Consider the following 144,179-nt stretch of genomic DNA (forward strand, 5'->3'; position numbering starts at 1 on the left):
ACCTTATGTAACCACAAGAACATATAAACCAAATATGGTTCCACTTTCAGTAACAACCCTACTGAAAGCAAACAACTTCTTTAAACCAAGGAGTCATTTCCTTTTACAGAAAAATATAAGTAAGCAAACTTACAATAAACCTATGAGCCTTTCTTATAAATGCAGATGAAATGCAATTGACTTCTAAGGTTGTTGAAATACTCAACTCACGAATTCACTATTTCTCTAAGGAATTTGAGTGAAAAACTGGAGTGAAAATATCAAGTGAGTGAGAAAACGAATACTTGAATGAATAGGAGTGAAAAGCAAAGAATTTGATCTTTGTAATTCAATGTAATTCGATATGATTTGATGTTTTTGAGTGTGAAATGCACTCATATTTATAGTTGAAACATTTCATACGTTGAAGGTATGAAGGGGTGTCAAAATAGTCACTTTTGAACGGTCAATTTGTTTAAAAAATGAAAAGACACACCTTTTAAAAGTTATAGAAAAACAACTGTATTAGTCAACTCGAACAGTAGTTAGTCGACTAAAATCAAATATTAGCAGACTGACAGTTATCATCAGTCGACTACTGTGTTTAACAAAACCATTTTAAAATCTGAAGTTTGAAACTTAGTCGACTAAAGAAAAGTTAATAGACTGATAAAATCATCAGTAAACTGAAAAACCTTTCAGTTGACTCCTACTAAATTTTTCTGAAAATAAACATTATGTCTGGTCGACTAAGAAAACCTTCAGTCGACTCCTGCTAAATTTTTCGAAAATCAAACATTCTGTCTGGTCGACTAAGAGTCGATTAGTCGACTAATTAGAAAGTTGACATTTTTGCTTTTGAAAATTGGCGCAAAAGAATTGGTCGACTGGTGAGTCTGTTGGTCGACTAATAAACATGAAAAATTAAGTAAATAGTTTTTTAAAACGATTTTCATGAAGGGTTCTTTTAGAAAAGTTTTTCTAAAGACTTTTTAGATAAAATGCAATTGAAATATGCACTTTAAGTAAGGCTCTTACAAGAATCTAAGACATTTAATGAAATTTACATTTACACATTTGTCTTCAAAGATTTTTCATTGAATTCTTCAATTCTTGTCATCTTTCTTTATTGCCTTAGCTGAAATGCAGTTGATTCACTTATTCATCATCAAAATCTAGTTCTGGAAATATCATATACAGCTTCATTGTCGTAACAAATCTGACCCGAATATGAATCTGATAGATAATCCGACCTGATAAAATGCAAGATATATCAAATTAACTAATCTTAATCAAGTCTAGATTGGATAAGATCTGATAAAGTCAAGTTCAATAATCCCTAGACCCGAACCAAGCCTTGCCCGTTTACATCCTTCCGCATAGCCAATAGGAGGGAGGGCAAATTTGGCTGAAAGTTTATAAAATTTTGTGCTCTTAATAAAATTAAAAATAAAGAATGAAAGGCTTAATAATTTAATAATAAATAAAATATGAAAGATTCAGAACAATGTTGAAAATTTTCATTGTCGAGAAAATCTCGTGCTATCTTTTCCTTGAAAAAATCTTGGCCTATATAAAATATAAATGGTATAAGAACATTAAACATGTATTTTATTGCATTAATATCATGATAAAAGGTGATAATTTGAAACAATGTTGTCAAAGTCGTATCAACCATCGAACCGTTTGGCCCATGACTCAGCTGAATCGGCCGATTCCGATTGTCAACTGAAACCAGCCAACTTTTAACTAGCAGTTGACCCATGTCAGAAAAATATTAAAATAATATTTAAAAACTATTTCATAGCATTCTTATTTGAAAAAAACACCATCGGGTCAGTTTCGTATCGATGTCCTGCTGCCGATACTATACAAATCGGCTGACAACATTGGTTTGAAAAGGGAATATTTCGAGGCAATATTTACATACTATTGTAGCGATTTATAACCTATATTTAAGGAGTACTGATATTGCGATAGTATCATCATAAAATCGTCATATAATAAAGAAGAGAGTAGACGTAATTCAGCCCATCACAAGCATCTAATTACTATGAAGTTACTATGATGGATTCACAAAACAAAAACATCCCTACAAAACTTGCCACAAACTCAATTTATTGCTTTATCAAAATTATCAGGATTTTAAGTCAGTTCTTTTGTTTTTCTTTAATATTTTTGGACATCTTCATATTTTGAAATCTTTTTATTTTAAATCAACCAATTTTCCTGATATTTTATAAGAAATTTTTAATAATTCTCAACAGGTTAGGCTTGCCGGCAAGAGTTGTAACCATGAGAACATATTCCGGGATCGGAGCGCACAGATTCTCAAATTTCACAGTTTTAGCACTAGGCCTTCAGAGTCTCTGCATAACATAGAACACAATCCAAGTAAACCCTTGTGTCAACCGCACACAGATGCTGTAACATTTTGCCAACCAAATGCTTGCTGCTTCTCTGCTACAAACTCGAAGAAATATTGGTTTCCCAAATTAGCAGGTATATTGCAGATGCATGGCAAGCCCCTTACTCCCTCTTGATCATTTGCTGTGTTTAACATCTGAACTTGTTTTGGGATGGAACCGAAACAGAGAGTTCATTGGAAAACTTTAAACACGAGCCTTCTCATTTGAAAAAAAAATGAGCTATTCTCATTTCTTACTAATCCGGTACCTTACATACACCACCACTTACAGACCTCATTATTTTTAATATCGATTCATTACTTGACAGAATTAATAGCCTACAGCAGTGGAAAGACCAAATGTGGATGGTAAATAGGTTATTTACAGGGGGATCTTGCTCAACCCTCATGCTTCAGGCAAAGGGCATGAATACCAGCTGCTTTGCACGGGCGGATCATTCTGCACCAAAGACAGAAACAAGTACATTTTCTCAATCGGAGATGACTACGGTTACTGAAATTTAGTAACTGCCAATGCAAAAGATTTATAAAACTATAATGTTCAAGTAGCAGCATGTTCCAATAAAACTATCACGCAAAAGGCATGCCAATTCAAAAGCTGTTAATTTTTTTACTAAAGAAAAGTTTGCACCAATTTACAGCACAATGGAAGAGTTCTACTCAAAGCATCAGTCCAAATCTATTTACTCTTCAACATTTTGAAACTGAATTCAGATCGGTCAGTTTTTTCCAAGGCACACTTCAAAAGATGTAATACAACCGAAGCAACATTACCATCCAAGTGGCATGGAATCCCTACCGCATCACCCCAAGGGTTGCCTTTATTTGTCTGGAATTGAATTAGATGTGTACCGTGTGTGTGTGTGTGTGTGTGTGTGTGTGTGTGTGTGTGTGTGTGTGTGTGTGTGACCTAATGAAACAGGCGTAGTAAATTTAGTTACAATGTCTAGTTTCAACAAGAAAACTAAATTTAATGAAATAGCAACTCTATTGGGTAATAGTTGTGAAACTATGCTGAATTCATAGGAAAAGGGAAACAAAACAATAAAAAAAATAAAGAATTTGAACATCATGTGAATAAACACTTTTGCAGTAACAAGCATAGAAAAACAAAAATGAGAGAATCCAATTTACCTGCGGTTTTAGTGACCATTCCTGTGGTAGCCGGTGTGGTTCGGCTGTTCGGAAATGCAATTGGTGTCAAAGGAGGTGAAGAAACCTCCACACTCAAGTCCACAGGAGGAGGTTCTAGGTAGTTAGACAATTGTGCTCTCTGACCACCTCTTGAAGGTATTGAGAAACTGCGTGGCATTATCCCAGGAGGTCTAGGTAATGGAGATGCTGTGGGTGTTTTCTTCACCGAATATTTCTCTGCTAAAGAACGTTGTTGACTTCTAGAAACCAAAGGGGCAGAATGGGCAACCAAGCTGGTTTTAGATGAAACATCATTCTTGGCTAAGCCTCCAGGTGGTCTTGGAAGCTCATGGAGCTCACTTATTTTTGATGAAGACATAAGAGGAGGTGAAGAAGATGGAGATATTTTGGAGGATAAGGGTCGCTGAGATACTGGGATCCGTGTAAACATTCCAGATACTAACACAGGTTGCTCAAGAGAGGCTGTAGGACCACCAGCAGATGGAATGGGCTTACTTGACCAAGGCTTACCTGTCAATGGGCCTGAGAAGGCTAGCCGTTTGGCTTTTTTATTATCAGAAAAAATTCTCCAATCAGATGTGTGCAGTGAAACCCCCTCCCCTAAATGAACAGAGGCTCGAGCAGTGACGTTATTTGTATTGCTCTCTTTCAGTACTGAATGTGATTTTGACAAGTGCAGTGTTCCTGATGTTTGGTCGGTTCCATAATCTCCTGGCTGCTTTTTCGGTGCTAAGGGTAACGAATGGTATAACACATTTGTTTGCCCATTTACATTAAGCTGTCTTCCAGGAACTCTACCGGTGAACATAGTATTTTTGGCATCACCAGGAGTCGGCAGCACATATGTGTTAAATTTCCTTTCTGTTGATGGCTTTATGTCTCTCAAATCTTCAGCAGTATCAATCTTCTTATCATAATATGCTAGAATGGGTGCCGAGTGGCGACCATCCTTAGACTCACCGATCACTGGAATAGAATCTCTCTGGACTTTTTCTAGATTTCCCTACAAAAAGGTTTAAAAGAGGAAAAGAGAAAGAAATAAGTTTCGAAGTTTCAGTAACCATATCATTACAGAGCTACAAACTCAGAGAAGAAATGTTAGATAAACAGAAGTGTAACATGGAAAAGGGATCAAACTTTTTAAAAGACAACATGAATGATATAACCCAAAGTTGAACCTTCTAGAACACTAGTAGCAGCCGTGATGAATGTTAAACTAACCAATGTCAAGAATAAAGCATGCACACAAGCACACAAACAAAAAAAGCTAATTTTCCTTGATGAATCCAGATTTTAACATTTGTAAACCAAACTACACTAGTTAAGAATAGAACTTGCAAGACTTTTGAAGAACACAAAACATACTGCTGAAAGCGAGTTCCAGTTAAGGAAATCAGCTTCAAACTTGTAGGCTCAAGAATTTAAGCTTTCAGTAACATGATCTAGACTTAGACTGAAATGAAACAAGATGTATACAATTACAATGCCAACAAAGGGCTACACAAGTGCACGCTTACAATATGATCACTAAGGATCAATAACAACCTTACATAAGAGAGATAAAATCACAAAGAACACAATGAGAATAACAGGCTTTTGTATTTCACTATTATGCTTTTAAAAGCATATATAAAAAGGTAACAAAGTGCTCTATTTATAGAGGTTGAACAAGAGTTACCGGAAGGGCCTAGGTAAAAGGGGAAGCGTGAGGGGAAGCGTCCCCCTTTTTTGGGAAGTGCGCTTCCCATTTATGGGAAGCACGCTTCCCTCGCGCTTCCCCCGCGCTTCCCCATTTTTTCTTTTTCTTTTTTTTCCGCTTCCAGTTCGCTTCCTAGGTCGCTTCCGAGATGGTTCGGAATTTTCTTCTAAATAGTCCCACACTTCCACGCTTCCTAAATTTTTGAAAGTGCCTCGCTTCCCGCTTCCGCTTCCTCGATTGGTAACTCTGGGTTGAACACACACAACTAAGGAGGAAAGGAGGCAGACCAACTAGTGGTTGGACTGCTTCCCAACAGTCCTTTACAAGATTCAAAAACAAAAGAAAAATAAAAATAAAAAAAAGACAACTAAAATACTATAAGGTCCCTAGCTATGTCACACGGACTCGGCCAGGGGGTCGACGCATCCTCGTCGACACGCCCCGACACGGCGACTTCGGACACGGTCAACCAAGTGTCGGACTCAGTCAACGCACCGGGGCCGAGTCCGTCCACATTTTGGACTTGGTCAACTTTGACGGAGTCAATTTTTGTCCATTTTTAAGGCAAAAAAAATAAAAAAAATCATTTTTTTTATATTTTTTAATATATATATATATATATATATATATAGTCCTGTCCCTAATGGGCACAACTTTGACCGAGTCTTATATATATATATATATATATATATATATATATATATATATATATATAGCTGTGTCCCCGTGTCCAAATTTTTTGAAATTGCGCCGCACCCGTGTCGCACCCGCACCCATGTGACATAGGTCCCTAGTGACCAATATTTATAAAAAGACCAAAATGCCCCTGATATATATATATATAGAATTTTAACATCCCTCCCCTCAAACTAATGGTGAGATCACTGAAAGTTTATTAAGAATAAACAAAAATGTGGTAGACAAAGAGCTTTGGTAAAGAAATCCACAATCTGAAACTCAGACTAAAGTCATTGAATATATGGTAATTCAATCGTCCCCTTCAAGTATTCTTCTTGAATATAGTGACAATCAATCTCGATATGTTTTGTTCGTTCATAAAATGTATGATTGATGGCTATATATACGACACTTTGTTATCATGGCATAACTTTGAAGGTTTCAAAACATCAACACCCATATCTAAGAGTAAGGATCTCATCCACATGATCTCAGTTGTTGTAGTCATCGCTCTATATTTTGTTGTTTTTTACATCTTCAAGAAATGAGGGAATCACCTACAAACACACAAAAACTCGTAGTTGAGTGACGGTTATTGAGATCTCCTCTCCAATCAGAATCAATATAAGCAATAAGATTTAAAGATGATAAAACGGATAAGAATGGTCATTTATATATAGTTTTCTTGATGTATCGAATTATTCTTAAGCATTGTTATTAAAAGCGTGCCTCAAGGCGCAAAAAGCGTGTCTCGCCTCAAGGCGAGGACCTTTATGCCTTAAGGAGCAGGTACAAAGCGCAATACCCTTGAGGTGTGCGCCTCAAGGCTTGAGGCGAGGCACACCTCGGACTGAGGCGCACACACCTCGATTTATTTGGTCAAATGAGGGTCAAAACCCTCATTCGACCAAAAAATTAGGGCTTAAACAAAGCCCTACCGACCCCTTTATGTGTTTTTAGTTTTTTTCTCACCTCCTATCTCTCTCTGCCTCCCATCTCCCTCTCGTTTTCGTGCGCGACAGCAGGACCACTGCCGTCGGCGACCTCCTTCTTGCAACAACAGCAGCCCCAAACGCTGGTTAAGGTAGGATCTTGGTATAGTCTTCTTCCTCGTGTTCACATATAATGCATTTACTGGCCACATGAATGTCTCTCTTTTTAAGGTTAAACTGGGTTGTCAAGAGAGATCAACCATGAAAACATGCGAGCTCTAGGGGAAGTCTCAACACTTAATAAGGCATGTTTGGAAACCACTCCATACCAGATCTTGTCTTCAGTGCATCACACCCAGATCTTGTCTTCAGTGCATCACACCCACCCCCAGTCTGCAAGCAAGGCTCTGTTTAAGACATCTAACTTGGTGATGCCTAGTCCACTTCTGTCTATTGGGGAGGTGACCAGTGCTCATTCAACTATCTGCCTTTCCTGGCTTCAGTAACACCATACCAAATAAAGGCCTGCATCAATTCAGAATTACAAATTCCAGTGACATGGGTATTGTTGTATTTTTTAGCAATGTATATAGAAAGAGATCCCCAACCACACCCAATATCCAGAATTGTCTGCCCATCTCTTACATTTGCTCTCTCACAATATGTCTCCAGCATTGCTCTCTCAGCTTCCTCTAATGTGTCAGACTTATTTCTGAAGTAACAGTAGCTGCAAAATACAGTCCATAATATTTCAATTTGTTTAAACCATGGTTGTCAGTTGAGGAAGCAGGAGCGAAAAGCGATACGGGAAGCGGGAGTGGGAAGCGAGGCACTTTCAAAATTTTAGGAAGCGGAAAGCGTGGGACCACTTAGGAGCGAGTCGGGAATCATCTCGAAAGCGACCTAGGAAGCGAGGGTGAAGCAAAAAAATAAAAATAAAAAATACAAAATACAAAAAATTGAAAAAAATTGGGGAAGCGCAAGAGAAGCGAGGGAGAAGCGTGATGGGAAACGCGCTTCCCATTTAAAAGTGGTGCTTCCCCACACGCTTCGGAAGCACGACGTTTCGCGCTTCCGAAGCGCACTTCGGAGAAGCGCACTTCCACTTTTACCTAGGTGCTTCCGGTAACTCTGGTTTAAACTGGGTCAGAAAAACCTGGTATAAGAAAGAACCAAGAGTAGCACACTTCAACAAACAGTTCTCGTGCATTCTTATATTTGGCATTCTTGGGTCCCAGCAAACAAAGTGTTCTATGTTGATTACATGGGATTTCATTTTTCAACTTAGATTTATTTGATTGATTGCATGTTTTCGGTTTTGATGAATTTTTGTATTAAGGATATTGACAGAAATTTATTTATGTTAAGTTCCATAACAGGATATAGATGTATTAAGCCTAATGACAGTTTTGAATTTATGTATTAAGCACATCGACAAAAAGTGATCTATGTGTTAAGTTTCAGGGCAGTTTTGATTCTTTTTAGAAAAGAATAATTCGTTTATTTTTTGTCCACAAGGATGCTTACTGATATTTTATGTTGTAGTTCATGCGCAGATGTACGATGTTTATCTTTTTTTAAATTTTTCTATTTTTTTTAATTCAAGAAAGCATGCAGGTGTAGAAAGTGAAACGATTTTTAATTTAATGACTGCCCATGTTTTATTTTTTAGATACTTACATAGATCAAGTTGTTGCATTAATGTTACTTTTACATGTTAATCTCATATTTTTTCAGTATTGATTTGAGATTTTTTATTTCCTGTTGGTTGTTGCTTCATCAATAAAGTTTTTTTTATTTATTTATAATTTTAGATAATTTTATAGTTTTTTTAAGTTTTTTAAAGTTTTTTTAAGTTTTTTAAAAAAAAAACTTTGAGGCTTACGCCTCGCCTCGAATTTTGGTGGAGCGCCTCGCTACGCCTCAACGTTTTTCACAACACTGTTCTTAACACAACACTCATGTGAACTGATGTAGGCGAATACTGAAACTGATTTGCAATATGTATTGTATGCACAATGTCTGATCTAGTAATAGATAAATACATTAGTGATCCGACAAGTTGCCTACAAGGAGTTGGATCATCTAACATGACTCCATCTTCAGCATATTTTGTATCTGTGATTCCTGATCGCGTAAAAATATAAGCTGCAAACTTAATTTGAGACAAAATGTATCCTCTTGGCGAATATGCTACTTCAATACCTAAAAAATATCTCAAAAAACCATGATCAGACATATTAAAAGATATCTTAAGCAAAATTTTTATTTCTTTAATTTTCTTTTCATCATTCTCAGTGATGATTATATCATCAACATATAAAAGCAAAATAATAAGTGAGGAACCTGTAGATCTTACAAAAAGAACATTGTCAGTATACCAGGATTTAAATCCAAAATTCAGCATAGTTTCACTAAAATGATCATACCATGCTTTAGGAACTTGTTTAAGCCCATATAAAGTCTTTCGAAGGTGAAAAACCAAGAGTTTTTTAATAGTCAGACCGGGGAGATCCATGTAAACTTCTTTACTTAAATTTTCATTTAAGAAGGCATTGTTAACATCTAACTAATATATAGGTCATTTCCTAATGAATGCCATTGCAACTAGAGTCCTAACTGTGGTCATGTGAGCTACTGGAGCAAATGTTTTTTCACAATCTATTTTATATTTTTTAAAATATTTTTTGCAATTAATATTATTTTATATCTTCCTAGGGAACCGTCTTAGTTTTAACTTTAAATACTCGTATGCATCCTATTGTCTTTTTTCCCTTAGGAAGATGTTGGACTTCCCAAGTATGAGCTTTATGTAATGCATTTAATTCTGTTTTCATAGCTTCTATCCATTTTTTTATGTTTTTAGCTTCTTTAGATCTAGATGGTTCATGATATGAATGAATTGCTAGAAAACATGCCCTATAGTTTAGAGAAAATGATTTATAGGAGACAAATCTATTTGAAAGCCTATGTATCCATTTAGATCTTCTAACACTAGATTCTGCAATATTTGTTGGTTGATTATACTTCTCAAAAGCACATGGATGCTCCCCATTATCTCGTCTAGAGTATTGTAAAAGGTTATAAGTTGGTTCTCTTTCTTCACTTAATCTATTATTTGACTCAAAATTATCACTATCATCATTATCAATAATTTCATTATTGGACTTAGGTAACAAATCAAACAAGAAGGCATACTTAGATTCTTCCTTAGGTTTTTCAATACCAAATCTATTTTCATTTTCAAGAAATGTTACATTTTTAGAGACAAAGTTTATCATTTTTTGGATCATAGCATCGATAGCCTTTTTTATTTTCGGCATATCCAAGAAAAACGCATTTCATAGCTTTATAAGAGAGTTTGTTATATTTTTCAAGAAGCACAAAACATTTACATTCGAAGACATTCAATCTTTTCAAATCGAAAAATTTTTTAAAGAGTTTTTCAATTGGAGATTTGTTTTTCAAAGTTTGAGAAGACATTTTATTTATTAAATAGACCGCAATGAGAGCGGTTTTGGCATAAAAAAATTTTACAATTTCTTTTTAAATGAGTATGTCTCTAGTATTTTCAATAATATGATGGTGTTTTCTTTCGGAAATACCATTTTGTTAGGGGGTCCTAGGACAAGATTTTTTGTTTAAAATACCATGAGTTTTTAGATAAGATTGAAACTCATTTGAAATAAACTCTCCTCCTAAGTCAGAGCGGAAGATTTTAATATTTGTTTTAAATTGATTTTTAACAAGATTATAAAAATTTTAAAGCACGAAAAAACTTCGGATTGAGTTTAAGAAAGTAAATCCAAGTATGTCTACTAAAATCATCTATGAATATAACATAGTATAAATAATCACTTTTTGACATAACGGGAGCGGGACCCATACATCCGAATGCACTAATTCAAAGATTTTATTAGTCAAGAAAGTTCTAGATCCAAAAGGGATCATTTGCATTTTTTCAAGTATACAATTTTCACATATAAATTATTTATCAAACAAACAACAACAACAACTACGCCTTCATCCCAAAACAATTGGGGTCAGCGATATGAACCAAAAAGAAATTCATTTTGGGTCTTCCACATGAATCATTTTCCTCCAATCATTTCTATCCAACGCCATGTCCTCGGTGAGGTTCAAAGCATTCATATCCTTTCCTATCATCTCCATCCAAGTCTTCCTAGGCCTACCCCGACCTCTTTTAACTAATATATTTTCCCATTTCTCCAACCTTCTAACTGGAGCATCATTAGGCCTTCGCTGAATATGTCCAAACCACCGTAAACGATTCTCTCGCATCTTATTTTCAATGGGTGCAACACCTACCTTCTTACGTATCTCTTCGTTCCGAATCTTATCTTTTATTGTATTTCCACACATCCATCTAAGCATCCGCATCTCAGCTACACTCATTTTTTGAATATGATGTCTCTTGGCAGCCCAACATTCCGTACCATATAGTAAAGCGGGTCTAATAGTCGTCCTATAAAACTTTCCCTTCAACCGCAATGGCATTCTACGATCGCACAGCACTCCAGTAGCACTTTTCCATTTCATCCACCCAACCTTTATCCTATGATTTACATCTCCATCAATTTCTCCATACTTTTGAATGATGGATCCCAAATATTTGAAATAATCATTCACCGGTATATCTTGCTCACCAAGCTTCACTACACTCCCATCACTACTTCGTTGCTTACTAAACCGACATTCCATATATTCAGTCTTACTCTTACTCAACTTAAAACCTCTAGCTTCCAATGTCTGTCTCCATAATTCTAACTTAGCATTAACCCCAGCTCTAGACTCATCAATCAAAACAATATCATCAGCAAACAACATACACCACGGTACATTTTCTTGAATTGATCTCGTAAGTTCATCCATCACTATCGCAAATAGGAAAGGGCTTAAAGCAGATCCTTGATGTAACCCAACCGTTATCGGAAAATTGGTTGTCACCCCTCCACAAGTGCGGACATTGGTTACTACTCCTTCATACATATCTTTAATTATACTAATGTACTTGAGAGAAACACCTTTCTTCATCATTGTCCACCAGAGAACGTCCCTAGGTACTCTATCGTATGCCTTCTCTAAATCAATAAAAACCATATGCAAATCTTTGTTCATCTCTCTATATCTTTCAATAAGTTGTCTAAGAAGATGTATAGCTTCCATAGTTGATCTTCCAGGCATAAAACCAAATTGATTCTCCGATATCATGACAACCTTCCTCAACCTAGACTCAATCACCCTCTCCCAAAGTTTCATAGTATGACTCATGAGTTTTATACCACGATAGTTTGTGCAATCTTGTATATCACCCTTATTCTTATATAAAGGCACCAAAGTACTCTTCCTCCACTCATTAGGCATCTTATTTGTTCGCCAAATCAAGTTAAAAAGATTTGTCAACCATTCTAAACCTTTCTCTCCCAAGCATTTCCAAGCTTCGATAGGTATACCATCTGGGCCAACTGCCCTTCTTGATTTCATTTTCTTCAAAGCCTCTGCAATTTCTTTCTTTTGAATCTTGCGCATGAAGTCACGATTTATCTCATGAAAAGGAATGGAGAAGTCTCCAAGATCTTGAGCATGACTATCATTAAATAGCTTATCAAAATAATCTTTCCATCTCTCCTTAATCTCCTCATCTTTGACTAAAACCCTTTGCGTTTCATCTTTGATACATCTAACCATACCCAAATCCTTCGATTTCCTATCTCTCATCTTTGCAAGCCTATAAATATCCTTCTCGCCTTCTTTGGTATCCAACTTGTCATAAACCTCCTTATATACCTTAGCCCTCGCGTTTCGAACAACTTTTTTAGCTTCCTTCTTTGCTATCATATACTTCTCCAAATTCTCATTATCACGACTCTTACTTAGATTTCTATAACACTCTCTTTTAACCTTAATAGCTAATTTGACATCCTCGTTCCACCATGATGTATCCTTACCTAGTGGTGCACCGCCTTTAGACTCACCCAATACCTCCTTAGCTACTTTTCTCATACCACCCGCTATCTTATTCCACATTGATTCTGAATCCTCCTCGAGACACCAATCAACTTCCTTAACTACCTGCTCTACAAACATTCCTTGTTTAGCTCCTTTCAGTGCCCACCACTTAATTCTAGGATCTATCCTATGTCTATCCCTTTTGCGGCATTGTCTAATTCTAAGATCTAAAATTAAGACTCTATGTTGTGTAGCTACACTTTCTCCTGGTATAACCTTACAATCGATGCAACAACCCCTATCTCTCTTTCTAAGTAGGAAAAAATCTATTTGACTCGTATTAACCCCACTTTTAAATGTTACTAGGTGAGACTCTCTCTTCCTAAACCAAGTGTTTGCTAAGATCATATCATAGGACAAACAAAATAAATTATTTATCCTTAAAAAAAAAATCAAAAATGAAAAAAAGATGATTTGGATACTTGGTGTAATGAAATGGTGGTCTTCCACAAAGCACGAGAAATCTTCAAAAGAGTGTCTATTGGAGACACTTCAAGCATAACCCATAAAAGGGTAAAAATGGAAAAATACACAAATAAATAAATATTTATTTCTTCAAAAGAAATGCTTAAGAAGCATTGATTTACATGAGGGGATCACCCCTATTTATACAAGAGAAAAGGGAGTAGAGGAGAGCTCTCCCTTGGAGTCGTTGGACCTAGTCCAACAACGCTAATTACAGCTGTTGGAGTGGGTCCAATGACTATAAATCTAGTCAAGTTCTAATTGGAACTTGACTAGATAATTAATTCTAGTTCAAAATAAACTAGATAAAAAGAAAAATTAAAGAAAGAAAGAAAAAATATATTATTATTATTATTTTATTTTATTAATATATATTATATATATTACATGTTACATTTTAATACCCCCCCTCAAACTTATGGTACAATGAGCGAAAGTTTGTTTTAGAGGAAGTGAAATTTGGGAGCAACAAGAGGTTTGGTGAAGAAATCTACCAATTGATATTATGATGTAACATATGGCAGATCAATGGTTCCACATGGGTATTCCTCTCTGACATAATGACAGTCCATTTCAATATGTTTGGTGTGTTCATGAAATGTCCAGTTGCTAGTAATATAGATCACACTTTTGTTGTCACAGCACATTCTTGAAGTTTGTCTTGCTTCAGCTCCTATGTCAGTGAGCAGACGTTTGAGCCAAACTACTTCTATTACCGTGGTAGCCATGGCTCTATATTCAGCTTCGGTGGAGGAGAGAGGGACCTTCTGCTGCATTTTGTATCTCCACGAAATTAAAGATTCAACGAATAAAATACAAAAATCAGTGGTCGAGTGTCTATTATTAGGATCATCTCCCCAATCAGCATCAGTATAGACACTTAAATCTAATGATCATGAAGCAGACAAGAAAATGCCTCGTGAAAGAGAGGCCCTTATGTATCTAATAATACGCAAGATTGCTCGCATGTGAACAGAGGTGGGAGCATGTTAAAATTGGCTAGCTATGTATACATCGTGTGCTATATATGGCCTAGTAATGGAGAGATAGAAAAGTGCTCTGATAAGTTGTCTATAAGAAGTGTGATCATCAAAAGGTTCTCCATCATCAATTCTCATTTTAATGTTGACAACTTCTGGAGTGTCCACTTTCTTATCATCTGTAATTCCAAACCTGGAAACAATAACAAAGGCAAATTTAGATTGAGATATTAAATACCCACGAGGGGAATAAGTAACTTCAATTCCTAAAAAATATCTTAATAAACCTAAATCAATCATTTCAAAATGAGTTTTAAGAAGGTTTTTTATGTTTTCAACTCCTTGTTTGTCGCCTCGAGTGATAATCATGTTATCCACATAGAAAAGAAGAACAATAATTCATGTATCAAAATTTTTAATAAACAAAGCAGTGTCAGTCAAACAAGATTGAAAATCAATATCAAGCATAATATGACTAAATATGTCATATCAGGCTTTTGGTGTCGGTTTAAGACCATAAAGAGCCTTTCTCAAACGAAGAGCTTTACCCTCAGGGATACTAATACCAGGTGGGACTTCCATGGATACTTTTTCAACTAGATTTTCATTAAGAAAAACATTTTTGACATCCATCTGAAAAATGGGTTATTTTCTAATGGAAGCTAAGGCTATTAATGTTCTGACAGTGGTCATATGAGTAACTGGGGCAAAAGTTTATACATAATCAATGTTATATTCTTGAGCATACCCTTTGGCCACTAATCGAGCTTTATACCTTTCAAGAGTTCCATCATTCTTGGTTTTGACTTTGTAAACTCATCGATAACCTATAGGTTTCTTACTTGGAGAAATATCTTGAATAGTCCAAGTGTTAGCCTTTTTTAATACATCCAATTTTGTTTTCATGGCTTCTACCCACTGTCTATAATTTTTGGCTTGAGAATAGGATGACGGTTCTATATATGATTATATTAATGAAATAATTGCCCTGTACGTGGGTGAAAATGATTTGTATGACAAATTTTTCAGGAGGTCTAGAAATTCTGGATGACTTGGTTGGTACTTCGGAATATTTTTCTAATGCACACGAAAGATTTGACTCTCTACGACTTGAATATTGTAGACTAACGTCCCTATGGGTTTGCTCTTCATTATCAACATTACGTTCAAAATCAGTCAAAATCACATTCAAGATCACATTCATTAGATTTTAAAGTCAAATCTATTAAAAGGAATATTCAATGACTTCCTTAGGTTTTTCAAATTCAAAAAAACTTTTTCACTAGGAAAGATAACATTTCTTGATACATATAATTTTTCATTTTGAAAATCAAAACACCTATAGCTTTTTTTTATTATCGACATAGCCTAAAAAGGCACAAGGAATCACACTGGGTGGAGAGTTTGTCATTCCTGTTGGTGAAAACAAAACACTTGCATCCAAAGACTCTTAATATAGAATAATCAGGAGATAAGTTAACAAGTTTTTCAATTGGAATATTTTTTTCAAAGAAGAAGATGACATTTGATTAATAAGATAGATAGCAGTTAGGACAGCTTCTGCACAAAATTCTTTTGCAACTTGATTTGCTATTAATAAAGTCCTAGTGATTTCCATCATGTGTCGATGTTTACGTTCGGTCAGACCATTTTGTTGTGGTGTGTGTGGACAAGATCTTTGATGTGTGATGCCATATAAGTTGATATAGTCTTTGAATTCTTTAGACAAATTATTTTCCTGAATCAGTGCGAAAAATGAAAATATCATTTTGAAAATTATTTTTATGAAATATTTGAAAGTGTGAAAAAAAACTTAGATTTATACTTAAGGAAGTAAATCTAAGTATAACTAGAAAAGTCATTGACAAAAATTATATAATATGCGTATTCACCTTTTGAAACAACTAGTGCAGGATCACAAACATCCGAATGTATTAATTCAAGTGGTCTAGAGGAAACAAAAGTTCTATTATGAAATGGTAATCTTTTCATTTTGCCAAGGATACAATCTTTACAAGTAAAACTTTCGTAATTACAAAATTTTCCTAAAAATGTTTGATTTTAGACATATGAGAATGACCAAGTCTTTTGTGCCACAAATCCAACTCTAGTTTCTGAACATTATAACATAAAGCATTCTTAGGCAATTTCAAAAAATCCATGTAACAGAGTCCTTCTCTATAGCCTTCCCCAATCAGCTTCCCTGACTGGTGATCTTGTACCCAACAACCATGAGAAGAGAAGGAGATATTACACTCATAATTAGATATTTAAGAAACAGATAAAAGGTTTAAATTTAGTTTAAAAATATATCTAACTTCTGGGATAAAAAATTTCTTTGTTTTATGAAGTTTTTCAAAATTTCTTATTCCTTCTGTTTCAAGAGAAGTACCATCAACTGTAAAAACTTTTGACACACTTGAGTTATTTTTAAGACATTCAGATAAGCTATTGGCATTTGGGGTCATATGAAAAGAAGCACCAGAGTCAAGAAGCCAAGGAAAGTTACCGGAATCGAAGAATGATGAAATAACTGCTCTAGTTGAAGAGGATGCACCTTTGAGAAAAGGTTGAAGGATCTCCATTAATTGAGTCATAGATACCGGTGCATCTTGATCTTTTGATTCTGATCCAATAGATGCAACTTTCTTTCTTTTTTTCTCTTCTTTTTAGCTTAGGACATTGAGGCCTATAGTGTCCTGACTCATGATAATGGTAGCAAATGACTTTTCTTTTGTCAAAATCATCATTTTGTCTACCGAAATGAGGTGGCATATAAGTGCGCACGTAGTTACCCGGTCTAGACACTGCTAGAACGAAATCATCTTCAGGTTTTGAAGTATTCTTTCTAAGTCTGTTTTCCTCCATAGTTAGTTCCTCTATGGTATCAATGATAGAGAGAACCTTTCCTTGATATAAAAGAGTTAATTTCGTCGACTCAAATTCTGATCTTAAACCGTTTATAAAATGCTAAAAATGTTTCATATTGAGTTGCTTTTGGCGAAACTCGATATCTTTGAAACAATGCCATTTTTTCTCAAGAAGAGTCAATTCCTCCCAAAGTTCGGATAATTCATTGTAATATTCCCGAATAGTTTTGTCCTTTTGAGTCATAGTCCGAACTTTGTCATGCAAATTACACACATGTATAATATCTTTAAGGAAATACATATTTCTAAGATATTTGCAAGCTTTATCGGCATGCTCAAATTTAGCAAGACTAGAGAATTTCTTAATGTCAATGCTATTTATTAACCATGACAATTTTTGTGTGCCTATCCTGTACTCTTTCTATTTTTTCTCATAAGTCTCCAATGCCTTATTCTTCTCTCCTTATGTGAGAAGTACTTCTTTGTCATTCTTAATTTTTGTGCAAATTGATTTCGGTCCCAAATCGGAACCATCCACTATGCCCCACAACCCTTTTCCCCAAATGTGGTGCTTCATGATTGAAGCCCACATCACATAGTTGGTGTCGTTTAATTTCATAGGTATGATGGCGATCTTATCATTATCATCCATCTTTTACAAGAGTGAGAAAAAAGAAAATAGATGAGAGACGAGAAAAAGTGAGAAAAAGAAAGATAAGAGAGGAGAAGAATGAGCACAATCGCAAAATTTTGTAGCCAAGTTTCCTCCAAATGATTTCTTTCTTCAAAAAAAAAGTCTCTTGAGTCATGAACAAGAGGATAAATCACTTTTTGCAAATGTCTTCAAAGAGACAAAGTGCACAAAAAGCACTAGGTGTAATGTGTGCACAAAGGCACAAGAAGAATACTTGAAATAAGTGTGCTCAAAGGCACAACACATAGAATAGATCACAAATGTACAAAGGCATAAAATGAAATAAAATGTTTATTGAATAATGAAGAGCTTTTCTCAAAAGCTTAAAGAATACAAAGGGGGTTGACCCCTATTTATAATACCAAAGAGAGAAGACATTGGAGGGGTTCCATATAGACGTTGGAGCCCCTCCAACAGTCACAACCCAACGTCTGTATGGTGGCCCCCCCAATGGCTCAAAAAGAAAAGAAAAATAAAAAGAAAAAAATTACAAACATATTCCAAGGGGAATATGCGTAAAATAGGAAATGATAGTTTTACCCTTATAGGGTATTACAAGAAATATATACATATATATAATACATTTTAACATCTCCCCTCAAACTTACGGTGTGATGACCGAAAGTTGGACAAGAAAAAAATTAAATCTAGAAGAACAGAGCAAGGTTGCCAAACTAGGAAGCGGAAGCGGGAAACGATACAGAAAGCGGAAGCGAGAAGCGATGAATTTTAAAATATATAGGAAGCGGGAAGCGAAGAATACAACAACAACAACTACGCCTTCATCCCAAAACAATTGGGGTCGGCGATATGAACCAAAAAAGAAAATCATTCTGGGTCTTCCACATGAATCCTTCTCCTCCAATCATTTCTATCTAATGCCATGTCCTCGATGAGGTTCAAAGCAATCATATCATTTCCTATCATCTCCATCCATGTCTTCCTAGGTTTATCCCGACCTCTTTTAACTAATATATTTTCCCATTTCTCCATCCTTCTAACCGGAGCATCATTAGGCCTTCGCCGAATATGTCCAAACCACCGTAAACGATTCTCTCTCATCTTATTTTCAATGGGTGCAACGCCTACCTTCTTACATATCTCCTTGTTCTGAATCTTATCTTTTATTGTATTTCCACACATCCATCTAAGCATATGCATCTCTGCTACACTCATATTTTATGAATTGAATGAAAATCAAAATGAAACACAAATAAAAGTGACAAATATTAAATTTCATGTTTTTTTAGTGTAAGAATTAAATGTTTAACCAAATCTAAAAATGATGACTACCAATTTAGAGAAAGTACATGGAAGTCAGTGAGAAGAGTGAGAGAAAACACATAAAAAACAAGAAAAGTTGAGTAAGAGAACATATAAGAAGAATAGATGAGGCGTGTGAAAAGCATAGGAGAAGCATGGGGAATCGAGGTTCTCATCAAGTTTCGGAAGAGAGGAGTATCACGCTTCCGAAGCGAGTTTCCAGGAAGCAAGCTTCCCACCTATCTAAGAAGCTTCCGGTAACTCTGGAACAGAGTGCTTTAGTGAAAAAATCTGTCAGTTACTATTCTGATGTCACATAAGGTAGATCAATGATATTCTTTAGATATTCTTCTCTAACATAATGGCAGTCCATCTCGATATGCTTCGTAAGTTCATGAAAAGTGTTATTTTTGTAATATAAATTGCACTTTTATTGTCACAGCATAGCTTTGCAGGTCCTTGGACACGAACTCACATATCTTTCAATAACTACCGAATCCAAACAATTTCCATGGTTGTAGTTGTCATGGTTCAGTACCTAGCCTCCATAGAAGACATGGACACCTTTTGTTGTTTTTTGTATCTCCAAGACACCAAAGATTTACCTAAAAAATATACAAAAATCAATAGTAGAGTGACGGTTATTTGGGTCTCCTTCCCAATCAGAGTCAGTATAAGCAATTAAATTTAACTCAGAAGATAAAGATAGAAATACTCCCTTATTTACAGACCCCTTCGCATATCTGATAATTCGAAAAATGGCACTCATACGAACTGATGTAGGGGCATCGAGTTGCCTGTAAGGAGTAGGATCTTCTAGAATAATCCCATCATCAATCTTCATCTTTGATCCTATTACTTCAGGAGTTCTAGAAATTTTGTCATATGTAGTTCTTGACCTATCAATGACCTCATAAGCAAGTTTAGTCTGAGACAAAAATAACTCCTATGAGAATAAGCAACTTCAATGCTCAAAAAATATGTCAAAAATTCTAAATCTGACATTTCAAATTTTGCTTTTAATGTATATTTAATACTCTTAATTCCTTTGATATCATCACCTGTAATCAACATATAATAGCAAGATCACAATTCCGGCATCAGAGTTCTTGACAAACAAAGCAGTGTCAGTATAACAAGAGGTAAATCCATTTTCTTCTATTAAATTGTTAAAACGATCATAACAAGCCTTGGGAGCTTGTATTAGTCTATAGAGGGCTTTTCGTAGGCGAAGGACTTTACCTTTAAAAACATTCCTTCCTGGAAGAGCATCCATGTAAACTTTTTTGTTTAGATCACCATTTAAAAAAATATTTTTGACATCCATTTGATACATGTTCCGTTTTTTAATAGAAGCAATTATAATAAGGCACCTAACAGTAATCATGCATGCAACGGGGGCAAAGGTTTCATCGTAGTCTATTCCATATTCTTAACTATACCCTTTGGCAACTAAGACGGGCTTTATATCTTTCAAGAGATCCATCAATCTAGGTCTTGACTTTAAAAACCCATCTACATCTTATTGTCTTCTTACCATTGAGAAGAACTTGGAATTCCCAAGTTTTAGCTTTTCTAAGGGCTCTAAGTTCATTATCCATGACTCCGCTCCATTCGATAATTTTTTTTGGCTTCTTCAAAGTTTTTGGGTTCTACATACGAATGGATAGCACTAAGACATGCTCTAGATTTAGGTGAAAAGGATTCATAAGATATAAATTTAGAATGCATTCTTCTAACTCTTTTGGTTCTTCTAAGATTTAGGTTATTTGTGGAAGAAGGCTCACTAGATTCACTATATTTTTCAATTGCACTTTTAAAGGTATTTTTACCTCTATGTGTGTAGGTGATAGGATCACTAGAGGTTCTTTCTTGGATGAGTTGATTAATAGATTGATAAGAGTTGTTATTTTCTTCTATATTCTCATTATCACTAAGATCATTATATGTTAATTCATCATTGATAAAAATATTCTCATTTCTAGATAACAACTCAAACAAAAATGAACAGTCCACATTTTCTTTATGAGATTCACATTCTTCAAAACCACTAACATTTTTAAAAAAAAGTTACATTCCTAGAAACATATAATTTATCATTTTTAATATCATAGCACCTAAATCCCTTTTGTGTTTCCGAATATCCAAGAAATGCACACGGAATGACTTTAGGTGAAAGTTTATCATTTTTGTCAGTAAGAACAAAACATTTACATCTAAAAATTCTTAGCCTATTATAATCGGGTTTCTTTTGATACATAATTGCAAAAGGTGATATTTTATTCAAATTTTTTTAAGAAAAACGATTTATAAGATAGATGGATGCAAGATCCGCCTTGGCCCAAAATCTTTTAAGATTTTTTCGAGAAATAAGTAAAGTTCTAGTGGTTTCAACAATATGTCTATGTTTTCTTTCGGATAAGTCATTTTGTTGGGGTAGATTTGGGACATGATTTTTGATGAATAATTTCATTAGTTTCAAGATAATTTTTGAAATCATTTGAAAGATATTCTCCTCCGAAATCGGTTTTAACAATCTTTATCTTATCATTAAATTGATTTTTTTATCATCATGTGTCAAAAAAACTTCCTGAATGCACAATTTTAAAAGGTTTGATTGTAAACATAGTTCTTTGTCCAAAATGTAAGTTTCTCATTTTTCTAAGAATGAAATCATTACAAGTGAAATCATCTTTACATAGATTTTTAATGAAATATAAATAAGAAAGCTTGACAATATTGGGATGCCCAAGTCGCTTATGTTAAACATTTATATCTTTATGTTGGGCAATGTTATAAAAAGAGTGTTTTGAAATTTAGAGAAATTCCATGTAGTAAAGATCTTCTTTCCTAGAGTCTTCCCCCAATTAACTTTCTGGATTGGCGATCCTGTTAAAATATATGTAATCTATATATTTATATATATATATATATATATAAATATATTTATCATACACTACCCGATAAGGGGTAGTTCTGTAAACTCGCCCAATAGGGGCATTGTAGACTTCTTCTTTTTCTTCTTTTTTCCTTTTTTTCTTTTCCTATTTTTTCTTATTTCTTTTTTTGTTTTTTTGTACCTTTTGTGCATTAAATGCACAGCCATTGGGGGCCCCAACAAAGAGTCGTTGGGCCCCCAACGGTCACAATTGTGACCGTTGGGAGCCCAACGACTCCTTGTTGTGACTCCCAATGGTCCCTCTCTCTTTCTTTTCTCTAACTCTCCCTCACTCCTCTCTTGCCTATAAATAAGTGGGGTCTCCCCCTTTGTAAGTGTGGCTTCTTCAAGCCCTTTAGTGCCTTTATAAGATTTTATGCTTTCTAGCCATTATTGGCTTTTGTGTATGTCCTCTTTTGGACTTGTTCTTTGATTTCTATGTGTGAATGTCCATTGTAGGACATACATTTCTTTTTCGCATATTTCATTACATGGTATCAGAGCCTTGGTTGTGCTCTTGATTTGTCCTCCATTCTTGATTATATGATGGAAGGAGAACAAAAGATTGATCTCTCCTTCAAGCTTAATGGTACTAACTACATGATGTGGGTCGCCGCCATGGAGAACAACCTCAAAGGTAAAAAGCTTTGGGGATATGTTATGGGCACCATTAGGGAACCTCAACTTCAACTTACGAAAATGGATGGTGATCAAGAAAAAGCTCTAGAAGGAAATGCTCGCATGAAGGCTATTGAAGATCACCAATCCAAGGTAGAAGATTGGGAAAGTAAGCATGCAAAAATTCTTGCATGGTTCATGAATAACGTGGAGCTAAAGATTTGCGCCAACATTGCTAAATTCCGCCTAGCAAATGAAGCATGGTTCTTTATGAAAGGTATGTATACCCAAAAAGACCTTGCTCGTCAATTCTTTATCCAAGAAAAAATCCGTACCATTAAGCAAGGTGAAATGAGTGTAAGAGATTACTATACCACTCTTGGACCTTTATGGGATGAGCTATCCCTTCTTGAACCCAAATGGATATCTAGTGAAGATGTGGAAATGCAAAGAGAACAAATGGAAAAAGAACACTTTTTCCAATTTTTACATGGGTTTAGGCCCGAATATGAACAAGTTAGGTCCTCCCTTCTTCATAGATCAAAACTGCTTCCATTGGAAGATGTCATAGCCAAAATATGCCAAGAAGAAACACGTCTTGGCATGATTAAAAGAGGAGATGAAGTTCTTGTCGTGTCTAAACCCGGCAATCATATGAAAGCTTATAAGCCTCCACACTTTCGGAGGCAAAATAACTATAATGGCAATTATAAGAAAGCCATTTGCCATCATTGTCAAGAACCGGGTCATATAAGACCTAATTGTCCAAAGATAAATGAACCTCCAAAAGGTAAAGTTGCTATTATTGAAGAAATCCCACAAAAGAAGGAGCCAATGAAAGGGAAAGAGTCATTTTCCCTTTCTCAACTATCTGAAGCACTTCAAATTCTACTCAAATCGTCGTCAACTTCGGGAGCCGCCATTGCCTCTTCTTCTCCTCCAAGTACGCCTTCTTGGATTCTTGATTCTGGAGCATCTTTTCATATGACCCCTATTGAAAATGGACTATCCAATGTATGTAGCAACTCCAAAAATGCTTTTGTTTTCACCGTCGATAGTACCTCTTTACAAGTTAAAAGTTTTGGAACCTTAGACTTTTCAAAAGATTTTTTTGTGCCAAATGTAAGAGTAGTACCTCAACTTAATTTAAATCTTTTATCTGTCTCTCAAATATATGATCATGGATGTGAAATCTCCTTCTCAACCAAGGATTGCTCTATACAGGATCTTCAGTCCGGGAAGCGGATTAGGCAAGGCCATAGGAGAAGAGATCTCTACTACATGAACAATTTGAAATTTCCCACTAACTCATTTTGTAATCATGTCCAAGATAAAAATATTGAAACTTGGCATCAAAGCCTTGGACATCCAAGCTTCTAAAAAATGTACTCTTTTCCTTTTGGAAAGAAATTTTGTAACGAGAAACATTTTGTTTGCAAGAGTTGTATTTTTGGAAAAATGAAATCCACCCATTTTCCAAAGAGAGCATTTATGTCCAAAAGACCCTTTGAATTAGTCCATTCGGATGTTTGGGGTCCTTCTCTGGTCATATCAAAAGTAGGATACTCATATTATGTTACTTTCATTGATGATTTCACTCGATATGTGTTGATCTATTTTCTCAATCTAAAATCCGAAGTTTTTAATTTCTTTAAAAAATTTCATATGATTGTCAAAAATCAATTTTCAACTAATATCTCCATTCTTCGATCCGATTCCGGTGGAGAATATCTATCAAATGAATTTCAAGAATACTTGGAAACCAATGGCATTTGTCATCAAAGGTCATGTCCTAGGACTCCCCAACAAAACGGTTTAGCCGAAAGAAAGCATAGACACATCTTGGAAACCACTAGGAATCTTCTCATTTCCAAAGAAATTCCAAAATGTTATTGGGCCGAAGCTGCCTTAACTTCCACTTATTTGATAAATAGAATGATATCCTCATCTCTACAAAATATATCTCCATATGAAAAACTCTTTGAAAGAACACCCGATTTTAATAGATTAAGAATTTTTTGGTGTAAGTGTTTTGTCCTTACACATAAAAGAGATAAGTTATCTCCCAAAGCTATCGAATGTGTGCTTTTAGGATACGGAGAAAATCAAAAAGGTTTTAGGTGCTTCGACCCCAAAAGCAACAAACTATATGTATCCAAAGATGTTACCTTTTTAGAAAATGAGAACGACTTTGAGAAAAATAAAGATATTGATGAAAGCGAATATGCTTTCTTATTTGATCTTCTCTCTCAAGAAGATGTGACTCCTCACGAAGAGGATGTTCCTAATGATTTAGAGGATACTCCTCTTAGTAATGTTGAAAATGGAAGTAACGATTTTGAAAATAGGTCAATTCAAACCTATGCTAGGCGTGGTCAAGAAACTCCCATAAGCGCTTTAGAAAAATATTCTCAAAATTCCAACATAGAAGAAACCTCTTTAAGGAGATCTAGCCGAATCTCCAATCCTCCTAATAGGTTTGTTTTCTATGAGTCCCTAACACCTAAATATAGGGCATGCCTAATTGCATTACACTCTTATCATGAACCATCACACTATAATGAAGCCAAAAATATTCCTCAATGGGTTGAAGCCATGAAACTAGAACTTAGTGCCCTTGAAAAGGCTAAAACTTGGGAAATAACTTCATTGCCCACTGGAAAGAAGTCTATTGGATGTAGATGGGTCTTCAAAATTAAAACTAAAAGTGATGGGTCATTAGAACGTTATAAAGCTAGGTTGGTAGCCAAAGGATATGCTCAAGAGTACAGAATAGACTATGAAGAAACCTTCGCTCTCGTAGCTAGAATGACTAGTGTTAGGACTCTTATTGCGGTTGCATCCGTTAAAAAATGGCCTATCTATCAATTGGATGTTAAGAACGCATTTCTTAATGGCGAGCTAAGTGAAGAGGTTTATATGGATCTTCCACCAGGAGTATCTATTGGTGAAAATAAAATTCTTAAACTAAAAAAGGCACTATATGGGTTAAAACAAGCTCCAAAGGCTTTGCATGAAAGATTTAGCAATGTAATGACTAGCTTAAATTTTCGTTCATGTTATACTGACACTGCGTTATTTGTGAAAAGTGCAGGGTCCTCTGTAGTTATTCTACTACTATATGTTGATGATATGATCATCACTGGAAGTGATGAGCAAAGAATCCGTGATATTAAGAAAATTTTAAAAGAAAATTTTGACATGTCTGACCTTGGTTTCTTAAGATATTTTCTAGGTATTGAAGTTGCATATTCTCCCCGAGGGTATATTCTCTCTCAGATGAAACTTGTTGCTGACATTTGTTCCAAGTCTGGAATTTCGGATGATAAGAAGACAAAAACCCCTGAGGTTATCAATGCAAAGCTAAGGCTGGAAGATGGGACACTTCTCGAGAATCCTACTCCCTACCATCAACTCGTTGGGTCTCTGACATAGTTATCCATCACTCGGTCAGACATAGCTCATTCAGTTCACTCCGTCAGTCAGTTTCAACATGCACCTACAACTATGCATATGAGTGCAATCTTAAGGATTGTCAGATATATTAAAAACACCATAACTAAGGGAGTTTTTCTTTCCTCTTCATCATCCCTTGATTTAATTGCTTATACAGATGCTGATTGGGGAGGAAATCCCAATGATAGAGTCTCAACCACTGGTTTTTGTATTTTCTTAGGTGACTCTATGATTTCTTGGAGATGCAAGAAGCAGCATAAAGTGTCATTACCCTCAACTGAAGCAGAATATCGTGCAATGGCCACTACAACCATGGAGCTTGTGTGGCTTAGAAGTCTCCTCTGTGATATGGGCATCGTCATCTCAATTCCTTCGAAGATGTGTTGCGATAACAAGAGTGCTATCTATATTACAAGCAACCACACCTTCCATGAGCGTACTAAACACATTGAGATGGATTGCCACTATGTTCGAGATGAATACCTAAAAGGAACCATAGCACTGCCCTACGTCACATCCGAGTACCGGTTGGCGGACTTCTTCACCAAAGCTCTTGCTGCTCCTCGTTTCATGTTTCTTCTCAACAAGCTTTCTGTTGTATCCCCGTAAAGCTTGAGGGAGGGTGTTAAAATATATGTAATCTATATATTTATATATATTTATATATATATATATATATCTATATATATAAATATATTTATCATACACTACCCGATAAGGGGTAGTTCTGTAAACTCGCCCAATAGGGACATTGTAGACTTCTTCTTTTTCTTCTTTTTTCCTTTTTTTCTTTTCCTATTTTTTCTTATTTCTTTTTTTGTTTTTTTGTACCTTTTGTGCATTAAATGCACAGCCATTGGGGGGCCCAACAAAGAGTCATTGGGCCCCCAATGGTCACAATTGTGACAGTTGGGAGCCCAACGACTCCTTGTTGGGACTCCCAATGGTCCCTCTCTCTTTCTTTTCTCTAACTCTCCCTCACTCCTCTCTTGCCTATAAATAAGTGGGGTATCCCCCTTTGTAAGTGTGGCTTCTTCAAGCCCTTTAGTGCCTTTATAAGATTTTATGCTTTCTAGCCATTATTGGCTTTTGTGTATGTCCTCTTTTGGACTTGTTCTTTGATTTCTATGTGTGAATGTCCATTGTAGGACATACATTTCTTTTCCGCATATTTCATTACAGATCCTGTATCCAACATTTATTTGATAAGAATTTAATATCACACCCATGGTCCGATAGTTGAGAGACCGAAAGCAAATTTAAATTTAACTTAGGTATAAATCTAATTTTAAGAATAGAAAAACTTTGACTTTCAAAATTTTCAAATCCTTTAATTTCAAGAGAAGCACCATTGGCGGTTGAGACAAAAGAAGGAGATGAGTTTTTTGTGTATTCGGAAAGAGCAAAAATATTTTGAGTTATATGAAAGGAGGCACCCGAATCTAAAAGCCAAGAAATTTTATCGCGAGGAGAGAAGGTAGACATGGCGTTCCTGAAAATAGATCCCTTGAAAAGAGATTGGAGAACTTTCATGATTTGATTCAATGATAGAGATCCATTGTTGGATGTGAATGGTCCTTCCTCTTTATGTGATTGAAATGTTGTGGACATGGCCACCATTTTCTTCTATTTTGGACAAACGGGTTTAATGTGACCCAGTTCTTTGCAAAAATGACATAATCTTACTATAATCTCTTTCTTGGTACCTTCTATTTTGGACATCATCTTCTCTTGCTCCTTGATTTTGAGACCTGTTAAAATGCAGATGTTTATATATCTTCAAGTTGTTCCCCAGTCTAGACACCGCATAGGCTCCTTCATTTTCATCTTTATTTGGAGGCATAGCAAAAACATTTGAATTTGTTTTACCCATTCCCAATCGAGTTTCTCCTCCACTTAGTTTGGTGAGAACATCTTCAAGACGTGGAGAAGTGAAAGAGGACAAGAGGGAAGATCTTATTTATTCGAATTCGGGTTTAAGCCTATTTAAAAAGTTAAAAAACTTATCTTCTTTCAATTGTTTGTATCTAAGCTCAATCGCTTCCCCACTCCATTTTGGTTCAAGCATAGCAAGCTTATCACAAATGGATGATAATTCGGCAAAATATTCTTTAATGGTTAATTCACCTTGTTGAAGGGTCAAAGCCCTTTTTTGGAGATAGTACTTGTGGGATAAATTTCTTGAGGTATATCCTCTCAAGATATTCCCAAACTCGAGGCACCTTTTTGAATTTCAAAATATTTGCATGAATTCTAGTCTCGACCAAAGAGAAAATCCATGAGAAAATTTTATAATTTTTCATCTCTCATTCTTCATGCTTTTTGCTACATTCTTCAAATGCTTTTGTTTTTTCCTCTCCATCAAGAACTTTTATTTCTCCCTTTTTCACTATAGTGATTTTTGGTTCGGGCTCCGGGATCATACCTTGGATGTAACCCCAAAGTCAATTTCCCTTTATGTGAGCTTTCATATTACCGGCCCAAAGATGATAGTTTGACCCATTGAGTTTGAAACCAAGGGAAAAGTGAGAATCTTTTTCCGCCATTGGGAAGCTTACGAGAGAAATGACAAGACTTCAAGAATAGAAGCACTTACCACAACGAGTCATTTAAGCTCATTTGATGTGGTGTGTCGCACTAAAAGTGGATTGTAAGAGCTTTTCACGCCAAAATGCAAGAATGAAGTATTAGCACGCTATTCGAGGCAACCACCAGGATGAGGCAATACACAATTTATTCTTTTAGAGACCAAGCGCTGATACCATGTAAAAATGTCTTCCACAAGACAGTGCACAAAAAGCACTAGGTGTAATGTGTACACAAAGGCGCAAGAAGAATACTTGAAATAAGTGTGCTCAAAGACATAACACATAAAATAGATCACAAATGCAAAAAGGCATGAAATGAAATAAAATGTTTATTGAATAATGAAGAGCTTTTCTCAAAAGCTTAAAGAATATAAAGGGGGTTGACCCCTATTTATAATACCAAAGAGAGGAGACCTTGGAGGTGCTCCATATAGACATTGGAGCCCCTCCAATGGTCACAATTGTGACCGTTGGAGGGGCCCAACGTCTATATGGTGGGCCGCCCAATGGCTCAACAACATATTCCAAAGGAAATATGCGTAAAATAGGAAATAACAATTTTACCCTTATAGGGTATTACAAGAAATATATATATATATATATATATATAATACATTTTAACAAACTTCCTCTAAATGCTTTCCTTTAAAAAAAAGTCTCTTGAGTCACGAACAAGAGAATAAATCACTTTTTGCAAAGGAGGCATGGAAAACAAGGTGAGAATCTTAAAGATCCAAAGGTCTTCGAGGCTTTGATATCATGTAATGAAATGATGATCCTCCATAAAGCACGAGAAATCTTCAAAAGAGTGTCTATTAGAGACACTTCAAGCATAACCCATAAAAGGGTAAAAATGAAAGAACACACTAAAATAAATAAATCTTTATTTCTTCATGAGAGGGGATTGTAAAAGTATCTTCAACAAGATACTTTAGTCGATAACACAACAACCTTAAGAATAAATGTGTGAACATACACACCCAAGAACACTTGTGCACAACAAACACAACACACCGAATCACAAATGTGCACTTGCACCCATAAGTTTCATAAACACTAAAGAGGTTGGGCTATAATCCCAAATCCCTTGAGAAAATACAAGAGGAGCTGCCCATATAAATAGGGCTTGGAGGAGGCCTTGGGAGGGGCTCCACATAGTCGTTGGAGCCCCTCCAACGGTCACATTTGTGACCGTTGGAGGGGTCCAACGACTAGTGGGTTGGGCCCCTCCCAATGCATGTACAATGCATTAAATGCAAAAAACAAAAATACAAAAAGAAAAAGAAAAAAGAAAATACAAAAAAAACATATTCTTGAAAAAGAATGTGTAAAATTCCTAAACTACCCTTACTATGACTATATATATTTTATATATATAATTGGTAAATACATATACATATATTATATATATGTATATGTATTACCTTATATATATAAAATATATATACGAAATTACAAGTTTGATTACATAATTTAACACCCCCCCTCAAACTTAGGGCAAGATGACCGATAGTTTGCCAAGAAGGAAGTTGAACCGCGGAGCGCACAGGGCTTTAGTAAAGAAATCGGCCAACTGATATTCGGACGTGACATAAGGAAGGTCGATAACTCCTCGGAGATATGCTTCACGAACATAGTGACAGTCCATTTCGATGTGTTTTGTCCGCTCATGAAAGGTGTGGTTCTTTGCAATGTAGATTGCACTTTTGTTGTCGCAGCATAGCTTGGTGGGTCCTTCAATTTTGATCCCCATGTCTTCTAGCAGTTGGTGAATCCAAACAATCTCCATGGTAGTAGTGGCCATGGCACGATATTCAGCTTCAGTTGAGGAGAGGGACACCTTTTGTTGCTTCTTGCATCTCCACGAAATTAGTGAGTCTCCTAAAAACACACAAAAACCAGTGGTGGAGTGACGGTTATTTGGGTCACCTCCCCAATCTGAGTCAGTATAAGCAATCAATTTTAAATCAGAGGAAGAGGACAGAAAAACTCTCTTATTTAGAGTACCCTTTATGTATCTTACGACCCGTAAGACTCTTCCTTAATTAGTGTCACGTTTTTTATTCCGTTTTTTGTTTGGGTGCGGCAAAAAGACGGGGTACGAAGTACTCATGCGTCAGGTGCTTTGCAGGGAGAATCCGCTTTGCTGAAAAAGACACGGACTGGAAGCGGAGCTTGGCCGTTGCGTCAGGTTTTCCCATGAAAAAGGTCTAGGCCCGTGCGAAGACTTTTGAAGAAAGTGCCCATGGAAGAAGCTCCAAGGAGTGCTATCGCTTAACTCGTTTAAGGGAACGGCCCTTACGGGTGGGGAAGATTCGATTCCATTTATGGCACGACGTCTTGGGGTGCACTCCCCTTCACATGGAGCACCGACGGAAAAGGATGTAGGCGCATGCTGAAATTGACTTGCAGTATGGACTGCATGGGATATATCTGGTCTGGTAATACTCAGATACATCAAAGACCCTACAAGCTGTCTGTAAGGTGTAGGATCCAATAGGGGAACTCCATCATCAATTTTCATCTTTGCTCCTACTACCGCAGGAGTTTCACACAGCTTCTCATCTGTAATACCTGACTTGTCAATGATCTCAGAAGCAAGCTTAGTTTGAGATAAGAAATATCCTCGAAGAGAGTATGCCACTTCAATTCCCAAAAAATAAGTTAAAAAACCCAAGTCAGACATTTCGAATTTATCTTTTAAGATAGATTTTATACTTTTAACCCCGTTAGAATCACTCCCAGTGATGAGCATGTCATCAACATACAGAAGTAAAATAACAATCCCTGCATTGGATTTTCTAACAAATAGAGCAGTGTCAGTAAAACAAGAGGAAAAACCATTCTCAATCATAACAGAGTTAAATCTATCATACCAAGCCTTGGGAGCTTGTTTTAGGAGGAGCATAGATTGCTTTCTGAAGGCGAAGCACCTTTCCCTTAGGAGTCTTCATTCTAGGAGGAGCATCCATGTAGACTTCTTCGCTTAAATCGCCATTTAAAAAGGCATTTTTCACATCCATTTGATAGATGTTCCATTTGTTGATAGAGGCAACGGTTATAAGACATCGAACAGTGACCATACGAGCTACAGGGGCAAAAGTTTCTTCATAGTCAATACCATATTCTTGACTATATCCTTTTGCAACCAAGCGAGCTTTATACCTTTCAAGGGATCCATCACTTTTAGTTTTTACTTTGAAAACCCATCTGCACCCTATTGTTTTCTTGCCTTTAGGAAGATTTTGGAATTCCCAGGTTTTGGCTCTTCTCAGAGCCTCAAGTTCATTGTCCATGGCATTAATCCATTCAGGGCATTTACGTGCTTCTTCAAAATTTCTAGGTTCTATATAAGAGTGGATGGCACTAAGGCAGGCTCTATATTTTGGTGAGAAAGAGTCATAGAAAATGAAACTAGAAGGAGGCCTTCTACTTCTCTCAGTTCTACGAGGGATCACTTCATTCTGAGAGGCACTGGAACTGGCATCATTATATCTGTCAAGAGCACTCCTAAAGTTGTTTTGATCTCTATGAGAGTAGGTGATAGGGTCTCTAGGTAATTCAATAGGTTGATGTGACGAAGGAGACAGGGAGATGTTTTCCTCGGTTTCAAGTTCATTTGGGTTATCTTGATCTGACTCATTATCACTAGTATCATCGTCCTTATTTAGTAAATCAAATAAAAAAGAGTAATCCATATTTTCATTATGGGGGTCACAACTTTCAAATCCACTAACATTTTCAAAAAAACTCACGTTCCTGGAAACATACAACTTATCACTTTTGATATCATAACAACGAAACCCCTTTTGGGTTTCAGAATAGCCAAGAAAGGCACAAGGAATGGCCTTTGGAGAAAGTTTGTCATTCTTATCAGTAAGAACAAAACACTTACACCCAAAGACCCTTAACCTGCTATAATCAGGTTCCTTATCATACAGTTTTTCAAAGGGAGAAATTTTGTTTAAATTTTTCGATGGAAGTCGGTTTATGAGATAGACAGAGGTAAGAGCTGCCTCAGCCCAAAGATTTTTTGGAATGTTTTGAGAAATGAGCAAAGTCCTAGTTGTTTCAATGATGTGCCTGTGTTTTCGTTCGGCTAACCCATTTTGTTGAGGGGTTTTTGGACATGATTTTTGGTGAAGAATTCCAAAATTTTCAAGATAACCCTTAAATTCATTTGAGAGGTATTCTCCTCCAGAGTCAGACCTAAAAATTTTAGAGGGATCACCCCTATTTATACAAGAGAAAAGGGAGTAGAGGAGATCTCTTGAAGAGCTCTCCCTTGGAGTCGTTACGACTCTAATTATAGTTGTTGGACTAGGTCCAACGATTATAAATCTAGTCAAGTTCTAATTGGAACTTGACTAGATAATTAGTTCTAGTTCAAAATGGACTAGATAAAAACAAAAAAGAAAGGAAAAGAAAATTATATATTATTATTATATTATTATATTATTATTTTATTGATATATATTATATATTACATGTTACATTTTAACACTTGGGTGTCCTAATCTTTTATGCCAAAGATCTAAATTAATCTATTTGATATGATTACAAAAAGAGTTTTTAGGTAAACATAAAGAATCCATATAATAAAGATCTCTTTTATGGCCTTACTCTATCAGCTTCCCTTACTAGAGATCCTGCACCCAACAAGCCATAAATGAGAAGAATACTTTACACTCATAATCAGAAATTTGTCATACCAAAAAAAAGATTTAAAACTAATTTTGGAATAACCCTCACATTTGAAACAAAAAAAAAATGAAATATTGTTGAGGTTTTCTATACTTTTAACTTTTAAAGAAGTACCAACAACAGTTGACACACATGAAAAATATGAATTAGTGCAATCGGATAATAGAGACTCATCATGAGTCATATGAAAATAGGCTCCCAAATCCAAAATCCAAGACTTACCAGGAAGAGAAGAGGATATGGCGACATAGGATGTAGATGGAGTGCCTTTTAATATTTGTGAGACGGCCTTCGCTAGCAATTGTTAAATCATTGAAGTTTTCTTTACAAAAATGATAAATAATCTTACCCTTGTATACTCCTTCATTATGTCCTTCTCCATTGAATTTTCTTTCAAAGTGAGGTGGCTTATAAGTTTTTACAAAATTTTCGAGTCTTGATAGACAAGAACCTCGTCATTAGACTTGTGCATTCTAAAGTATTGTTTCTTCTTGACAAATTTGAGCAAGAGCTTCACTTATAGAAGGAACAGAAGCCCTATGAAACAAAGAGGACCTAACTTGCTCAAATTCCGGTCGGAGATCATATAAAAAAGAGAAAAAGTTTTCTCTTTCAACTTGTAATTTTCTTATCTCAATAGTCAAACATTCCCATTTTAGTTCTAACATAGCTAATTCATCCCAAATAGGTGATAAGAGACCATAAAAGCTTCTTACACTCTTATCTCCTTGTTTGGTATTATGTACCTTGTCTTGAAGATAATATAGTCTAGCTATATCTTTTTGAATGAATGTGCTCTTTAAGAAGATCCATGCATCACATGCCTTTTTTTAATTTGATGATGTTGGTGGCGATCTTGAACTCCATGGTATTCATGAACCATGAGAATATTTGAGTGTTGTTAGTTTCTCAATCCTCCAACTTATTTTGATATTCTTGCAAAGCCTTCTCTTTTTCTTCTCCGAATAGAGCTTTGACTTGATCTCCTTTTCTTGTTAATTTAAGTCGGGGTTCATTAGTGGTTCCACTAACAAACCCTCAAAGTTTTTTACCTTTGACGTGGTTTTTCAGTGTGGTAGCCTACATCAAATAGCTGCTTTCGTTGAGCTTGTATGAGATGATGGAGGCATAATCTCTTTCTCCCATAATGAAGAAGACTTAAGTTTGAAGGATAAACATTTGAAGACCACCACTACAAAGAGTGCAATCCCAAGATAACTTTCAACACTTGAAGATCCCTAAGCTCTGATACCATGAAATGAAACCACAATTACAATGCCAACGAAGGGCTACACAAGTGCAGACTTACAATATGATCACTAAGGATCAAATAACAACCTTACAAAAGAGAGATAAAATCACAAAGAACACAATGAGAATAAGAGACTTTTGTATTTCACTATTATGCTTTTAAAAGCATATATAAAAAGGTTACAAAGTGCTCTATCTATAGAGGTTGAACATACACACAACCAAGGAGGAGAGGAGGCAGTCCAATGCTTCCAACGGTGAGAAATGTGACCGTTGAAGCAGTCCAACAACTAATTAGACTGCTTCTCAACAGTCATTTACAAGATTCAAAAACAAAAGAAACATAAAAATAAAAAAAGATCTAACTAAAATACTATAATGTCCCTAGTGACCGATATTTAGAAAAAGACCAAAATGCCCCTGAAATGCATATATTTATAAGAATATATAGCTATATGTATATCAGTTACATATATATATATATATATAATTATATACAAAGTATTTTAATATGGACTACTTTCAAAACCATTGAAGCAGCACCACATAGAGTTGTTGATCTAATTTCAAAATTCTTTTTCCTCTTGGTAACTAGAGTTTGAGTTTTGCCTATTGTCTGCAAGTTATTAGCTATTTCAGTTTCAATTGGCACCACAAGGTTTCATAAAAGAGGCGGTTGGTCAAGCATTCCCTTATACTCCAGGTGATCTGACAACTGTGCATTAGCCAAGCATGATATCTTCAAATGTCCAAATTCTCTTTTTCTGGATCTAGGAAGGAAAGAATTTTCATCTCCATGCTTAACAAACACAGGATAGAATATAAAGACTTTTACCTGAGTGAATTCAGTTGGCGCGATTGGAACAAAGGCGTGATCCACATGATCTAGCTGCATGACCAACCATTGAGATTAATCACTTGCAAATGCATGCAATCAGCATCAAAGCAATTAGAGAAATCAAAGCTAACAAAACATGGAACTGAATAGTATTTCAGTTTTGCCTCCTCAAAAAAAAGAATAGTATTTACGAGAGCTTTTCCAAAATCTACAAGATTGCTTCATAAAGAGTCCACATTCCACAACTGAACATTGCTATAAAATGCCAAGCAGATTATGAGAGGATGATGACTTTCAGATGTTAAAATGTATCTTATATATATATATATATATATATATATATATATATATATATATATATATATATATATATATATTACATCAATACCCGATAGGGGTATTTTTGTAATTTCGCATAATTGTTTTAGAAAACAACTATTTTCGAGTTTTGATAAAATGTAATTTTATTTTTTATTTTTTAGAATTCTTTTTTGTATTTTTTGAGGACTAAAAGGGGCTCCAACCATAGAGTCGTTGGAGCCCCCAACAGTCACAAATGTGACCGTTGGGGGCTCCCAACGACTCTATGGGAGCTCCCTTTTGGGCTCTCCTTTTGAGGCCTTTGGCCATCCCTTCTCTCCTCTCCCTCTTGTATAAATAGGGGTGAACCCCTTGTATATTTCTCATTCTTGAGAGCTCTCTCTCTTTCAATAAGAGGCTTTTTATATTGTTGCCTTCTTAAAGGTTTGTGCTTGTATTGTCCCTTAGCGGATTTGTGATATTGTCTCTTTTATTCATTATTGTAAGTGCTTGTAAGCACTTTTTATATTTCCGCAATATCTCATTACATGGTATCAGAGCCACTCGATTCTTGAAGGAAAGGTGTGGTTTGTGTATTTCATATTTGGTGGATCTCTTCTCACTTCTTGGCAACATCATGGAGGCAAAGATTGATCTATCCTTCAAGCTCAATGGAAATAATTATATGATGTGGGCATCGACAATGGAAAATAATCTCAAAGGAAAGAAACTTTGGGGTTATGTCATGGGTACCGTTCCGGAACCTAAGCTTATGCTCACAAATTACGAAGAAGGTCAAGAAAAGGCTCTTGAAGGAGATGCTCGCCTCAAGGCCATTGAAAATCATAAAAAAAAGTGGAAGATTGGGAAAACAATCACGCAAAAATCCTTGCGTGGTTTATGAATAATGTTGAGCTTAAGGTATGTGCTAATATAGCTAAATTTCGTGGAGCCAATGAGGCTTGGTCTTTTATGAAGGGTATGTATACCCAAAAGGATCTTGCAAGAGCATATTTCTTGCGAGAAAAGATTAGAACCACCAAACAAGGTGATTCTAGCATTCAAGACTATTATAGTGCCCTAAACCCACTATGGGATGAATTGGCTCTTTTAGAGCCAAAATGGGTTTCTATGGAAGATATTGATTTAAGACAAAAACAAATGAAACAAGAAGGATTGTTTCAATTCCTTTTTAGGCTACGTCCCGAATTTGAGCAAGTGAGATCCTCACTTCTCCATAGATCTATTTTTCCTCCTATTGAGGATGCTATTGCCAAAATCACTCAAGAGGAGACAAGGCTTGGCATGAGTAAACATGTTGATGAAGTACTTGCCGTATCAAAATCGGGTAACAATGTTAAAACCTATAAACCTCCTCATTTTGAGAAACAAGGAAATTACAATGGAGGAAGAAAAATGATTGTTTGTCATCATTGCTATGAGCCGGGTCACATTAAACCTGCTTGCCCAAAGCTTAACGGAACTTTCAAGCCTAAGGTGGCCTCTCATGAAGAAACTACCACCAAAGAAGATGAAGGCAAGAACAATGACATCAAAGAAACTCTTGGACAAATATCTATGGCTTTCCAACAAATTCTAAAAGTTTCTTCCTCCACATCGGGTGCGGCTATTGCTTCTACATCATCACCCGGTACATATTCTTGGATCCTTGACTCCAGAGTCTCTTTTCATATGACCCCCCATGAAAATGCACTTATTGATGTTTGCACCAATTCAAAGGACTCTTGTGTCTCTACGGCCGATGGAACCTTTTTAAAAATTTCAAGTATTGGCTCTTTTAAAGATTCTCAAAAGTTTTGTGTTCCAAAAGTAAGAGTTGTTCCCAAACTAAACTTAAACTTTTTTTCGGTCTCTCAAATTGCCAACCATGGATGTGAAATATCTTTCTCATCTAATGGTTGCTTTGTTCAGGATCTCCGGTCCGGGAAGCGGATTGGGCAAGGCCATAGAAAGGGAGACCTCTATTATATGGACCATCTCGATCTTCCTACAAATCATTTTTGTTCTTATGTCCACGAAAAAAACATGGAAACTTGGCATAAAAGACTTGGTCATCCAAGTTATTCCAAAATGTATCTATTTCCTTTTAGAAACAAATTTTGTAAGGAAAAAGAAATTAATTGCAAAGATTGCATTTTTGGAAAAATGAAGTCTGTTCCATTTCCAATTAGAACTTTTCTTTCATCAAGACCTTTTGAATTGGTGCATTCGGATGTTTGGGGGCCTTCTCCGGTTATGTCTAAAGGGGGCTATTCATATTATGTTACTTTTATTGATGATTTTACTCGGTATGTTTGGATTTATTTTCTTAGTCATAAATCGGAAGTATTTACTTTCTTTAAAGATTTTCATAAAAAAGATTCAAAATCAATTTCAAAATAACATATCTATTTTAAGATCTGATTCCGGTGGTGAATATTTATCTCATGAATTTCAAAACTATTTAACCCAAAATGGAATTTGCCATCAAAAGTCATGTCCTAGGACTCCTCAACAAAATGGCCTAGCGAAAAGGAAACATAGACACATTATAGAAACCGCTAGAACATTATTTGTTTCTAGGAATATTCCAAAAAAATTTTGGGCCGAAGCCGTTCTAACCTCAACTTATCTAATCAATAGAATGCCTTCTTCTAAATTAAAAAATGTTTCTCCCTATGAAAAACTTTTTAAACTTTCACCTGATTTCAATCGTCTTCGTATTTTTGGTTGCAAATGTTTTGTCCTATTACACAAAAGGGATAAGTTATCTCCAAAAGCAATTGAATGTGTTTTTCTAGGATATGGTGAAAATAAAAAAGGGTATAGATGTTATGATTTTAAGAATGATAAACTATATGTTTCAAAAGATGTAACATTTCTAGAAGAAGAAAATGGCTTTGATAAAATACAAGAAACAAATGAAATTGATTATATATTCTTATATGATCTTATTGATGACATACAAGAAAATTTTCTTGAAAACATAAAAGATACTCGTGAGGTGTCCCATCTTGATATAACACCCTCAAATGATAGTGATTCAAATATAAATGTCTATGATAGTAATACAAATATAAATGTTTACTCAAGAAAATCCCGTTAGTGCCCTCGAAAAATACTCTCAAATTTCTGAATCTACTGAGGAACCACAAGTTAGACATTCCTCTAGAATATCAATACCCCCAAATAGGTTTGTATCCTATGATTCCTTAACCCCCAATTATCGGGCGTGCTTAATAACCCTACATTCTTATTTTGAACATGCTCACTATAATCAAGCTAAATCTATACCACATTGGGTTGAAGCAATGCAAGTTGAACTAAATGCTTTAAAAAAAGCTAATACTTGGGAAATAGTTAATCTACCCTCTCACAAAAAACCTATTAGTTGTCGCTGGGTCTTCAAAGTGAAAACTAAAAGTGATGGCTCTTTGGAACGATATAAAGCTAGATTAGTTGCTAAGGGATACTCCCAACACTATGGCATTGATTATGAAGAAACATTCGCTCCCGTAGCTCGAATGACCAGTGTCAGGACCTTAATAGTTGTCGCATCAACCAAAAAATGGCCTATTTATCAACTTGACGTAAAAAATGTTTTTTTAAATGAAAATTTAAGTGAATAAGTTTACATGGATCCACCACCTGGAATTAATATTAAGCAAGGCCAAACACTTCGGCTTTTGAAGGCATTGTATGGCCTTAAACAAGCTCCTAAGGCTTGATATGATTGTTTCAGTGATATCATGATAAAGTTAGGATTTCGCTCTTGTTATATTAACACTGCTCTTTTTGTTAAAAATGCAGGTTCTAGTATCGTAATATTATTGCTTTATGTTGATGATATGATTATTACTGGGAATGATCAAAATAGTATTATTGATGTTAAAAATATGTTAAAAAATAATTTTGATATGTCTGATTTAGGTTTTCTTAGATATTTTCTTGGAATTGAAGTTGCATATTCTTCTAGAGGATATATTTTGTCACAGATGAAGCTTGCTGCAGATATATGTTCTAAGTCTGGGATCTCTGATGACAAGAAAGTAGAGACTCCTGAGGTTATTAATGCCAAATTACGGTTGGAGGATGGGGTTCTTCTGGAAGACCCCACACCTTACAGACAACTCATTGGGTCTCTTACCTATTTAACCATCACCAGACCAGATATCGCCCATGCGGTTCACTCAGTTAGCCAATTTCAGCATGCTCCTACAACTGTGGATATGAGTGTTGTTCTCTGAATCATCCGCTACATTCGGAATACCATCAATAAAGGGCTATTTCTATCCTCCTCTTCTTCCTTGAATCTTCTTGCTTATACTGATGCAGATTGGGGAGGTAATCCCAATGATCGAGTCTCAACTACTGGTTTTTGTGTCTTTTTAGGGGACGCTTTGATTGTCTGGCGATGCAAGAAGCAGCAGAAAGTTTCACTATCATCTACTGAAGCTGAGTACCGGGCTATGGCAACCACGACAACGGAACTTGTATGGTTTCGCAGTCTGCTTAAAGACATGGGGGTTGATATTACCGAAGCCTCAAAATTATGTTGCGACAACAAGAGTGCCATCTATATTGCGAGCAATCATACCTTTCATGAGCGTACAAAACATATCGAAATGGATTGTCACTATGTTCGTGACGAATTCTTACGAGGAACCATTGCTCTACCATATGTCACTTCAGAATATCAGTTGGCGGACTTCTTCACTAAAGCTCTTCCGGTTCCTCGCTTCATGTTTCTTCTTGGCAAACTTTCTGTCATTTCCCCGTAAAGTTTGAGGGGGGGTGTTAAAATGTATCTATTATATATATATATATATATATATATATATATATATATAATATATATATATACATATGTATATATATTACATCAATACTCGATAGGGGTATTTTTGTAATTTCACATAATTGTTTTAGAAAACAACTATTTTCGAGTTTTGATAAAATGTAATTTTATTTTTTATTTTTTAGAATTCTTTTTTGTATTTTTTGAGGACTAAAAGGGGCTCCAACCATAGAGTCGTTGGAGCCCCCAACAGTCACAAATGTGACCGTTGGGGGCTCCCAACGACTCTATGGGAGCTCCCTTTTGGGCTCTCCTTTTGAGGCCTTTGGCCATCCCTTCTCTCCTCTCCCTCTTGTATAAATAGGGGTGAACCCCTTGTATATTTCTCATTCTTGAGAGCTCTCTCTCTTTCAATAAGAGGCTTTTTATATTGTTGCCTTCTTAAAGGTTTGTGCTTGTATTGTCCCTTAGTGGATTTGTGATATTGTCTCTTTTATTCACTATTGTAAGTGCTTGTAAGCACTTTTTATATATGCACTATTACAGTCCATTGAAAACTTTAAAAAAAAACTTAAAAGCCAAAAGCAATTGACCAAATTTAAGAGCGTTAAGAAATTGCCATTTCCGATAATCACTAGAGAAGGATTAATACTCAAAAGTTGGTGCACTTTTCTGCTTATAACAAATAAAAAACCTTTTCCAGGCAAATCATAATGAAAGGAAGAAGCTTGATCACTGATAGGCTTCAGGATCAAGAATCATATTGGACAGTGACAAAAGGAACTGAGCATCTTGGTGTTAAGGACAATATTTGAACACAGGCAACCTTCATTGAGCACGACATCAGATATAAACATGGTTCATATCCAAAGAAAGGTGCTTGATTACTTCAGTCCAATTAGTGGACCCCGAGGTTGTCAAGCAAGCAGAATGTGGGAAAATAGGTAGCTTAGCATAATATGATTAAGTTCTAAGAAGTTAAGTAGAATAAAGATGAAAGGCAAGATAGGCCTGCTTCTATCATTTCCCATGACTACGAGTGAAGCTACTTGATTGCAGACTTGTGATGAAGAAAATACATGACAAGATAATGGAGCAACTTCATTTAAAGGAGTTAAATGGGACATAGTAGAATAGAATATCATAGAGAAAATAAATGCATCCAAACAGCAACAGAACAAGGCGGAAGTAAGCTGATCCAGACAACTGCCATTGACACACGTTTAATAACATGTATTATCTGATGGTAAAAAGTTGTCGATTCACAAACAATTTGATTCGATTCAGGGTTTTTTTTAAGAAACCAATTCACCTGGTGAATCGAATTTAACATTGTTTTTTACAATCTCAACCTAACAAATTATAGATGACTTCAAGAACCTCTCTCTCTCTCTCTCACTCTCTCTCTCTCTCTATATATATATATATATACATATCGATATATAGTGATGAAAACATTGGTAAAAATACAAATTAACCATGTCTATAAATTTTATAAAAGGTCAATTACTTGCATCAAATACTTAATCATAAAAAAATAACTAGATAAACTGTATGGTAAATCACAAGATTTCATAGACTCAGACAACAGTAATCTTTTAGTTTCCCTTTTTATGGAAAGTAAGTCTTTGAAGTCTATAATTTAGAGGGCACTAAACTATAATTTTAGGAGATTTAAGTCGCTAAAAATCTAAAAATTGAAAGGCAACCTTAAAAAGAAAGAAACTGCTGGGAGAACCACATCTTCTCACAGCATGCCAACTGCCATAAAGAATGGGGCCAGCCCCTTCCCTCTTGTTATCTCATTGAAATTACTGCAGAAACTCCTCATTGTGGCCTTCTCTTTACAGGAAGAATGAAGAAAGAAGAAACGTTAGTGTACAAATTTACTTCTCAATTCTCACCTTTCCTCGGGTACTTCTGACACTTTTTTCTTCCTGCAGTCTTTTCTATATTTAGTTTGGCAGCTAAACACCTCCATCAATTTTTGCATTATTTTTTATATACATGGTTTCCTAAAGTTTTTTAATCAAATAAGATCATCAGGCTAAGGTTTGTGGAATCTCAGTCTGTCAGCATCTTCTTTCCCTTTTTTTTTTGAGACATACTAAAAAATCCAATTAAGATATTCAACTAGCTTCCTCAAATTCCAAAAAACGGTCCAAAAAATCTAGGAATTGACAGAAAGACTAAAGAATCCAATACGTTAGGTACCAAAGGCTTAAAAGAGATGAGCATTCAAAACATGCTGAGACATATTCTGCATTCTTATAAATTTCATTAGCCCCTTATAGAGTAGTGAACTTCCATTTACCATTCATTTATTTAGCACTTTCATGTTATATGCCCATAGTCTGTTATGGTTTAGTTGTGGTATTACCAGAGTTGCCAGTCAAGAAAGCGGGAGCAGGAAGCAATACGGGAAGCGAGGCACTTTCAAAATTTTAGGAAGCGGGACACATAGGATGACTTAGAAGCGAACCAGGAATCATCTCAGAACCGACCTAGGAAGCGAACCGGAAGCGACCTAGGAAGCGAGGGAAAAGCGAAAAAAGATTAAAAAAATAAAAATGCAAAAAAATTTGAAAAAAGGAAAAAGCGAGCTTCTCCAAAATGGGAAGCACGCTTCCCCTAAATTGGGAAGTGCGCTTTCCATTTTTTTGGTGCGCTTCCCAGCACGTTTCGGAAGTGCAACGTTTCACGCTTCCGAAACATGCTTCGGGGAAGCACGGTTCCCCACTCCCAAGGGCGCTTCTGGTAACTCTGAGTATTACAAGGTATTTTAGCTCAGAGAATCTCAACTTAAGGCAAACATCAATCTATCATGGCACATGTTCCTCAGTGCCCTGCAAGCTGACTGACCTCTCAAGTGTATTTTTTCTTTGGGTATGTTATGGGCTTTGGTTAACCATGACGCCCATTCACATTATTAGCATATTAGATGTGTTATCAATTTGCCTAACAATCTTTTGGAGAGTGGAGGGGTTTCAACTGGATGAGCTTTGAAATCCTTCGAAACTAATCTTCCCTAAAAAATCTCTGAAACTCTAGATTGTTGTTTTACATTTAAAATGTCATAAAAAGTGTCTATAATTATTCATATATTTATGATTGTACTGTAAAATTGCAAAGATTTGTAATAAATCATGAATTACTTACACAAGTAAAGACATGACAATGGAACCAGATTAGTTCAAGCCTTCGAATTTTAGAGGTTAAAGTTGGAACTCAAGATGGCAATAAACAACAAACAAGTCATATATTAAATCAGATATGCCTGTAACCTGAAAATGACCAAGATTCAATCACATAACTCAATGCCACATATGGAACTGATTCCAGATTGGTCCAATCATACAAAGCAAGTCAGGCTAAGTTGGGACATTTCATCCAAACCTCAAAAGGAATCATGGAAGAGGAAAATATCTTTTCTAGAACCAGTTTGGCTGCCCATTGCTCAAGGGGAGTTTGTAGCTTGAGGAAACCACACATGTATATCATAATTAAACTTCAATTATATCATAAAAAAGAAACAAACATCATACCTACAACTTTGTATCATAACTATAACAGTCTATCTTTGCTTGACATAAGTCACCAACAACTTAATCACCACATGGATAGATGCATGACTGTTAAAAGGATAATACTAAAGCAAAAAAGTGCATGACTACTAAAAGGATAACACCAAAGGAAAAAATCCAGTACACACTCACATCCATGGAATGCCTTGCAGTTATCATGGTGTCGGTTGCATGTTGTGGTTGCTCATAGTCAGAACTCAGTTCATCATCATTGACATCATAACTATCATCATCACCATCTTCAGCATCATCATCCTCAAGTCCACTAAACTGATAATCAATATGTTGTTGCTCTGTAATAACTTTTACATGTGGCTCAACTGACTCTAAAAACTTAAAACCCTTCTTGAAAAAACTCATCTGCCATCAAGAAAAAATAAAACAATAAAGAAAAGTATATCATATTTCACTTCAATAAAATTTGAAAAGCTTATCCATGTCATGAACATAAAAGAACAAGACCTGTGCAGCATGATGTCGAACAGCCTGTGTCAATAGACTCCTGGATTGACCTTGCTTCAATGATTTCAAACGAAAAATAAATAAAGTTGCCTCATCTTCATATTCTTCTAGAGCAGCTTGCAACTTTTCAGGTGAAACATTTTCCCTAGCATTTCTGGACCTTCCTTTTTCTCTCTGAGAAGCAAGCATGTATTCATACACAGATCTGTATTGCACAGGACCTCGTGTAAGTATATGGTAGTTCAGACCAACTCATATACTGAACAAAAGAAACCAGCTGATTCCATACCTTTTGTCATCACATTGGCGTTTCATTTGCTGCATCAAATATGCAATCCGTTAAAAACAAAATCCAAAAAAATCAGCACACAATTGACATTAGTCAACATGCTCATTAAATAAGAAAAGCCAAACTGCAAAAGACATTGAAACAGAACTCCAACTAAGCATATCAATTTTTTTTACTCTGCTAAGTGCTGCCAAACCTTTTGAATCATCAGTAGCATGATCAAATAAAAGGTACAGTAAATCCAAGAAGCAAGGGATTTAGGCATCAGAAGTCACAAGGCCAACAGATCTACATATGCAACAACTCAGAACAAGACTTTTGGTTTAATCAATGAGTATTTTAGAAGGAATTAAAGACAAAGGTCCAAAACAGACCCTAAAATTATCTGTTCTAGTTTGAGTTCAAGCCAAACTTCGCAATGTGATCAATGAGTATCACAAAAAATGCAAAAATTTTAAACCGAGAAAATTTCTATGCCAAACTTGCTAGTATGATAATAATCTTCAACAATCAGAAATAAATCAAAGATACAAATCATCATCATCAAGCCATGTCTCATCTCGAAGGCCTTCATGTACACTGCTAATATTTGACCTTGGCATGGCCAGAAACCAGCAACATCATGCCCATTCATACAGATGTCATTGGTATCAATAGATGTGTTGATTTTAGACTCAGTTTGATGAGCGAAAAATCCATTTTTGTCTGGGATCAACATGACGTCAAATTGGCCAGAAACCGGTAAGGTGCCACCGGCCATGTTGTCCACTACCACCCGACTCGGTTTTAGCCAAACCAACAACTGATGATGCATCAGAAAATGCTAGACAGTATTCTAATTGACATACACTGAAAGATTTTCATGTGTGTGTGTGTGTGTGTGCGCGCTGTAATGAAACAAGCACAAGAACAAGAATTTGCCTATTATGGGCTTACAAGAACACAATATTCAAAAGCACTGGGACCACTTATGGGTCAATCACATACACAGGCCACCTATGGGCCAAGAGCACAATAAAAATATAAGAAATTGTATTGCTAAAATGCTTGAGAAAGCATAAGAATTACATGAGGGGAAGTCCTTTATTTATACACAACAAGGAGCCCATGGGGCCATTGGCACACTCCAACGGCTAGAAATAGAGTCGTTGGGAAGGTCCCAACGACTCTATGGTCTTATTACATAAATGCCCTCAACAAAGACTAAAAATCCTATTCTATAAAAATAAAATAAAAAAGGACTGCTGTATCCCTAATGGGCACAACATATTACAAGGCTGTGAAAAGACTAAAATATCCCTATTGGGTATTAATTATTACAATGATGAACTCTATATATATAATGTATATACACATTATATATATATATATGAAAGTATGCATATTTTAACACTCCCATTCAAACTCACGGTGAGAAATTAAAATTTTAGTGACAGAAGTGCTTTGGTGAAGAAGTTCGTCAATTGATACTTAGTCGGTACATATGGCAATGTAATGCTTTTCTTCAAGAATTCTTCTCCGGCATAATGGCAGTCATTTCGATATGCTTGGTCCGTTCATGAAATTTGTGATTGCCAGTGATGTAAATTGTACTTTTGTTGTCACAACACAATCTTGAGGGTTCTACTATATGAACTCCCAAGTCTTCTGATGCAGCGGGAAATGCCGAAAGTATTCACGAAAAGGTTGCCGGCATGATTGCTTCTTAATCAGCGAATGAACCGACGTTGTCACGCTACAGGTTGACGTTGGAAAGGTCCTTTCAACGCACGACTGTGCAATACTTGATATCCAATGGCACGTAGAAGAGGAAAGGCTCGGATCAATGGATCCAAGCAACAACGTATTAACAGGCTGATGAAGTGCAAACTGATAAGGATTGAAAAGAAGTCATCGTGTATATGGCTGACCCGATCCACTTACATAATGGATCGGGTCCAGATCCAATTAGTGTTTTTTTAATGTACATTAGCATGTTGTTAAGGGGTATTTTTGTACCCTAGTTATATTCACTTAAACTTTAAATACAATGAAAGGTGCAGTCACGATTGACGCACGACCTTTCTCTGAAATCCCCCCCCTCTCTCTCTCTCTCTCTCTCTCTCTCTCTCTCTCTCTCTCTCTCTCTCTCTCTCTCTCTCTCCTCTCTCTCTCTCTTTCGCTCGTTCACAGGAGAACGAGGGCTCCCCCCTTTTAACATGGTATCAGAGCTTATTTAGAAGACCACGATCTGTTGAGTCTGATTGAGTCTTCTTCACCCACGATCGACGCTTCAGCCACGATCGACGAATCACGCCTGCCAACGATCGAGTTTTCTCCATCACAGGCCTGTCATGTTCTGTTGTTCTCTTCATCACGATCTGCTGATCCCTACAGCCACGATCTGTTGTTCCCTTCATCACGCCTGCCAACGATCGCAGTCTGATCGAGTCTTCTTCTAAAACGATTGACGCTTCAGCCACGATCGAGCAATCACGCCTGCCAACGATCGAGTTTTCTCCATCCTTCAGCCGAGTACATCTGGAAACGCAACCTCTGAGTCTGATCGAGTTTTCTAGAAACGCAAAGTGCAGTTTGTCTTCGAGTCTTCCTTCTCCAATGGAAACGCAACCTCTGTGGTGATGTAAAATTTTTTTTTTATTACAGAATCACTGTGATTCCTTTGATTTCCTACAATCTGTTAATCTGTGATTCCTCTGTTAATCTTTGCTGATTTCATTGTCTCTGAAATTCTGCTGTTTTCATTCTGAACTTGTTTTCTAGTTCACTTGTCTGCTGTTTTCATTCTGAACTTGTTTTCTAGTGCACCTGTCTGCTGTTTTCATTCTGAACTTCTGCTCTGTCCTGACTGCAAAGTATCACCTGGTACATCAGCCTCTTAGCCGAACTCTCTGCAGCACCTAGAAATCACGTGAACTTGTTTTCTAGTTCACCTGTCAACCGGGTGTCCTCTTAGCCGAACCTTCTGTTTTGCTTTGTTTCTCTTTATATACTTAAGTGTGAGTTCAGCTTTTCCCTCCAATGGATTTTACTCATGGGCAATCATGTTTGTCCTCAAGTTTTCTCGGTCAACTAGTTTCTGAAAAACTGAATAACCTCAATTTCTTAACCTGGAAAAGACAGATTATCCCATTTATAAAGAGTCAGGATCTCTCTGGTCATCTGGATGGATCGGTTCCCGCTCCTCCAGAATTCCTTTCGCAGGAAAAAGCGGATGATAAAGGAGAACAATCTGTTGTTCTTCACAAGAATCCAGAATATGTTGCTTGGATGAAAAGGGATCAATCGCTAGTGGCATACATCACTTCAACTCTCTCACAAGAGGTCCTTATTGCCCTTCCTGATGATTGTTCGGCCAAAGAACTGTGGCATACGCTAGTTCAAACATACTCTCAAATTTCTGAGGCAAGAATTATGTTTCTTAAGCGAGAGTTTCAAATGCTGAAGAAAGATTCCATGTCTATCATGGAATACCTGAATAAAATGAAAAGTATCACAGACCAACTGGCTGTTGTTAGGTGTCTTGTCAGTGAAAAAGATAAAGTTCAACAAACCTTGAGTGGATTGGGGCCAGATTATCATGTTATGACGACAACCTTACTATGTTTACCAGAACTTCCAAAGTTTGAAGATCTTCGTGCGAAATTATTACAATATGAAATGACTCTGAAAGGATCTTCTGAAGATACTCATGGGCATTCAGGAACACAGGATGTGCTGGCTATGGGAATAAGTTATGGTCGAGGAAGAGGAAGTTCTTTTCGAGGAAAAGGAGGCCAAGGGAGAAATACCTATGGAGGTCGTGGCATACTTCCAACACCCAATATACAAGGACAAAGACCTACTCCCACATGTTTCCTATGCAACAAGAAAGGGCACATTAAAGCGAATTGTTGGTTTAACCCTCAAAACAGAGGGAAAGCTCCACAAGCAGAAGCTAGGAAGGATGGAGAAGTAAAAGAGTTGCTACTGGCAGCCTTGGCAGGATTGAATATGAAGCAAAATGACAAAGGAATTTGGTATGTCGACTCCGGAGCAGCTACTCATGTCACAGGTGATGTAGGTAAACTCTTGACTCTCACTCCTTATGTTGGTAAGAATAGCATAGTCACAGGAGATGGATCTCATCACACAATCTCACATACTGGAAATGCCACTATACACATGTCAAAGTCCTCTCTTAAACTTCCAAGTGTCGTCCATGCACCTAATATTCAAAAGAACATTGTTTCTGTCTCAAAACTTGTTGATGATGCTAATGCTTCAGTTGAATTTACTCCCTCTTCTGTTTATGTCAAGGATCTTCGCACGAAGAAGACATTCGCTGAAGGAAAATGATGGGGCAATATGTACATCTTTCAAGAAGATCCTTCCTTCATTCATTCCAACTATTCATCCTTGAAGCCTCACCAACGTCAATCTTTTGACCCTGATTTTATATTTACTATTTCTGAATGTAATAAGCCAAGACTTTGGCATAGTCGTCTTGGCCATTGTGGTCGTCATTTTATTGAAAAACTTGTCTCGAATAATCTCATCCCTGAGTCCAGTCTGAGTTCAGAAGTCGTTGATACAAAGTGTTCTAGCTGTCATTTATGTAAGAGTCATGTTTTAGCATTTACTTCCATTAATAAAAGAGCTTCAAGGCCATTTGAGGTCATTTGTTCAGATGTCTGGGGTCCTGCTCCACTTACTTCTCTTTCTGGCAGTAAATACTATCTTATCTTCATTGATAATTACTCACGTTATACTTGGATATTTTTTATGAAACACAAATCAGAAGTCTTTGGATTGTTCCAGAGATTTCATTCTTTTGTTCAAAATCATTTCTCTACCAACATTCTCAATTTCCAGTGTGATGGAGGAGGTGAATTCTCCTCGAGTGACTTTGTTAGTTTCCTTCAACATAATGGGATAAAGAGAAGAGTGTCTTGCCCGCATACACCTCAACAAAATGGGATTGCTGAGAGGAAACATCGACACATTGTTGAGACTGCTATGAGCATGATGCATGGGAGCAACCTCCCTGTATCGTTATGGACTGAGGCTTTTCACTCCACAGTTCATGTGATAAATCGATTGCCCATGAGTATCTTAGAACACAAGTCACCATATTTCTCTCTTTTTGGCATACAACCTGATTATCATGAATTACGTGTGTTTGGGTCTGTTTGTTATGTTCACATTGACAGCTCACTCAGGCACAAGTTCCAAGATAAAGCCTTAAAATGCAGATTTATAGGATATGCAGAAGACTACAAAGGGTACAGGTGCTATGATCCCTTGAGTAGGCGTGTCAAAATATCAAGGAATGTAATTTTCGATGAAATGAACTTTGATGATCAGGATGCTAATTCCACCTTTCATGCTGATAACTCGAGCCCCAGCATTGAGGTCTACTACCCATGGTTAAATTCAGAACTCTTTTCCAATGGTAAGGTAGACTGTCCAGAAAATTGCAGTCAGAAGGAGACACATGAGGAATCAGCCAATGAAACTCAAACGGAGGAGACTGTTACACATGACTTGGAGCCAACAAGATATAAGGGTATTGTGTAGACCCGGCGAGAGAAAGAGCCCTCATTCATTTCTTGCACGAGTACAGATCCATCTGGATCATCCGCTTCGCAGACGATGGATGTCAGAAGATCCTCACGGATTCGACATCCGCTTGACAGGTGGGTAAGTTATAAAAAAATTTCACTGGATTTTCAATTGTTCTTGACATCCATAAGTAAAGAGGATGAGCCCCTCATGTTCTACCAAGCTGCGAGCTCTAGAAGATGGGTAGAAGCAATGAATGAAGAAATGGAGGCCTTACATGAATGTGGGACGTGGGAGATTGTACCTAGACCACTAAACAGAAATGTTGTTGGGTCAAAATGGGTGTACAAGATAAAGTATAAACCAGACGGGAGCATCGAAAGGTATAAGGCTAGACTTGTAGCCAAGGGATTCACACAAGAGGAAGGCCTGGACTTTGATGAAACTTTCAGCCCTGTAGTTAAAATGGGGACCATTCGCATTGTGTTGAGTCTAGCCATTAAACATGGATGGACATTGAGCCAGCTGGATGTAAAGAATGCGTTTCTGCATGGAGATTTAAAAGAAGAAGTCTACATGGAACAACCCACCGGATATGCCGAACGAGACGCCAAAAAATATGTATGCAAGTTAAAGAGAGCCCTCTATGGTTTGAAACAAGCTTCTCGTTCCTGGTTCGACAGTTTTTCTTTAGAAATACAACGGCATGGCTTCTCTCGGTCCCTTCTGGATCACTCATTATTTATTCACAATGAACAAGGAGTCACTACTCTTCTATTAATATATGTAGATGACATCATCATCACAGGGAACTGTAAAAGTTACATTGAGGAGGTAAAGAAGTTATTAAATCAGAGATTTAAGATGAAAGATTTGGGAGAGCTGCGATATTTTCTTGGGGTAGAAGTTGATAAAAGAAATGATACACTCACCCTTACTCAACACAAATACACATTGGACATTCTCAGCAGAGCAGGCATGACAGATTGCAAGCCGTTGACAACTCCAAGTGTCATTCATCAGAAACTGAGTTCAAAGGAAGGGGATATATATGGAGATCCCACTAAGTATCGCAGCTTAGTTGGCATGTTGCAATACCTGACTTTTACTAGACCTGACATAGTATATTCGGTTAATCAGGTATCCCAATTCATGCATGAACCTCGTATGTCACATATGGAGGCAGTCAAACGTATACTTCGTTACCTGAAGGGTACGGTTGGTGATGGACTGGTATACAAGAAAAGAGACTTAGATCCAGGCGGGGACCGTGAGGGCCATGAGATCGTCACTTATGCTGATGCTGATTGGGCGGGTGATCCAGACGAACGACGATCAGTATCCGGTTATTGCAACTTCATTGGGCCAAACTTGGTATCCTGGAGCAGTAGAAAACAAAAGGCGGTTGCTAGATCAAGCACTAAGGCTGAATATAGATCGATGGCCACTGCCACGACCGAAGCTACATAGATAAGACATCTCCTGACAGAAATGGGAGAACTGATTGCTCGATCACTGTTGTTGTGTGACAATCAAAGTGCCATCAACATGTCCTTCAATCCCATCCACCATAGTCGAGCAAAGCACATTGAAATAGATCAACATTTTATTAGAAAAAAGGTTGAAGACAAAGAGATTGAGCCCATATATGTGTCAACTGAAGAACAAGTTGATGACATCCTCACTAAAGGGCTGACAAAGCATAGATTTTGGTTTCTGAAAAACAAGTTGTTCATGGTTCAGCACCATGCACAACTTGAGGGAGGGTGAAAAGAAGTCATCGTGTATATGGCTGACCCGATCCACTTACATAATGGATCGGGTCCAGATCCAATTAGTGTTTTTTTTAATGTACATTAGCATGTTGTTAAGGGGTATTTTTGTACCCTAGTTATATTCACTTAAACTTTAAATACAATGAAAGGTGCAGTCACGATTGACGCACGACCTTTCTCTGAAATCCTCTCTCTCTCTCTCTCTCTCTCTCTCTCTCTCTCTCTCTCTCTCTCTCTCTCTCTTTCGCTCGTTCACAGGAGAACGAGGGCTCCCCCCTTTTAACAAGGATAATAGTAAAGAAAACAATAGCTAATAGGAAATAAACAGAATGCTGGAATAAATAAAATACCAATAGCCTGCTGTAGGCTGAGACAAACAATGGGGAGAAAGGCTGCAAAACAACTGACGTGAAACAGCAAAGAAGCAAAAAGAAATAATAAGAAAGAAAAGGAAGTAATGACAAAAGCAATAATAGACTAACAAGAAAGTAATAAAGAAAACCAAAAGGAATGACAAAGGCTGCTGAAAAGAAAGAAAAGCTACAGGGAACCCACAAAAAGAAAAGGGAGGCTGCGTTAATTCCAATCTCCTCTCCCACGAAACCCTAGACAGGGTATTAATAATGTCGGCCTGGATCTAGTTCTCGGGTTCAGTCCTTGGACCCGATCCAAATGCTGATTGCTACTGGATCTGGGGCGTCTGACTCGTGCCCTTCGTGCTCGCCCGAAGTAGGTACGAACAGGACATCTCCGTGCCTCGGTTCAGTGAACTTGATCGGATCCACTACTTAGATCCGATCTGATCCACCACTTGGATCCGATCATCGATTCCATTTGTGCAAATCCAGTCCACCTCTTGGGTCATTCTGTAGGAACCGGACCCGAGTCTGCTCTGCATCATTCTCCCCTGGTTGGGAAGAAGTCGGCTCTGACAACTTGTTGTCACCACGATATGCATATAAATCAGACACATTGATGATAGGCAACATGTATCTATATTCCTAGACGACTCCAAATCAAAGCCTGTAGATTTGTTTTAAAATTGTTCGTTTGTGCCATCTGCTATGTCACCCCATGGAGGCACAGGCTAAATTTTTGTCCCTCCAGCATGCGGTCTTAAGGGTTTGGCTAGAATACCAACAATACAAGCATGCTTACCAAAAACCGGACCACTTTCTAAAAACTTCACTATATCTGCCCCGGATGCATAGTGGCTCTGCTCACCGTTAATAGAGGAATACTCATCCAAGATCGTGTTTCCAAAAGCAATCCCAAACGGAGTCAAAAGCTCATGGTAGCTGCTAAACCGAGCAATGTCTAGTGATCGCCCAACACAGCCAGATTTATAAACCTTCATAAATGTTTGGACAGGTGGGTCAAGTCTCAAATTTTGGAGAATTCCTGGTGAGTCCTCTTGCAATTGTCGTTGCTGCTGGTCACTGAATGGTTGAAACAATTTCTGATGCAAAAGGCGACTCTCAAACTGGTTATCAAACATTGCATATGCCTCTTGCTGGAGCATCGTGCATCGGGCATCCCTGTGCAGGCTCGCTTCGATGGACTTTGATGGCACGCTCGATAGTTGGAGGTTCGTTGGGCATGGGTCGACTGTCACCGCACTCGGGTGGCCAACCACATCGACGCTCAATCCACCACTCGTTTTCAACGTGGACGTTGGGTGCGTCTCCACCGTCGATTCTAGGACAGCAAGTCGATCTTCGATTCCATCAATACGCTTCGACAGACCAGCTATCTCATTTTCTAGGTGTAGCATATCTTCTTGCATCTCCGTCACCATGTCGAGCATCCGCTTCATGATCTTCTCTTGTGCCTTTCCGTTCGTAGGACCGTTCCTCACCCCTTGCGTCATGTCGTTGACAAAGGAGGAGGGGCAGGGCTCTGATACCATTTGATGCAGCGGGAAATGCCGAAAGTATTCACGAAAAGGTTGTTGGCGTGATTGCTTCTTAATCAGCGAATGAACCGACGTTGTCACGCTACAGGTTGACGTTGGAAAGGTCCTTTCAACGCACGACTGTGCAATACTCGATATCCAATGGCACGTAGAAGAGGAAAGGCTCGGATCAATGGATCCGAGCAACAACGTATTAACACGCTGATGACGTGAAAACTGAAAAGGATAATAGTAAAGAAAACAATAGCTAATAGGAAATAAACAGAATGCTGGAATAAATAAAATGCCAATAGCCTGTTGTAGGCTGAGACAAACAATGGGGAGAAAGGCTGCAAAACAACTGACGTGAAACAACAAAGAAGCAAAAAGAAATAATAAGAAAGAAAAGGAAGTAATGACAAAAGCAATAATAGACTAACAAGAAAGTAATAAAGAAAACCAAAAGGAATGACAAAGGCTGCTGAAAAGAAAGAAAAGCTACAGGGAACCCACAAAAAGAAAAGGGAGGTTGCGTTAATTCCAATCTCCTCTCCCATGAAACCCTAGACAGGGTATTAATAATGTCGGCCTGGATCTAGTTCTCGGGTCCAGTCCTTGGACCCGATCCAAATGTTGATTGCTACTGGATCTGGGGCGTCTGACTCGTGCCCTTCGTGCTCGCCCGAGGTAGGTACGAACATGACATCTCCGTGCCTCGGTTCAGTGAACTGGATCGGATCCACTACTTGGATCTGATCCGATCCACCACTTGGATCCGATCATCGATTCCATTTGTGCAAATCCAGTCCACCTCTTGGGTCATTCTGTAGGGACCGGACCCGAGTCTGCTCTGCATCATCTTCTAACAATTGTTTTAGCCACACCAGTTCAGAAGTAGTGGTTGTCATACCTCGATACTTTGTTTCTGTAGAGGACAAGGATACCTTTTTTTGTTTCTTGCATTTTCACGAAATCAACAAATCACTTTAAAAAACACAAAAACTTGTAGTTGAGCGACAATTATTCACATCTCCTCCCCAATCAGAATACAAATAAGCAATAACTTCTAAGGGGAAGGAAGATGACAAAAATAAACAATAACTAATAGTTTTTCTAATATATCTAACAATCTTCATTACAATACTCATAGTATACGTGTTTTGTATTTACAGTTTGGATCCAGATCCGGATCCAAACTATTTGTATGTAATGGCATACTTGCAAATAACCCCAGCTTATCAGGGTTATTGTAAATGCTATGTATTAGGGCTTTTGCCTATATAGTAATGAAATAGGTCACGATTTCTGACAATAAGAAATTGTGACTCATTGCAGCCTCTCTCTCTTTCTTCTCTTAGTTTCTCATTCGCAGGCTCTGGAGAAAACTCACATGGTATCAGAGCGCGTCTGATCCAAGGGCTGAAATTCTTCTACACAGGTACGTCCATACAAGATCTTCCGTCCTCTCTTTCCTTATTCGGTGTGGTTGCTGCAACACGATCATGAGCCCAGATCTTCCTTCAATTTGTTCATCTACTGGAATACGAGCCCCAGGTACTTCTTCCTTCAATCTCTTCTAACCCAAATCAGTTTCACGATATTTTTTTTTTAGCCCCACCCACTTCTTCCTTCATTCTGTTCTAACCCAAATCAGTTTCACAATATTTTTTTTTTTAGCCCCACCCACTTCTTCGTTCAATCTGTTCTAACCCAAATCAGTTTCATGATATTTTTTTTTAGCCCCACCCACTTCTTCCTTCAATCTATTCTTCCATCTTCCACAGTAGATCTCTCGAACTGATTTGGATTTGCTTATTTGGATTTGTACCAAATCAGCCTTTTCGATGTCTTTGCTTTCACGATATCTTTTGGGGTTTTATCGGTTGCTCCAGATCTGTACATCAGATTTGTCTCTTCCATTTCCATTCAATTTCACATATTTGGGTTTTATCAGCTGCTCACAGATCTGTACATCAGCGATATTCCTTTTATTTCTGCTTTATTATTATTGTGTGCAATTTTTATATATTTTTCAAAAAAAAGAAGGAAAAGTCTTAGCTTCATTTATCAAATCAGATTAGACCTGATAATCCGGGTATCAGTTCTGATAATCAGATTCACGCTGAATTCTCAGCTATCTACTGTTTAAAAAAAAAATGCTGCATTTATATACTGATAGCACACGCCAATAATATTCTTTTTCTTGTTCTAAGTCATGGATTTTTCTTCTTCTCAAACTTTTCTCTCATCCAACTTTCTTGGCCAACTCATTTCTGAAAAACTTATCAATTCCAATTTCTTGATCTGGAAGAGACAAATTCTTCCATTCATTAAAAGTCAAGGTCTTTCTGGACATTTAAATGGATCAATTTCAACCCCTCCAGAGTTTATCATACAAGAAACTAAGGATGGAAACGAGGCTGATTCTATACAACGAATACCAAATCCCCAATATGAAAATTGGATGAAGCGTGATCAAGCTGCAGTTGCTTTCCTTATCTCCACTATCTCTCAAGAAGTATTGGTGGGAATTCCAGATGAGTGCTCAGCAAAAGAATTATGAGACCAGCTAGTGAAGACATATTCTCAAATTTCAGAGGCTAGAATTTCCTTTCTTCAGCGTGAATTTCAACTCCTCACTAAAGGTTCCATGTCTGTCATGGAATACTTGAACAAGGTCAAGAACATAAGCGATCAACTAGCTGTTGTCGGGTATGAAGTGACAGACAAAGATAAAGTCAGGCAAGCCTTGAATGGATTAGGATCGGAATTCCATGTTCTTTCGACCTCATTGTTATGTCTACCCAGCTTGCCATCGTTTGAAGACTTGCAAGCGAAACTCCTTCAATATGAGATGACCTTAAAGGGGATGTCACATGAGACTGGTGGACAGGTTCTTGCTACTAGTGTTTCCTTTGGCCAGGGACGCGGTGATAGTCATTTTGGTGCAGGCAGAGGACGAGGACGAGGTATTCCAGGGAGGCGTGGGTTACTACCCACCCCGAATGCCTCTCCTTATAATCTGAAAAATGTGCCCACCTGTTATCTATGTAACAAGCGAGGTCACGTCAAAGCCAACTGTTGGCACAATCCACAGAACAAAGGAAAGTTCCAAAAGGGTGAGAGCTCGTCAGGACGAAAGGAGAACCCTTCAAAGTTTGGTGGCGATGTGAAAGAGCTTCTTTTGGCTGCATTGTCTAAACTTGATCTGAAACGCGATGATAAAGGAGTCTGGTACATTGATTCAGGGGCAGCTACTCATGTCACAGGTAATGCGGGTAAATTCTCTACTTTAACTCCTTATTTTGGAAAAAGTAGCATCGTCACTGGAGACGGGTCACACCACCCCATCACCCACATTGGAAATGTTTCTATCCCCTTGCCTAAATCCCCACTTTATCTTTCCAATGTTCTTCATGCCCCAAATATTACAAAAAATATTGTTTTTGTTTCTAAGCTTGTTGATCATACCAATTCTTCTGTTGAATTTACTTCGTCTTTTGTTTATGTCAAGGATCTACAAACGAAGAAGACGTTCGCTAGAGGGGAACGCCGGGGAAATATGTATGTCTTCCAGGAGGACCCTTCTACTTGTGTTCGACCTACCTTGAAGTCATCTCCTTAGTCTATGTCGTCAAAGCATATCCATGTGTTCAATTTGCAATCTTCAAATAAATGTAATAAGCTTGATTTTTGGCATTTGCGCCTTTGTCATTGTGGTCGAGTCTTCGTTGAGCGACTCGTATCTGATGGTCATATTCCTGAGTCTGGCCTGATTCCTAGACCAGATAATAAAATGTGTTCAAGTTGTCAAATGTGTAAGAGTCATGTTCTTCCTTTTCATTCAATAAATGAGAGATCTTCAAGGCCTTTTGAAATCGTCTGTTCCGATGTATGGGGACCGGCTCCTAATCCTTCTAATTCTGGCAGCAAATATTATGTTATTTTTATTGATAATTTCTCTCGCTTCACTTGGATATATTTCATGAAGAATAAATCGAAAGTTTTCTCTATTTTTCGTTGTTTTCATACATTTGTCAAAACTCAATTTTCTTGTAATATTCTACATTTCCAATGTGATGGTGGGGGGGAATACTCCTCCAGGGATTTTATCAATTATCTCCAAGATAATGGGATAAATCGTAGAGTATCTTGCCCGCATACACCCCAACAGAATGGAGTTGCAGAACAAAAACACCGTCACATTGTGGAAAGCGCTATGAGCATGATGCACAGAAGTCATACTCCCATAGGACTCTGGACAGAGGCATTTCACTCTGCTGTTTACATTATTAATCGTCTGCCCATGAAGCTTTTAGAAAATAAATCACCTTTTTTCATCTTATTTGGGAAACATCCTGATTATGATGAACTAAAAATTTTTGGCTGCACGTGTTATGTTCATATTGACTCTTCTCTGCGAAACAAGTTTCAGGTTAAGGCATCCAAGTGTAGATTTGTCAGATATGCAGATCACCACAAAGGGTACAGGTGTTATGATCCTGACAACAGACGAATTAAGATATCTAGGAATGTAGTTTTTGATGAGAATGATTTTGGAGATGGAGAATATGTTTTTACCCAAACCAATATGAAAACTCTATTTTATGATCCATGGCTCAGTGCAGAGCTCTTTCCTGCAACCAATGATGAGTGTTCTTCTTCCTGTGCTCAAGGAACATTCTGTCAAGATGGATACAGTGGCATACAGGAACTTGAAATAGAACATCCTCCAGAGATTAACAAGCTTGCTGGGCAAGTTTATAGGAGAAGAGAAAGGGACTCACTCTTGACTTCGGATGATATTGAACAAGAAGATCCATCCAACGACATTGCTTCTTCAATTTCTAATACAGTAGCTATTCTGATCAGACGATCTGAAAGAGCTCGGCATCCTATTGAAAAGTGGGTCAGTTATGAGAATTTCACCATGGATTTTCAGTTATTTTTGTCACAGATTGAGAAAGAGACCGAGCCTAGACATTTCCATCAAGCCATTAATTCCAAAAAATGGATTCAAGCCATGAATGAAGAGATGGAAGCTTTGTACCAGTGTCAAACATGGACAGTTGTCCCTCGACCTCCAGATAGAAATGTTGTTGGCTCACGATGGGTCTACAAGATCAAATATAAACCGAATGGAAGTGTTGAACGATACAAAGCTCGTCTCGTAGCCAAGGGATTCACTCAAGAGTTTGGACAGGACTATTCAGAATATAGGGCGATGGCTGCTGCTACGGCAGAAGTAACATGGACTAGACATTTGTTAACAGAGCTCAAAGAGTCGATTGCTAGTTGTTCTCTCTTTTGTGATAACCAAAGTGCTATTCAAATATCTCTTAATCTCATTCATCACAGCAAGACCAAGCACATTGAGATTGATCAACATTTTATCAGGCAGAAGATTGAAGAAAAAGAGATTGAGCCCCATTATATTAGAACAGAAGACCAAGTGGCTGATTTGTTCACTAAAGGACTCACAAAGTGCCGTTTTTGGTTTCTAAAGAGCAAGTTGTCCATGATCCAAAATCATGCACAACTTGAGGGAGACTATTAGACAGTGTAGCATACGTGTTTTGTATTTACAGTTTGGATCTGGATCCAGATCCAAACTATTTGTATGTAATGGCATACTTGTAAATAACCCCAGCTTATCAGGGTTATTGTAAATGCTATGTATTAGGGCTTTTGCCTATATATACTAATGAAATAGGTCACGATTTCTGACAATAAGAAATCGTGACTCATTGCAGCCTCTCTCTCTTTCTTCTCTTAGTTTCTCATTCGCAGGCTCTGGAGAAAACTCACAATAGAGAGATAATATAATGTTCCAATCAACTGTCTGTAAAGGCCACAAATGTAACCGTTGGGAGCAGCCCAACACCCATATGGAGCTGCCCCCTTTAGTAGCCCTTTGTACTATAAATAGGTTCTTGTGGCCCTTGTATTACTCACTCTTCTAAGAGTGCTTCTATGCAATAACAAAGATATTTTGACCCTTGTGTGGGTGGTTTGGTTATTCAATCAAGTATTCTACTTGATTGAAATGTGTTCTTGCATGTCCATAAGTGACGCATTTTGGATTTAGTCTATTTCATTACAGGGGCGACACCTGTTACAATGGTCAAAAGACCAAAAATGCCCCTATACATACAAATGTATATACATATATGTGTGTATATATATATATAACAACTATCTTTTAACACCCCACTCCCTCAAACTCATGGAATGACAACCGAGAGTTTGCCAAGTAAGAAGTGAAATCTGGGAGATGAGAGCGCCTTAGTGAAGAAGTCCATGTTGATACTTAAATGACACATGGTAAAGTGATGGTCTTCTTGAAGAACTCTTCATGAATATAATGACAATTAATTTCGATATGCTTTGTTTGCTCATGAAATGTATGATTGCTTGCAATATAGACGACGTTATTGTTATCATAGCATAGCCTTGAGGGTGTGGATAGAGAAACCCCCAAATCTTCAAGTAATTGTCGCAACCACACCAATTCAGAAGTCGTAGTGGTCATGGCACGATATTCGGCTTCTGTGGAAGACAAGGACGTCTTCTATTGTTTCTTGCACATCTAAGATATCAAAGAATCACCTACAAAAACACAAAAACCAATAGTTGGGAGACGATCATTTATATATCCTCCTCAATCAGAGTCAGTATATGCAATAACATCTAATGGAGATGAGGATGACAAAAATAAACCATGATTAATAGTATTTTTAACATATCTAACTATTCTCATTACAACACTCATATGTAGTGGAAGAATGTTTGACATCATTTAGCGATATGGAGTGAAATCCTTCAAAGGTTCTCCATCATCTATCCTCATTTTCGCATTGATGACCTCTGACGTATTCACCCTCTTTTCATCCATAAGGCCTAACCTTTCAATTATCTTAGTTGCATACTTAGTCTGAAATAAAAAATACCCTCGGGGTGAGTAAGCAACTTTTATCCCAAGAAAATATCAAAGAAAACCAAGATCTGTCATATCAAAGTTCTTTTTTAGAACATCCTTGATATGACTAGCTACATGTTTATCAACTCCTGTGATAATCATATCATCCACACAGAGGAGTAAGATAACTATACCAAACAAGGCAGTATCAATATAACAAGATCTAAATCCGAATTGAATCATCACATCACTAAAGTGATCATACGAAACCTTAGGAGATTGTTTTAAGCCATATAAAGCTTTTCGTAATCGAAGAACTTTTCCATGTGCCAAACCTAACCTAAGCGAAAGTTTTATATAGACTTTTTCGTTAAGGGTTTCATTTAAAAAGACATTTTTAACGTTCATTTGAAAGATGTGTCATTTTTTAATAGATGTTATGGTGATGAGAGTTTGAACTGTGGTCATCCTAGCTATTGAGGCAAATATTTCTTCATAATTTATTTCATATTCTTAACTATACCCTTTAGCAACTAGCCTAGCTTTGTATCTTTCTAGTGTTCCATTGCTTTTAGTTTTAACTTTATAGATCCATCTACATCCTATGTTTTTTTTTTATAGGTAATGATTGAATCTCCCAAGTTTTGGCTTTTTCCAAGACTTCTATCTAATTCATTATTCATAGCCTCAATCCATTCATGGTGATTTTTGGCCTCATTATAGGAAGAGGGCTCGACGTAGGAGTGTATGGCCATAAGACAAGCTCTATAGTGGGTTCAAACGACTCATAGGATACAAACCTCCTAGGTGTTTGGGATATCCTATTAGATCTTCTAAGACTAGAGTGATGTATGTCTTGACTTTGGGTATACCTTTCTAATGCGCATGGTGGTTGGCTTTGTATACGACGAGAATATGTTTGAAGTTCATTGTCAGGTTAAACAATAGATATATCTCCTTCATGATCACCATAAGTGTTACCATCAACTCACTCATGTATATCATGAATATCACTACTTTCATTCATATCAACATCATTACTTTATTTAATAGTATGCTCATTCGTTAGATCAAACAAGAAGAGTATTCACATGGTTTTTTTAGACTCAATTTTTCCAAAATCATTTTTATTTTCAAGAAAAGTTACATTTCTTGATTCATAAAGCTTATCTTTTTCAATATCATAACACTTAAATCTTTTTTGGTTTTCGACATAGCCTAAAAAAGCACAAGGAATGGCCTTAGTAGAAAGTTTATCCCTTTTGTTGGAAAGAACAATGCATTACGCATCAGCCACTAAGACAACCAGTAGCAGAACTCAACACAGAATCCCTCGACAAAAACCAATTCCCACAAACAAAATATTTTTCCCACACTGCAGGGAATCACGCCTGCTGCTTAAAAAAAATTCTGCAATAAGTTAACATGCTGCTTTCACAGCACACACTTTCCGGCCAAACAGATCACGACACAGCAGGGAACACGGCTGCTAATATTCATCTTCTGAAATCTAACAACAAAATAGAATCTGAGATAAACTCACCATCTAGATTCACAACTAGCGATAACTTGAGCACGCAGAAACATAGGCCTTCAAAGAACTCGGCAACAATACAGTGCAGGAAATTACAGCATCACGGCAGAGATAAACACAGCAAGGACTCACGGCATCACAGCAGAAAATCAGGGCAAAAAATCACGATCTACACGCCACAGTCAACTTCCACGTCAATCTTCAACAGACCCGATCTCCACTTGATGGGTAGCAACTGGCAACTTCAACCATGACAGAAAATCGAAGACTTGATTTTCTTTCCCAAGCCTTCCTTGATCACAACAAACATACCCAGATCTGATTCCTCCCCCTTTTTTTCAGATCTTCACCCTGTACACGACGAGTTTTGGCACCCACGACCATTGGGTCTTCATCCACCTTCTAGATCTGGCTTCAGATGTGAGTCATGACCTCCAGTCAGATCTTCATTGTCGTCACTAGGTCTGACTACAAATCTGTCGCCAGATCTGATCTTCACCAAGAGACGATGATCGCTGATCAGCAGAGGAGCGATATCCACCAAGAGGTTTTATGCAGATGCTGATATTGCTTGAAGGAAACTGAGATTGGAGCTCAGGCACCCAAGATCGCACGTGGCTCTGATACCATGTTGAAAGAAGCACCAAACCCTAGGTAGAGAGAGAGATAGAGGGAAAGATAGAAGAGAGAGAGAGTGAGAGGGAGAGACGGCTGCACAGAGAAAACACTTCTACCTTTCATTAGGGCTTCTCTCTATGTTAAATAGAGAGAGGCTAAAAAAACTAATTACATCTAAGCCCTTTATGAAAAAATAATTTCAAATAGCCTCTAATATAAAAAGACTTAACTTAAAACCACCTATTCTCAACAAAAAGTATGAGCACAGGTGGTTTGGGGTTGGATTCCACAATCTCGATAAAATTGCAGCAATTCCTTAGTTTTGAACTCGAGAGCATTATCAGTACAAACAGTCTTGACAAAAGAATCAAACTGAGTTTTTATTTCAATAATCAAAGATTTCAGAATATTTAAGACTTCAGATCTTTCTTTTATTAGAAACACCCGGGACAACTTGGAAAAGTCATTGACAAGACATGCTAGGAAGTCTACTAGGTCCCCATACATCAGCACGAAGAAATTCAAACACTCCATGACTTGAATGACTCTAATTAGACTGAAAAGAACTCTTGTGATGCTTGCCTACTTGACACGATTCACACTGAAAAGACACTGTAGACGGAATCTGAGGAATAACTCTACGAAGCTTTGACAATGAGGGATGCCCGAGTCGGCGATGCCACTGAAGAGGACTGGAGGAGGACTCAACTAATGAATGGATGGATCCCACTAGCTGATGTAGATAGTAGACACCACTATACTCATAGCCTCCACCAATCTTCTTTCCCGTCAGCAAGTCCTGAAAATAACGCATAGGATCAAAAATCACCCTACAATTTAGTTCCTTAGTAATTCGACTGACCGACAATAAATTCTGGGGAAAAACAGGAACATGAAGCACATTTGTTAGTCTTAGGGAAGGAGATATAGGGATATTTCCTTGGCCCACAACGAGAGAGGAACTCCCATCAGCTAATACAACATTACGATGTGCAGGAATAGTCATTAATTCTGAAAATTTTTGAAAATTTCCACATAGATGTCTGGAGGCTCCTGAATCAATAATTCATCTACTACCTTGATGAAGAGCTATCACCTGCAGAACATGCAACGCCAGCTATAGGTGACGGAGAGCTCGAGCTAGACAGTCAATGTGATACTAGTTCCTCATATTCAGCACGGCTACGAGTTATGGCGTCAGTAGGGGGATCGGTCATATTTTTTGTCTCAGATTCTATAACATGAGCCTTAGGAACATTCGACTTAGGAGGTGGAACAGGAGGCCGACCATGTTTATCCCAACATCGGTCTTCCAAGTGCCCAGACTTCCCACAATAAGTGCATTGAAGTTTACCTCTACCTCTTGTGCCTCGACCACGGCCTCTTCCTCTCTCGTTCATCAAGATGTTTCATCCATAACCTGAAGGGGCAGCTAGAGCAGAAGCTTGAGATTCAGGTTGGGACTGTGGGAGAGAGATAGCAAGCCTACTCAAGCGATTGTATGCATGAGCAAGAGTGGGAACATCGGACCCGGTCAGCATTTGAACCTTGGCCACTGAGTATTCGGATGACAATCCTGTGAGAAATCTAGCAACCATGGTCTGTTCTTGATGCTCCTTTTGTTTAGAACAACATAGAGGTCTATGAGCATTAAGTTTCTCAAATGCAGCCTTAACTGATGCATAATACTGAGCCAAGGGCTGATCTCCTTGCTGCAATTTATATATCTCCTGCTCAATTTGAAAGATACGGCTCACATTAGTTTCCTGTGAGCGCGTATCACGAAGATTATCCCACATTTGTTTTGTTGTCGTATAATAAATCAACCCATCTGCAATATGAGGCTCTACACTTCATAATCCATGACATAACGATATCATTATCCTCTTCCCAGGTGGCATACTTTTCTGTCATTTCTTTTGGTTCAAATTCTAACAGAATATGTTTTCTACAATGTCCAGAAACCAACATCATAAAGGTATGAGACCATCTTGCATAATTTGTCTCGGTCAATTTTACAGACGACCCATAAGAGAAAAGGTTGGCAAACACTTTATATTCTCCATGGGTTTCAAGCTTGTGATCAGTACTTTGGAAGTCTGCCATGTTTCAACACTGCTCAATCTGATCACGTCTAGACAGCAGCTTGATGACTTCAACCACAACTGAAAATCTCTGAGAAAAAAAATACAGATCCGAATAAGATCTGACCACTGGTGACTTCAACTACGACAGAAAATATCAGGTCTGAATACGATCTGACAGCCGACGACTTCAACCACGACAGAAAATATCATACCTGAATAGGATCTAATTTCTCCCACTTTTGTTTTAATCTCAGATCTTCACCATGTATACGGCCAGATCTGGCACCCACGACCACTGGGTCTTCATTACACCTACCAGATCTGACTTCATATCTGAGTCATGACAGCTAGTCTGATCTTCATAGTCGTGACTAGGTCAGACCACAGATCTGTCGCCAGATCTGATCTTCACCAAGAGGAACAAAGCCTTGATCAGCAGAGGGACGATAAGCTGTTGATCTTCTCTTGACGATCCGATGAGATGTTACTTGAAAGAGGACGAGGCTGGATGATGGTCTGATGAGATCTTAGGCGCCCAAGACCGGATGCTGCTCTGATACCATGTTGGAGAAGACCCCAGAGATAGAGAGAAGGAATCGTTATTTTCCATTAGGTCTAATCTCTTACTTAAATAGAGATTAGCCAAAATAATAAAAATTACATCCAAGTCCTTCTCTTCTTTCAAAATTAATAAAGCAGGCTTGTAAATAAAATAATTCTAAACTTCTTTAATAACATAACCAAACTACTCTCAACAAGGAGAAAAGAAGAACAGGGGCTGCTGCTGAACCAATTCCCAATGAGGAACCGTGAGATATGAAGCTCTTATTTATAGAGTACGAAATACAGTCCTTTCTTTACAACAATACCTATTTCCTTATGCAATAAGAAAACTGAAATAAAAAGATATATTTCATTATACAAGAAGAAACCTAATAATAAAGGAAACAACAATTATAAGAAAACCACACAAACTAGGAAACGTGATCTCCTATTCATACTGGATATGGATCTAGATCCACTATCCAGACCCCGCAGATGTTATCTCTTGATACATAAGACCAGGCTCGACTTAGATAAGCGAGTCAAGCTTGATCAAGTTGTTGAACTCGATTAAGCACGAAAAGCTCAGTTAGGTAATATGTACATATTTCTGTCATATGATACCAAAAGTGTTTTAATGGGCAGGTGATTGCCTTTTTATCAATACGTGATGAGTTTGAATCACACGATTACTAAAGTTGTTTTATTTTTAACAATCCAGCTGTGTAAATCCCGCCATCGACTAAAGGTGTTCTATTTTTTACAATCCCGCTGTAAAGTTCATTTATATATATTTTTGTGTCATTTAAATCAGAAAAAGTATGGGCTACCCTAGTGGTCAGGCTTTATACCTGACTTTTAGAGGTGGCGGGATCAAATCCCACCCTCGGCTCAGATCGAGCTCAAAGTCGAGCCGAGCCTAGACAATGTTGTTCAAGCTCGCCTCCGAGATCGAGCTAATTTCGAGCAGTGTTATTTCTGTCCGAGCCGAGCTTGAACAGCCCAAGCTCGGCTCGTTTGCACCCCTAGTAGAAGGAGTCTCCATATACGTAGACTCCTTAATGGAAAGCCTTCTAGATGTTTGTTGAGTTTCCATATCATGAACCCTTCTCAAATCCCCTTCTTCATGTCTTCTAATTATGAGGGCTGAGTTGGCCCACATGCTATTTTGGGTGAGATCACGACCAGCTTCATCAGTTTCACCAACTTTTACAATCATAAACTTCCCTATTCTATAATGACAAGATGAAATCAAGTTGATTCTGACTCAATTGTAGCAACTATTTTCTCAAAGAAATGGTCAGATGTAAAGCTGAGTTATTCATAGCTTTGCCACAACCCTGCCTGTCACATGGATGTGTGTATGGTTACATGGTACAACACAAGTATGACCGGTATATGTCTGCTTTTAAAACATGGATGTGGGGTATGCTCTCTCTCTCTCTCTCTCTCTCTCTCTCTCTCTCTCTCTCTCTCTCTCTCTCAAAGAAGAAGAAAATATAGAAAAAATATATAACAGATATCCATGTGTGTAGATCCAGGAGAAAGCACCAGCACCTTGATTGAACTACCAGCATCCACAAGGGTACACTGGAATTTTGAAGAACGCATGTTACATAACCAGAGTCTATGGCACTGTCTGTCCAAAGAGTGAAATAACTTTGAACTAATGATGACCCGGTTAACAGGTGAAGAACATCTACACAATAGATGTTATGGTAATGAGGAATCTTACAATATTTTTATTAAATGAAACTACTTTCATGCTAGCGAAAGAAATGCTCCAAATGCAAAAATAATATTTAAATTTTAAACTAGCATGATGAAGAGAAGAAACTTCTCTGATAAAGACAATTGGCTTTTCACTCTATATTTTCCCTTCTTTCTCTCTGTAGCTGTCTGTGATTGCGTATGATTCTTTTTCGGTAACATTTTTTTTGCCGATATTAGAAAGTAAGAACCATTAGACTGATCTACCCACTCAATCTGGTAGGGCAAACACATACTACGAAATCTATCATCAATTTGGTTAACTATCGCATGTATTTTACTTCATGGAGAAAAAAAATCTCACCTACAATGTATAAAATAAATATTTCTGCTTACAAAGTCAGAGACATGAATTTCCAATACATGTATGTATCCTGGAAATTTTCCTCATGGCTTCCTGGTGAGCAACACACACACACACACACACACACACACACACACACACACACACACACACACACACACACACGGACCCAATCGCATGCAGAAGCATGTGTCACATGAATAACAAATGCCTAAAAATCAATTCCTACATGATAAAATCATATAAGCATGAGGATAGAATACTCAAATCAAAAGTATAACAGCCTCATGATATGTAGAAGGGGTCATCTTGGACAAGATATCAGTTTTCCAAGGACAGGGAAATTATTAAAAGCATAAGAACCAACCTCCACCGTTTGAAGTTCACTGAGAAGAGACTCAGATGGACTTGTAATTGTCTTGGAAACATGTGAGCGCTGTAATAAAAAAGTAATGAGTTACAATATGCATATAAATAAATGAAAAAGCTACCAGCAAATCAATAAGCCATAGTCTCACATAGCTATCAGCAAATTTCTGGATCTGATACTGTGCTTTCCCCAGCATTAACAAAACCTTGCCTGCAAAAGGACATTGAAATTTCAGAATATTCAATGATCAAGGTCATCCAAAGAGAGGTTGAAACTGTCAATGCGCTTAGAAGAACACATGAATTACAGAAAACATCAGATGCAAACAACTATGGGGCTAACCTATTAGAATGTGGAATATGGATTGGATATGGATCCGATAAAGGATCCATATCCATTCACGAGTTTTGCTTTAGTTGTATTATAATGTAACATGTGTTACTAACAAGGGGCACTTTTGTCCTTGTAAAAAGATCATTGTAACCCTATTAAGACTAATGAAACACTAGTGCAGCAACAAGATAGATTGACTGCCGATTTCTGAAACCTCTTCTCTTCCCTTCCTTTTCTCAGACTTTCTGCAGATCACGTCAGTTTATCAGCAGATTTATCATGGTATCAGAGCAGGGTTAATCCTGTGGGTGATGAATACATAAGGCTCGTGCTTGGTCAGCATGAAAAAGTTGGCAGTTCGTAGATCTGAAAGCAGGCAGATCACGTGCCTGGTCAGCGTGAACAGCTTCTGAGGTCAGCGTGAACAGCTTCTGACAGATCTGAAAATCGCAGATCTGAAAATCACAGATCTGAAACCTCCTTTCTTCTATTTCACAGAGCCCCTTTTCAGCGTGAGCAGTCTTCCAAATCACGTGTCTGACTGGTCATTCCTTTTAGCGTGAAAGTTGGTAGGTCACGCAACCTTGATTTTCCTCCTTTTTTTCTCTGTTATTTACATTTCTTTAAATGCCAATCTGTTTCTTTTCTTCCATTGTCCTGCAAATCTGAAATACTTTCAGAAAATATCCCTTTTAGCGTGAAAGTTGGTAGGTCACGCAACCTTTGTTTTTTTTCTCCTTTTCTCTCTGTTATTTATATTTCTTTAAATGTCAATCTGGTTCTTTTCTTCCATTACCTTGTAAATCTGAAATACTTTCAGATTTATAATCTTTGCTTATCCTTCTTTTCTCACTGTCGCAACTCTGAAAATGGCGACAGATCTGCAATCAGTTCTTTCTCCTATTTCTAAAGATGATTGTCTGATTTAAGCCTCTTCTATTCCTCGCAGATCTGAAATCCATTCAGATCTGCTATTCTATCTTTGTCCTTCGGCACTTTCAGCCCCATAAAGCCAAGTTCAATACTGCTGTCATTCTCAAATCCATTTGCTTCGACCTATTTTTTTTCATTTATCTTAATTCTTTGTTAGCCTTTTATTCTATCAATGGATTCTTCAGGGAATTCAGGTCTCTCTTCCAGTTTCTTAGGGCAGTTAGTGTCAGAAAGTTAACTACCAACAACTATTTGACTTGGAAGAGACAGATTGTCTCTTTCATTTGGAGTCAAGATCTTTCAAGTCACTTGGATGGATCGACTCCAATGCCTCCAGAATTTATCACAATCGAAGCCAAAGAGGATGGAGGATTGCCAAATATTATTCGCAACCCTGTTTTTGTTGCGTGGATGAAGCGTGATCAGGCACTCATCGCATACATCACCTCCACATTGTCACAAGAAGTCTTGATTTCCATTCCTGATGATTGCACCTCTAAGGTTTTGTGGGATGCTTTAGCCCAGACCTACTCTCAGATATCAGAGGCTAAAGTGTTGTTTCTTAAACATGAATTTCAAATGTTAAAAAAGGGTGCAATGAGCATTATTGAATTCTTAAATTAAGTCAAAAGCATCACAGATCAATTAGCTATGGTTGGATATCCAGTCTCAGATAAAGAAAAGGTGCAGCAAACACTGAATGCTCTGGGATCAGAATATCATGTTCTTGTTACATCCTTATTATGCTTGACTACGTTGCTCTCCTTTGAGGAATTACGCGCCAAACTTTTTCAGTATGAGATGACACTGAAAAGCATGTCTGAAGCTTCAACAGGACAACCATCTACGCATGAGGTTCTTGCCACAGGGGTGATAGCTGATCGTGCACGAGGAGGACGTGGCAGAGGCAAGGGAAATCCAATCCAGGGTGGACGTGGGATTCTACCTACACCAAATTCTAATGTCAATTTTGCAAAGAATGTTCTCACATGCTTTCAGTGCAACAAGCGAGGTCATATCAAGGCCAACTGTTGGTTCAACCCACAAAATCGGAATAGAATGCAAAACGCTAGAAATGTTGGTATATCAGAAACTGCAGGTACATTTCGAGTCAGTGAAGATGCTAAGGATCTCCTTCTATCTGCTATAGCCAACTTGAATCTGAAGCAAAATGATGATGGAATATGGTATGTTGACTCTGGGGCAGCAACCCATGTCACTGGTAATGCAGGTAAGTTCTCTACTCTGACTCCCTATTTTGAAAAATCTAATATTGTAACCGGAGATGGGACTCACCATCCTATTTCAAACATAGGCAATGTCGTCATTCCTTTGTCTAAGTCATCTATTCCTTTATCTGATGTTGTTCATGCACCAAATATAAAGAAAAATATTATATCTGTTTCCAAGCTTGTTGATTCTACCAATTCTTCTGTGGAATTTACTCCTACTTCTGTCTTTGTCAAGGATCTTCAAACGAAGGAGATGTTCACTAAAGGAGAGCGACGTGGAGACATGTATGTCTTTAATAAAGATCCAACCTCCAGTGTCCTGAAGCCCCAGTCTGATCTCGTCTCCAAAAGTGTCCTAAGTACATCCAAATGTAATAAGTCAGATCTCTGGCATTCTCGTCTTGGTCATTGTAGTCAAGTCTTTATTGAAAAGTTAGTGTCCAATGGTCTTCTTTCGGAGTCTATTTCACCTTCATTGAGGAATAAAATATGTCCCAGTTGCAGGTCTGCAAAAGTCATGTACTTCCTTTTCATCAAATAAATAAAAGAGCTTTTATACCCTTTGAGATAATATGTTCAGATGTTTGGGGCCCAGCTCCTAATCCTTCCTCTTCTGGAAGTAAATATTATGTATCCTTTATTGACAGTTTCTCTCGTTTTACCTGGATATTCTTTATGAAACACAAAATAGAGGTCTTTTCCATTTTCCGTCACTTTCATGCCTATGTTAAAAATCAATTCTCTCAAAATATCCAAATTATTCAATGTGATGGAGGTGGTGAGTATTCCTCCAAAGAATTTTTAGATTTTCTCCAAGATAATGGGATGCATCGTAGAGTTTCTTGCCCGTACACTCCACAACAAAATGGAATTGCTGAACGTAAACACAGACACATTGTGGAAAGTGCAATGAGTATGATGCATGGGAGTAACTTACCCATTAGTCTTTGGACTGAAGCTTTTCACACTGCCACTCATGTGATAAACCGTCTTCCTATGCCTATTCTTGAAAATCAATCTCCCTATTATGTTCTCTTTGGTGCACATCCCGATTATAATGAGTTACGAGTTTTGGATGCACATGTTATGTTCATATTGACAAATCCATGAGGACTAAATTCCAGGACAAAGCCTCTATATGCCAATTTGTAGGTTATGCAGATGAACACAAGGGTTACAAGGGTTACAGATGCTATGATCCTGCCAGTAAGAAGATTAGAATTTCCAGAAATGTTGTTTTTGATGAAAATAATTTTCTGGGAAAAGAAACGGAGGTCAATCGTGAACCTACTGGTGCAGTTGATAATTGGTATGATCCATGGCTTAGTGCTGAACTTATTTCATATGCTGCCGAGCATACTGTTCTGTCTCCTGAAAGCATACATGGTGAGACAGTTTCAGATGATACATCACAAGCAGAGTGTCTGAGATACAAAGGAAATGTGTATACCAGGAGATCTAGAGAGCAAACGAATGTACCTGATGAAGAACATATTGCATTGTCTAATGACAGAGAAGCACCAAGAAGATCAGGCAGGATAAGGCATCCTATTGAAAAATGGGTTAGTTATGACAACTTTTCTATGGACTTTCAGATTTTTCTATCCCAGATTGAAAAACATGATGAATCACTTGGTTTTCATCAAGCTATCCAATCTAATAAATGGATTGAAGCGATGAATGAGGAGATCGAGGCACTTCATGACTGTCGAACATGGGAGATAGTTGGTCGTCCTCCAGACAAAAATGTTGTTGGTTCCAAATGGGTTTATAAAATTAAATATAAACCGGATGGTAGCATTGAACGGTACAAGGCGCGTCTTGTGGCCAAGGGTTTCACTCAAGAATATGGTCAGGATTATGATGAGACATTCAGCCCAGTGGTGAAAATGGGAACTATTCGCATTATACTTGGCCTGGCAATTGAACATGGGTGGATCCTCAGTCAGCTTGATGTTAAGAATGCATTCCTTCATGGGGACTTAAAGGAAGAGGTCTATATGGAGCAGCCTCAAGGTTAGGTAGAGGGAAGCCCAAAAGAATATGTATGCAAGTTAACTAGAGCTTTGTATGGATTGAAGCAAGCTTCTAGGTCATGGTTTGAAAGTTTTTCCTTAGAAATCCATAAATATGGTTTCTTTCGTTCCCAACTTGACCATTCTCTATTCATATATAGGAACGATACCACTATGGTTTTCTTACTCATATATGTTGATGATATTGTTATCACTGGTAATGCTCCAGACCACATTCAGCAAATTAAAGTTCTATTGAGTATGCGGTTCAAAATGAAAGACCTTGGGGAGCTGAGATATTTTCTTGAAGTAGAGGTAGACAGACAAGGTAATAAAATGTCATTAACTCAACATAAATACACTCTTGATCTTCTGGCTAAAGCAGGAATGACAGATTGTAAACCTCTACCCACACCGAGTGTTGTTAACCAAAGGCTCAGTATTTGTGATGGTGAGTTATATCCTGATGCAGTCAAGTATCGGAGTTTAGTAGGTATGCTACACTACCTTACCTTCACTAGACCAGACATTGTGTATTCTGTCAATCAAGTATCTCAATTCATGCATGAACCAAAGACTGGTCACATGGATGTTGTCAAACGCATCCTTCGATATCTAAAAGGAACGGTGGGTGACGACTCACATATACTCAATGTTCATGGAAATCACCAAAACATGACATACTGGCCTATACAGATGCAGACTGGGCAGGGGATCCAGATGAGAGGAGGTTTGTTTTGGGATACTGTGTTTTCATTGGGAGAAATCTTGTCTCATGGAGTAGCAGAAAACAGAAGGTTGTGGCAAAATCTAGCACAGAGGCAGAGTATAGATCTATGGCAGCTACCACAGCAGAAGTGACCTGGATTAGGCATCTTCTTACAGAGATGGGAGAAGATATCTCAAATTCGACACTTATGTGTGATAATAGAAGTGCTATACAAATTGCATTCAATCATGTTCATCACAGTCGGACTAAACATATTGAAATCGATCAACATTTCATCAGACAAAAGATAGCCGATAAAGAGATTGAACCAGTTTATGTGCCTTCAGAAGACCAAATTGCCGATATGTTTACAAAAGGTCTTACAAGTCATCGCTTCTGGTATCTGAAGAACAAGTTGCACATGGTTCAACCCCATGCACAACTTGAGGGAGGGTATTAGAATGTGGAATATGGATTGGATATGGATCCGATAAAAGATCCATATCCATTCACAAGTTTTGCTTTAGTTGTATTATAATGTAACATGTGTTACTAACAAGGGGCACTTTTGTCCTTGTAAAAAGATCATTGTAACCCTATTAAGACTAATGAAACACTAGTGCAGCAACAAGATAGATTGACTGCCGATTTCTGAAACCTCTTCTCTTCCCTTCCTTTTCTCAGACTTTCTGCAGATCACGTCAGTTTATCAGCAGATTTATCATAACCAAGTCAAATACTTGGCCAATGGTCAAAGCAAAGCTTGGATCAAGAGATTTAGGCAATGGTGAGACATTCAAGAACCCATAACCTATTTATGTGGACATCAAAAACACTTACATTGGAATGATCTGCTCTGGTCAATGATAGACAGAGATCTATAATATTTTCAACAATCCCCACCTAATTTCATAGCCATATTTTCCTCTTAAACTCTTGAGTTCTTTCACAATTTCCCAACTTACTTGTATTTCCTATTGTTTACTTTATTTTATATTCATTGAGATTCTTTCAATCTTGAATATGCAATAAGAACTTCCCAATAGATAAGCACTCCTGTGACAGGAACCTCACAAGGAATTGGTTTCTCATGTGACAGGTACATGAACAGATATGAACCATCAACATATCAATTGCAAGGTGATAAGGGCCATAGGATGATGACACAGTAACATTAAGGGACTGTATTTTAGCACCAACCTAATATTAGACCCGCTTACCAGCAGCTTGAATGGTCCCAGGAATCAAGTGCCGTATTTTGGAACCACATCCACAAGCCCCAAAAAGTGATCACTTTGTGCCATCTTACAAATTGCTGCAAGGTCCACAGTTAATCTTCTGTGATATGTATTATATTTTCAGCTTTAAACTATTTTCTAGACAATTTTCATCTTTTCTCAACTTCTGTTTCCACCCTAAATAAGTAGCAGATGTTTCTTTAATGAGAAAAAGCAACATTCACTTAACACCATATGTTATTGGTGTTTGTGTCACTAATATAACAAAAGATGAACTACAATATGCCCATGGATTATGCATACTTACCCTTGCATTTGTGAATATGCTTGATTTAGGGCTTAACATCTTTAGTGAAGTTGTATGGTGGGTTTCATGCATCTGTTCACCTGGCTGAATCAGCATTTGCTTTTTTTATTGGCACATTTCAATTAAATGGGACCCCTTCATCGTTTTTGCCTTCTCCAATAGGGGCCAAGAAGGTTATGAAAAGAAGTAATCACTGTGTATATGTCTGACCCGATCCATTTATATATTGGATCGGGTCCAGACCCAATTGGTGTATATGTAAACTAACATGTTTAAAGGGGTATTTTTGTACCCTAGTTTTATTCACTTAATACATTTAATAGAATGAGAGGTGCAGCCGATAATCGACTGAAACCCCTTTCTCTGAAATCTCTCTCTTCTCTCTCTCTCTCCCCCCTCTCTCTCTTTTTCTCTGTGACAGGTAAGCGTGGAGATCGAAGGCTCCTTTCTTTCATGATATCAGAGCAGCATGACGACTGTGCGTGAAGAGCTGCCTTGGCTTCACGGTGGCTCGGTTTCACGGTAAAAGGCAGATCCCTTTCACGGTGACAGTCGACCCTTTCTGAAAATATTCCCTCTGCTGAGATCGTGTTTCTGGAAGTATTTCACTGTGACAGTTTCACGGTGACAGTCGACCCTTTCTGAAAATATTCCCTCTACTGAGTTCGTGTTTCTGGAAGTATTTCACTGTGAGTTCGTGATTCTGAAACGACCCTTTCACGGTAAGGGTCGACCCTTTCTGGAAGTATTCACGGTGAGTTCGTGATTCTGAAAAATATTTTTGAGTTCAGAAAATATTTCTGCAAAGTATTTCTGCTGTTTCGTGGGTTCTGGAAATTTTTCACGGCGAGTTCAGAAAATATTTCTGAGTTCGTGATTCAGAAACTGTTGTTTCGTGCATCACGAAGTATTTCTGCTGTGCATCTCCCATCCTCTGCTGTGATATACCTAAAATCATGTTAGTCGAGTCCTCTGTTGTGATATACCTAAGTGTCAGTCCAAGTTTTCTCAAAATGGATTTCTCTCATGGGCAGTCATGTCTGTCCTCAAGCTTTCTCGGTCAACTAGTTTCTGAAAAATTGAATAACTCCAATTTCTTAACCTGGAAAAGACAGATCATTCCATTTATAAAGAGTCAGGACCTCTCTGGTCATCTAGATGGATTTCTTCCACCGCCTCCAGAATTCCTCTCGCAGGAAAAGGTGGACGATAAAGGAGAACAATCTGTTGTTCTTCGCAAGAACCCAGAATATGTTGCTTGGATGAAGAGGGATCAATCGTTAGTGGCCTACATTACTTCAACTCTCTCACAGGAGGTCCTTATTGCTCTTCCTGATGATTGTTCGGCCAAGGAACTGTGAGATGAGTTAGTTCAAACGTATTCACAAATTTCTGAAGCAAGAATTATGTTTCTTAAGCGAGAGTTTCAAATGCTGAAGAAAGATTCCATGTCTGTTATGGAATACTTGAACAAAATGAAAGGCATCACAGACCAGCTGGCTGTTGTTGGGTGTCTTGTCAGTGAAAAGGATAAAGTACAACAAACCTGGAGTGGATTGGGGTCAGACTATCATGTTATGACGACTACCTTATTATGTTTACCAGAACTTCCAAAGTTTGAAGATCTTCGTGCGAAATTATTGCAATATGAGATGACTCTGAAAGGATCTTCTGAAGATTCTCATGAGAATTCAGGAACACAAGATGTGCTGGCTATGGGAATGAGTTATGGCCGAGGATGAGGAAGCTCTTTTCGAGGAAAAGGAGGCCAAGGGAGAAACACCTATGGAGGTCGTGGCATACTTCTGACACCCAATATACAAGGACAAAGACTCATTCCCACTTGTTTTCTATGCAACAAGAAAGGGCACATTAAAGCAAATTGTTGGTTTAATCCTCAAAACAAAGGGAAAGCTCCACAAGCAGAGGCTAGGAAGGATGGAGAAGTAAAGGAGTTGTTGTTGGCAGCCTTGGCAGGATTGAATATGAAGCAAAATGACAAAGGAATTTGGTATGTCGACTCTAGAGCAGCTACTCATGTCACAGGTGATGCAGGTAAACTCTTAGTCCTTATGTTGGTAAGAATAGCATAGTCACAGGAGATGGATCTCATCACTCAATCCCACATACTGGAAATGCCATTATACCAATGTCAAAGTCCTCTCTTAAACTTCCAAGTGTCATCCATGCACCTAATATTCAAAAGAACATTGTTTCTGTCTCAAAACTTGTTGATGATGCCAATGCTTCAGTTGAATTTACTCCCTCTTCTGTTTATGTCAAGGATCTTCGCACGAGGAAGACATTCGCTGAAGGAAAACGATGGGGCAACATGTATATCTTTCAAGAAGATCCTTCCTCCATTCATTCCGACTATTCATCCTTGATGCCTCACCAACGTCAATTTTTTGATCCTGATTTTATATTTAACATTTCTGAATGTAATAAGCCAAGACTTTGGCATAGTCGTCTTGGCCATTGCGGTCGTCATTTTATTGAAAAACTTGTCTTGAATAATTTTATTCCTAAGTCCAGTCTGAGTTCAGAGGTTGTTGATACCAAGTGTTCTAGTTGTCTTTTATGTAAGAGTCATGTCTTACCATTTGCTTCCATCAATAAAAGAGCTTCAAGGCCATTTCAGGTCATTTGTTCAGATGTCTGGGGTCCTGCCCCAATTACTTCTCTTTCTGGCAGTAAATACTATCTTATTTTCATTGATAGTTACTCACGTTATACTTGGATATTTTTTATGAAGCACAAATCAGAAGTCTTTGGATTGTTCCAAAGATCTCATTCTTTTGTTCAAAATCATTTCCCTACCAACATTCTCAATTTCCAGTGTGATGGAGGAGGTGAATTCTCCTCGAGTGACTTTGTTGGTTTCCTTCAACATAATGGGATAAAGAGAAGAGTGTCTTGCCCACATACACCTCAACAAAATGGGATTGTTGAGAGGAAGCATCGACATATTGTAGAGACCGCAATGAGCATGATGCACGGGAGCAATCTTCCTGTATCATTATGAACTGAGGCTTTTCACTCCACAGTCCATGTGATAAATCGATTGCCCATGAGTATCTTAGAAAATAAGTCACCATATTTCTCTCTTTTTGGCATACAACCTGATTACCATGCATTACGTGTGTTTGGGTCTATTTGCTATGTTCACATTGACAGCTCACTCAGACACAAGTTCCAAGATAAAGCCTTAAAATGCAGGTTTATAAGATATGCAGAAGACTACAAATGGTACAGGTGCTATGATCCTCTGAGTAAGCGTGTCAAGATATCAAGGAATGTAATCTTCGATGAGATGAACTTTGATGCTCAGGATACTAATTCAACCCTTCATGCTGATAACTCAAGCCCCAGCATTGAGGTATACTACCCATGGTTAAATTCAGAACTCTTTTCCAATGGTAAAGTAGACTGTCCAGAAAATTGCAGTCAGAAGGAGACACATGAGGAATCAGCAAATGAAACTCAAACGAAAGAAATTGTTTCACATGTCTTGGAGCCAGCAAGATATAAAGGTATTGTGTACACCCGGCGAGAGAAAGAGCCCTCATTTGTCTCTTGTACAAGTATGGATCCATCTTCAGAGACAATGGATATCAGAAGATCCTCACGGATTCAACATCCACTTGACAGGTGGGTAAGTTATAAAAAAATTTCATTGGATTTTCAGTTGTTCTTGACATCCATAAGTAAAGAGGATGAGCCCCTCATGTTCTATCAAGTTGCGAGCTCTAGAAGATGGGTAGAAGCAATGAATGAAGAAATGAAAGCTCTACATGAATGTGGAACATGGGAGATTGTACCCAAGCCACTAAACAGAAATGTTGTTGGGTCAAAATGGGTGTACAAGATAAAGTATAAACCAGACGGGAGCATTGAAAGGTACAAGGCTAGACTTGTAGCCAAGGGATTTACACAAGAAGAAGGCCAAGACTTTGATGAAACTTTCAGTCCTGTAGTTAAAATGGGGATCATTCGCATTGTGTTGGGTCTAGCCATTAAATATGGATGAACATTGAGCCAGCTGGACGTAAAAAATGCATTTCTGCACGGGGATTTAAAAGAGGAAGTTTATATGGAACAACCCACTGGATATGCAGAACGAGAAGCCAAAAAATATGTATGCAAGTTAAAGAGAGCACTCTATGGTTTGAAACAAGCCTCTCGTTCCTGGTTCGACAGTTTTTTTCTAGAGATACAACGGCATGGCTTCTCTCGGTCCCTTCTAGATCACTCATTATTTATTCACAATGAACAAGGAGTCACTACTTTCCTGTTAATATATGTAGATGACATCATCATCACAGGGAACTGTAAAAGTCACATTGAGCAGGTGAAGAAGTTATTAAATCAGAGATTTAAGATGAAAGATTTGGGAGAGCTGCGATATTTTCTTGGGGTAGAAGTTGATAAAAGAAATGATACACTCACCCTTACTCAGCATAAATACACGTTGGACATTCTCAGCAGAGCAGGCATGACAGATTGTAAGTCGTTAACAACTCCAAGTGTCATTCATCAGAAACTGAGTTCAAAGGAAGGGGACATATATGGAGATCCCACTAAGTATCGCAGCTTAGTTGGCATGTTGCAATATCTGACTTTTACTAGACCTGATATAGTATATTCGGTTAATCAGGTATCTCAGTTTATGCATGAACCTTGTATGTCACATATGGAGGCAGTCAAACGCATACTTCGTTACCTGAAGGGTACAATTGGTGATGGGCTGGTATACAAGAAAAGGGAATTAGATCTAGGCGGGGGTCATGAGGGCCATGAGATCGTCACTTATGCTGATGCTGATTGGGCAGGTGATCCAGACGAACGACGATCAGTATCCGGTTATTACAGCTTCATTGGGCCAAACTTGGTATCCTGGAGCAGTAGAAAACAAAAGGCGGTTGCTAGATCGAGCACTGAGGCTGAATACAGATCCATGGCCACTGCCACGACCGAGGCTACATGGATAAGACATCTCCTGACAGAAATGGGAGAACCGATTGCTCGGTCACTGTTGTTGTGTGACAATCAAAGTGCCATCAACATGTCCTTCAATCCCATCCATCATAGTCGAGCAAAGCACATTGAAATAGATCAACATTTTATTAGAAAAAAGGTTGAAGATAAAGAGATTGAGCCTATGTATGTGCCAACTGAAGAACAAGTTGCTGACATCCTCACTAAAGGGTTGACGAAGGACAGATTTTGGTTTCTGAAAGGCAAGTTGTACATGGTTCAGCACCATGCACAAGAGGCTGAAAAGAAGTAATCACTGTGTATATGTCTGACCCGATCCATTTATATATTGGATCGGGTCCAGACCCAATTGGTGTATATGTAAACTAACATGTTTAAAGGGGTATTTTTGTACCCTAGTTTTATTCACTTAATACATTTAATAGAATGAGAGGTGCAGCCGATAATCGACTGAAACCCCTTTCTCTGAAATCTCTCTCTCTTCTCTTTTTCTCTATGACAGGTAAGCGTAGAGATTGAAGGATCCTTTCTTTTAGGTTAGGGCTTATTGAGATAACATAGGATGCTTTCTTAGACACAATCAATGCTACAACGAACACAGTTGATACTGAGATCAAATACGTCCTAGCTTAAGATGAGTGTTTCTTTCTTCTAACAATAGAAAAATATCAGTCTTCCAATAGTATCAAAAAATTTTAAAAAAAATACCTTTTTGTAAATATTGGGCATTTTTTAAATAAGCGTAATAAAAAATGAAAATACCATCATAATATCAAGAAGCTGCTGCTTTTTCAATTTGTCATACCATTGACAATTTTTTTCTGAAAACATTCTTGAAAGATGTGAGAAATCTTAACAATAGAAAGTGCTTTATAAGTAGTTAACATCAACTGCTGGTTGAAATAACAGCATTACAAGTTATACAAGCATCAAATAGGACCAATACCAGGACTGTATTCTACTATTTCATGTCATGACACACGTGATCATGGATCTAAATCATTAACACCACTCTTTTAGTACATCAAAATTCCTAATGTCTTCAGAATCCTAACTTCAAGCACATTACAATTTTGCTTCCATGTTTTAGATGGGGACACCGCAGCCCAGGGTACGGCGACTTAGTCGCCATCCCGCCGTCCTTGGGGGTGTAAAATGCTGTGGCTAGGACTCTCTCCCCCCAAGGGCCTATGCTGGGCTTCAGCTTATATGCAAGGGAGTGGCACCCGCAGGAATTGAACCCCGACAGGTGGTGTGCCAGCCAAGGCCGGCTCCAACTACACTAACCCCTTGGGGGCAAGCACATTACAATTTAAACCAGAGTTACCGGAAGCTTCTTAGATAGGTAGGAAGCTCACTTCCCGGAAACTCGCTTCCCGGAAACTCGCTTCGGAAACACGATACTCCTCGCTTCCAAAACTTGATGGAAACCTCGATTCCCCCACGCTTTTCCTATGTTTTTCACATGTTTCATCTATTCTTCTTATATGTTCTCTTACTCAACTTTTCATATTTTTATGTGTTTTCTCTCATGCTTTCTCTAAATTGGTAGTCAACATTTTTAGATTTTGTTAAATTTTTAATTTTTACACTTACAAATTATGAAATTTAATATTAGTCACTTTTATTTTAATTTTTGTTTTGTTTCATTTTGATTCTCATTTAATTCTTATATATATATTTTTATTCTTCGCTCCCCGCTTCCTATATATTTTAAAATACATCGCTTCGACTTCCCGTATTGTTTTCCGCTTTCTAGTCCGGCAACCTTGATTTAAGCGCATTCAATAATGAAGTGAGAGAAAAGTTTTCAATGCCACAGTTTCAAATACAAGTTGTTCCAACCTCTTTGAGCCAGTGACGCTAAAAGGCATTTGCCAACAGACCAGAGTTGCCGGAAGATTCTTAGGTAGGTGGGAAGCTCGCTTCCCGGAAACTCGCTTCGGAAGCATGATACTCCTCACTTCCGAAACTTCATGAGAAGCTCGATTTCCCTATGCTTCTCAGACACATGGTTTATGCATACTATATGTTTTTCTCACATTTCTTTTCATCTTTTTCATGTATTTTCTCTCATGCTTTCACTCACTTTCCATGTACTTTCTTTAAATTGGTAACCATCATTGTTAGATTTTAACAAAAATTTAACTCTTTTACAGAAAAATCATGAAATATAAGAATAATCAATTTTATTTTAGTTTTTATTTGTTTCTTGTTTGATTCCATATTGCTTCACTTTTTATTCATATTTCGCTTTTAAATTGAAACTTCGCTTCCCGCTTCGTATAAATTTTAAAATGCCTCGCTTCCGCTTCCTGTATCGTTTTCCGCTTCCGCTTCCTAGTTTGGCAACCTTGTAACAGACTGCTCATTGAGAAAGAATGGAGACCCAGAAGGCATTGTCCAAATCTCCTATAGAACTGCAGCAGCCAAATTATAATTTTTTCTCTTTTTTTCTTCCAATGAAAATACTTAGTGTATATATGTGTTTGTGTCTGTGTATAGTAGGATATAATTTCATAAGTGGCAAATAATCACCCATGAAACAGGATTTATGTGCATCCGTATGTATGCTTGTGTTTCTAGCATGATAAAATACCATAAGTGGAAAATAATCACCACGCATATGATCTGCATTAGTGAACGCTGACTCAGGGTTTATTTATGTGTATCAATAAGCAAATATCCATCATTGACTGAAAATTGATCATCACACACATACACTCACGCACTCTCCAACAGTTGTAGTCCTCAATTTACTGAATCTATACCATAAAAAGTGTTTTTCTGCAGACTTACCACTATCCTCATCATCATTCAAAGCATTCTTCTCTAGGAGACAAGAACCCAACTCCTTTAGTGATTCCGAAAATCCTGCAAACAGTATCACAAACTCAAAAATGAAAAAAGGCCATGTTGAACTAATACCAAAAAAAAAAAGAACATTCATGCTACTTTCACAAACAGATAAAAGCATGCAGTCCCATTTTAATAAAAGAGTGATTTGGATAGGTGCATGTAGATGTGTGTGTATGATAATAAATAAGTGAATATTAAATTTGTTTAATCGTAAGTAACGTATCAGACACTATAGAATGCAACACTATTTGTCTGTGTATGTCATGAAACAAGATAAAACTAAATCATCAGGACTTCCCACAGAATTCAAGAATACTGAGATCCGTGGCAGCCCAAGGAGATAAGAAATGATTGACCATATTTTATCATGTTATGGACAGTGGTTGTACCATATGCAGCACTTGCAGTGGCAGAAGCTGCAGTGAATAGGCTGTCGTAACAGTTTTTCATGTCATCCATGTCCTACAAAAGCATAAGGATATTTAGTTCACAAAGTAAAGTCTACAATGCCCTAAAGTAGAAGAGATTCATGTACTTTTCAGCAAATACAAAGGAAAAGTTCACAAGAAAACAGACACACAACAATGCACAATGTATAATATATGACCCTGTTCATATTCACAGCCTTTAGTGAACAAAGAGTCCACTAAAATTTTTTGCCCCCTCACAGATTTTGAATATGATGTGGTTCTGATGCAGAGCAGGACCCGACTGGGTCTGTACCACGTGACCCGGACTCGGCCCAGGCACCCGATCCACTTCAGGGGATAGATGGTCGAACCCAGGAGCTGGATCCGATGCAGCCCCCGGCACTACGACGCAGGGGAGACATACCCTCCAGAAGAGCGCAGGCGCGGACGACACAGACCCAGCAGCAGCGGACAGAAGTCTTGGGTCCGGTATCGGACCCGAGACCCGGATCCAGTTGACATCTTTAAAACCCTATTCTAGGGTTGCGTGAAGAACACAGAAGTTTGGAGAATACAGCAGCCTTTCCTTTTTTTTGCTATTGCTTATTCCTTTTCCCGTTTACAGTTGTTATCTCCCTTACTGTTCGTTGTTCCTTTCCCTTGTTATTGGAAGTTTATTGCAATAAAATAAGCCTCATCGGTTTTCAGTGGGCATCTATCTTCCTCCTCGATCATCACTGCATCAGGTTCTCTACATTAATTTTCACCAGTAGGTATAATTAAATAAATTTTATACGTGATACGCACTTACCAGTTGCAAATGGGAACATGAGGAGTCTTTTAGTACATGTTCTTTGAAAATTCACTAGAATGCCCGTGGGAGTGAAAACTGACTAAATGATCCATGCCACAATGATAATTATATATTTGTTAACTGCAAAGAAATTCAGTGCACTTGTTCAAATTCGCTAAAAGCCATTGAAATTGTCAGCATCCGACTTATAACATACAAGTAGATAGTTGTTCCAATGCATGAATGTAGACATGCACAGGTGTTGGACATTAAAATGTAGTAAATTTTATAAATTCAGAATATGTCATGAGTGCTCAAATGATTCACCAACTGTTAAGAGTTAGCTGTTATAAAGTGGATAAAACCAGCAGAAAGGTTGTTTATACACCTCTTGCCTATGGAAACGTTAAATCTCTCTGGATGTATAATTGGTTGGAGGCATTGAGTGAGATCGCAGTTCACACTAGGACCACCAAAGCTACCTACACTTTGTAGGTACAAACACCTAAATTTTTTTCTTTCCTTACCTTTTTTTTGTTGTTTTTCATGAAACTAACCTTACAAATGTGATCTACGTGTTTTTCTTAATGGGAATCAGCTCTTAGATCATCTGATTACAACACATCTCGTATCCACAGCTGTAGCCATGTGACATAGGTAGGCAGGTTTTTATAAGGCTTCAAAAATCAATGGCCTACAATGTGTTTCGCGGGTCATAAAATTGTGTTTTTTCATAAAAAAAGAACATGATTCAAATGCCGATCCCCACTATTTTGGACATGCTGAATCCATCTATGAGATCCGATTGGATCAAAACAACCTGCACCATGGGGATCTAGAGGTGTTTGTACCTACAAACATTTGTAATAAAACATACCCACTATCTATATATCATAGTCACAGATATAGCCGATATTTTGAAAATACCGTGATATTAAAGCTGTAAAATGGAAAAACGATATTAAAGGTAAAATATCACGATATTTTTAAATATCGGCAATTTATACATATCACAATAATATCACTACCGCAAAACCCAGCAGCTGTTAATTTTTCAAAAGTGTTAGTGCAGGGTTATTCTGGGGTTTTAGAGAAAAAAAAGGATATGTATGTAGTCAGTGGTTTTTTAAAAGGTTACTTTTGGTATTCATTTTTTAACTTTTCCCCTTAGGGTTTTAAATCTTTCAGCATAAGGGGGTCTTTGACCTTGACCCTCAATACTCTCGGTGGCTGCCTTGCGACTTGTGGCAAAGACAGAAAGAAGAGAAAGAGGAAGGGAAGGAAGAAAAGAATGAAGGGGGTCTCGGTGGCTGCTTTGTGACAAGGGAAGAAAGAAGGAAGGAAGGAGGGAAGAAAGAAAAGAAGGAAGGAAAGAAAGAAAAAGGAAGGGAAAGAAATGGAATATATTCAGATTTACATCTATTTTTTCTTATATTTTTCGTTTTATTTTTTAAATCTTGATATTTTCTGAGATTTATTAGAAACCTATAATATCCTGATATTATACCTCGCCGAGATATAGCCGATACCAATATTTGTAACTATGTTATATATATATATATATATATAGAGAGAGAGAGAGAGGGTGATAGTTGCTAACCACTTTTCTAGCTAACCACCAGCTAACTGAGCCTTTGATGGGTTTTTTCCATGTTTTCCTTAAATCTGACTACAGATGTGTTCTACATGCTTGATTTTAAAAGAATTGGCTCTTGGATCATCTGATTCCAAAACGCAGGTAGGTTTAAGGTTTAAAAATCGACAGTTTAAGATTTTCATAAATATTCAAGGCTTAAAAAAAATTATGAAAAAATGATACAAATGTTGTTTTCTAGTAAATTGACCATGCTGAACATATATGTACAGTCAGACTTGAGAAAAACATAAAAAAAAAAACTTTGAAAACCTGTTTAGCTGGGCATTATATATATATATATATATATATATATATATATATATATATATATGAGCTTGGTGTCTCTCAAGCTAGCATAGAAAGGAAAAGCCAATAAGCAAGGCCAAAGTCAAATAAGCAAGGTGAAAACCAAGTTACATAAGCCAGGCTTGGGATGATAAGCAGCAGCCCCAACCCTAAACTATGTAACTCATCAAACATTATAGAACTAAAATAATTGGCCTTGAGATATTTATTAGGCATGTGTTCACTAGGTGAGATACAGTATCATATTATAGGATGATCCATAAAACAACAAAATGTAGCAAAGATAATAAAGCAACAAGAAGTCACAGCAGATAAGAGGGATGACAGCATTCTGGGATGTTGAAGCCTTTTCTACAGGGAAGAAACTTATACTCGTAGGCTCATAACTTTATATGGTAAACAGCAAAGTGCAGTAGAGCAGATGCAATCATAACTCACTCTCAAGAGTTCGACTTACAAACCTAGCTGTTCCCTTGTATATATAACTATCATTTGTTCATCATTCATAATCCAATTGATTGTAGCCCGCATTTCAGTAAAACATAAAAAAAGAAAAAGAAAAATCCAGTTGGTAGGACTAGGATATCTATATACAGCTTCCTCCAAAAAAACATATTCATACTCATAGTGACAAATATCGTGAGATTTACGAAAATCTCGCATTTTTTTTCGCGAGTAAATGTCTGAAAGTTAAAAACGGCTTTTTTAGTGATATTCACAAAATCTTGCAGTTTTATCGTTTGTGACAATATCTTGCAAAAATATCATGAGATTTTGTACAAAATCTCGCGGTATATCGCCACCTTATTTGCCCCTTTTTTTTGGTAGCATGGCTGGCAAGTGATAAGTGACGATGTGCCTGTGTACCGTGTCAGTGGTAAGTGAAACTATGTAAGGGGTGGGCTGGACTAATCCCGAGGTCATGGCAGAAGGCAACATGACCGATGTTATATTGACTTGGTAAGATGGGATTGTCAATAGAGACTCAAGTAAAGTTTAAAGTTTAGGCTTTCTTTCTCAGCCCTAAGCCCTTTCATTCTCAGCCTCCCTCTCACAGCAAAAAGGGGATTTTACATCATGTAAAGGCCTGAAGGATTCCGGTGACAAGCGTGAAGGATTCTGGGTTCCGACCAATCCAACAGTGAGTAGTGCCGTCATGCCCATTTTCTGCTCATTCTCCCTCTCTCTCTCTAGGTGAATTATTGACAGTATTCAAACATAAAGATTTCTGTTTTTCTCAATCCTCTTTTTTTTACCATATTCTTGTTCAACGGAGGCACTTTATTAAACAAATCACACTTTCTTATCTCATTCACTTGTTTTTATTTTGATTTACATTTTCTAGTTGTTCATTTATATACTTTATGTTGTGCTATGTTGAAAAGAAAAAGAGGTAGAGAGAGACGTCTTGATCTTGTATTAGGTCTAATCTCTACTTTTTTAAATAAGAAAGAAATTACATATAGGTCCCTCATTATTTAGAGAATACCAAAAACAGACTTAAGTAAAACTTTAAGAGGTTGACTTATTTTAACACTCCCCCTCAAGCTGGAGCATAAATATCAATCATGCTCAGCTTGCCGCAACATTTTGAGAAACTGGACCTGGCAAGAGGCTTTGTAAAAATATCTGCAACTTGATCCTCAGAGATTACATGCTTGGTATATATATGTCCAGATTGAACCATATCTCTTATGTAGTGGCAGTCAACTTCAATATGTTTTGTCCTCTCATGAAATACCGGATTATTTGCTATATAAGTAGCTGCCTTGTTATCACCATAGGAGATGAAACCTTCACTTGAAGATCAGTCAACACAGTTTGAACCCACATCAATTCAGCTGCAGTTTGGGTCATAGCCCTATATTCAGATTCGGCACTCGACCTAGCGACCACGGTTTGCTTCTTGCTTCTCCAAAAGATTAAGTTACCTCCCACAAATACACAGAATCCTGTGGTAGATTTTGTATCCTCTACAGACCCAACATAATCAACATCAGAGTAAGCAATTACCTCAAGAGTACCCCCCTTCTTGAATAATAACCCTTTTTCCAAGAGAAGATTTTAAATACATGAGTATCATCATTGTAGCATTCCAGTGTACCTCTGTCGGTTTGTCCATGAATTGGCTAACCTTGCTTACAGCCAAAGCAATATCAAGTCTAGTCACATACAGTAACTTCCCTACCAACGAGCGATAACTCCTGCTATCGACGGATTTTGACCTCTCATCCAATAAATGAACTTTGTGATCCATGGGAATATTTGTTGGTTTAGCTCCCAACATTCTTGTCTTTTTTAATAGATCAAGAACATACTTTCGTTGCGACAAAACCACTCCGTCACTGCTCATGCCCACTTCTATGCCCAGAAAGTATCTAAGTGGACCAAGGTCTTTGGTAACAAAATGTTTTTGAAGATGAGCCTTTGTAGCTGCAATTTCTTTCATGTTATCTCCTGTAAGGATGATGCCATCCACATATACCACCATAACGACTAGGCTTGAGTTAGTTTTCTTAATAAATAATGAATGGTCTGACGCTGACCTATCAAAACCAAACTTTGACATCACATCAAACAACTTTTGAAACCATGCACGAGGACTTTGCTTCAGCCCATATATCGCCTTTCTTAATTTGCACACCTTCTGACACTCCCCCTCAACCTCGAACGCAGGAGGTTGTTGCATGTATACTGTCTCAGACAGATCCCCATATAGGAATGCATTCTTCACATCTAGTTGACACAAACTACATCCATGGTGAACAGCTACCGAGAGAATAAGACGGATGGTGCCCATCCGCGCGACAGGAGAAAATGTCTCAAAGAAATCAACACCATATGTCTGAGTATAACCTTTTGCTACTAGCCTGGCCTTATATCTTTTAATTGAACCATCTGAGTTGTACTTAATGGTATATACCGATTTGCATCCAACGATGTTCGCATCCACTGGGGGATCAACAAGATCTCATGTCTGTTGAGATAGTAAAGCATCCATTTCATCTTGCATAGCCTACTTCCACCTGCTATCGAGAACGACCGTTTGATAATTCAGAGGAATAATTTCAGCAGATAAGGCTGAGATAAAAGCTTTCATCTGATTACCAATTCTGGCATCTGACACAAACTGAGACATAGGATATAAGGTACATTGTCGTGTCCCCTTTTGTAGAGCTATTGACCTGTTATCATCAACACGAATGCCATTGCTATCAGGAACACTTACCTCGGGAGAAGAAGATGATGGAGGCACCGGAGGAGGTGGAGCTCTACGCGCATACACCAATGGAGGATTGTGAAACCGTGAGGTAGGTGGAGTTGGATTCGGTAATGGGAGCACCAATTCCAAATGAAAGGAGGAACAGGAAGAGGAAAGGAGTTATCTTGATCAGTTTGCAACTGAGCACCAGTACTGGAATAATATGGAATAGACTCCAAGAAAGATACGTCCGCACTGACATACTCCCAACGGGAAATCGGATCATAACATTGATACCCCTTTGATTCTTTGGATAGCCTATAAACATACACTTAGTGGCTTGAGTGGCTAATTTATCACGGTCAGGTCCGAGTCTGTGCACAAAACAAATGCACCCAAATACCTTGGGCGAAAGAGAGAAGAGAGGTACATTAGGATACAGGATTTGCAAAGGAAGTTGGTCTTCCACAGATGATGAATGCATGGGGTTACATCAAGGAGGTGTCTGTTTTGCTCAGCCACCCCATTATGTTGGGAAGTATAGGCAGAAGAGGTTTGGGGTTGAATGCCATGGCCTCGATAAAATTGCAATAGTGCTTAGGTTTTGAACTGAAGGGCATTATCAGTGCGAATAATCTTGATAACAGATTCACTTGAGGATACTAGGAACTTCAGATCTTTCTTTTATTAAGAACACCCAAGACAACTTAGAAAAATCATCAACAATAACAAGGTAATAACGACATTGAGTCCTGGTAGGAATCTTACTGGAACCCCATACATCCGCATGAAGAAGTTCAAAGACCTTATGACTGGACTGACTCTGACTAGAAAGAAACGAACTCCGATGATGTTTGCCCAACTGACATGCTTCACACTAGAATGATGTAGTAGCCGAAATTTGAGGAATGACACGACGAAGTTTCGACAATGAAGGATGTCCGAGACGACAATGCCACTAAACAGAACTCGAGGAAGAATCGACTGCAGCATAAATGTTTCCCACAGAGTGATGTAGATAGTAGACTCCATTTTCTTCATAGCCTCCACCAATCTTCTTCTCCGTCAGCAAATCCTGAAAATGACAGCATACAGGATCAAATACCACTCTACAATTTAGCTCTTTTGTAAGGCAACTCACTGATAATAAACTTTGAGGAAATGAAGGAGCATGAAAGACATTTTTCAACTGCAAAGAAGAGGATATAGAGACATTTCCCTGACCAATAACCGGGGAAGAACTACCATCAGCTAATGAGACTCCCTGATGTGTAGTAATAGCCTTTAGATCTGAAAATTTTTTAGAGTTTCCACATAAATGTCTAGATGCACCAGAGTCAATAATCCAGTTACTATCATGAGGAGAAAGATGGTCTCCAATAAAGTAAGCCACACCAGAAACAGGAGAAGAGGAACTTGAAGGACGATGAGAAACCAGCTCCTCATATTTTGCACAGCTAAGAGTGATAGATTCACTAGGAGAATTGGTTTCATGCTCCACTTCTAGTTTTGTAACATTAGCTTTTGGAACATTGGACTTCAATGGAGAAAATGTAGGCCGCCCATGTTTATCCCAGCAGCGATCTTCTAAATGTCCTGATTTTCCACAATAGGTACATTGGAGTTTGCCTCTACCTCCCGTACCTCTTCCACGACCTCTGCCTCTAACATGCATAGTATTTCCTCATCCATAACTAGATGGTACAACTAAAGCAGATGACTGAGATGCAGGTTGAGATTGTGGAAGAGAGATAGCAAGTCTACTCAATCGATTGTATGCATCAGCAAGAGTAGGTGTAACGCCCCAAATTTTGACTTGTGATTTCGAAAACCTTATCGAAAAACCCTTTAAAGATTTAAAGTTTTAACTTTTAAAAACGACAGCGGAAGACATTTAGAAAGGAACACAAGTCAACAATCCTGGGTACGTTAGCTGAAAAACCATCATTCACATGTATAACCATTTAAAGAAATTTAAGAAATAAGGCAATAGATTAAAATCTGCAGTTTATTACAAAATGAGCATTTTATTCCAAAGTTCAATAAATCTAAAGAAAACTCCAAAAAGACCCAGAGCCAAGCCGCCAGCAGAAAAAAGATAAATCTTGATCCATATTGCACCACGCCATCGACCGCGAGTGAAGTCCTACTCCTCACCTGCCCATGAAATGGGTCAGTTTCATAACAAACCAGTAGGTGCACGAACAGATAAGTAGAATGAAAGTAAAACAGGACATTCATGAGATAAGCAGTTATGATATTTAAGCAATCAATACAATTGTAATCTATTCTAACAAGTGTAATATGTGCAAAGAGTTGTTAGTCGAAGCATTTCCAGCAGTGTAAGTTTCAATCATCTACAACTACCCATGAAGATATTCTTTAAGTTCTAATATTAACTGGCTTGTGGGTACGCACAGACGCGAAACGTAGAAACAGCCGAGACCGATCCGGGGGTTTATTATGTCAAGTGTTTTCATTAACCCGGATGGCTGACTGAGTCCGCTCCTAAGGGGACGGTCAGTGACCAAGAGAGTAAATCCCCAAAGGTATTCGTGGCCCATGGATGCATCCAACTTCTGCAGAAGTGCCTGGGAGTTACCACCTAGGATAATTTATGGTAATCTCAATTCCCCTAACTCCGATGACTGGGGAAACCGAGTCTTTTGCCCGTGGGGTGGTTGTTAACAACCTGTCCATCGGAGTCTTTGTACCATCCATCATCTCTCTTGATGAACCGTGAAGATCGAATGAGTACGACGGGGGTTTCTTAACCGCCGCCCCATCCTACATGCTCTGGTCTATTAGACCCACTCGAGCATCTTGCCTGTGAAGGCGAATGGTCACCATCTATGTGATCTCAGCATTTTGCTAATTGCACGCATCGAGGTTGCTACAACCTCATCCTCCAACCATCGTAACCCACATGGGACGTACTTGTCCAAAAGTACGGTTGTACCTCCCTAGAGGTACGACTACGATGAGAGGGCAACATATAAGGTTTTATGATTCTTTTGGTTCATACATGACATGTATTGCTTTTCTGAGCAATTGGCCTATGGAGGCCGATAATATCACATCAAAATCAATAAAGTGTTGATTCCCACTTCAGGATACTCCATGACCTCACATAAAATTCATATCGTACATGACTTAAGGTTCGGTTACAATAGCAATTGCAGTGGTTTTCTCTTCAGAATTGAGTCTATTCACAAAGTCTACCTAAGTATGCAGTTTCAAAGAATAAGCATGCAGAACAGACAATCACGAGTTAAGTAATCCTACACGTAAACAGGTATGCCAATTAAACTACTTGATTCTTTCTAGAATGAGTCTAACCACCGAATTTACATTAAGCATGCAATTTCAAAAGAATCACAATGAGTAAACTCTGATCAGCCAATACTTCTTCAGATCTTAAGATAAGCAGGTATGTACAATAATTATTCTATCTCAGAAGTCTTATTTTATTTTGTTCATACAAACTCTTCGTGCGACTTTCCCCTACCTCGGGATGTCGTGCAGCTGCGTGCGTCTATGCGTGTAGATGATACGAGGCTCAGGCCGCGGAGCCAGAGCGAGGTCCGATGTGAAGTCTGCAAAAGTGTAAGTATTCAGCGCTACGTTAATTATCATGCGGAGAAATAGAAAAGCAGGCCTGCCGATAGAAAAAGAGAGAGGCAGCAAGGGTGTGCCCCTGCTGGCCGAAATCAGAAAAATGACAAGGGGCGAGCCCTTGCCTGCAGACAGCCGCGGGGTGACAGGGGCTGAGCCCTCTGTCAAAAACACTGAGGCGACAGGGGGGGGGGGGGGGTCAGCCCCTGCCGAACACAACAAAGCGGCAGGGGCTCAGCCCCTGCCAGCAGCATTAAAGTGGCAGGGGCTGAGCCCCTGCCGGCAACATAAAGTGGCAGGGGCTGAGCCCCTGCCAGCAACGTTAACGTTGCTGGCAGGGGCTCAGCCCCCTGCACGGCGAATAAGAAATGGCAGGGGCCCCAACCCCTGCCTGTCGAAAATGGGGAAATGGCAGGGGCTGTCAGCCCCTGCCTGTCGAAAATAGGGAATGGCAGGGGCCCCAGCCCCTGCCTGACAAATATGGGGAATGGCAGGGGCCCCCAGCCCCTGCCTGACGAATTAAGGGACGGCAGGGGCCTCGGCCCCTACCAGAAACACCTACACATGGCAGCGGCCTCGACCCCTGCATGGCCAAATCACGGAGCCGCAGGGGGGGGGGGGGGGATCGGCCCCCTGCGTGCCGAGGATCAAGAGTAGCAGGGGGGGATATTCCCTGCCATCCCAGAAGCCAAGAGGAGGCAGGGGCAAGCCCCTGCCTGCCGGAAAATAGGAAACGGCAGGGGCATTGCCCCTGCCTACCAGAGATCGAGAGGCGGCAGGGGGGGGGGGGCTAACCCCTGCCAGCGAGAGACACCGGGGCGACAGGAGCCACCAATCTCCTGCCGACCCCTTCGCAGGTCACAAAGGAGAGGGGAGGGCGCAGCAGGGGCCGGGGCCATAGGTCCCCTGCCGGCACTCCGGCGAATCCCAGAGGGGGAAGGGAACGACAGGGGCCCGTAGGCCACCTGTCAGGCCCCCGATGGGCGCAGGGGGTGGTGGGAGGCCGCGACAGGGGCTGTGAGCCGCCTGTCGGCCTCCCGGCGAGGTGACAGAGAGGGGGGTGAGGAAGAGAAGAGGGGGGACGGCGTACCTGGGAGGCGGTGGTCGGCGGCATGCGCAGCGAGGGAGGAGACCGGCGCGGTGGGGGCGAGGGCTGCAAGAGGGAGGCGTGACTCCCCTCGCCCTCCAACGCCTCTCTTAAAGGCACAGGGGGGCAACGAATGGGGAAACCCTTGGTGGGTTTCCCTAATCTGCCCGCAAGCGAAGGGAGGAGGTGCGGCGCTCGGGAATGCTCGGGAGAGCTCGGGTTACTTAAAACCCTACTGAAGAAGGGGCCCGGTCGGGTCCGGACCCGACCAGGCCCGGGTCCAAAACAAATTTTTTTTTTAAATGGGGTTTTACAGTAGGAACATCTGACCTAGTCAACATTTGAACTTTTGCAACTGAGAACTCTGATGATAGACCTGTGAAGAAACGAGCAACCATGGTCTGTTCTTGATGATCCTTCTGTTTTGAGTAGCACAGAGGCCAATGAGCATTCAGTCTTTCAAAGGCTGCCTTGACAGAGGCATAGTACTGGGCTAATGATTGGTCACCTTGTTGTAGATTATATGTTTCTTGTTCAACTTATAGAATACGACTCACATTGGTCTCTTGAGAGTACGTATCTCGAAGAGTGTCCCACATCTGTTTAGTCGTATTGTAATAAATTAAGCCATCTGCAATATGAGATTCAATGCTATTCATGATCCATGACATAACCACGTCATTATCTTCGTCCCAAGTATTATATTTTCCTGTTTTATCATTAGGTTCAGATTCCAATAGAATATGTTTTTTACGATGTCCAGACATGGACATCATAAAGGTTCTGGACCACCTTGCATAGTTAGTTTCATTTAATTTCACGGAAGAACCATAGGAGAAAGGATTGGCAAAGGCTTTATATTCCCCAATAGCTTCATTCTTAAAAATCAGATTTTTAAGCATCACCCATAATGAATAACACGAACTAAGGAGCCACAACCACTGACGTTGCTGCAGTAGATGTCCACGTGCACACAAAAACAACTTGTCACAGTTCGTAAATGAACTGCTCCACAATGAACCGATCCACTATAGTGATTTGCCTTCACCACAACACCCAGATCTGTGATCAGATCTGAACATACGATCAGATCCAAAGAAATATGCAGATCTACGACTATAAGAGTTCCTGGTTTTTTTTTTCGACAGCCAAAACATAAAAAATAATGGCAATATAATATTTTTTAATCTTCACAGCAGCCTGAACAAACGATCAGATCCAAAAGAATATGCAGATCCAAAACAAAACGACGATATAAGCTTCACAGCAGCCTGAACAAACGATCAAATCCAAAAGAATATGCCGGTCCACGACATATGATCAGATCAACTTATTTTACGACAACCAGAACAACAAAACACAAAAAAAAAAACTGACCCACGACAAATCTGGTTGTCACCCACATCCACGCCAAAAACAGGTCGCCACCCACTTCACTACAACATTATTGCATTGTACCTGTATCCACCAGATTTGATCGACTGAAAACCATACTTCCACCTTGACTTTTAGATCTGAGTCATGAGTTTTGTCAGACTGCAGATCTGTTATCAGATCTATACTACTTGATTCCAAAAAAAAAATTGAACACACCTTAGGTCTGGTCCCCTTCACACGATCTGGTACCCTTCACGCACGCTTTGGCGCAGACCCAAAAGTCACGCCCCTTCACGCGATCTGGTACCCTTCATGCACACTTTGGCGCAGACCCCGAAGTCACACCCCCAAGGTCGATGGCTCTGATACCATGTTGAAAAGAAAAAGAGGTAGAGAGAGACGTCTTGATCTTGTATTAGGTCTAATCTCTACTTGTTTAAATAGAGATCAACCATAAGAAAGAAATTACATATGGATCCCTCATTGTTTAGAGAATACCAAAAACAAACTTAAGTAAAACTTTAATAAGAAAAACTTTAAGAGGTCGACTTATTTTCACATGCTATATATGATTGGATGAAAACGGAGTTGAAAATTTGGAAGTTGATCTGATTAAGGCTCTTTAATCTCTCCATTCAGTTTGGCATTTAGGATTTCCATGTCTAATTGGGGATCAACTCACCTTGGACTTTCAATAAATTATGGAGGTCTTAAATGTAATATTTGGGAGCAATTCCTAAGCTTAATTTTAAGCTTCATTAAACTCTGAGAACCTGAGTTGGCTTGTCGAGCTATTTCATAATTCATTGATGTCCATTTATGCAAAAGCCAATTGTCTCACTCTTGTTCAGCCTGGCTCACTGGGCTAAGTCAGTTTAGCTGACATTAGTTAGTTTCATCTAAATGGGGTCAACCAATGTTGTGCATGAGTATTGGGTATTTTCGCATCTTTTAACATTATTAATGATTTTCAATATTAGCAGTAGTAATAACTAATAAGTGCTGGTGATAGATGAAAAAAAAGTGCGGGGAATGAGATTCCTTGTTTTGAGGCTGCACACATTCACCAATAATAGAAAGTAACAAATGGTAGGTCACACCCATTGCTCTAACAACCATTTAAGGATTTTTTTTGAAGCCGGTGCTGGAGTGGAGATAAAGATGATGATTAGGGTGATGAAAGTGTTGCCAACTATATCCTTTTGTGGATGTAGTTGAAATGTTTGATGTTTTTCGTAGAAACATTTCTACGTAAAGCATCAAATCGTGTCTTTTGCTGATATGATTTTGGTATACATGGTTTGAAATTGAGTAAGTAAATACGTGGAATTGACATAGACTTCTATTTTTTTCACTCATGTGGTATTGACAATGAGACCCTCAAAGACATTTGAATTGGGTTTTCTTTCTTAATGAAACATTGATAGTTGATTATGGTTTCTAAACTTGGCATTTCTATAATTTTGTGGTCAGTGGAGCATACTTTAGTTATGGATTTAGGAATTGGCTTTATTTTTTCTTTGAATTAGTTTTTCTTATGATACCTATCATAGATGTTTTTATTTCTTTTTTCAGATATTCTTCCTTCATGGATATTTGAATTCCTCTCTCTCTCTCTATTTGAATTCTTTCTTCATACCTCTTTTGTCTATGTGTTATTGTGTGCATAGTAACAAATGTTTAATCATTATGGTTTTTGTCTATGATTTATTATTATTAACAATTTTCTCTATTTCTTGTTTGATATTTATTCATATCATCCATTTTACATCTACCATGAAAAAGATGGGGATATCTAAAGATGCATTATGGAGTCATGCCACACTATTGTCGAATGATCGATTACGTTGTCACTGTTGTAACACATAATTTAATGGTGGAATGACACGATTTAAGTATCATCTTGCTTGCATGACAAATGAAGATATTGTTGCTTGTGAGCACGTAAAGTTAGATGTGAAACATCTAGCATTAGCTTCAATTCATGAATTAGAGTACAAGCCATCAGAGAAGAAATCAAAGCTCACAAGTTATTTGCCTCCTACTGGAAGCGGCTCAAGTTCTACTTCTCCAATTGTATATATAGTATATATATGAAGTTCCAGTTCATTAGATCAACAACATACCATAAATGTTTTGATAAAGAAGGAGAAAAAATATGCAGATATGTGTATTGTGAAATGTATTGTTATGAATAATTTGCTTTTTAAGTTAGCTAGAGATGATGCATTAAGGAGATGGTTAATGACATTACAAACTGTGAACTTGGTTATACCTCTCTTGGTAGTGAAACAATTAGAACAAAATGGCTTCAAGATCTAAAAAGTCAAGTTGTAAAATTTGTTGATAAGGTGAAAAAGTCTTTGTCTATATCAAGATGCACTTTAATATTTGATATATGGATTGACAAGAAAAATTGCCCACACATAAATATTTTGTTCTCGTGCCCTAAAGGCACGGTCTTTTTTAAATCTAAATGTGTTAAAGGGCCAAAATTTGTTGAATATATTGAGGAGTATATATCATTTACTATTGAAGAAATTGGATCAAACAAAGTAGTTTAGTTTGTGATAGATAATGGGTCAAATTACGTGAAAGCAAGGACTCTAGTTAAGGTAAGATACCCTCATATTTTTACATCAACTTGTGTGGTATACTGTGTTGATCTAATACCTGAAGATTGTGATAGATTGCCTAAGTTCCCTCATACATTTTTTGATGCAAAAAGGATTGCAAAATTCATGTATAAATCACAATTAATTTTATAGCTTATGAGAAATTATACAAAGGATAGAGAGATACAAAGGCTTGTGGCTACTCATTTTGTAAATAATTTTTATGTTTACAATCTATATTGAAAATAAAAAATAAGTTGAGATTTTTTGTTCCTTCTTCATAATGGAAAAATTTAGAAAAGGTTAAGAAAGGAGAAGGAAAAAAGGTGATTTATATCACATAAAGAGAGGAGGAGTTTTGGGAAAATGAAAGAGGAATAGTAGCAACAGTAGAACCACTTGTAAAACTTTTGATGATGATAGATGGTGATGGTTCTACCGTGGTTACTTGTATGAAGGCATAAATAGTGCTAATGAAGCAATCAAATTTTTTATAAAGGTCGAGTAGATAAGTATCTAGAATTATGGAACATCATTTATAGCAGATGGGAGCTTACCTTGAAAGGTGGCATATGTTGTTGTTGGATATTTAAATCCACAACTTTTTATAATGGTCTTATGAAGATGAACAACAAAATCATGGAAGGACTGAAGGCAATAATGAAAATGATGGCTGGAAAAGAAGAAGAAAAGAATGATTTTGCTTCATAATTGACTTATTACCATTCAAAAGATCCAAAGATCTTCAATGAGATTACAATATCTCTTCTTTATACTGCACATCCACATAAATTTCAATTTTAATTTGCATTTTATAAATTTTTTGACTTTAGAATATATTCTCAATTTCTCATTACTTTTGTTTTTATTAGGGATATGGTGAGAAATGAGTGGAGCAAATGTATCAATTTTGCAAAATTTAACAATTAAAATACTTAGTCAACAATGCAGTGCATCAGCATGTGAAAGAAATTGAAGTGCATTTGAAGTGGCATATACCAAAAAGAGGAACCTTCTTGAGCCAACAACTCTTTTGGATTTAGTGTATGTACGCATGAACATGCATATGCAAAAGACTTCAAATGGAAAAGAAGCAACGATTATCGTCCTATTGTGTATGAAAACATTGAATCATTAGCATTTTGCTCAATTGAAGAAAGGAATGAAGAAGAGGAAATAGAAGATGAGGAGGAGGATAAAAGGTAGTAGCCTATGTCACACGGACTAGTAGCCTATGTCACACTTTTAATTCTACTTTTAATTTTTAAGCTAGTAGCCTATGTCACACGGACTCTTCTAACAGGGCACCGCACCCGCACCCAGGTGGGTGCGACACTTGAACACAACTTCCTTTGTATTAGGTGAATTCAACTACACTGAGGTCCATTTCAATCCAAAAGTAGATTCAGTTAACCCTAATCAAGTCCATTTTTATCTATATTATATACATAAATACATAAATGCACACAAATACACGTAGTGTTAACTTAAAACTGTTAAAAATTATATATATATATATATATATATATCGTCCCCGCACCCCAGTTTTTTTAAAGTGCCGCATCGCTGCATCCGCACCTGTACCCGCACCTGCACCTATGTGACATAGCCAGTAGCAAGTGAATGGTCTTTTTTTATGAACGTGAAACTTTGTAGTGTTTGTTTTCTTATGAGCTTGTGATCATTTTCTTATACTTGATTATTGATACTTAATGTTTAATCGTTTAGTTGATGCTTCTTGCGTATTTGATGTTTGATGGTTTAGTTGATACTTCTTACATATTTGATGTTTGATGGTTTAGTTAATACTTGTGACATATTTGATGTTTGATGGTTTAGTTGATAGTTGATACTTCTTACATATTTGATGTGATGGTTATTATTTGATGTTTGATACTTCCTAGATATGGTTAGTGGAATTGAAAGTAAATTTTATATTTTTGCATGCAAAATTAATTGTGTAACTCATTTATTTATATTTAATTTTTAATTATACTTTTTTGAGAAATTATTTGATTTTCTTATATTTTCTCGAGATTTTGCTGAAAGAAACTCAAGAAATATTCAGAAAGTTGAAAATCTCAAGACAATTGACAACCAAGAAATTGTCATTTTAATCTTTTGTCACTATGTTCATACTTCACACTGAATAGCACTTTACATGGACTTAAACAAGCTTGAGTCACAATATACAACATAAAGATTGATCATTGAGATCTCTCTGAAGCTTTTGTACCAACATTATTTATGCTACAAGACAATATGAGATGATGATGCATATATTATTCATATGAATATGGACACGATGAAGAATTTAGACCATCTCATAATTTGCCTTGGAAGCATCACGGTTCCATTATCAGTTTGTGATCACTCTGGTTGGTCAAGTTACAAGTATCTCTTATCATTAGAGGATTGGGACTTCGGGCAAGAGTGAAACAAAAATACCATGACAGTTTACAGGCAGCTTTTCTTCAAAAAAGACATTCTTCAAGCAGTTCATGACATTATTGTCATTCTTTGGAATACAATCTACTTGAGAAGCGATCCAATAGAAAGTTGGAAATGTGCACTTTTATGGGCCAAGCAAGTCTATCGCTGACCAAAATATCACTTGAACATCTATATCTTGGACTATCAACAATAACAAAGAATCTTGTTAAATTTTCCACTAATTTAGTTGACTTCTCCTCTCCAGTTCCCACTCATGGTTGCGCAAAGATCATCTTTTTGCACCGGTAGACGTTCGGTCCACAAAGCATAGTTGGCAAACTCGGCGAGTCGACTGGGGAATCGCCCGAGTCGACCGGATCGGACCCCAGCTGGGTCACGATTTAATACTGCCGATCCAACCCATTAAATAAAAAATTTTATCATGTATTTTATTATTTTAATGCATAATTCTGATATAAAGTCACTCGTTATGAAGAATCTAATAGTGTTCAATGAAAAAAGTTAATAATCATGTATAATTATATGTTTTTGTAACTTAGCTATTGACATATTAGCTTGAAGTTTAGTTATTTTCATGTGCTTACACTATAAAATATAGAGTCCTGACTCGTCCGAGTCACCGAGTCAACCCGCTAACTCGATGACCCAGTAGAGGTCCGATCCGAGTCTGAGTCACGAGTTTGCCAACTATGCCGCAAAGAAACAGCAACAGATTGCCAATTCAGTACAGCAGACAATGTCACCCCATTACTAAAGTGATGGTGTCCAATTCCATCACAAGCAATGGTGTCCAATTCCATCAAATGGTCCCATTTCCGTACCATCATGGCAAAAGAACATAACCAAGAAGACAAAGAGTCCTAAGCAATAGGATTAACTGCAATCATCTCCCAATAACATAAGAAGAATAAATTCTCCATGAAGTTCTCGTGAAGCGTCATAGGGGAACTGAGATAAGGCATTCACCGCCCGACTTATGTGATACCCTGTGTGGCACATTTCATCTTCAAATAGGTGTTTCCAAAGAACAAACAGCTCAATATGCCACATTGTTGCTAGTGAAAGCCCCAACTACTAACTTTAGAGAAAGGGAAATTAAGCGACATCTCTGAATGGAGAATTACCTAGTGACATCCAGAAGATCCTTCTACCTCCACAGCAAGAAAGCACAGAACCGAATGCATTGCCTTGTGCATCAAGTAACTAATCAAAATTTAAGCAGAAGGCAAAGTGCAACCAGAAGCAGAAACCCTACATAAATGAAGCTCTGGAGCATTGAACTAGGGTTACCGTTTCAACACTCAAAGCCAATGTTTCCGTGAGTAGATCGACTCAGCAGTTTGTTCGGACGCTAAATCCACAAAAGGGGAAATTTTTATGCTGAAAATAATCATCCCATAGCCAAACAAGCCCTAAATCATGATCATAATCATTTCTCAGTAGAAAACCTAAAAAAATCAAAACAATACCTAAACATATACTTAAAAAATGAGCCAGAAAGCTCGCAAGAGGAACTCCCACGAAATTCACTAATGCAATCCATATTCGCACTCCCGATAAAAATTCACACCACAGAAACCAAGACAAAACAAGAAACAAAAGAATCAAATTACGATCGCAAGCAATCCAGAACTCCGATCTCAGAAAACAAAACTAAAGCCCTAAGGTAAATGCGGCAAGAATCAACCGGTAAACAAGGAACGGAAAAGAAGAAAGAACGTGAAGAAAGAGAATATCCTCACCTGCATCGCCCGAGCGAGCTCGTCGCTCTGAGTGAACGACTGCGGGCCCCGCTTCGCCCTCGCCTCGCCCTTCGGGAGCGCACCCCTAAGCTTCTTCAACGAGGACTTCATCTCCTTCTCTTCCTCCCCCTCTTGCTCTTCTTCTTCTTTCTCCCGATTCCTCGAACCAGTCACCACAGAGAAAAACCCTAATCGGCCAAGAACGCCACAGAGAGAGGAAGAGAGAGAAACAGACAGACAGACAGACGGACCAGAAGAGAAAGAAGACAAGGGGAAGAGGAAGAGAAGAAGCGAGTCGCCGAGGGACCGACTCGTGGCGGGAAAGACGATGGCAGAATCGTCCAGAGAAAATTAGGAGCGGGGGCCGCGTAACCCGGGTTTTAACTATGGTTCATCTAACACCACCCTTACTCCCCCTTCTTTTAACCGCAGTTAGAATTCACGGGGAAGTTCGGCTTTCCCGTCTCGGACAATACCGAGACAAAACGGATCCATGGTCCTCGCTCCTCATCGGTCCTTGCGTTGACTCGGGCAGTCTTCGTGTGGCGTGCCACGTCAGCTAGCCGCTGCCCGGGGAGCTCTCTTTTCGGTTGCCCAACTTGCCCCGTCAGACATCGAAGCTGCCCGCTACCCTACGAGACACGTGGATATCCTAAATTCGCCTAGTTTTTGTTCGCCGGGTCATGCGGACAGGTCAAAGTCGGATTCTTGCTGACGCAATATTCTACGTGGAAAAGTGCAGATTTTTGTAGTTAAAAGCGAATGGTCCTGTGGCTAGGCGATAGATAAGCATCGAGCAACCATTATGAGTAGGCGATAGATAAGCATCAATGAATTAATGTGTATGTATACATAATAATACATGTATTATTTGTACATAGAGACAAAGTTAAGAAGCTCATTAGGACTAGTGCTAGTAAACGAACCGAGCAACCGCAACTCGTGACTCAAACTGGGTTCAATTATTTAGAGACTCATTTGTGATCGCTTCGTATTATAGCGAGCCAAGTCACGAGCAGATCGTTGAGCCAAGTCACAATATTTGAAGGTTCCAAAATTTACAAAGATTTTGGACATTGATTTTTATTTTTATTTTACTTGGTGAAACCGCCCCAAGCGCAGAGACGTAGCTGTGCTGGCTCGGCCTGCCGTACTATGATCTTTGTCCATGTCTGCATAAAACTTTGAGGACTTACCCCTCAACTCAAGGGAGTCGCCAAGCTTCGGCTTTTGCAAGGAGATGATGACACCCCTGGATTTGAACCTAGACTGTCCTTCACAGTCTAGCCTCATCCACTACCCCAAACCCCTTCGATCTTGAACATTGATTTTAAAAACCTTACATCCTTGTGTCAAAATCAAACGCTCTACGGGTTGATCTCCATAAAATCAAGTCTGCACCTATATATATATATTAAGGGGTGGCAGTGGGGTCGGGTTGGCGAGTCATGTCAGCGGGTTGGCGGGTCAGCATACCTCAACATGAACCCGACCCGCTTATTAAACAGGTCAGCTGTGGCAAACATGAACCCGACCCATTTATTAAACAGGTAACCCGACACGACATGGTTAACCCATTTAATAAATGGGTCGGGTCGGGTAAATGGGTTGGCGGGTTAGCAGGTGAGTCGGGTTCGTATTAGCAGGCAGATAGGGGTCGGGTAAACGGGTTGACGGGTCGGGTCGGGTCGGTTTCGGGTAAACGGGTTGACCTATCCACCTAACCCGTTTATTAAACGGGTCAGCCGGGTTGGCATACCCCTAACACGAACCTGGCCCATTTAATAAATGGGTTAGGCGGGTTGACCCGTTTACGACACAAACCCGTTTAAGCCAAACCTGAACCCGCCGCCTAAGAAGCGGGTTGGCTCATGTCAGATTTTGCCACCCCTAATATATATATATATATATATATATATATATATATATATATATATATATAGAGAGAGAGAGAGAGAGAAGCCTGTAACAGTGGACGAGCAAATTGACCACTGCTATCGGACACATCTCCCACTGATCGTGCGTGGATCAGCGGCAGTTATTTTTTCAAAGTGAAAATAGGAATTAGTGATAGTAGCGACCGTCGCTAATTTCTGTCTTTCTGACCAGTACATTAGGAGCCGTTGTGACCACGCTAATGGTCCTAATCCAACACTGACACGCCTTCAGTGTTAAGGTTGTCTGATGTTACTTGTTCTCATATATATATATATATATATATATATATATATATATATATATATATATATATATATATATATATCAAATGGGTTTTTGTCAAATTTGGATTGGGCGCGCTGCCACACACTGTCCAAAAAAAAAATTTACGTGTTTTGATTTTTAGAGGTGGTTTTTTACTGGCGCTAAAAGCCTGGTTTTTGCCCAGGCCTTTAGCAGCAACCGCTGACAGTGTTCTGCGCAAATCTATCCGATTTGTTGGTTTTTTTACAGTTTGACGATATTGTTACCATATATAGAGAGAGAGACTGAACATATTAGGCTTCATTTCTCATTATGCCCTGTAGGTTTTAAGTGTTGTATGATATATCTTAACACTTTGATGTGTTTAGCATGATCGATTTAGTGGGAATGATTCTTGGATCATGTTTTTTCAACAAAAAAAAACATAATTTTATGAGCCAAAAAAAACTACTACCTTCTTAGCTATTGATTTTGGATCACCGAAAAAACCTGTATAAAAATCAGATTCTGGCAATCCAAAAGTTGGTTCTCATTAAACAAAACCTATAAATCACATTTATGGTGTTAGACGTGAGAAAAAATTACTTTGAAACTATAATTTTTTAACGGGCCTAACTAGACCTAACTAAAAAAAGGAGCTTAAAGAACGCATGATATATATATATATATATATATATATAAAGAGAGAGAGAATTTCCCCAAGCTTGTTTCAGACCTAACACTCATACATGCATGACTCGCATGCCTTATAGTACATCAAATCACACCTATATTTTAAACCAACAAGTATTTTGGGAAAAATAGTCAAGATTGACATTCATCAAAGATATATTCATATCTCAAGTTAAACCACCTTTACCTGGGTTCAAACCATTATAAATCCATATTCGATCAATGGAGGTGACTTATCAACTTACAAGTCAACTCACTCAACCCAGGAGTCGACCTTCAAGGTTCTGAAATTGATCTGCCCGAATCTTGAACTTAACATTAAAGAATTCACAATACAACACACAAGAGTGAACTCTCAGGGCAAGGGATTCGATTATGCACATTGGGGTCGACTCTCTGTCCTAAAGGGTCGATTCCCAGCATGCAAGAAGTGATTTTTAATTCCAAGCATGTGGAGGGTTGACCCTCAAGGGTTCTAAAAACACAAGATATTAGAGGGGTTGACCCTTGTAGTTTATTCTGATATAACTATCTAGGAGTCGACCCTCCAAAACATGGGTCGACCCTCGGGTCTAGCTCAAACAAGCTTAGAACTAACAAGGGTCAACTCCTACATTGCAGGGGTCGACTCCTAGGTGTTCAGCAAAAACAACCCAAGGTATAACAACTAAGGGTCGACTCTTGCAGTACAAGGATCAACTCCACGGGTTTAGCTAGCTCATTAATATTAGTAAAAACTCAATTTTCCATACGCATATCAAATGAAAATAAACATTGGTATGCACAAGGATTTAACAACTATGGAAATGACATGTAATAAACACTATTTTAGCATATATATATTAACATCACAACACCTACATTGATATGCATGAAGTTCTATGAAGCATGAAAAATCCAAAAATTATCTGAGGATTTTTCCTCCGAAGTCCATGATGAGAAAGCGCTTGTTGCCGATGTGAATGCAGCAAGGAAACTGAGTAGAACCAGACCGACTGGACGTAGCATCGGGTGGTTTGGGTTCAGCAGCTCAGACCGAACTGAGCTAAGGTTCGGGTGCAACAGAGGGAAGGCTAAGGTGGGCTCAACCAAACTGAGTGGCTGAGCTCAGTGAAGGGTTGAGTCACAGGGAGGTCAAGCTAAAGGAGTGTAGCTCAGATGAGTTTCAGCCCAAACCGGGCTGAGCTCAATTGGGGCTGAAGCATGGGGAGAAGGTAGGCTGAAGAGAGCTAGGTCTGAAGAGGGGTTGAGGCCAGTGGTGGGTGGTGTGGCCACCAGCAAGTGGAAGGGATTAGGGAAGTGGCAGCAAAGGGTAAGGCTCAAGGGTGGTGAATCTCATCAAGAGGGAGAGAAAATGTGAGAGAGAATGGGAAAAAATAAAGGAAAATATGTGAAAGGAGGGGGGAATGAAATAAAATGGGTTCAGGTACATAGTCGGGTCATGTATGGGTCGATTTGGATTTGGGTGTATAATAGGTTCAGGTACAGAATCAGTTTAATTTGAAAATATGAAGAACCATTTGGGTCCGAATACATAATCAGGTTGGTTCAATTTTAAAATACGAAGAACCATTTGGATCTGAATACATATCGAGTCTGGTCCGTTTAAGTTCGGGTCTTCATTTATAATACTCAAGACCCTACCAGTTTTTACTACGGGTCATTACAATAAGTGTATTTAAATGTAATAGAATAATGTCCAATTAAATGATTGTTGGCCAGAATCTCCATAGAGTGTATGAATAACAATCAGATCCACAACATCCCACAATAGCTCTTGCATCATCCTTCCTGACCAATAGATTTTTGGCAAACGCCAGTCATACTACACTAGTCTCAATAAAGAAACTTGTTCCAAAGCACGTAAACAATGTACCAACATATAAGAGCATGCATTATGATGATCTAGATGTTGAATATTTAGAAATGACATCTTCAAGGCATATCATAGTGCATTCATGCAATTTAAAGAATATACATAACTAACCATAGTGTTGCAACATATCTCAAAGCATATCACAAAACTAACCATAGTGCATTCACATAACTCAATATGAAAAGTCAGTTGAATACAGAAAAATGGCATTGGGCATTTAACGGTTAAGTATAGTTAACCCCCTGAGGGTATGTGCAGTTTGACTACGTCAATACATATGAGACTATTCGGGGGTTTATTATGCTTGAGTGTTTTATTAACCCAAATGACTATCTTAATCGGATTCCTACAAGGGCGGAAGAATAACCGAGAAAACTCTCCTAAAAGCTAAAATTTTAGGATGCATATGACTTCTGCATAAGTTATAGGACCTACCCACCAAGGATTCAAGTTTGGTACTCCTAGTCTCCTAACTCTTGTGGGTGAAGAACCATCAACACATTGTCGCTCGTAGCATGATGGAGAACGTTGTATGTTTCAACAACAATAACCCACACGGTTTCTACCATCTACTTTCTCTAAGATAACACTAGAACCATATGGGCACTAACCATATAAGATTATTGTTTATGACATTTTTGTACCTACCTTCTGATAGTGATAGGGTCATGGCCCTTCCACTGTAGTGGATCATCTATTCCGCCAGATGCTTTTTTTGCTGCAGTCTTCATATTGTGCAGCATGTTTGCAAATCGATTGGCAGTCACCCTCTGCCACACCTTTCTTGCATCATGTTCCTCCACCGTAGTCGCGAAGCGATTCGAAGCCTATATATATTTTCAGAAAGTTAGTAGACATGATTATAAAAAAAATTAAATATGAAATACATTAACTATGAAAAACAACTGTATACCGTGAATGAGGACCACAATTTGTCTATCACCTCTTTTGAATACTCTTTTCATTGAGCGATTGGTCCTGGTAGATGTTGAAGAAGTGAATTCCTAATCTCGCGTACTACTTCTTGTGGCTCAAACCTCGTGATGTATATGAATTAGTACACAGTAAATATCAATATAAAATATTTATAAGATATGCAATAATTGAAAATAAAATACTTACAGTCGATTATCGATATACACTATTTGAATGAGTCTTCTTGTGCCAGACTGAGAAGACCCTGTATCCTGTGTTGGCTCCTGACTTGTGTGATCAACTGGTGTAGGTGGGTCGTGTACAGGCGAAACATCATTTGTAAAAAATACGTTAGAAATTCTCAGAATGCGCATTTCAACAAATCAAGCATCCAATTAGTTAAATGATATACCTATCACAAGAGCCCGTGAAGATGAATGTTGAGCCTGACTACTACTGAATGAACGACCATTGTAACCTCCACGAACCATATTCTAACAAATAACAAATGTCATATAATACATTCAAATAATTCGCATCAAGTATTACAATACATTCAAATCATTTGCATCAAGTATTGCAATACATTCAAATAATTCAAATCATTCACATCAAGTATTACAATACATTCAAGTCATTGACATCAAGTATTACAATACATTCAAGTCATTCACATCAAGTATTACAATACATTCAAGTCATTCACATCAAGTATTGCAATGCATTCAAATCATTCACATCAGGTATTGCAATGCATTCAAATCATTCACATCAAGTATTACAATACATTCAAATAATTTAAATCATTCATATCAAGTATTGCAATACAACTCATTCATTCGCATCAAGTATTATAATACATTCAAATAATTCACATCAAGTATTGCAATGCATTCAAATTATCGTATCAAGTATTACAATATATTCAAATAATTCAAATCATTCACAAATGGTCAAAACATGATTGACTCAAATTACACTCGGACTTCAAATTCATTAGTTGAAGAACTGCATACAAGATAGTGTGACTCTCGCAACCGTTCTAAAGTGGCTCATCAGCATCTTTAAGTAAATCATAAAATCTTCTAGCTGCATTGTTTGGTGATTCTTTATCTACGACAGTTTTTACATCACTATGACTCATAGCAGAACCCAGTTATGTTCCTGCGGCATTAAATATCAAATTCATATATGGATTATCGTGCATCATATTCACCCGTGCATCAAAATTGTTTCTAAATTCTTCTCCATGAAACATCCAATTCTAATAATCATTCACAAAACGCTTCCTGTATAGGTGATGTCTAACGCCATGAGGTTCTACAAATCGATTATTCTTACAAATCTTGCAGGGACACCTAATCCGACCTATGAGATCCACTGTACTGACACTTGTTGTTGAAAATTCAATAAAACTTTCAACACCATCTATATATTTATGCGATAACTCATTTTTCGCTATCCTACGGTACATTCATTCACGGTTTGCAGGCATTTTCGTATGATGTTACGAATAATAACCTAACCAGTTAAAAAAGAACCATCAGAATGCTATGATGAAGAAAATATCAAATTTATCATGCAATATATGATGTCATACAATAATAAGAATTATGACGCAAGCATTGATAACTTAATATTTTCATGTGCAAACTATTAATGACACGATACATTCATTTGAAGCATGCTTTCATTATACAATTTCAATGGAAGTCATAATCAAATTGAAAGTAACTACATGCAAGCATGTATACAATTACATCAAACATTGCAATACATCAAAATCATTCATATCAAACAAATGTCAAACATGTACCTGCAGCAAACACACTTCAATATTCCACTAACTACTATCATGCCTAACATGAAATCTGTACTCCAAAAATAAGAACACTTCTATTCTCATATATTAAAATTATGCTCAGCATGATCTTCGAACTCCAACAAAGCAGCCTTAGATATCAACAGCTAAGTGAGTGTGTGAATAATAAAGTGTTACATCTAATAAATTAAATAACATGTGATGCGTTTGCATCACTTACTCACCACGGGTATTTACGCGATTTGCATTGTTTTTGTCACTTACTTACCATGGGTGACTGAGCACAAGCAGGTTCTGTTGAGAAATCTGCAAAAAACATTGTTTTAAAATTAAGTCACCACCTGCCAAAAAAAAACTGAGGCAAATGAAAACATCTTGCATAGGCCTTGAGAAGCCCAACACCCAATGACCTACCGAAACGCATGGGGTCGACCCCCTGTCGGAGTTTTAAAATTTACCTGTGCATCTCTGGGCGACGGCGAAAGGCTGACGGGGATCGGCAGTCGGCGACGGTGGACGGTGGAGAGAGGCCGACGGGACGTATAGGGCGGCGAGAGGAAGAGAGCGGCTGGCAGGAGCGGGAGCAGTGAAAGAAGAAAAGAAAAAGAGGGTTGGGATTAGGGGTTATGCGACATTTAGCGACAAATTAATTCCGTCCCTAAGCCACCGTAAATCAAAACACGAAAATAACGATGAAATATATTATGTCGCTAAATCGCGACGGAATATTTTCCATTGCAAAAGACGTCGTTAAATGGTGCGTTCATTACAACAAAATATTCCCTCGCAAAATCCGTCGCTAATTAGCGATGGATTTTGCGACGGGATATATTCCGTCACTATTTTTGTAAATTTCATTGATTATAGCGACGAATGTGTTTCTCTCGTTAATCCGTCGCTAACTAGTGACAAAATAATTCTGTCGTTAAATTTCGTCGCTAATCACCTATTTTCTTGTAGTGTATGATCACCCATCGAGTGTACTCGTGGTGCTGGAACATCGATGAAGTCTGAAAACAAGTCCCGGTATGAAACCAATCATGCCTTTATTTATATTTATGTGCATGCTCTTATTCATTTTTACTATCTTGGGCGTACGTGACATACCCCATTGGTCCAATTCGACCACATACCAAACTCCTGGGCAAACACACAAGTGCACTCAAGACACCATCACAATATAGTACCGGCATGACACAAACAATATCTCAAGTGCTTGTGTAGCACTGTAGAGGCTCTACTGGACCTGTTTTGCTCATCTTTGAACTTTTGCGCATCCATGAACCATCCATATATCCACAATCATACAATTTATCTAACACATGCATTTAATAACATGCAATCATTTTCAAGACTATGATCATGTCATTCATATGGGAAACAATTACATAATTTTCATGTGAAATACAATTGCATGTAACAAAACTCAAGTTTTTGCAAAGCTCAGAAAAGAGAAATCTTTTCATGCACAACACCTTTGTATTCACATATGATGGGTAAGACCGTAACGAATCTTACTTTCATCACAGTTTCAATAAAAAACCCGTTATAAACGTAAATGACATCATCATGGAATGTAATATTTTGATTTTATATGTACATATGTATTCTTGTATATACATATGTATAATTTCATGTGGATAAGCCTATGTATGTGGTTATTTTTCAATCATATATATATATATGGGCTGGTTCGATTGAACCCAACCTGTTACGCACCCAAACGGGTGCAACAGCTGCAGCTGCTCACCCTCTTCAGCATACCACAACTGCTCAGCAGGCTGTCACACCTGCAGTACAGCAAGAAAGGTTGCCGGTTGGTGGGCTGCATACTCATACTCTAGCCGGCCTGCACCTCTTTTATATATATATATATATATATATATATATATATATATATATATATATATATATATATATATATATATATATATATATATATATATATATATATATATATATATATATTGACTGACTGCGGCAGGAAATACTGTCTGTCGCAACACTTTAGGAAATCGGCGGGTTGGGGTTTTGGGCAAATCTCAGCCTGCCACATTAGCAACTGCCACGGGTAGCAGCAGCGCCGAGCAGGGTGCATTGCCCCCTTCTGCGCTCTACCGTGCCAGGGTCAAAGCCGAACAAGCTCTAGGTCAGGCTGGGTTAGACCCACCAAGTCAGGTCTGGTCCCACCAGCTTGACTAAGAAGTTCCAGGAACGGCTGGGTCGTGCAGGCCCAGTCCGCTCCCTGCACCCCGCCTATCGCACAAATATATCTCTAAAGTATGCCGATGGGTGTGCTCAAGACCTCAAAAGGTGTAGATTATAAACTGGATATAGATCTGTCACACAAACAGGATTTTATTGGATCCACAATTAAGAAATACATTTTTAGACACATTAATTAGAGTCTTTAACTAAAACGAAATATATATATATATATATATATATATATTATCCATTATCATAGAGAAGAGGGGACTCCATCCTTCCCCTTTTTTTTTGGTTTTCCAAAAATTTCTTTTTTGGTTTTCCAAAAAGGATTATGCCTTTCATTTAAGTAAGGGGGTCCACTAGGGAGAGAGGCGACCATCACTTGTCTATTTTTTTCATTTATTTTTTATTTTAACTTATGTCTCATCTCATGTGCCATAAATAAAGAGAGAGAAGGGGAAGTCGACTTGGACAGGTGGGTCCCACTAGGCCACATTATCCACTAATGATTTAATAAATTCCTTACTATTCTAATGAAATCTCTTATTTGGGCTTCCTAAGTAATTTTGTACCCTAATTGGATTGCATTCAATTTGGATCAGGTTAACAAATCCAAATCCAATTTTGGAATGGATTTCGGATCTATTTAAGATCTAGTATCTGAATGCTGTCGCCAATGTAATTGGTTCGGATCAAAATTCAATTTGAGTCGGATTTTATACTGTTTTTCAACTAAGTATTTTAGAAAGGTATTTATCAGATTAAATTTTATATAAACCTTTAATTTCACTTCGGATTATTTTAATTTTTTTTCTTTTGCTTCCAAATAATTTTCACAAAATAAAATACTCAAAAATAAACTAAAATATACTTTTGTTGAAATAATTAAATGTTCAAGATTTCTGGATCTTACAAATTGTCGGTTATTACAATGGATGGCTCTGAAAATTTTTGTGGGGCCCATTTGAGAGCTAAACAATCCAACCATGGTGTTTGATCTTTTGTTCATCACGTGGATGAATGACATCCAAAGTACTTTATCAGAGGTGCCTCTGTCTTTTTAACATAGCTCGTGTTGGATAAATCCACAAAAGTTGGAGTCAGTTAGTTAGAGCAAGCATTAGGATGTCCAAAGACCCTACATTACCGGTTTGATTCTCCTTAGCAACAAACTTCACTGTTATGAACCTGCATTGTGTAGCTGGTTTCAATTTATTAGGGTTTACCAATATAGTTATTAAAATATAAAGAAATAGAAATCTGCTATATAGAAAATAGTACCAACCCTACCCACTAAGAATTTGTTCAGTGTTTTTTTCGAAATTCTGACCTTATAGATGTGTTCAACATGATTGATTTACTAGGAATTGATACTTGGAACATGCATTTTAGATGAAAAAAATGGCATTTGAAGCCTAAAAAATTTATGAAATTTATAGACAGATGATTTTTTTAACCTTATAAAAACTTATCCGTGCATCGAAATCAAATGATCTAAGTGTCAATTTCTAGGAAATCAATCCTGCTGAACACATATGTAAGGTCAGAATTTTGCAAAAACACCGAAAATTGATGGCCCCAAACAATTGAATACCATATGATAGGGATGCAGTCAGGTAGTTTTTATATATATATATATATATATATATATATATATATATAGAGAGAGAGAGAGAGAGAGAGAGAGAGAGAGAGGAATGAAAACCTCTCCAATGTAAACGGCCCCAAACCTACCCAGTGAAAAAATTTGCTATTTTTTTCTAAAATTGGACCGTACAGATGTGTTCAGTATGATTGACTTACTAAAAATCAACACTTGGATGGTGAATTTTGGATAGAAAAAATGGTATTTGGAGCCTTGAAATTTTATTTAAATTGTAAGCCATTGATTTTTGAAACTTATAAAAATCTATCCATGCATCATCTGCTCCAAGAACTAATTCCTATAAAAAAAGCATATAGATGACATCTGTATGGTCGAAATTTAAAAAAAATACCAAAATTTCAATAAAACTTCCATTAGGTAGGTTTGAGAGGGTTTTTTATTGGATAGGTTTTCTTTCATTCATATATATATATATATATACACATCTTTTTAAAGTAAATTTTGTATAATGACAATAACACTTTTAGATGGTGCTCACTTTTGGCACCATTATGTGTTTTGGCTGAGACAGAAGGAAAAAAATATGACAAACATGACCAATTCACAACTCAAAATATTATAAATATAGCCAATGTTTTTTTTTCTGAATGGTTTTCCCAATTTGTCGCTTGAAAAACTAGGCACCTTGGTCACACCACTCATCTAAGTTGTTGCCTAAAAGAATTAAGCACCATGTAACTTGACGCCTAAAAAAATCAGTTTCATATCACGATTTAAAGATGTATTACAAACGAGGGATTACTTTAGGAGAAGGCATTATAGCGTTAGGAATGCAACTGATTGTATCTAAACAAGTATTAAAAGAAGCAATTCATTCATTCATCCTATTAACAACATTGATGCAATGGTCACCTCAATTACCCCATGCATAATATTATAATAATCAGAAAATAATGTTTATTTATGTTTAGGTGCTCTAGAACATATTCTAACTCCACGGGACCTACTAATTGTATCTACAACTATGACTTGCTTTTTGGGATATTTTTATTTCAAAGTATCTTTGAATATCTTTGATGACATATGAAACAATGTATCCTTTGGATGGAAAGACCGATTATTGTTCTAAAAAGTACGTTAAAATAGCCTATGAATGGCGTTGAAGATGATTGGCCTGAAACTATAATTTCAACATTTGAATTGTAAATAAATGGGGGAAAATGCTTTGCATATTTGGTTGAGGACTCATGGTTTTAAACGTCACTCGGCTTGTCCTTGAGTGACTCGTGACTCGGCCGGGTCAACTCGGTTGGGTCATGTTAAGTTTATATTTTATAGTATGTTATCAATATATTATATATAATATGTATTATATAATAATTTTTATAATATTTTAATATATAATATTACTAATGCATGTATAACTATATTTTTATATGTAATATACATAGTATCTATATTATATTTCATATAATATATGTAATTATATATATATATATAATATATCATATACATATATATATGCATGATTCGGCTAAGCCATGGACAAACTCGGCTGAGTCATGCTAAAACTCGGCTGAGTTTTGTACATGGGCGAGTTGTATTAGTTTTTGACCCAGTATTTGAACGATCCGGCCGAGTCAACGGAGTCACTAGGTTGATCTGGGGACTACCTACCTTCCATTCCAGCAGTAGATATATACAATATGTTATGGGACCTGACGAGTTTTCAAACTATTAGGATCAGTTCACATTTGCATTGGCTTGACCAACCAGTTTTTTCAACTTATATAACACAACTTGGAAATATGTTGTAGGAACCTACAGATTAATCAAAAACTTCATAAAAAAAAAAAAACTTGTTCTCGACCCATGTCATAAACTATGTAACAAAGACACACATTGACACGAGGATTCGACTTGCAAGTTTTTTTTTGAAAAATATGACAGGAGGACACAAATTTTTAATTTATATAAAGCTATTTTTTTATATTTTAATATTAAAAATGATTTTTATTAAAATAATACTTAAAACCATTAAAATTATTAAATTAATTTTAAGATATTGACTCTACATTTAAGTGTCCATGTGACCTAAGTCATAAATATTAGTGATATTTGAGCATGTTGTGATTTTGTCGTGATATTTTCAAAGGTTGATACATCATAAAAAACAAATATGATATTTTAAAAATATTGCCTGTTTTGAATAATAATTTTAAAACCAAAACTTCAATATTTCTATATTTTAGATTTTTTATGGTTTTATACATTGTCATAATTCCAAATCACATATTCCACCTTGTGATTTGAAATCACATGAGACTCACTCCAAATGTGATTTCAAATGGTGCATTTAATTTCTTATTGTCATTTTCTAATGTTTGGTTAGTTGAGAAAATCAGATTCATTCTCTCATTTGCATGAGATTCTGAATCTCATGGGAGGTTACCAAACATGTACGATTTTGGTGTTTTGTAATTGTATACACCAACATCTACAAAAAATTTCAATTTATCACAATTTTTTTATTTTGCTGTCAACAATATATATTTGCCACATTTGTTATGAGATAATAATAATGCAGTATTGAAAATAATAATAATGATCAACTATGCAAGTGGTGTGAAATGGTTAGACCTGGTCATAGGTGGGTTCACATCCCCACCAAACTTTTACTTAGAGCTTAAGTGGTAGGCAAGGCAAGGTGGTCCTGCCACCCTGAGTTTGGCATCTATTGGACCAATACCTAAATCATCCAACCCAATGTTGTCAGTATCGGTATCAGCCCTGAACCGTTTGGCCAACGATTCAGCTGTATGGCTACTCAATTGAATCATTCTGTATCGGCCAAAAAATAATATAAAAAACATTACGTGTCAATCAGAATGTGGCACGTGTTAAAACCATTAAGCACCACAACATTGATCCAACCAACCACTCACATGCTAAAGCTTGTGGGCTCAGAATGCATTATTACACTGCCATTTGTGAACATGCATCTGTAACAAAGGGATGAGTACACAAGCAACACAATGTCACTACCTTGGTTGGATGGAGTCAAGTTGCAGCTCAGTAGGATTTTGATCTGGCAACAGATGAATCATGACCAAGTTCATGATTTAGTATAAACTTGATCACATTCACCAGAAACCCCCAAATTTGAGGAATGCGCTATATGCTACAGAAATTTCACAATTTCCTAAGTAGGACAACTAGAAATAGAGGATATCCAAGAGCTTTGATGTCTCCACAGTCATTCTTGGATGCTTCATGAAAACCCACATAATTCTAGAATTTCATGGATTATGGCATTCTATTGATGAAAATTAGGACCAAAATGCGATCTGGGTTCATAAGATTCATTCAAATAATATATATAGGGTAACTTAAACATGTAAATCAGCAAAATATGTAAATTGGTATGCACCAAGATTTTCATATTTTTTTTTTCTAAAATTTTAATGTCCTGATCTAGATGTTTGGTTTTATAGAAACAAACTCTTAGCTCATCTGATTACGATGTATACTAAGAATGTTTTAAGGCTTGAAAAATTAATGACTCAAAATTTTTGTAAATATTCAAGCATACAAAATCGTATTTGTTGGTACGGTTAAGATGATCCAATAATCGAATCCAAGCAAATGAAGCACGCCGAATGCATCTGCAGGGTTAGATTTATAAAAAAACCTATGAAAATCTAGGTTTTACATATTTTGCTGGTTTACATAATTCAGTTTTCCTATATATATATATATATATATAGCATGAGAGAGAGAGAAAGAGAGGAAGCTAAGCAACGATCTTTATGGAATCCTTGCAGGAAAGAATTTCTCAAACTTCAGTGGTCGAATGACATTGGAAGTGCCATTACTTGTTGGGACCAGTTCCAACTCATTCCCCAACGGTGGCTCGCCACCCTCCAGTTGACATTCTTGATATTCAGCTATTCACTCAAGCGGTGGGCAGAAGTACCAGGGTTTCTTAAGCCATGTGAAATTACCAAGGTCGGTATCTGGTCCTAGGCGCAGGGCAGTTCCTTGAGGAGCTATTAATTCCCCAAAACCCAATCCTTGCGGTGCTGCTGCAATTGGTATCTCAGCCTGAAGTCAAATATTGGGTTTCCTCTTGGATTTCAACACATGAAGGCAATGCAAGATGGGGGCACACTAGCTGCCACGTTTTTTTTCAACATACAAGAGATTATCGTTCAACATTGTACCTTTAGAAATCCAGATGTCATGGTTTGTCTAATTATGAATTTTGGCGCAAGAGATGGGGACTGTACTGTGTGGAATGACAAGCTCCCTCGTTGATAGTAACCACAATAGGACATGTCTACCTAGGTTTAAGTAGAGAGCCTTAATCTCCCTGCTTGATAATAAAAAAAACTCCTAATGAAATTAAGAGCACACAATGAGAGGGTGTTGTGTGTTCTCTCCAAAACACAAATTTGCGTGTTTCGGTGTGTACGGAAGAATATCTTGAGACCCGCAATAATTCATATGCCATTGTTACTCACGATGACTTTATAATAAAATAACATATAAAAAAAGTAGATATGCTTTTGACTGAAATGTCCTCCCGTAAGATAGATATGCATTGGACGAAAATGTCCTCTCGCTCCCCGTAAATAGATTTGCACGTTTCGCCTTTGTTTTTAGCTTGTGTTACAACACATGGCCGCCTTCTCGTTCCTGCCTTGTGTTAGATAGAAAACTTTTTCGGGCTCGTTCCTACCTCATAGAGATAACTATAAATCAAACAACTGGTTTGATTATTGGTGGGCGTCATAGGAAGATTTGTCAGCCATTTCTTTTTACAGTCTTCTCTTCTTCTTCATTTTCGTTAGGCAATATGAAAAAAAACAATGATGCACAAACATTTTAACAAGTGTCATTAAAGCGTGGTGGCTACCTTTCTATGTCATCATGCTATTGTTGAAGAACGTATGTCATCGTGAGTGTCATTAAGGTGTTGTTTTGTTATTGCAGGTAGATTTTATCGTTTCGATGGTTGGAAACTTGAAGATATTTGTAAGGCGGTGGGATCTGTTGACAAGAATGCTTGGTTACAGATGCGAGCAAAGGCCCCAACCCCATCCGGTATCGTTCATTCACTCAGTATATGCAATGTAACGTAAATCGCGGTTGTAGTAACATGTATATATCGATTTGTGAGATATTATTTTGTTTGTTAATATCGATTTGTAATATATTATGTTGAATTGCTATATATCGATTTGTAAGATATTATATGTTTTCTAGTATTAATTTGTGAGATATTATTTTGTTTGTTAATATCGATTTGTAATATATTATGTTGAATTGCCGTATATCAATTTGTAAGATATTATGTGTTTTCTAGTGTCGATTTGTGAGATATTGTTTTGTTTGTTAATATCGAATTATAATATATTATGCTGAATTATCGTATATCGATTTGTAAGATATTATGTATTTTCTAGTGTCGATTTGTGAGATATGGTTTTGTTTGTTATTATCGATTTGTAAGCTAATATGTTGTTACTTTGATACTGTGATTCATTCAATCGTTTCTTTGACTTGCTTAACTAATCGGTAGTCGTTGTTATATGCATCTTGAATAAATTGTAGTAAACGTATGTGCTGGCTAATGCAAATTGATATTTTGCTCGTGACAATGTTGAGCATATCAACTAGTTGTAGTGAAGATGATGTATCTCAATCATTGGAAAGTCATGAAGCAACGGACATCCGTACTATCAACGCACCTAAAGAAGTAAATATATGCACTAATGATGCACATGATAAGAACGATGCAGGCATTGGAGATCAGTCTTGACTTAAATATTTCAGTAGATGAAATGAAATTCGATAATGAGGTAGACGATCATGACAGTGCACTTGATAAAGGTGTACACTACAACAAAGCAGTAGATTAGCGACGACCACATTCCGTCGCTAATTTGTTCGCTAATCCGTCGCTAACATGGTTAGCGACGGATTAGCGACAACGAGGCGACAGTATGCTTACGTCGCGAATATTTCGACGCTAACTGGCGACAGAATTATTCCGTCGCCAGATCCGTCGCTAATTGCGACGGAATAACGAGCGCTATATTCCGTCGCCAATCCGCCGGTACTAAACGGCGACCACGGCTTGGCGACGGATTTACTTCCGTCGCTATGCCGTCGCTAGATTAATATGAATAGCGACGGATGGTTCCGTCGCTAATCCGTCGCAAACACGAAAAAAAATTAAAAAAAAATTATTTGAAAATTAATTACCGAGAACTGTATAATTTCTATTTCCTGTACAATTTATATTTCCTGTAAATAAAAAACAAACCACACAAAAAAATTCATATAACAAGAATCTACAACAATTAATCGTTCCACCTTAAAATTAAGAAGTTTAATTATTTATAATTCAACAATTACAATTAGAAAAAATAAAAAAAATAGAACTTCTTCAACACAGTCCTCTAATCATCGCCAAGATTTTGTGCGTCTTCTTGTTCATTGTCTTTATCTGTCCCTTCAGCTCCACTACCCTGATTATCGCTAGCAGCCTACACAAGAAAAGAACAGTCAGTATTGATAAACAAAATATAATGAAATAAATTACACACTATATGTGATTCTATCATGTGCTCATGTGTGATCTAAGGCAATAAAAAAACTCTATATGTGATTCTATCATGCTCATATGTGTGCTAAGGCAGTCAAAAAATTGAATATGTGATTATAGCATGTTCATATGTGTTCTAAGGCATCTAAAAAAACTCTATATGTGATTCTACCATGCTCAGATGTGCTTTAAGGCAGGCAAAAAACTATATATGTGATTCGATCATGCTCGTATGTGTGCTAAGGCAGTAAAAAAATTGAATATGTGAATATAGCATGCTCATATGTGCTCTAAGGCAGGCAAAGCCAAAAATTTTATATGTGATTCTATCATAAATGATATATAACATGTTCATATGTGTTCTAAGGCAGTAAAAAAACTCTATATGTTATTATAGCATGCTCATATGTGTGCTAAGGCAGTCAAAAAACTGAATATGTGATTATAATATGCTCATATGTGTTCTTAGGCAGTCAAAAAACTGAATATGTGATTATAGCATGCTCATATGTGTTCTAATGCAGTCAAAAAAACTTTATATGTGATTCTATCATGGTCATATGTGCTCTAAGGCAGAAAAAAAGTTATATATATATATATATATATATATATATATATATATATATATGATTCTATCATGCTCATATGTGTGCTAAGGCAGTCAAAAAATTGAATATGTGATTATAGCATGTTCATATGTGTTCTAAGGCATCTAAAAAAACTCTATATGTGATTCTACCATGCTCAGATGTGCTTTAAGGCAGGCAAAAAACTATATATGTGATTCGATCATGCTCGTATGTGTGCTAAGGCAGTCAAAAAATTGAATATGTGAATATAGCATGCTCATATGTGCTCTAAGGCAGGCAAAGCAACTTTATATGTGATTATAGCATGCTCATATGTGCTCTAAGGCAGACAAAAAAACTTTACATGTGATTATAGCATGCTCATATGTGCTCTAATGCAATAAAAAAACTCTATATGTTATTATAGCATTCTCATATGTGCTCTAAGGCAGTCAAAAAACTGAATATGTGATTATACCTGAGAGGGACCTGGAATCGAAGATCCCCTATCCTGAACAACGGTCTTGATCTCATTTTGGAAAAAGGGGGCGACGGTATATTGAAAGTAGTTATTCAGTGATTCATTAATGATCTGGCGTACATCATCACCAGAAAGAATAGTCGGCTGCTTGAAGCTTATGTCGGCGCAAGAAGTCGGTGAGCCGTAACTGGAAGAACCAATAACTGGTGAAGTGTTCATATTACTCCCAAACCCGAACACGCGACCTTTTTTGGGTTCACCTGCTGCAGTCACCCATGCTGCAGGATCAAATGATGGATGCTGAGTAGCGTCTTTGCCATGTCGCTCTACCATCTGTTGCTCATATGCCTCCTACAAAATAATGTTTAAAGTATTCATTAATAATTAATGATAACATTATGATAACTTGCATATATATTGCAATGATTATTAATAGAATTAATACATACCGTTGTCGTTCTCGCCTTCTCTGATACGAAGACTCCCGTGGTCTTCCGTTTATGTGTTTCTACAAACGCATCCTTATATGGTACACTGCCTCCTTTTTCTGCTTCCTGCGAAGTTAAATGACAAAAGATTTAGTACACAAGTTTGCAACAATACTTATAAAATTAATATTATATATTGATGAGTTACCATTTTCTTTAGGTGGCTCCCAAATGTCTTAGATCCACCTGTGTGTAGATGGGCTTCGGGCATCTTCGATCGATTTTGTGAAGCCTTCGCAGAGCGATTTTTAAATGCATCTCCCGCCCACTTATCGCACATTTCATCCCAGTAATCTCTCCTGATAGTAATAGGACCATGGCCCTTCCACAGTAATGGATCATCTACTACGCCAGATGCTTTTTTTGCTGCAGTCTTCATAGTGTGCAGCATGTCTGCAAATCGATTGACAGCCACCTTCTGCCACACCTTCCTTGCATCATTTTCTTCCACCGTAGTTGCGAAGCGATTCGAAGCCTACAAATATTTTCAGAAAGTTAGTAGACATTGCTTAAATAAATTAAATATGAAACACATTAACTATGAGGAACAACTGTATATCATGAATGAGGACCACAATCTGTCTAACACCTCCTTTGGGTACTCTTTCCATTGAGCAACTGGTCCTGGTAGATGTTGAAGAAGTGAATTCCTAATCTCCCGTACTACTTCTTGTGGCTCAAACCTCGTGCTGCACATGAATTGTTACACAGTAAATATCAATATAAAATATTTAAAAGATATGCAATAATTGAAAACAAAATACTTACGGTCAATTATCGATATACACTATTCGAATGAGTCTTCTTGTGCCAGCCTGAGAAGTCCCTGTTTTCTGTGTTGGTTGTTGACTTGTGTGATCAACTGGTGTAGGTGGGTCGTGTACAGGCGCAACATCATCTGTAAAAAAATACATTAGAAATTCTCAGAATGTGCATTTGAACTAATCAAGCATCTAATTAGTTATATGATATACCTATCACAGGAGCCTGTGAAGATGAAGGCTGAGCCTGACTACTACTGGATGAGCGACCACTATAACCTCCACGAACCATATTCTAACAAATAACATATGTCATACAATACATTCAAATAATTCACATCAAGTATTACAATGCATTCAAGTCATTCACATCAAGCATTGCAATGCATTCAAATAATTCAAATGATTGACATCAAGTATTGCACTAATTCAAATCATTCATTAATTGCATAAATTATAATACATTCAGATAATTGAAATCATTCACATCAAGTATTACAATGCATTCGAATCATTCGTATCAAGTATTACAATGCATTCAAGTCATTCACATCAAGCATTGCAATGCATTCAAATAATTCAAATGATTGACATCAAGTATTGCACTAATTCAAATCATTCGTTAATTGCATAAATTATAATACATTCAGATAATTGAAATCATTCACATCAAGTATTACAATGCATTCGAATCATTCGTATCAAGTATTACAATACATTCAAATAAAATTTATGATCATTCACACCAAGTATTGCAATACAACTCACATCAAGTATTACAATGCATTTAAATAGAGGTTTGTAGTATAAGATTTTGCTCACTAGCTTGAGAATTCTTCCTCGTCACTAGTTTGACTTTCTTCTTCTTCTTCTTCTTCTTCATTGTTTGCCCATCCACTTGGTACATCATTTGGATCACATTCCTCTATGAATGTTTCATCGGCTAATGAAGATATGACATGCATATCATGCGCAACATCAGTTGTCTCAACCATTGACATACATGTTTTATTTGATCAGGTCCGAGCACGTACTTCGCCTTTGGTTTCAGTACTTTGCCATTATACTCTTTGAGTTCCAATTCTGGTCTTTTACATATTAATTTTAAATCCATACGGGCCTTCGGATTATCCTTCGTTTTTCCTTTAATATTCATTACTGTATTGAACACATTATCAAACACATTTTTCTCTACATGCATCACATCCAAATTATGTTGTATCAATAGGGTCGGCCAATACGGTAGTTCCCAAAAAATAGATTTTTTCGTCCAATTGTGATCCTTCCCAAATCCACGGAAGGGTGTAGGACTGCGGGCATCTGTTAATACATCTGGAAAGTATCGCAATCTTCTTAGAATCTCTATGCCGGACAATCTTGAGGATGGACCTTCTGTTTCAGTTGTGCCTGCTTTAAATGCATTCTTTTAACGTCGGAACGGATGATCGCTGGGTAGAAATCGACGATGGCAATCAAACCAGCAAGGCTTCCTTCCATGCCTCAATCTAAAAGCTTTGGAATCCTTCATGCAGTACGGACAAGCCAACCTCCCATGTGTGCTCCAACCAGATAACATACCATATGCAGGGAAGTCACTGATTGTCCATAGAATAACGGCCTTCATGTTGAAATTTTATTTTTTGTGGGCATCATACGTGGTAACACCGTCATCCCACAGTACTTTTAATTCATCAATCAGTGGCCTTAGATATACATCAAGATTTTGGCCAGGTGAGGTCGGACCAGGGATCAACAGAGACAAGAAAAGATTTGGACGTTTCATATACAAGCTTGGTGGAAGGTTGTATGGAGTGTCAAATACTGACCAGCATGAGTATGGAGTTGATCTACCCCCAAATGGATTAAATCCATCTGTACATAGACCGAGTCTAACATTTCGCACTTCCATTGTGAAGTTCTGATGAGTACGATCAAAGTGCTTCCAAGCTTCAGCGTCAACAGGATGCGTGATCTTGTTTTCATCGTGTCGAACTTTATTTGCATGCCATCTCATGTGTTTAGCTGTCCTTGAAGACATATATAATCGCTGCAATCTAGGAGTGATAGGAAAGTAGCGGAGCGACTTGTATAAAACTTCCTTTGATCTCGTGCTACCATTGCCTCTTGTCTTTGGCTTGAACCGAGGATGCCCACATGACGGGCATGATATGTCGTTTTCCTGCTCCTTGAAATACAACATGCAGTGATTTGGACAAGCATCAATCTTTTTGTAACCCATACCTAGAGCGTTGACCATAACTTTCGCACGATAGAAATTTTGTGGCAATTTCTCATCTTTAGGCAACATACTCTTTACAATCATGCACAAACGGTCAAAACATGATTGACTCAAATTATACTCGGACTTCAAATTCATTAGTTGAAGAACTGCAGACAAGATAGTGTGACTCTCACAACCGTTCCAAAGTGGCTCATCAGCATCTCTAAGTAAATCATAAAATCTACTAGCTGCATCATTTGGTGATTTTTCATCTACGACAGTTCTTACATCACTAGAACTCATAGCAGAACCCAGTTCTGTTCCTGCAGCATTAAATATCAAATTCGTATATGGATTATCGTGCACCACATTCACCCGTGCATCAAAATCGTTTCTAAATTCTTCTCTATGAAACGTCCAGTTCTGATAATCATTCACAAAACCCTTCCTGTATAGGTGATGTCTAACGCCATGAGGTTCTACAAATCGATTATTCTTACAAATCTTGCAGGGACACCTAATCCGACCTGTGGGATCTACCGTACTGACACTTGCCGTTGCAAATTCAATAAAACTGTCGACACCATCCATATATTCATGCGATAACTCATTGTCCACTATCCTACGGTACATCCATTCACGATTTGCAGTCATTCTGTCGTATGATGTTACGAATAGTATCCTAACCAGTTAAAAGAGAACCATCAGAATGCTATGATGAAGAAAATATCAAATTTATCATGCAATATATCATGTCATACAATCACAAGAATTATGATGCATGCATTGATAACTTAATATTTTTATGTGCAAACTATTCATGACACGATACATTCATTTGAAGCATGCTTTCAGTATACAATTTCACATGGAAGACATAATCAAATTGAAAGTAACTACATGTAAGCATGGATACAATCACATCAAACATTGCAATACATCGAAATAATTCATATCAAACAAATGTCAAACATGTACCGACAGCAAACACACTTCAATATCCCACTAACTACTACCATACATAGCATAGACTTCGTACTCCAAAAATAAGAACACTTCCATATTCATACATTAAAATCATGCTCAGCATGATCTTCGAACTCCAACAAAGCAGTCCTAAATATCAACAACTAAGTGAGTGTGTGAACAATAAAGTGTTACATTCAATAAATTAAATAACATGTGATGCGCTTGCATCACTTACTCACCACGGGTATTTACCCGATTTGCATTGTTTTTGTCACTTACTTACCACGGGTGGCGGGGCACAAGCGAGTTCCGTTAAGAAATCTGCAAAAAACACTGTGTTAAAATGAATATTGAAGCTAATTAGGGAAACACAAACACTTATGCAATGCAAAAAACAACTAAACTGTTGATGATATATCTAATGATGAAATGCGATGAAATAAAGTGAAAAAGAAGCATTGAACATCATGGAAAAAATGAATTAAGAAGAAGCAATTCACAAGTGGAGGGATTGTGATTTCTACCCTGACATAGCAATTGATACCTTATCGTATAGGTCTTTTATAAAATTCTTTTGAGATATGGCTATGATGAGCTTATGCTTAAACTTTGCATCTCCTATTGATGGATTTTCTGATCTCAGGAATGAGGGCATCAAATTCATGCCTTCAAGTTCCAACAAAACTATTTCTATCTGATAGTTTCCCAAAATCAACCTTCGAATAGATGTCTATTTTCTTCCCTATTTGTCCCATTCCTCTTTGCCTTCTTTCTTCACCTAACTGGTCCATTCCTTTTGATGTTTTGCTTCAATGGCTATCAAGTTGGATTTCCATTTATCGAATTCATACAATTGTCTAAAATGAAACTTAAAACAATATCATTCCAAGGGCTACTTAGGAGGTCGCTTGTTGAACTGAAAAGGCCCCATATGCACTGGTCAAGAAAATCTTTCCCATCCATGTGATAAGACATGCTAACAAGAACATCAACCAATGTGACGTTAGAATTCCCACCTAATGAAGCCTTCATTAGAAATATCAACATGGCCTTCCAAATTCTTATTTAGTAAGCAGATATATAGTGCTGGTCCTGTGGCAGTAGATACCACTCATCAATGGAAAGGTTTTAACATTATTAAATTCAAAGTTTTCACTTTTATTCCAGATGTTCCACACACGCACAACACATTACTGTGGCAAGCCAATGATCATGAAAGCATTAAGAGCTAAGAATCATGAGTACCACCAAGATTGAACCTATGTGAAAAACCTAACTGTAAAGCCATAAACTTGGTTGGGTGTTTCACACAATGAATCTACATATTTGAACAAAAAATTGGGTGTTTCACACAATGAATCTACATATTTGAGAAGCTTTGTTACAGCACTAGAATAAATGTGTGGTAGTTTCCTCTCTAATTTCACAGTCTACATTCCCTTGCCAATTGGAACCCGTTATGACTCCGTCTTCACCTTCCCATCGATTTCTAGCCATCCAAATGATGAACCCGAGGGGGTAAACCACCTCCCTAGAGTGCCCCCATCCGGGAGACACTGCAGAGTTGGAGGACATCTCGATCGATAGCAAGACGCCACCGAGAAATCACCATCCTTGATCAACTTCCAACAAAGTTCATCCCCATTCTCTTTAAGCTGCACACAAAAGACAGCTTCCACAAGAGCTTGCCATTCCGATTGTCACAATTTTGAGAATCTATCCCTGAGAAGGACCTCAACCTCCTATGCGTTGTGCTGGTTTTGTTGCCAAAGAAGAAGAAGAAGAAGATGCAAGTGATTACCTGCGCGTCGCCGGCGGTGGTGGGAGGCTGACGGGGAGCGGCAGCTGGCGAGCGGTGGACGGCTGGCGAGCGGTGGACGGGGAGCGACGGCTTGCGAGCGGCGGTGGCCCGGCGGTGGAGAGAGCCGACGGGCGGCGGGCGGGAGCAAGACAGCGAAACAGAAAAAAGAGAAAGAGGGGTGGGATTAGGGATTTAAGCGACATTTAGCGACGGCTTAGCGACGGAAAAATTCCGTCGCTAAGCCGTCGTAAATCAAAATACCAAAAAAGCGACGAAATATATTCTGTCGCTAATTCGTCGCTAATTAGCGATGGATTAGCGACGACAGAGTTCCCTCTCTAAATCCATCGCTAAAATGGTGTTCTTGTAATAAAAATTAGCGACAAAAATTGCAGTCGCTAATCCATCGCTAAGTAGCGACAGATTAGCGATAAAAGTTGTTTCCTCGCTAATCCGTCGCGAATTAGCAACATATTGTATCTCTAGCTAATCTGTCGCTAATTAGCGACAGAAAAAATCCGTCGCAAATTTCCGTCGCTAATTAACAATTTTCTTGTAGTGGTAGGCACCTCAAGTCTACATGACAGTACACTTGAATTTATTCCCGTAGAGAGAATGCAGTTTAATAATAAGGAAGTTGCATACAAATTTTACAATGATTGTGCCTTAAAACTTGGCTTCAGTGTTAGAAGGTATTCTTGGACAAAAAATGCACAGGGTGTCGTGATGAGAAAGACATGTGTTTGTTCTAAGCAAGGTTGAAAGAAGTCAAGTAGAAATCCAACAAGGAGCAATCCAGATTCAAGATGTGTATGTCCAACGAGAATGATGTTAAGAAGACTTTTGAATGAGAAATATGTAGCTTGTACTTTAATCAATGATCATAACCATGAATTAGCCATTTCATTTATGACTCCTATGTTAAGGTCACATTGTAAAGTAACTGAAGCACATGCTGTAATTATTGAAATAGCTGATAGTGCCAACATTGTACCAAGAAAGACACACAATTTATGCGTGCACGTAGATGGTGGTTGCGAGAATGTACCATTCACACCTATGGATCTAAGAAACCACTTGAAAAGGAAGAGGTCAGACAACATGAAGAATAGAGGAATATGTTCTTTAGTTGATTATCTATAGAAGCATTCAAGCAATGACCTTGGTTTCTTTAGTGCAATGCAACTGGATGAAGATGGGTATGCTGTGAATATGTTTTGGGCAGATTCAAAGTCAAGAGTAGATTATAAATGCTTCAATGATGTGCTTGTTTTTTATACGACAGTGAAGATTAATATGGAACAATGACCATTTGCATAGTTTGCCAGAGTGAACCATCACTCACGGAGTTGCAGATTAGGCAACGTTTTTTTGTATGACCAGGCCAAAGAAACATTTGAGTGGTTGTTCAGAGTATTTACACAAGTAATGAATGGGAAGCACTATGGAGCCGTACTTATAGATGGTGATCATGCAATTGTGGTTGCAGCGTCTCATGTATGGTCATATGCACAACATCGCCTATGTTTGTTGCATATCTTTCAAAATGCAGCAAAGAACATATGACACATTTTTAATCAGAAGACAAAGTTTGATAAAAAGTTTACAAAGTGTGTACTTGAGAGCATAGACAAAGTCACCTTTATGTCTGATTGGGAGCAAATGATTCAGATGTACGACCTTGCAAACTGTGTGGTTACAACATTTATATGCAAACAAAGAGAAGTGGGCATTGACATATGAAAGATAATACTTTTGTGAAGGTATGATAAGCACACAAAGAACTAAATCTATGCATGCCACACTGAAAAAAACCTTGTATTCATGTTTAACAATGTTTTGCTTCATGGAACAGTATGAATTATTTGTAAACGGTCTTAGACAGTCTTGAACAAGATGTGAAATGCTTCAACACCCATCCTATAACTTTGGGTATGAAAATATTGATGCAACCTGCAGATCTGTATACACTAACTGTATTTGAATGTACTAAGAAGGAGGTTATACAGGTTATGAATTGCAACATAGAATGATGTATATAATATGGGAATATGCACAAATATCATGTTGTATGGGAGGGCAAAGAGCATCCAGAAAGTAAAGAAGCACATGTTACGTACATTATTGACAACAAAACAGTTGAATGTACATGCAAAATGTTTGAATTGAAAGGTATTTTATGTCATCATGCATTAAAAGCACTTAGTAGGGATGGATTTGAGAATATCCATGGAGGCTATGGTATAGGAGAAAGAAATGAAAGTGGAGAAAGGATTTTAGATTTTTGTTTGTCCTATGATATGATCTTAGCAAACACTTGGTTTAGGAAGAGGGAGTCTCACCTAGTAACATTTAAAAGTGGGGTTAAGACGAGTCAGATAGATTTTTTTCCTACTTAGAAAGAGAGATAGGGGTTGTTGCATCGATTGTAAGGTTATGCCGGGAGAAAGCGTAGCTACACAACATAGAGTCTTAATTTTAGATCTTAGAATTAGACAATGCCGCAAAAGGGATAGACATAGGATAGATCCTAGAATTAAGTGGTGGGCACTGAAAGGAGCTAAACAAGGAATGTTTGTAGAGCGGGTAGTTAAGGAAGTTGATTGGTGTCTCGAGGAGGATTCAAAATCAATGTGGAATAAGATAGCGGGTGGCATGAGAAAGGTGGCTAAGGAAGTATTGGGTGAGTCTAAAGGCGGTGCACCTTTAGGTAAGGATACATCGTGGTGGAACGAGAATGTCAAATTAGCTATTAAGGTTAAAAGAGAGTGTTATAGAAATCTAAGTAAGAGTCGTGATAATGAGAATTTGGAGAAGTATATGATAGCAAAGAAAGAAGCTAAAAAAAGTAGTTCGGAACGCGAGGGATAAGGTATATAAGGAGGTTTATGACAAGTTGGATACCAAAGAGGGCGAAAAGGATATTTATAGGCTTGCAAAGATGAGAGACAGGAAATCGTAGGATCTGGGTATGGTTAGATGTATCAAAGATGAAACGCAAAGGGTTTTAGTCAAAGATGAGGAGATTAAGGAGAGATGAAAAGATTATTTTGATAAGCTATTTAATGATAGTCATGCTCAAGATCTTGGAGACTTCTCCATTCCTTTTCATGAGATAAATCGTGACTTCATGCGCAAGATTCAAAAGAAAGAAATTGCAGAGGCTTTGAAGAAAATGAAATCAAGAAGGGCAGTTGGCCCAGATGGTATACCTATCGAGGCTTGGAAATGCTTGGGAGAGAAAGGTTTAGAATGGTTGACAAATCTTTTTAACTTGATTTGGCGAACAAATAAGATGCCTAATGAGTGGAGGAAGAGTACTTTGGTGCCTTTATATAAGAATAAGGGTGATATACAAGATTGCACAAACTATCGTGGTATAAAACTCATGAGTCATACTATGAAACTTTGGGAGAGGGTGATTGAGTCTAGGTTGAGGAAGGTTGTCATGATATCGGAGAATCAATTTGGTTTTATGCCTGGAAGATCAACTATGGAAGCTATACATCTTCTTAGACAACTTATTGAAAGATATAGAGAGAGGAACAAAGATTTGCATATGGTTTTTATTGATTTAGAGAAGGCATACGATAGAGTACCTAGGGACGTTCTCTGGTGGACAATGATGAAGAAAGGTGTTTCTCTCAAGTACATTAGTATAATTAAAGATATGTATGAAGGAGTAGTAACCAATGTCCGCACTTGTGGAGGGGTGACAACCAATTTCCCGATAACGGTTGGGTTACATCAAGGATCTGCTTTAAGCCCTTTCCTATTTGCGATAGTGATGGATGAGCTTACGAGATCAATTCAAGAAAATGTACCGTGGTGTATGTTGTTTGCTGATGATATTGTTTTGATTAATGGGTCTAGAGCTGGGGTTAATGCTAAGTTAGAATTATGGAGACAGACATTGGAAGCTAGAGGTTTTAAGTTGAGTAAGAGTAAGACTGAATATATGGAATGTCGGTTTAGTAAGCAACGAAGTAGTGATGGGAGTGTAGTGAAGCTTGGTGAGCAAGATATACCGGTGAATGATTATTTCAAATATTTGGGATTCATCATTCAAAAGTATGGAGAAATTGATGGAGATGTAAATCATAGGATAAAGGTTGGGTGGATGAAATGGAAAAGTGCTACTGGAGTGCTGTGCGATCGTAGAATGCCATTGCGGTTGAAGGGAAAGTTTTATAGGATGACTATTAGACCCGCTTTACTATATGGTACGGAATGTTGGGCTGCCAAGAGAAATCATATTCAAAAAATGAGTGTAGCTGAGATGCGGATGCTTAGATGGATGTGTGGAAATACAATAAAAGATAAGATTCGGAACGAAGAGATACGTAAGAAGGTAGGTGTTGCACCCATTGAAAATAAGATGCGAGAGAATCGTTTACGGTGGTTTGGACATATTCGGCGAAGGCCTAATGATGCTCCAGTTAGAAGGTTGGAGAAATGGGAAAATATATTAGTTAAAAGAGGTCGGGGTAGGCCTAGGAAGACTTGGATGGAGATGATAGGAAAGGATATGAATGCTTTGAACCTCACCGAGGACATGGCGTTGGATAGAAATGATTGGAGGAAAAGGATTCATGTGGAAGACCCAAAATGAATTTCTTTTTTGGTTCATATCGCTGACCCCAATTGTTTTGGGATGAAGGCGTAGTTGTTGTTGTTTGTTGTTGTTTATGCATTAAAAGCACTTAATCAAGAGAAGATACAAGAAATACCTGAGTCATATATAATGCAAAGAAGGATGAGACAAGCAAAGATTGAACTTCTGTATACAAATAATGTCAGTCCATCTAGTGCTGATGAGAAGTGCCACATAGCCTTCTGTTACAAACAACTATGTAGGTCACTTATGCATGTTGCAGATTTGGCATCGAAAAGCGAAGAAGCCTATGTATGTATGAGAAACATGTCAAGGGAATTACTTGAAAAAGTGCAGTTAATTTACCATGAGTCTGTTGCAGCTCGTGAAGACCAATCTAAGAAAACATGATCGAACAACGTAGTTGAAAATCATGCTTCTTTTGACCCTTGTGAGAAGTTGCGTCGAAACGTAAACTTCATCTTTTACAAGTCAAGAGTAAACGTTGTAGATTATGATGAGAATATTCACCTAGCGAAGGGTATCGAAAGAAAACTTGCTTCTGATCACAGTCGGAGGAGAACAAATGGTGCACTAGAATTGGTTGGCAAGAAAATGTCTAAGAAACAACCAACCCCTAAGCAACCAAGCCCTTCGCATGAACAGGTATGCAATACAGTATATTGCTTTCCATGTAAATTGTATTACGTGTAACCTATCAATATCTTACTTGTGTAGTTTCCAACATGCAGCAATACTCTACAGACGTGCACTATAATGTTGAAACCTGCAATCCGCCTGATTTGTTTGAGTGGAACAATGGCATGAGTTTGACAAGTCTTTTGGTATGTAACAATTTTGGAAGGATGTTTGCATTTCTTGTTGAACTTAATGTAGTGTCGGAAATTGTTCTGTTTCATGACAGACTCAGTTCGATTCAAAAGTGAGCAACACAACACATGAATCACATGTAGATTCTTCAACTATAAAATAGTTGTAACATTTAACTTTCATTAGTGTATTAAATCGTTGTAATGTTATAATTCTTTGTTATAATTCTATAATAGAAATCATATATACTACAAATATCATAAAAATCGATAATAAAAAATACATAATACGTTACAAATCGATATACAATAATTGAGGATAATATATTACAAATCGATACGGCAATTCAACATAATAGCTTTCAAATCGATATTAACAAATAAAATCATATCTCACAAATCGACACTAGAAAACACATAATATCTTACAAATCGATATACGACAATTTAGCATAATATATTACAAATCGGTATACGGAAATTCAGCATAATATCTTACAAATCGATATACGACAATTCAGCATAATATATTACAATTCGTTATTAACAAACAAAACAATACCTCACAAATCGACACTAGAAAACACATAATATCTTACAAATCGATATACAACAATTCAACATATTATATTACAAATCGATATTAACAAACAAAATAATATCTCACAAAAATTGATATAATATCCTATAAATTTATAGTAGACATCGTGTTAGGAAGCAATATCTGTAAATCGATGATAAAATGTCATAAAAATCGAGAGGGAAATTTCTATTAATAGCTTATAAATCGATATTAAGAATAAGCATACAAATCAATATTAAGAATCGATTTGTAATATATTATGCAATATTATATCGATTTATAAGATGTGTCAATTGGCAAGATATTTGCATTATGATTTTAAAATGTGTGCCTGTAGAATCTACATTGTTGCGATTTGCACACTTGAAGTGGTGATTTGCGTATTCAAAACACGTATGCCAGGTGCGTAATTTTGGTTTATAGATCAATGTGAAATTTGTACAGTCTTACAAAATTTGTATACATATTCTACAAAATTCATTACAAATGTCTATACACAAAAAAAAATCATGTTCAGGAAATTGAATGTTGAACCAAAAATTGATATCTCTCTCTCAATGGTAGAACATAACCCTCTACACGTTATCCTTGATAACAGGTAGACATTTAAAATGACTTCTTCTTATTCTTAGTAGCCTCGCGTCCTTCGTTGCTTTTTAGGTATAGTCTTACAAAATTTGTATACACAGTCTACAAAATATGTTATAAATGTCTGTACAAAAAAAAATTATCATGCTCGAGAAATTGAATGTTGAACCAAAAATTGTTCTCTCTCTCTCTCAGCATTAGAACGTAACCCTCTTCACGTTATCCTTGAGAACATGTAGACATTTAAAACGACTTCCTCTTATTCCTGGGGGCCTCGCGTCTTTCGTTGCTTTCTAGGTAACCTTGCAGACTGGGTTTTTCTATCTTCTGTAATTAGAAAATCTATCAATTTTTTGCATAGTTCTGTGCGGAATCTTGGTATATCATCCTGAAAAAAAAATCGAAAGTTAGACCAATATAGAAATGTAGTCACCAATAATATAGGATAATAAAACTTGTTTAAGTGTACAACATACAATGGTGAATTATGGTTCTCGTCCATAGTATATTGCTTCAATATACTTCGTTATAAAGATGCCACAATCGACGCCATTATTTTAAAAAAGAGCATCATCTGCGACGTGAAGCCTCCACGAGCCAATGACGACACCTAACATGTCTATGAAAAATCCAACATATGGTTTATGCAAAAGCAAGTAAATTTCGGGCCACAGTACAAGATATGATAATCTTATAGCTAAAAACTTATCAAATGCACAATGTCACGGTCTACACCAACGTTAAAGTTCAAGGAGTTGTATAACCATATTTTTTATTTTTGTAAACATGTATAAGACTCAATGCTATTCTTATTGCCACAATATAGGAATCAATATCTGCAAATCGATTATAAAATATCTTACAAAATTGATATGAAAATGCGTATTGATAGCATAAATTTCAATGTTAAGAATCAACATATAAATCGATATTAAGAATCAAAATAATATCTTAAATCGATATTAAGAATCAACATAGAAATCGATATTAAGAATCAGAACAATATCTTAAATCGATATGAAAAATCCTATTGATAGCTTAAAAATAGATATTAAGAATCAACATAGAAATCGATATTAAGCATCAAAACAATATCTTAATGAATATTAAGAATCAACATAGAAATCGATATTAAGATTCAGAACAATATCTTAAATCGATTTGAAAATTTGTATTGATACCTTAAAAATCGATATTTAGAATGAAAACAATATCTTAAATCGATAATAAGAATCAAAATGGTAATCTTAAATTGATATTAAGAATCAACATAGAAATCGATATTAAGAATCAAAACAATATCTTAAATCGATTTGAAAATTCCTATTGATATCTTAAAAAATGATATTTAGAATCAGCATAGAAATTAATATTAAGAATCAAAACAATATCTTAAATCGATATGCAAATTCCTATTGATAGCTTAAAAATCGATATTAAGAATCAAAACAAGATCTTAAATAGATTTAACATCTTACAAATCGATATGGTCACAAACCTTTTCACTTGACCAAAAGTCTTTCAATTGGTCATCGTTACCCCAATATTGTAGTTCATCTAGAAATCCAGTTGCGTATGGCATTCGACGGATATACTTTGTTGAACGAAACAATAATAATAGTAAGTTTAAAATACGAAGGTACTCTATTGACAGAAGCAAAGATAGTGTCTCTATCAAGCGGCCTTATTGTTCGCAGATTTATAACCTAAAAGGACACATTACAGGACTTGCTAAAGGATATTATTGTTGGCATTTCCTATAAAATCAAACACAGAAAAATAGACCTGTAGTTGTCATGGCATGCGAGTGCAGGTGTTTGGCGTTCTCCTCAGCCGATCAATGCCCACGATGAGCCCAAACCGACGGTGAGCAGGACCCTTTACCACCTAAGCCTTAGGTGGCATTTGGGGTAGGCTAATTGCTATGAATCTCTCATCATTTTCATGGTAGCCTACCCCTTATATAATGGAAGAAATAGGTAGTTACATGAATGTGGTCTCTCCACATTCACGTAACTCTCACCCACCCACTAACCCCATTATGTGGCCCACTAATGGTGTCAAACCGAGTCACCCTGTGCGTTGGTCCCAAACCCATTATGTCCAACATTCTTTCACTTGACCCATTGATACCAAAAGTGCAATAAATCGAGGTTTATACTGTTATCTCGATATAATTCTTCATGTGGGTTCACATGCTACCCTTTATCACAAGGATAAATAATATGAGTCATGGGGATGAATACTCCTTTATGAAATGTCATATTCCCCATGTACTACACTATAATTCACCTTCAATGCTTCAACATGTTGAAATTACCTTTATGAATAGGTTGGTCTCTTACCTATTCTATTGGTCCTTTAATATTGTAATTCTACTATTCTCTCTAACCCATATGAGAGATCCTTTATGCAAAATCAACAAAATAAAAGCCATAAATAATAAAATTTATATACACAAATGTGATCACATAATGTATTGTCATACATCAGAAGGAATAAAAAAGACTCATCCCCTTTATATGTTGGAAATACAATCTCAGTGCTAGCCCTTTAGTAAGAGAATCCACAGTTATTTCTTTCGTCTCAATTGTATCAATACATACAAGATGATTCTCAGTCATTTCTTTAACAAAATGTTTTAACTCCATGTGTCGACATGATGTTTAGCTCTTGTTGTTATTTGAAAAAGACACGGTTGTTTAATTATCACAAAAGATCTTTAGTGGTCTCTCAATAGATTCCACAATACCAAGACTTATAATGAAGTTTCTTATCCAAATGGCCTGAGATAAAATCTCATATAAAATCAATAATTTTTGTCCCAATGAATTTCAAACATTGTCCTGCAGTGAGAGATGACACCTCAAATATTCTGAGCCACTTACGATTGCAAAAGCAACAAACTAAGATTATTTGAACACTCTCACTTCTCATGGACATCCTTTTAAGTGCTCTTACTTCTCATAAATAGCCTTTAGAATGATTGTTCTATTCTTTGTATGAGTGAAAGATAAATTGCTCTATATGAGATTTATATTGAAAAGGTAAATATGAGACCCCTTATTATTTACCTTTTTTAAGACAAGCATAGTTGAGTTATTATCGTTCCACTTTGATGAAAACGACAATACTCATAGTTGCTCTGTCTCTTCAATTCTCAAAGAATTGACTTCAATTGGTGAAACTAGTAAATCATGTAATTAAAGGCAATTCAGCACTGTACCTTTGGGTACGAACATGCTTCATGGGTTGAAATACACATCTACTATAACATCCTGTGTGAATTTGGAACACAACAACCTTCCTTTGGGTAGAATCATTGTTTCATAAACTCACACACAATGATAATAACAAATCTTAATATGTTCCAAAGAATTCACAATCAACACAACTCAGATCACTTTGGTGATATACATGAATTGGACAATCAAAATCTTTTACTGAAAACATATTTGTATTATGGAGCATACTCATGCATACATTTAAATGCATGTATATTCATGACAAAATACAAGTTTATGCTTTAACTAATATGCATAAACTAATTGTCATAAATTTAGTTATATTTCATGCTTAAAACCATTATGCATAACTTAACTAATCATAAAATACATGAATTAATGTGCATAAGTCATGCTTTTTATACAATAAACACTTTATAAAGCATGAAAAATAACAAAATCAAGCTCATATGGGTAAAACTTGGGGTCTTCAAGCAGGAACCGGTCTGAAAATACCCCAAATCGGTCTGAAATAGCCCCAAACCGGTCATCTAAGGGTCTAAACCGGTTATGAACCTTATTAACTGGAGCTAAGTATGAGCAAAAAATCATAAAAATCCTAAAATCATATGCCAAAATCTCTGTATCTTCATATATTTATGAAAACAGGGTCTTAGCTTCTCAGAACTAGTGAAAAACTGGAAGGAACCAATCAAAAATGGCTTTGAATTGGTCTCAAAAAGTGCCGTATCAGCCCTTAATCTGGTTCAGGTTCAAATTGTGTCTGGATCCTGTTATGGATCCAAATAGGATCTGTTTCTGACTAGATTCAAAGAGGATCCAGGTCTGACCTGATCCAAAACTAGAACCAAGTCGCCCGGATTAGATCCAGACCCAAATACCTGATGGGTCTGAATCATAACTCAGTTCAAACTGTTTCAGCCGGATCAGACCAGACCCGAAACCAAATGGGCCTGGTTCCGATCCATCCAGGTCGGACCTGGTCTGGTCCACACCGGACCCGAGCCTCACTGGATCAGACATGGTAACCATATGGGTCTGGATCTGGTCTGGGGATATATCTGCAGACCGGATCCCTGTGAATCTGGGCAGATCCGATCCACCCAAAATGGGTTTGATCGGATCCGCTACCAGGTCGGAATACCCGGTTCGACCCGGGTCACCCCTTAACTTTAATGAACACATTCGGTTTCTGAGAAACCGAATGCTTTCAGTTTTTCGCCTTGAGGCGTACGCCTTGAGGCGAGGCGCGCCTCAGCGTGAGGCATGCACGCCTTAATTTGTTGGTCAAATGAGGGTCAAATCCCTCATTTGACCAACAATAACATCTCACCCTCGACCCTAATAAGGGTCAGGAGCCCTAATTCCCCTAATCTCGTCTCTCGCCGCCCCTCTCTCCCTCGTCTCTCACAACCCCTCTCTCATCTCTCGCAGTCCCTCTCTCGTCTCTCACACTCTCTCACTTTCCTGCTTCCTCCTCGTCGGAAGTAGCTGCGATACCGGCAACTCTTGCTAGACACCAGGTAACCCCGACCCCCTTCATTCATCCTTGGTTGTTACTACTACCTGTTATTTTGGATAGTGCTGATCAACAACATAGACAAAAAAAGAACAAGCTTAAATGTTTAAAAGTTGGAAATGTAGTGTGAATGATTACTGATGCAAAAACACTGATTTGGTCCTCTTGATGCTTGCAACTATGTATCATTTGTGTTGCAACCATGTAATTGCCTTGCTATGTTGAAAACTATTCCATTCCTACTCTCTTTGCTTGGTATGTGCACTGTAGAAAATGGATTATGTTCTGACATGACCAAGACATCCTTGCATAAGGTGACCAAATTGGTTAAGAATTCACAAGAATATGGATCAGTGTGGACCAATTGATTAACGTGCATGGATAGACAGTGAGTATTTGAGCCAACTGCGTGGATGGTTTTTCAACCAAAAAATTGTTATGTCCAATTGCCATTCACGTGTAGATTTTTCGGTTGGCTTACAGTGATATCTCAGTGATTTAACTGCCAAGCCAAATTCCAGATATTGAGGTTTTGCTACGAGCAGTATCATGATGTTGTAGGCCATTAAACAGAAAAACAATTTGGACCATGTTTTTGTATAAAAAAATAAAAACAAAAATAAAAAAATAAAAAAAGATGCTTAATAACAATGTAATCAAGGTCATGGTCCAGTTTCTTCAACCATATGGATAAATAAGTTTGTTTTTGGCAATATAGTGGATCTAGTAAGAACCCTTATAATAGGCATACTTCTCATTTGATGTTTGCTTAAATATTGCTAGAATGCAAGTCCAGTGTTAATTACAAACTCTATAGCTATTTCAGTTTCGATGTTCTTCTGCTTGTCCTTTTCAAGTATTAGCATAATAAATCTATATGATATTTGTATTCTGATCTATTGTTTATAAACTGCTCATTTTATCCTATTTATCTTGCAGGTTGTGCTTGATAAGTTGGTTAAGCCTTTTAATAATATTATTGATTACAACACAAGGTAATGTAAGAAATAAAAGTATTCATCTTTATTCAATGCTTGTTCCAGAGACAATTAATGTTGTTAGTGCTAATATGAATTTTGTTGTTAATGTTAGTTTTTTATTTAATGAATGCTCATATTTTATTTCTTAGATACTTAAATAGATCAAGTTACATTAATGTTACTTTTACATGTTAATCTCATATTTTTTCCTTAATTATTTGATATTTTTTATTTCGTGTTGGTTGTTGCTTCATCAATAAAGCATTTCTTATTTATTTATAATTTTAGATATTTTTCATAGTTTTTTTAAGTTTAAATTTTTTTTGAGGCTTACACTTTGTGCCTTGAGGCTTACGCCTCGCTACACCTCAATGCTTTTCACAACACTGGTCAAGGGGCTCTGTAGAAACGGGAAACAATTCACCATAAGTGCCAGATTCCACAATTAGTACAATGTTACAAACTGGCACCGTTCTTCTCTAATATTAATAATAAAATAATCCAATACATACAACAATTCATTTTCAAGAAAAATAACAGGATCTGGGTCCTTAATGGCAACTTTTTGAAGGAAAGCTACCTTGCACGGGGCCGAAATTGCAGCGGGATGAAGGCCTCGCAGTTACGCTCAAAATCGTCAGGGAGTCCAAACTCTCAACTCTCTTCCTTTCTGAATGTTATGAATTGTTGTGTATCATGTGTTGTTCTTCCATATACTGTTTCACTTGCATTTATAGACTATGAAGAGAGTTCAATCTTTGGTACATTTCTATCTGTGTCTATAAATCCCTTCATCCCTCAAGAGACTCTTCTCTTGAAATGTGTCTATTGAAATGACTTTCAATCTCAAGAGACATTTCTCTTGGAACATGACTGTTGGAATAACTACTCCAACAATCACTTATGGCCATATGAACTTACATCTCCCACTTGGCCATAAGGGACTTCTTGTGTTTATATGCTTGTTCTCAACTGAAACCTTGCATACACACTTTCTAAGTAATCTTTACTCACCTCTGTGTTTATATGCTTGTTCTCAACCAGAACCTTGTATACACACTTTCTGAGTAATCTTTACTCATTTACCACTTAGACATATCTGAGTCTCATTTGTCTTACATGTCTAGTGAAAACATCCTCAGTGACTGCCTTGGTTAGCGGGTCTGCTACCATGTCACTTGAAGGAGTATAGTCCACTGCTATTTTCTTTTTCATAAGCATATCATGAATATATTGATACTTAACTTCAATATGCTTACTTTTAGAGCTATCCGCTCCTGTTTGTATTAGTCTTATAGCAGCTTTATTGTCACAATATAATTGAACTGGATCTTTTAGAATGTCCAATTTCAACTCATTTAAGAAACGATTTATCCACACACCAAATGTGGCCGCCATGTTACAAGCTATATACTCAGTTTCCTGAGTATGTTGTGCCCCACAACCTTATTTTTTGCAAGACCATGCAATTGCCCCACCTCCTAATATAAATACATAACCAGAGGTGGACTTTGTTTCATCTCTATCACCAGCAAAGTCAACATCTGAGTATCCTACAAGCTTTAAACTATCTGATTGATAGCATAGCTTAAGTTACTTAGTTCCCTTTAGATATCGAAAAATTCTCCACTGCTTCCCAGTGAGAGAGCCCAGAGTTACTTTGATATCTACTTATTAGACTTACAGCAAAGCTTAAGTCAGGTCTAGTACAAAGCATTGTATACATCAGGCTTCCAATTGCCTGAGCATAAAGAACATTCAACTTTTCTTGTCTATCTTTTGTACAGTCATTCTTACTTAGTTTTTGGCCTTTTACTACAGGAGTAGCTTTTGCCTTGGTACTTTTCATTCTAAATTTCTTTAGAATGTGGTCAAAATATCTTCCTTGACTCAGACATAGCAATCTCGATTTTCTATCTCTATGAATTTTAATTTCAAGGATATATGAAGCCTCACCCATATCTTTCATTTTAAATCAAGAACTTAACCATGATTTAGTCAAACTTATCATGTTTATGTCATTCCTTATAATTAATATATCATCAACATAGAGGGATAAAACAATAAACTTACTCTCACTTTTCTTGGCATATACATAGTGATCCAGACTATTTGCCTCATAACCCAATTTGGTTATAGCATTATGAAAGGTCAAATATCACTGTCTTGGTGACTGCTAAAGTCCATACAAGAATTTATTTAAGTTGTATACCTTATCTTCTTGACCTTTAATTTCAAAACCTTTTGGTTGCTGCATAAAAATAATTTTATTTAATTCACCATTCAAGAAGGTCATTTTCACATCCATTTGATATAGGTTAAGATCAAAATAAGCTACCAATGCCAAAATAATACGAATAGATGCTAGTTTGGCTACAGGAGAGTAAGTTTCTTCATAATCAATCCCTTCTCGTTGAGTATAGCCTTTTATTACTAATCTGGCCTTGAATCTATCAATAGATCCATCTGCCTTAAGTTTTTTCTTGAGAACCCATTTACTACCAATTGCACTATATCCATTAGGCAAGGTAGCTAGTTCCCAAACTCTATTATTTTCTATGGAGTTCAACTCATCTTTCATTGCTTCCATCCAAAGTTCAGACTCATTAGAAGCAATCACATCTTCAAAACACAAGTTATCAGAAGTTTCATCCAAATTCATGGAATAACATTATTCCTCACCCAAGAATGTATAATAATCATTCAAATATGATGAAGGAGTTCTTGTTCTTTTCTGTCTAGTTATTGGTTGTGAAGTTTGTTCATTATTCGCAATTGGATCGTTATGCTCTAGATCTTGAATGGGTATCCCAGGATCATTTATGATATCCAGAAAGACATCATCATCTTCAGGATTGAAAATGCTTTCTTGAGTTTCCAAGAATTCTACCTCTCTACTCTCTATAAATCCTTTTTCAAGATTATATGGACGATATCCCTTTGGGTATCCCATGAAGATGCATTTGATAGTTTTACTATCTAACTTGTCTCTCATTTAACTAGAAATTAACACATGAGCAGGTGACCCCCACTTTCGTAAATGACTCAAGTCTGGTTTCCTACCAGTCCATAATTCATGAAGAGTAAGCTCTACAACTTTAGAAAGAATCTTATTCAGGATATACATGATAGTGCAAATTGCTTCTCCCCAGAATTTCTTGAGAAGATTTGCATGGGCCAACATGGATCTTGTCATATCCATTAAGGTTTTATTCCTTCGTTCTGCTATATCATTCTCTTGTGGCGTATAAGGCATCATTGTATGATGAGTTATATTATTATTAGTGCAGAATGTCTTAAACTCATCCGAGTTATATTCACCTCCTCTATCTGATATGATAACCTAGATTTTTCTTTCTAATAATCCTTCAACTTCATGTTTGTATGCCTTAAACTTTTCTAGAGCTTTTGATTTCTTAGAAATTAGGTATATGTATCCATACCTAGAGTAATCATCTATAAATGTGATGAAATATGATTTTCTTTCATGTGTTTCTACGGTTAAAGGTCTACAAATATCTGTGTGTACCAGAACTAACAAATCACATGACCTACATTCCTTAGAAAAAGGTTTTCTTGTCATTTTTCCTGATATGCATGGTTCACACTTTTCAAATTCTATATTTTTAAGGAAAGGTAATAAACCCATGCGAATTATTCTTTTCATTTTATTGATATTTACATGCCCTAACCTTAAATGCCATAAATATGCATCTACATTAAATGCATAATCAATATAACCAAAAATATTTATTGCATTACTTGTAGAAGGAGTTACATTAAGACGAAAAAGACCATGGTCAGCATCATAGCGACCCCTGAGCTTCACTTTTTCATCTTTCTCAATAGTGACCTTGTCACCCCGAAAGCGGATTTCGAAGCCCTTTTTAACAAAATCTCCCATTGCTAAAAGATTCTTTCTCATGGAAGGTACATAAAGTATATTTGTTAATTAATAAGAGACTGGTCCCTTCTACCTGAAGCCTATATTTCCCTATTCCAACCACATCACTATAGGTGTTATTTTTCATATACACCTTATGATCTTCAGGCTTCAACTCCTTCATTTCCACAAGTCCTTCCTTTGTCTTAGACACATATCGCGTTGCCCCTGAATCTATCCACCACCCTGAGAGATCACTATCTGCGATCAATGATTCAGATAAAGTGCATACTAATTTGCGTTCTTCATTTACTTGCTTTCCTGGAGTCTCTTTCTTGATTCTATTTGGGCAATTATTCTTGAAATGCCCATCTTTTTCACAAGAGAAACATGCTCCCCTGATTGCAGTCTTGGAGTTCTTGGTTTGCACTGAACGCTTCTTGTTGAGTTTATTCTTCTTAAATTTTTTGAAGAATGTGTCTTTAGGCTTGAACTTGTGAGAATTTGCTGAAAAAGATTCTTGAGTATTCTT

The 144,179-nt window shown here is 37.4% G+C and overlaps 1 protein-coding gene across 1 annotated transcript; it reads right to left on the reverse strand.

The window, feature by feature from the left end:
* Nucleotides 1–2,610: 2,610 nt before the first annotated feature.
* On the reverse strand, nt 2,611–102,530 carry LOC149811385 (uncharacterized protein At2g33490-like). Its single transcript, XM_089993328.1, has 11 exons — nt 102,219–102,530; nt 83,371–83,443; nt 82,922–82,996; nt 68,506–68,567; nt 68,355–68,423; nt 45,000–45,028; nt 44,711–44,915; nt 44,381–44,608; nt 35,564–35,617; nt 3,542–4,565; nt 2,611–2,846 (listed from the first exon to the last, which is right to left on the reverse strand). The coding sequence occupies exons 1-11, from the start codon at nt 102,327–102,329 to the stop codon at nt 2,842–2,844; spliced, it is 1,935 nt and encodes a 644-aa protein (XP_089849454.1). The 5' UTR covers nt 102,330–102,530; the 3' UTR covers nt 2,611–2,841.
* Between the last annotated feature and the right edge of the window lie 41,649 nt (nt 102,531–144,179).

This window comes from Nuphar pumila, chromosome 17 (genome assembly GCF_984573655.1).
Source record: "Nuphar pumila chromosome 17, dmNupPumi1.hap1.1, whole genome shotgun sequence".
In the NCBI taxonomy this organism is placed as follows: Eukaryota; Viridiplantae; Streptophyta; class Magnoliopsida; order Nymphaeales; family Nymphaeaceae; genus Nuphar; species Nuphar pumila.

Coding starts and splice junctions, on each gene's coding strand:
- LOC149811385 (XM_089993328.1), bottom strand. CDS start 102,329: ATGAAGTCCTCGTTGAAGAAGCTTAGGGGTGCGCTCCCGAAGGGCGAG. Junction 83,444..102,218: donor AGCTCGCTCGGGCGATGCAG/GTGAGGATATTC, acceptor ATGCTTTTGTAG/GACATGGATGACATGAAAAA. Junction 35,618..44,380: donor CTGCAAGGCATTCCATGGAT/GTGAGTGTGTAC, acceptor TTGGTCATGCAG/CTAGATCATGTGGATCACGC.